Genomic DNA, 131,438 nt, shown 5'->3' with positions numbered 1-131,438 from the left:
TGGCCCCGACATGCCGAGCCTGTCGTCGTCAGTGGTGGCGGAGGTGAGGAAGCTGACCGAGAAGTACGCAGGGGAGGAGATAAGCATCACGGTAGTGGGCCACAGCCTGGGCGCGGCGCTGGCGGTGCTGATCGCGGACGAGCTGGCGGCGCGCGCGCCTCCGCACGTGCCGACGGCGGTGTTCTCCTTCGGCAGCCCGCGCGTGGGGAACCAGGCGTTCGCGGCCCGGGTGGAACGGCGGGGGGTGAAGGTGCTGCGGGTGGTGAACGCACGCGACCTGGTGACGCACGTGCCGATGGTGCTGCCGTCGCGCACCGGCGGGTACGCGCACGTGGGGCGGGAGCTCCTGGTGGACTGCCGCATGTCCCCCTACCTGCGGCCGGACGCCGACCCCGCCTGCTGCCACGACCTGGAGGCCTATCTCCACCTGGTGGACGGCTTCATGGCCACCAACAGCCCTTTCCGCTCGGACGCCAAGCGCGGCCTCGCCCGCCTGCTCACCCAACAGAGCTCCAACTTGAAGAAGCTGTACGTGAGCAAGGCCCGAGCCATTCAGGTGCAGCCCACCCCGGGCTTTCCCCGGCGCCACTGCGGTCACACGTTACCTTCAACTCTGTCTATAGAAAACCTGGAAGTACAATGATCGACAACTATATATATCCGAACCATTAATTGTACCATACAAACAGTTCCAATTCTTTTGACTAGCGACGGTGATTTCTGCATTCACCTGATAATAACATTGTCCGATGGGATTACCTGTTCATGTACAAGCTTGCTTAACAATGCAATTTCAAATTCCCAACTAGATATTTGAAGGGGATTATTATCATTACATAGACCGATAACTATTGAACATCTGGAGACGGTTGTTCCTCCAGGGCATAGCGTCGAACACTTGGAGGGCAGAGCGGACGTCCGCAACTGCGGAGGCGGGCCTGCAGAAGATATGGTGGGCCGTCTCAATGAAAGCTAGTATTTTACTGACACGCAACGGTTTATTTTACTCGACCCTGGTACCAAACCGGTCCAAAACGAGAGAAGATTAGGCTTGTTAATTGTCGGCCCGGTTCGACCCAAGTACATGTAGCTTCTCTGACCATTAAATCTTGACTCAATCGATCGGTTTCGACCTAAAAATTGAGAACCGGATTCTTGACCGGTTTAATTAACCGATTCGACGGGATCCCAAAGATGACGTCACTCAACTTTATGTAACACACGACGGGGAACAATTTAATATGGGCCTATAAACCTGTCTTAGTTGGGCCTATTGGCCCACGAAAAGGTACTCAAAACCCTCTCCTCGCACGCGCTCGCTGTCTTCGTCCGTTGGGAATGGCGCACGCCCGTTGCTGCCGATCCGCCGCCTTCCGCCGCCTCCTCGGTTCGCAGCCACCGTCTTCGCGCGATGGCGTCACCAACCCGCTCTTGTTCGCAGCACAGGGCCTTCGCTACCGCAAGCTTGAGGTCATCCTCACCACGGTACGGCCCCAGGTCTTTATTCGATGAAGCCTAAATCTCTTCCTTCTCTTCTCTCACTCTGTGTGCGCGTTCGTGCGTGTTTCTTGGGGTCATCAGACGATCGACAAGTTGGGGAAACGGGGGGAGACGGTGAAGGTGGCGCCGGGGCATTTCCGCAACCACCTGATGCCCAAGTTGCTCGCGGTCCCCAACATCGAGAAGTACGCCTTCCTCATGCGGGAGCAACGCGAGGTTGGGACCCTTCTTACCCTGCAGTTCTGGCAGGATGTTAATTACTTTTGATTGCTAGATCAGTGCAATTATATGCTCAGCAATTTCCTGATGTGGGAGTGGAAAGAGGTCGGGGAGGAACTTCTTAGTTTACTTGTAGTATCCGGGTTGGGCGTGTCGTAAGCGTAAGATCACAAATGTTGTTTGAGTTTATCGCCATGGTTTCTTCCTTTTGCGGTCTTAGCCGATGTCAGGCTTTTTGAATCTGACACATTAAGTTTGCCTGTTTGTATCTTTGTAAGTCCTTCCATTAAGATCATGTGATTTTGTGTTTTCCTGTAAATTACAGTGTATTCTGGTTTTGAATTGTTGCCTTGTCTCCATCTTCACGCAAACCTGTCACCAAGAAAATAAGAATGCAACTGACCCTGTTAGATTTCTCTTGTATGCTACATTGTTTATAATAGCTTTACCAACGAGGAGTGGAAGCTGCAAAAGAAGCTCCTATGATCAAGGAAGATAAAGGGCAAGACGAGACATCTGGGAGGTCTCTTGATGATTCTGGAGGGGTGAGTTGTGAGATGTTCTCTTACTTTTCCCTTCTGTACATTAAAATTTTAAAATGTCAATGTTTAGCACTATGTTATATTGTATTACGTTACTTGATTCTATCATCTCTTTTATTAATTATTTGCCTTCACAACTTTCATGAGTCACATTTTGTTTTATTTAATTGGTGAATTAGGTTTGATGAAATTATTATGAAGAATTTTGCTAATGCTTCTGGTATTACATATCATTATGAATTCCTTTTTTTTTGTATGGTTATACTAGTTTTATCAAATGCTTTTTATGTTTTTCTTCATAGTGATCTAATATGCATCAGAGATAGCTTAGGTAGGATAAGATTGATGCCACTGAATTCTATAACTGGCAATGTCTGCCAAAAAAGTTAACGTAAGACAAGGCATCTTTTTAACAATGATATTGTGAAGGCATGCTTCCTGGAATTTGGAAGTGATTTCTTTTCTGTACATGCCTATATGACTTAAATAATTGTACATATAGAGTTAAAGTGTTTGAAGATTTAGATATCCAAGCGGATCATCAAAGTTCTTCATTTATTATATGTGTAGCTACAGTATCTTCCTGGTTTTGAGCTTTTCATTTTTAAGGTGTCTAGTGATCAAAATATATGGTATATTCAGTTACCAAGGTAACATACAAATGAATGTATTCTACTATATTTGTCCACATATTTTCATGTGCAGTTGGCCTATTATTTGCAAATGGTCAAACTTGGATACTAATTTTTAAAGTAGCCATTAAGTGAAATGGGTGCTTATTTGTCACCATGTAGTTAGGATGGTCAAGTTATGAATGTTGCTTATTTCTGATTCGGTTACCTTCTCTTGGTATATGGGTTACATAAGCTTCTGACTACTAACTTTACCCATCTTTGCATATCTTCATGTATTTATTTGCTAGAAGCTTTCTAGTTCTAGATTTTTTTTTACCTTTGAAGTGCCTAATATATTCTTTGTTAACAGGCCATGGTGGATAAAATGAAGGAATATCATGCAGCAGCGAAGCGTCTTGATAATGCTCGCCTTGTGAGTATAATTTGGGAGTAATTTTACTCCATTCTGTGAATTATAAGATGAAGTATGCCATGTTTGTTGTTTAATGTGAGATTCACATGTCATTATCAACTTTTATGGAATATATGCTACTGATTATGATTGCTGTACTTGGCAAGATTTATCCCCATGATATAAATCTTTAAGCATATCGTTATCCATCCTACAGAATTTATGATTCAGCGGTCACTTGAATTGGACTAAATTCTGCATCAAGAACTCTCGGAAAAAAAAAGTCGAAGGAACTTAAGAAGTGTATAAAAATATACTTTATTAGGTAACTTGAGTTAATATCAAGGGTGAGCTGACATTGCAGGCTATCATATAGTGCAAGTCAAAGAAGGATGCAAAGAAACTTTAGACATAACAACTGATCCCATCACTGAAGCAGAGATATCTACTTTACACAACAACAATGAGTCGTAAGCGCCAAACATTTGGGGTCAGATAGAGATGTCTAGTCAAGAGGGAACCTACATGTATCACAATTTATATCAAATATCTCCTGCTTGTAATTCTTACAAGTTGTTCATCTTATACTTGTTTGAGATTTCTCAACCGTGCTTCACTACTTCCTGCCTTGAGATTAAGTTTATTTAAGATTCATGATTCACTGTTTTGTGTTGGTGAATACTTTTGCACACTGTACCCATCTTTGAGTTTATTATAATTTTCTGTAAACATATAAACTCTTGTGTATAATAATCTTGTGATTGGTACTTAATATGGAGAATCCAATATGAGAAATTATTTTTTGCCATAAGATTATTAAATTGCATGGAATTAGGATGAGAAAATAGAAAAATAGGGAGATTTACCATTTTCTTTAAAATTTGATGTGGTAGAAGTTTTTTTGACTATTATTGTGTTGTGTTGTTACTAAATAAGTCAGAAATTTAACAATCTTTCATATGATTCAGCTTAGTCCTTTCAATAGGATTAAATAGGGCTATAACTTGGAAGAATGTGAAGCTTAATCTAATATGCTTTTAAGACACAAAATTTAGAAGTTGGCAATAATACTTGCCCCACTAGGTTAGTAAGATACTGTGGGAAAAAAATATATGTTCAGAGGATTAGTGTATTTGAGATGAGAAAGTGCCATTACCAAAATTAATAATAAAGAAAAGCCATCTATTTTGAAGGTTTAATAAGAGGTGCCAGGACTGAAGATGTCTTGAATCGAAGAAGCTGGTGAACAATATAACCCTCATAATTGGGCCACAGCCTTAGAGTTGAGTTGTGGAGGATGGTTGCATCTGAACCCAAGTTGTTGGGGTCTTTAAAGTTTAAACCCCTTAATTGTCTGAAAACATGAGAAGCTTAGAAATAGGAAATAGGGATAACTTACTTCCATGATTAACAAGCTGGCTTATGTTGCATCATGATAGCAGGTTAAGGTCATATGGAGGGATCCTGCTTACAATATAGTACATCTTTCTGTAGTGCTAGTTTTTTGGAAAATCATGTTGGAATTTCATGGTATCAACTTCTGTCATTACTTATCTTCAGAAAAACATCTGTCACTACGGAAGTCAAACAGATCCTCATAGTAAGTTTTAGTAGGTTCTATTTAGGTGTTTGCTTTTGTGGCAAATGTTAGAATTATTTACCCTGTAGAACCTTGAGTTACCAGAGAGGGGACAGGCCCAGTCATTGTAGTAATATTCTACTGTAGTATCTGTGCTAGATGCTTCCTCAGAATGGCTAATGGCATCGCAAGGAAGCTAGAATCTCATTTCATGTCTATTTGTCTCTGCAGAGTAATTAGTCTGGAAGTAGATTCAAGATTATCTATAACAGAATACAGAATGGTATTATATTTCATATTTGAGCAGCCTATATAAAGATAGTTATAGCCCGTTTCGTAGTCTTTGAACATACAGTTCTTAGTTCCTTTACACAAGTTGTCCTGGAGATGTCACTTTTCTCATGGTTCTTACACGAATTCTTGGATATGCTATGATTGGAAGGACTGTTTTTGTTCAAACCAATAGAAATGAAGTTTCTGCTGAAAATTTACTTGAAAAATTAATGAAGAATATAATATGTATCTTCCTTGCTGGAGTAATTCATGCAAATCTTTGATTTGTATATCTGTATCAAGTTCATCATGTACTTTCGTTTTTCATTCAAAATCCAAATGCAAATCTGTTGCTGGAGATTATTCTTGCCAATGCTATGCAGATTTAGTAAAATGTTTCTGATTATTTATTTGCTTTTTTATGTCTAAATTGTTACACGTGCTATATGATTTTGATCGTAGGTCTTGAGGAGGTATATCAAAATTGACAATGAACTCCGTACACCCGTGACGAAGGATGAAATTGTTGCTGAGGTACAAGTATAATTCACTCTAATGTCCCTATGTTTCTTGTTCATTCACACTTACGTATGTATATGCGTCTGTAGGTATTATTGATATATATAGCTTATATATGCTACTATATCTATTTGCGTAAGAGGATGTATAGGACAAAGTTGACTACTACATCTATTTGGGGTCAATTCAGCCACTAAAGTTGTGTGTCTAATGTGTCTGGAAGCACACTATATTACATGAAAAAAATAAGAAAAACGAAAGAAAGAGGCCATCACCAAAAATTCTCCAATGTATTTCAGAGAAATATGCTCTTTAACTTTTAGTCTGCTTCTGAAAGTTGGTGAAGAACATTATATTTGTGGTTCCCAATCCATTTAGCATATTCCATTTTATAAGACAAAAGCAAGGTCTCGACATTGAAACTCATGTCTTCGATGTTAACATTCTCATGTTTATGTTTCCAAAGAATGACATGCTTTAAGCTTTATAGCTTGTGTCATTTTTTACTGCAAGTTGAAGTATCAGATTTCAGAAAACACGAGATTCTGAATCTAGATGACTCCGATACTTTTATGGAACTCTTTGGAGACAGCTATTTCAGGAACTTGTCAATTTCATATATCCTGTCAAGCATAGAATAGATGGCTTACTGTTTTACTTTTTTTTTTTTTAGTATCGAGAAAAAAATCCAGTAAATTAGCAGAGAAGTTTACGCTCTAACTCATCAGTCTGATGCATTCTCAAATCGTCTCACGTTCAGGTTGCGAGGCAGCTTTGTGTCAACATACATCCTGATAACCTGCGCCTTCCATCCCCACTTGGATCTGCAGGAGAGTATGAAATCCCCCTCCTCCTACCAAGGGAGATACCTCGCCCGGAAGGAAGGGTTCAGTGGACCTTAAATGTCAAGATCCGGAGAAAATGAAAGCTGGCTTTTTAGTTCTGTTAATTTAAAATAATAAATATCTTCAAGAATTTTTTTTAAAAAAATTTACCAAGTCAATTTCATCCAATGTTTTTGTGTTAACATCAACCCATGTAGCTAGAAATTTCTGAGGACCAGCAGGTTTTGCAGTCTTGCGATTATTTTGATGTAACACTAGTCAAGTTAGATGCAGCCCGATGACTTGAGTTAACTCTTTTTTGAGTTGTTGATTAAGATATCTGGAGATGTAATCGATCTTTCTGCATATGCTTTATTGTCTTATTATGATCCATCTATTTCTGTTAACACATGTAGCAGTTAACTGGGTTTTGTTTAGGAGTTTAATGCAGGCTGAAGATTTGTTGGGGTGCCAGAAGAACCGTTCAATTCATATTATGTAGAGAGCCAATGGGATTTACTTGGGAGATATCGAAATGATGAATGGAAAGGGCATAAAAAGGGGAATCAAACGGCCCCAAACTATCGTTTCTACAGTGCATAAAAAAAAAAGGGGACGGTGGGACTTCAAATCTCATTCTTCCTGAACAGGTGAGAGTGCATCTGCTTACTTGGTTGTAGCTAATGTGTAGCGAATAGCATAACATTAGGAATTTTCTCAATAAAAGTATTTTTATTTCATCAAATATTATGTCTGATGATGCTCATATATGAATTGGTGAATATGAGATCTATCACTTATGAGATAATATATTAATTAATTTAAACATCTCAATAAAAATATTAATATATTAACTAATTCGAATTTCTCAGCTTATATAACTTAAAATGGAAGCTGCTTTGTCATCAGCGAGGGGTCAACCTTACCTAATACAAAGTCCCAGAATGGAATTATTCGTATACAACGATGCATCAGAAGGCGAGAGTCGACTGATTTCTCGTTGTTTTTATTTTTTTAGCCTACTTTGTCACACCAGCGGTCAAAATAAGATCGCGGAAGCTTCGACATGGGGTTGGCGTGGGTTCTGCTCCCTCGGTGAGACTAAGAAAGCTGTGTTACGCGGGATTTAAGCTATTTCCTGCTGTTCTAATTTTTTTTCGGCCACTTCATTGGGTTGCTGCCCTGAGGTAAGCCTACCTTTGGTCTTCGTAACTGTTTTCAAACCAGCAGGTTCTAAACACCGTCAGTCAAAATACGAATTCGAAGGTTCGCTCTTCGGCGCTGTTTTAACATATTGTGGGCCGGCTTGTCGTTGGCAAGACGCACGGTAAGCACGAGTAAGCGGATAGACGTGTGTTCTGCTCACCACAAGTGAGAACAAGCACACGGAGTTTGGTGGATTTGCCGACGATTTAATTATTTTTGGGATACCTTACCGTCCAAACCGGAGTGCGGTAATTTCACGAAGGTCGTCGAACTGCTTTTGTCGTGTCGATATGTCTGTAAGACGCTGCGATATGTGCTCTCATAATCGATTGATTGGGGTGCCATTTGTTCGCATGAGCGTGCAGCCAATTAGAAGCTGCAATCTTGCTTTATTGGAATGGTATTGGATCCGATCATCGTGTGTGATCACTGTCACTTGTATTTTGGATCCATGATGCTATCGAGACTATCATCTCCACCATTTCTCATCACAACCAACCAAAATCAATCTCTACATGAAGAAGAAGAAACTGTTGTTTATTCCCATTCCATACATAACGTGTTTACTCAACATTTGGATGCCTCAACAAAGAATAGGCACAAAGACAACCACCACGGCCTCAAATTGTCATCACAAATCCATATTACGACAAGCGTCAGATACCGGACTCGCTGCAGCTGACACGGTTCTCCGTCTCTTGGAGCCACTCTTCAAATTTAGCCTCTCGTTCAGATTTGAACTTATCATAGTCGTCCAACACGGTCGACGTGTCAGGAACGTACAAGCTCTCGTCATCCAAAAGTTGGCTTGACAAAGGTAATTCGTCACCATCCGTATCTGTGGTGGCGGGAGTAACCGAGCCGACTGCTTGTGGCGGTGTTACAGATGACAACGGGTTGCCACTCTTGGGGTCTTCCATCATCAAATTTGTCTGGGACCATCTGAGCCCACCCGCTTTCCACTTTGTGGACTTGAAAACAGCTGACAGATAACTGCTGCGACTGCTTCCTTCGCGCGGGGCAGTCATGATGCTGCGACCAGATGTATCCTCCTGACCACCCCAACTTGGGTTGCGGATTACACTATATTAACATGTAGAAACTCTCAGAGTGGAGTACCAGATAAATATTCCTCCATCTAAATCATATCTTATCACCATCTCTATCCAACAGAAAGAAGTGCTACAAGACTTTGGAAAACAAAAAAAGAACTTCCATGTTGCGTTCCATATGTCAAGGCATTCTCCAGGGTAATAATATTGTAAAATTCATACCATCAAAATGAAGCCTGAGGATTCCATGCATGATCAACTTAGCATCCATCAAAATGCTTCACTGCTTAAAGGCTTCAAGGTCACGAGGTGAAGGATTATATGATGGTCCAAAGGATCACTTATATCACCGATTCCAATGGCCTCAAGTTAACCATGGCAGGCAATAAAGATATATTTATACTGAACAATGAAAGAGCTACAAAAAAGCATCTTCCCTGGAATGGTCATTGTTGAATTATGAGGAACATGTCTCTCTCCACAAAAACAGACCACATGTTTTACAGAGTGCAAAGATAAGCAGAGGAGTATGGAAAGGAGGAAGAGAAGAGAGAGGCAAAGGAATGAAGAAGGAGATGGGGTTAAGATATTTGTAATCATTAAAAGAAGGATATATTCATCATTGGATTTCAGTGAAACATTCAAATGTTCAAAAGGAGTACACTAAGAGGGGTACTTTCATCAATCAATTTTCAACCAATATAATAAGAGGGATACTTTCACGAGTTTATCACAACGGGAAAGATGCTATAACTTTGGAAAACATAGGTACAGCATGTAATTTCCATGAAGCAAGGGTTTAAATTGTAATTTTGAAAAACATAGGGTGCAAATGATTTTTGTCCAGACCAGATATTATTGTGCTTCATCCCTACCTCCCCAGTATCTTTATCTATTTTTTTCAAATGAGTTTTACATGTTTGGTCATTCAGTGTAGCTTTCACTCTAAAAATCTACATATCATATGATTGTTATAAAAAAAATATTTTCCTTTTTAAGTATAAATTTCCCTTGAACAAGATTAGTTTACTGTCTCTATTAGGTTGTTTTTTGGTCTTTCCTGTGTGGTTCTTGCCTTAAATCTTTATATATCCATTGCAAATATATTCCTTTATAGTTGAGTCACTTATACGCCAACTAACCCATCGTCATACCAACTACAAAGACACATCAAAATATAAAGAAAAATGAGGAGTTAATATCAAGTTGCAAGTATAAGAAGGTCATGAGTTTCTCTTTTTTTTCTGCTATAACCTAGCTTCTTTAGAGCTCCACCCTTCCTCATTATTCACATAAAAATTAGTTCCATAAAAATAAAAGCTTCTATTTTAGACCTGATTGGAGCAGGGTAAAAGCACCGTAAAGTCTGATACCAGATATTATTACTCCCCCATAAAAAGTTCCACAGAGGAGTTTGGTGCGGGTTCCATTGTCTTCTATGCTGCAGTATTAAGGCAATACTACACATTGACATTATATTTGCAGGTGTAAAGCTACGTGTATTGATCCTCTCCAAGCCCTACATAGGTGGAAAGTTTTATGCAATTGGCTTCCATGTTAAGCTAATACCATAGAAGAATAAAAAAGATCTCTCCTTCTCGGCACGGTGATAATCTACTCTAAGCGGCAATGAAGATCTCAATCTCTGGGTCAATGGAAAAACTAAATCAGCTACTGGGTTGAACCAACTGGTGCCACTAGTGCAGTATTTTGGATAAATAAGATGGAATTAAGACTATTAATCTAATGAACTACTTTAAAGGATAAACCAATACAAGGTGAATTTCAACTGCAGAAAAGATCTGTGAGCAGAGTGTGACAACTACAATTAAATGGTTGGTATTTTATGGCAGCTGGTACTGACTCCATTTTTTTCTATATGTTTAGTCTAGAGTGTCAGCCATTAGGTACTGAAGAAAAATAATTAGTCAACGTAAGGTCATTCAAGAAGATTGTTTAGCATATAATTTAACAGAACTTTCTATTCCTTACTCTGAAAAGATAGTGAAGGAGTCATACCCTCTCTTAGGTTGGGATGCTGACACGATGTGTAGTGATCTATTAATGTCCTTAATCATCTCATCAGCAATAGGAATACCATATTCTGCCATTGACCTGACTGAACAGATAGAATCCTCTATGTCCTCGGTGTGCAGGGTCACTTCATGAATCTTTTCCCCCACCTTGTCCTAAAATAAGAAAGTGATATTTAGTGATTTTTTTTTCCCAAAATGGTTAAAATTCTGAATATCCAAAGAGAACAGAGTTAGTGCAGACAGCAAATTCACATTATTGGAAAACAGAATAAGTTCTACAAGTAACACCTGACGAAAAAGTAAGATGACAATCACATGTTCGTTTGATTTGCTACAAGTAACAACAGGAAAGAAATCACAAGCAGAATAAGTGGTAAGACCAGTCGTCCAAATCAAAAGCAGTAACAAACTATACTATACAATTCGATGATGAAAGAACCAAATGAACGATGAAAACCGAAAGCCCCAATTATCAGTTCCTGCATATATAAGCACTCTTTTTTTATCTCTGATCATCAGCGGACACAATAAGAGTTAGGGATCATAAAACAAGAAATCTCAATGGACAATTCATTGAGATTTCCAGATCTACGAAATACGCCAAAAACTTCCAAACTAGGGTTAGAGGAAATAGAGGAGAAGACGCATACCTTGAGGTTGAGGAGGTAGGGCATGGAGGTCTGGGCGTGCTGCTGGACGAAGAAGAGCCCCACGGAGGGCTCATTGGCTAAGAATTTGATCATGTCGTCCACCCCTTCCTTCACTGCTTGGCCCCCAAAGAAAAGAAACAAAGATCAATCAATCGAAAGAGGAACGTCAAGGAAAAAATCGGAATCGGCGGTGTGTGCGAGAGAGAGAGGAGGATGGCATGATGAATACCGTCCAAGAAGAAGCCATCGAACGTGGAGGATCCATGATGCATCTTGCCGTCGCCGGGGGAGAACGAGCGCTCATCACTGAGTTCGACGGGAGATAACGCGATCTGTATATAGATCTCTCTCCACAGGAAACGAGAGAGAGCGAGAGAGAGAGAGAGAGCGGTGACGGGATTTGGTCGGTGGGATGGGAGGACCGACCGATAGGCGAAAGAGGGGATGAGGGAGAGAGATGGGGGCGAGAGAGCGAAGTTTGTCCTCGCGTGCAGCGATAGCGATCATCCGCGGAAGAAAAGAAAAAGGAAAACGAAGGTAGCGACAAGACAACAGCGCACGGTTGTTTGCAAGCCCCACTGGTCGGGCCCACGCGCTGCCAACTGACTTGGCTCGTTGTCGTTCTTGTAACAGCCTCTCCTCAGAATCATAATTTGTTACGAGGGAAGGAAAAAATAAACAAAGAAGAAATAATGAATTTCTTACGAGAGGCGGATTTTTAAAAAAATATTTTTATTTCAAGTATGTTGTGAGTCATCATGAACAGACTAACATTTTTGAACTGAATATAATATTATCATACTTATTAAACTTATTAATTTATTTTTACAATTTATGATCATATATAAAATATTTTTTTAAAATTTTTTAATCAAATTAAATAAAATTATCTTTAAATAAATTGTAGTTTATTTATTTTAATTTTAAATATTTTTTATATCTTATTAATTAATGGACCAAGTGAAAAAAAATAATGATCATTTAAAATTAGATAAAATATATAATATAATTAATTGAATTCTAAATATTGATATTGACAAAGTGAGCGTAATTATACTAATTATATCTATAGGGTTCAAGATTTGGCACACAATTTCATTTCCTACATAAAATTCCTGCCTCCGTTGCATCATGTTGATGGTTCGGTTCAAATTATTTTGATTCGGTCTAGAATCGATCAACAATTCGAAACCAAAAAATTAAGATAAAAAAAAAAGATCAACGATTCAAAAAAGTTAAAACATAGATAGAATTCATGATGAGGAAGTAGTTAGGACTTAGAACTCAGACTAATGACTATGGATTCAAGTCTTAGTACAACCGTTTAGTTTTTATCAACGAAAATCGATAATTCCAACTATCGGAAAAAACCACCTGAAACTAGTTTGGTTTCAATTCCATTTTCATCGAAACCAGAATCGCCGGTTCGAAACCATCCGTGTTTGGTTTCAATTCCATTTTCATTGAAACCAGAATCGCCGGTTCGAAACCATCCGTGATCAGGTACACCTGTTGATAATGGTACTACTAGTTTTGCACTTTTCGGTATAATTAGAGAGCCGAGTCGATGAGATCAAATACTACCAAGAAAAAGTATTGTGGCATCACCCTCGACCAAATATTCTTGCAAATATAAACAATAGCCTTTAAACATACATACTAATGAGAAACGCGTTTAAGTAACGCTTTGATTTAGACATGAACCCAACACAGTTTTATAGATTACATGAATACAAGTTCAAAACATGTGCCCAACCTACTTACTAATAGACTGTAACTAAAGACTGAAAAAGATTTGAGTGACGACACGAGTACTCATACCTGATATGTATTAATAAAGTCCGATGCAACAAAGCAAGAAGAAATTACAGAATTAACGCCTAAATTATCCTCAAACCAAACACCAAATAAACCAAAGTGCAAGATGGAAACTAGGGGAGCATTTAGAAACATTTCCTGTGGACGATAGCAGGACCAGACTCCTCGTATTCTGCCTTAGAGATCCACATCTGCGATGATGGCCGAACATCTTATTAAATTTTACCAATTATAATAGAAATACCATGAAAAAAAATTATAGATTAGTTTGGTATCTTATTACCTGCTGGAATGTGCTCAACGAGGCCAAAATAGACCCACCTATCCAAACACTATATTTCCTCTCGGGTGGAGCCACAACCTTTATCTTCATACTGCTAGGAGCTAATGCAGTGATTTCCTTGCTCATACGGTCAGCAATACCAGGGAACATGGTTGACCCACCACTCAGCACTATGTTCCCGTACAAATCTCTCCTGATATCAACATCACACTTCATGATGGAATTGTAGGTGGTCTCATGGATACCTGCCGTTTCCATACCAATGAGAGAAGGTTGGAAGAGCACTTCCGGGCATCTGAAGCGCTCTGCCCCGATGGTGATGACCTGGCCATCAGGTAGTTCATAACTCTTTTCAACCGCTGAGCTAGTCCTAGCCGCCTCGAGTTCTTGCTCATAGTCAAGTGCCACGTAAGCAAGTTTCTCCTTGATGTCACGAACAATTTCACGCTCAGCACTGGTTGTGAAGGAGTATCCTCTTTCTGTCAGAATCTTCATAAGGGAATCTGTCAGGTCTCTTCCAGCAAGGTCAAGACGCAGGATCGCATGAGGAAGTGCATATCCCTCATAGATTGGGACAGTGTGACTAACCCCATCACCGGAATCCAACACAATACCTGAGCAGATGAGAACAAGTGGATTAGTTTTCAAGTGCATCTCCTTGCATAATCACATTCTATAACAGGGACACAGTTGCAAATTATGTACTTTGCATGCTTGGTGCTAATATCCAAATAATTGAACTGTTACTCTGATGATTGCTAACATTTATCCTTCTTAAAGGTGGACTAAACAATAAATACTTCGAGAAGATTAAAACTGAATGCAGCTATGGGTCAAAGTATAATAGAAGAACCACGGGATTCTGACAATTATAGAGGAAAAGGAAGAATTTAGATAACAGCAATTTATCAGAGAATTTTGGACGCCACGTAAACAATCAAATATTATGTTCCAATAACAGAGAAGACAACCAAAATAAAACAACAAGACAGATAAGGATATTCAAAAATAGTAATTGCTTAGACATCAAGGTAAATATGATTAGCCTTTCTAGGGGAGGACACAAAAGGTAAAGGTAGTAACTAAAATCCATATCACTACTAGCAAGAATTCGTATAGATGTTTGATAACTGTAGACATCCTCATACATATTTTAGATGATCATCTTGCTATATACTTTATAGGGCTTGTTGTCATTGTTGTTCTTGTTTTTGTATACCCCCATATGCTTTCCATGCTGATGCTTTACCTATACTTGCCTACATAATGGAAGGAAACAAAACCTGATGATGTATGCATGTTAAACACAAGTTTCTAGAATATGTAACTTAGAATAAAGCCATGAGATCAAAAGATAATAGTCAGCATCCAAGACAAGTGCAAAAATACCTGTGGTACGTCCACTAGCATAAAGGGAGAGGACAGCCTGGATAGCAACATACATGGCAGGAACATCAAAAGTCTCAAACATGATCTGTGTCATCTTTTCCCTGTTCGCTTTGGGATTAAGTGGCGCTTCTGTGAGAAGAATTGGATGTTCTTCTGGTGCCACACGAAGCTCATTGTAGAAGGTATGATGCCAGATCTTCTCCATGTCATCCCAATTGCTAACAATTCCATGTTCAATAGGGTACTTCAGAGTCAGGATACCTCGCTTGGACTGAGCCTCATCACCTACATATGCATCTTTCTGTCCCATTCCAACCATCACACCAGTATGTCGAGGTCGACCAACAATGCTTGGGAAAACAGCCCTGGGAGCATCATCTCCAGCAAAACCAGCCTATTGCAAGTAATAGAAGATACCATAGTGAAACATTAATGAATCATTACATATGACTTTCCACAAGCAACAACCAAGTATCACAACGAAAATATATGTTACCTTCACCATTCCTGTCCCATTATCGCAGACAAGAGGCTGGATGTCCTCAGCATCAGCCATTGCTTATGCTAACCTGTCAAAGGCATTTAGTGAGAAACTACAAGATTATCACTCGAATAATTAAGATCGAGCTATATGATCCAAAGCGAGTTGGCAGTGAAGGTCAGAACTAATGACAATCTATTTAAATGCAGCAGTAAATGAAAGAATATAAGACAATTCTCTGAAAATTTTGGATGAGGAAAAACATTTATATGTAGTTGAATTGAATATAACAAAGGGAAGACTCATGAATTTGTATAACCTTATGATGAAAGTTATTATATACTTAAAACAGTACCAATTTTCTCATGTAGAAAAGAGCTCTGATGCTCTGTCACTGGCATGACCAAAATAAATTGTCATAGGAAACCAGATCAGCTTCATTGTTCAAGAATAGCTAAAGGAAAAAAAGTTGCAATACAAGGAAAGGGAAAAAATGTAAAGATTCCAGAGATGAAAGATAGAAATATCATGTATGTTGAGTTTGAGAGTTATCCATCATCTTCGAGATCACAAAATTATAACTTCCATAACCAATGAACGCATGGATAGTAATGAATTGCATACATGATAGTTTCTTATTCCTTCCTAAAGTTCATATAATAAGTTGTAGTTCCTTCTCGTTTAGGATAGACTTCGTGAAACATGTGTTTCCATTCAATTCCACCGAAGGAGACATCACTATTTAATTTAAGAGACAATATATCCATTTTTTGAAATGATTGTGTCAGCTCATAATAAAAGAATTTTTTTCATCGATTAAGGTTCAAATAAATCCAAAAAAAGGAAATCCCTCAGCACTAACATAAGTTATAAATTCAGCATGTCCATCTCCGTGGTTACTGTGGAACAAAAGAAGAAAAATGAAGAACAAAAAAGAATCCCTAAATGATCCCACTACGAAATGAACAACACCGATCGGCGTAAGTAACATGAAATCTTTGCTTCCTAACCAATTCCTGATCTAACCCCCAAACAAAAACAACTCAAATAGTGACCCCAGTTATTGTAGACTCTTTCGGAATACACTCCTTTATTTGAAACAGTGCATTTGTTCGAGTTCTAACAAACAGGATCATCATTTCCTACAACATCACTCCCAGTTCCACCGATCCGGCGATCCATCAGACTCCATATACCGCAATTTTTTTTTCTGGTTCTTTTGCAATCTCTAGAGCCCTTCTTCTACCAACAAATCAACTACGCGACTCAGAAGAAGACTTCGAACAGTCTCCACCAAGTTTCATGATGCTTCCATTTCTCGTTTATCACACCCACAGGCGATCTTTGCTCGATCGCCCAACACCGTCCAACTTAGAAGAGAAAAACGAGAAAGGGTCCGGCAACAACCAAGGCGAAATCATCCCGCGATCGGAGAAGAATAGGGAGGGGTTTTTTTACCTTTCGCGACGAAGAAGCAAGAAGATCGAGGAACCCTTCCTCCTCTGGCCTCGCTCTCGAACCACCACCAAGAGCAGAAACCCGAGGAATCAGCGAGGGCGCAGTGATGGTGGGGTTGGTTATAAGGACAATGAAAACTAGCACGAGTGTAGGTGGCGATCGGTGGTCCGGGATCACCTGTTTCTTTTTAGCCACCAGAGACGAAGGTAAAAGCATGAGTCTGTGTGGGACCCATTTGAATCCTCAATGGCACAGCATGCTTAGGAGTTTGGTGGCTCGATCGAGACGGAAGAGCCCGACGCCAGCGACAAATCAGAACTCATGAGACCGGTGGGTGGGGATCCTCTCCAAATCGACTTGTACTTGGCACCCATCTCCAGTTGGATCCACGTGACGTACCGGCAGCAAAACCACGAGTCGCATGTGGGACCCATTAATAGACCCAATGGCAGAGACCTCTTACGAGTCCGGTGGCTCCATCGAGACGGAAGATCCCGAATCCCGCAAGAGAACAGAACACCGGTGACCGCGGTCTTACCGTGGGTGGGTAGGGATCCTCTCCAACTAGGCTTGTACTTTGCACCGGACGGTGGGCCCATATCCGCCGTCCACTTCTGTCCTCGCGGTCAGTGATGGGCGGTCGGATCCCCGTTGGATCCACGCAGCACTGGCGAGGCCTTTTTGAATTGTCTTGCGAGGAACACCAGAAAACAACAAGAAGGTGCATCGCTTTTTCGTTTGGTGTCGTCAGTTATCATGGTTTTCTTCGTGCGGAAGGAAGTCGGGGGGGGGGGTTTGGGCGGTGCGGATGACCGAAAGGAGGAGACGGCCGCCCAGTTTTGATTCCATCCGTTTCTCTCTCCTCCTCGTGTTTTTTGGGGGAAGGGAAGGGAAAGGAGAAAGGGGGGATCCCCTGCAATCCTACCTCTAAGGAAGAGACGCGACTGACGACATCTTGACCGTTCGCTGACGGTGGGCGGCGAACCGACGAGAAGGATCGGTTGATGGTTTGAACGAGTCACGGCGGCTCGTGTCGCTCTAATGGGACCCACAAAAAGATTAAAAAGAAATCGGGGATTTAATTATGGCAAAAATTCCGTCATTTTTGCTTTGTATGTATTTTATCGCTATAATAAGTGATGTATGTTTTTTTCCCCTCTCATTCGATCTAAAAACTTAAACGCATAGATGATACATAAAATAATACTGTACATCTCATGTACAGTAAGTATTAATTGGATTCTCAGTTAATTAAAAATAATGATTATATAATTTATCCACTTATGCTTCGAGTAAGGATTTGAACATATCATAGCATAATGTTACTTGATAAATAGCATCGGATGCTTCAAATTTTCTTCTTCTTTTTTTTTTTATCATGATCGAACTCATATAAAGGTTCCATTGATCTGAGTTGAATTAATTTGGATCGGACTCGATCGATTGACTCGGTTTCGTTATCGATTTTGATTAAAAAAAAATACACTCATCAAAATAAGTATTTATCATGGGGATAAAGCTTGCAAGTAAAACAATCATTATTTAACATATATTTTATAGGCTAAATTGAATTCGATCAATGTTAAGCAAAGACCAAAAATATGTTGGTACGAAAATTTACAAAAAATAACAAACATATGAATTTATGTAAATGCTACATTCTTCATGTTATGATTCACAAAATGGGGTAAAGTTACTACCAAATTATACATTCTTCATCTTATATTATCTTTCAACTTTCATGACTTATTAAAAATAAATACTTAAAGCAATTTCAATGGTCAAAATATTTTAGAAGTGGATAGCTTATAACAAATAAATGTATGAAGTGATAGGTGAAATTAATAATAAGAAGCTTGTTTATATATTTCTATTGTAAAAAGAAAAATGTTCGGATGATCATGCAAATGTTCAGATAAGATAAAGTATGGTGTGACCTAAGCAGCTCCGATAAGATCGGAACAAACAATATTAAGCGATCATGACTAAGATACGTGCTTGAGCCCAAGCTCTAGGCGAAGGTCCCAACGACCATCGGCTCGAGCACACGCTTGAGCTTAGGCATTGGGCTACTCATGCATACGCCTAACTTGAATTAAATTCGATCAGAGGTTTAACCAAGCATACAGGTATATGATGAACAACTCAATATTATAATATGACATGATGGGATAACTGACTTATTAATTTTATCAAGCCTTGCTGGTTGAAAATATCTAAGCTGAAATCAATAATAATGTACTCATTAAATTCTTGTAAGTCAATCTTAGTTTTAACTCATTTACTAATCGAAATTTTATAATTCCTCAACTAAATAGCTTAGCATCATTGTCTCGTATCAAATCTTAGCATAATGTTAACTTCGATTTAAGCATTTTGAGTTATTATCATAGCTGATTTAGTATTAAGTTATGATAAATAACTCGAATAAGAAAGGATAATCCGTTGATGAGCTAAAGGATGTGCAACAATGTAGAGTCACGATTGAGCTAAGTTTCAAGTACACTGTATTAGGATCTAATTCTGGACTATGTTAAACTTTGATGATGATGTTAAGCGTGTTATGAGAATATCTTTCAACTTAAGAATTGAATTGAATTGAATTGAATATAGTTGATAAGCTAATTATCTTAACATATAATAAAATAAAAATAAAGATATTATCAAAATAGGCTTTCTTTAGATAAATATCACACTAAACACAAAAATATATTTATAGGAACATTTTACAAAAATAAAAAATACGAATTCATGTGATTGCCATAGAAAAAAAACATTAAAAGTAAAATTAGTTACCAAATTATACTCACAAGGTGAGCACTGTCAAGACGATTTGCTGTTTTCTATGATTCCTTCCATTTATGTTCTGTTAACAAGAAATATTTTAAGCAAAATCAAAGGTCAAAAAAAAAAAATCTAAAACTTGAGAGATTGTAGCAAATAAATACATCACGCAATCAAGTGATGGGTAAAATTCGGAATAAAAAGGTTACGTGTATTCCATGGTTAAAATTATAACATTATTTTTACTATTTATAATTTTACTTTAATTTTTTTTAATATTTTAAATTATTTTTTAACATAAATAAACATAAATATCCTCTTCTCCTCCGTCCATTCCCTTCGGAGGACGATGTCAATAGGATAACAAGCGCAGAGGTGGCGAGTAGTGTCGCCTCCGACTTAAGTTGAGCTGACTTAAGTTGGATTGGGCTCGAGCCAATTCGACTCGAGCCACTCGAGTCAATTGGACTCGAGCCAATTCGACTCAAGCCAATTGGACTTGATGGCTCAAAACACCCCTGCAAACTATTTAATGATCATTTTGATTTCACATGCTTTCTGATCAATCTATTAATTGCAACTCATTCTATCGAACAGGCAATTGTGCAGATGTCCGGTAAAAGGTTGTGACGGTGACTTACATTGCGGCCATCGCTCGTTTCAGATCGAAATGAGACTTCCGTGGCTCCAATAAAGTCGGATTACAGAGATCCATTCCCTGCAGCCCTAAATCGGCGATCCCCTTTCCTCTCCCTCCGCGTGCGAAGGCCGCCGGCGGTGCGCCTCTCCCCCCCTACCGGCCTTTCGGTGGTACGTGTCTCTCTCTCCTCCTCCGTCTACTCCTTCCCTCCTTTGTCGCGCTCCCCTCTTTCTCCTCCTCCTCTTTGCTTCTCTCCTCTCCTCCGCCGTGGCCCCCAACCGAGCCTCCCTCCCGCTTCTGCTTCCACATTTGTTCCTTCTATCCCCTCTCCTCCCCTGCCGCTGTTGCTCTCCCTCTCCCTGTTTCTCGTCGTCGTCCTCCTCCTCCTTCGCCGCCTCTTACCGAACCTCCCGGACGGCCCCCCTCCCCGTGTTCGCTCTCTGCTTCTTCCACCGACGACCTCGCTTCCTCTCCGGACAGAACCCCCTTCTCAGCTTCTTTCTCTTCCCAACAGCCCCCATCCGACCTCTTTTGAATTTAATGGTAATGTATATCATTGTTAATAATGGTTAAATTGTTAATACTATGACTGAATATGTCATTGCTGGTATTTTCAATTGTCACTTCTTTGTAGATGATTAAATGAATGTAATTCGATGTTTTGATGGTAATATTTCGAATATCAAATAGTATGAAACTTACGTATTGTTTAATTTTTATCTCTATAGTATTTTCTTCTTAATTATATGTGTATATTTATAATTTTTATATTGACGAGTGCCTGAGTTTGACATTGCCCGTTTTGGTCTCATATTTTCTTTTAAAGAGAAAAAAAATACTCAATTGATTATATATAAGGAGTCATAGAGTTTTTTTTATAGATATACTGGTTTTGGCCTCATATATATTTTTCAACAAAAAAAAAAGTCATAGAGGGATAATGGTATTCTGATAAACAGTTTGAAGGAGCTTCCTATCCCTCCCTTTCCAAATTCTATAATCCATTTCTAATAGGCAACCAGTATCCGTTTAACTAATGGTTTCTAGCGGTTGGTGTAGATACAATCAACATAGTTGTATAATGCTTTTTTATCGGGTTGCTATCCTTATTTTGCTGTTTGTGAGCTAACTGATGTAGGCATATTGTTCATTCAGGAACTCCAGTTCCGTGGAAATAATCACTCCAAGGAATTGATGAATAATGCCAACACTTATAGCGGTAGTATTCGAGCAGCCTTCTCTTACTGTGTGCAACAAGTACGTAGTTATGATTACCACCATTACCTTTGCCTGCTTCATCTTCCCCCAGCCATGCGCAAGACTGCCTTTGCTCTCCGTGCCTTTAATGTTGAAACTGCAAGGGCTATGGATGTTGCATCTGATCCCAAAATTGGCCTCATGCGCCTCCTTTGGTGGCAAGACGCAATTGACAAAATATTTGCGAAAAAGAATGTTGAACACCCAACGGCTCAAGCTCTCTCGTCAGTTATATCAGAGCATAAGATCAGCAAGCACTGGTTGAAACGCTCAGTAGATGCCAGAATAAATGATGCAAGCAAAGAAGGGGGTGTCCTTCCTGAAACTATAGCAGATTTGGAGCAGTATGCAGAGGACACTACGTCAACCATGCTATACATGACCCTACAAGCTGGTGGAATTTGCTCAACTTCGGCTGACCATGCAGCCTCACATATTGGCAAAGCGAGTGGACTGCTTTTGCTGCTCAAATCCCTGCCTTACCATGCGAGTCGCCAAGGTAGGATATCATATATTCCAGCTGATGTGGCTTCTAGGCATGGTTTGCTAATAACAGCCCACGGAAGGTCCGAGATTAAGATGGAGTCTGGTGAGGCACTTTCAGATGCTGTTTTTGAGGTGGCATCCGTTGCCAGTCTTCATTTGCAAAAAGCTCGGGAGTTGGCTCCAGCGGTTCCCACCGAGGCTCTTCCCGTGCTGCTCCCGGCGGTGCCTGCTCAGGTTCTTTTGGACACTTTAAGGCAGAGGAACTTCAATGTGTTCGATTCAAGGATTTTAGGTGGTGTCCAAGGCGTATCACCACTATGGTATCAGTTGAAGCTAAAGTGGCATGCCTGGAGGAACAAGTATTGAGTTCAGCTCCTGGTAGTCAGAGATTGTAGTTTGAAGCCAAGATTTTTGAGTCTCTTTTGTGTCTCTCTTGGTTGCTGATTTATTCGTCTCTCAATTTTACACCTGGACTAAATAAAATTCATGAATGCCTGATTGATGATGGTTTTTCATCAATCAAACTCACCAGCATTGCTGAACGAGGGTGCAGGATCCAATCTGTCCACTCCTCAGGTATAAAATCTCTACGCTTGTGTTCTTGATTCTGCCTTTGGATTTCTTTTTATATGGGTACCAGTTTCTTGCAAATAGGTCAGCAAGAATGTTTGGATCTTTAGCAAATGGAAGAATCAATATGACACTGGTCATGTGTTTCACAAGCTCAACAGCATGCCTTAAGGATTCTGTATTAGTCTTGGAGCATTTCCTTGTCTTCTTCTGTTGTAGTAAGCTTTCTGGGACTTACTCTCCCAATAAACAGAACGTTCCAATTCATTTCAAATCCCTTGTGACCCTCCTACTCGTTCAAGGGTGAAAAAATCACTGAATGCTTCCTTTCATCCATGTTTTCCCTCTTTTCTTTATGCTATATACATTGGTTGGAGGTAAAAGCATCTCCATGAGCATAAATCAAATTTATGGTGTATGCTGAGGATGAAGGTCCATTGCTGCTTATCTGTCTGCACCAACATTGGTACCACCTAAACACCAATATTGATCTTGCTTCATGCACTGGGGGACAGTGTTAGAACAGCTAAGATTAAAGAGAAGCCACCAAGGAGACAAGTATCTCTCACTCCAATGATTAATGTTTACTCTCCAAGCAAAAGCAAAGCTCATGATGTTTTTGATGTCCTTTGTATCCAAATCTTCTTTGCTTGACTCATTTCTCTATAAGCTCAATGATTGCCTTCTGATGAAAAAGGAGATACTTGTATATCCAAATCTTCTTAGCTTTGCTTTTCATGCTTCTGTTGACACAACAGGTTATCCGACGTAATAAGGGATTCGAAATTAATCTCGAGTCTAAGGTTGAGATGTTCAAAATTCGAATGATCTAAATTGAGATTCAACATGAATTATATTGGGGCATATAACCAACCTATGGACTCATCTTTTTCGTGGTACCATATGATTGACCTGACCTCGTGGAGTGAGTGATCGGTGCCACACTGTTTGATCTAATTAGTCGTAGTCCCACATGATATAACAATAATATGGAGATAATGTATCAACCACCATACACGTATCATATCCCCCACATAACCTTCAAATTGAATCGACCAACCTTTGAGTCAGTTTCTAGAAATCTATTGGATCTTCTTCCCGCGGTTGGGTCCTGATGTTTAGCCATGCAAATTGCGGATCTGGAGTTCGGTGGCATTCGGATCCGATTCGATCAGGTAGCATCCGCACCCGCACTTGGGATTTTTTCCGTTCGCAGATGTGGTGGTGAGTGACGTCCACAAAGTGTTGTTTATTACACACGTGATGTCCACGATGTGTTGTTTATTACACACTGCAGTCGAGTGGGGGGAGAGAGAGACAGAGTGCCGATGTCGACTACTCAACTCTCTTAGCAACCTATGGCTTCTCTTACGTGAGGGGAGAGATCTCTTCTCCTCTTTGGTGTTTCTTTCCTTAAACCTTGAAAGCAAGTGACAGAGATCTACTGATCCAATTCCTAGAGGTGGAGGAGGGAAAGCAAAGAAGTAAGAGAAGGAAGGAAATCCCGAATCAATCCGTCGTTTTCTGGTAATTAGTTCTTGGTACCCTAGATCCGATGTCACAAGGAGAGTTGAACGACGGAGGGCTTCTCGACATCCAGCCGTCGGAGCTCCGATTCGCTTGTAAGCGACCGTCACTTCCCTCATTCTTGCCCCTTTTTTTCCTCTTTGATCGATAGGTGTTTGCTTATCTGGAATGAGGAATTGCAACATGTATTGGTGGTTATATTGGACTCCATATTTCTTTTTTGCTGATTGTGCGTGTGATCTGTCCACTGGTTATGCCTCGAGAAGTCGAGTTGAAGAAGCAGAGCTTATGTTCTTTCCAGCTGACCAATAAGACAGATCAATGTGTTGCCTTCAAGGTATCTCTTTACTCTTGTTTGTCAGGTTGTTGCCTCTATATGTCTCTTTTCTTTCTTTGTCGCTGCATTTCTTCATGTAAAGTGGCAATTGGAATAATTTATCTGTAGTGATGTGTATATTTCTGGCTGTATTCCAGGTTAAAACAACCAACCCAAAGAAATACTGTGTCCGACCCAATGCAGGGATCATTTCACCGAAGTCCTCGTGCGATGTCACTGGTAAACCCTGTTTTAGGTGGATTTGGTTATCAAACTTCAAACACTCGGTCTTACCACATTTGTTACCCTGTCTTTGGTGCATTAGTTACAATGCAAGCACAAAAGGAAGCCCCACACGACATGCAATGCAAAGACAAGTTTTTACTTCAGAGTGTAATCACAGAGCATGGTGTGGCGACCACAGACATAACTGCTGAAATGGTTGCTACCTATTTGCAATTCATTAGGATTTAATCTTGATGTATCTTCTGTTGAATCTGTTTTGTACCACTGTGACTTAAAAGTGATAATAGCACTAAATTGTCAGTTCAATAGAGAACCTGGTAAGCTTGTTGAAGAATTCAAGCTGCGGGTCACTTACGTTATGGCTAGTCCTCCTTCACCTGTTTCTGAGGAACAACAAGAAGGATCCTCGCCTAGGTCATCGACATTTGAAGATGGGGCCCAAAGTTTGCAGACACAAGATTCTGTAAGTGGTTGTTGACTGTTGAGGGCTGAGGGCCTTAATATGCTATGTTCATCTTTTGTCTCATATGAGGACGTGGAGTTATCTTGCATCATATGCTTAGTTCACATGACTAATAAAATTTCAGGCATCACTATTGAAGGAACCTTCAAAGGAGAACTCCTCAGAGGTTACTTCTTCCATGCTTAATCTTTCTGGTTTTGGTCTTATAGTTTCTTGAAATTCCTATTGATGGCAAACTTCTGTGATTCATTTGCAATATGGATTTGGCATCCAAAGCTTTATAGACTTAATTTGTACACAATCATGCATGAAGCAAATGTTGAATGCTTTAACAAACAACTGATGACTTGTTGATAACCTAGATCTTTTATTTAGCTTTGTCCTGTGCCTATGATAAACAATTGCCAGAGAAAGCAAGGGGGTTTGACTTTAGTATCCTTGTTCAAAATACCTTCTATGTTATGATGCCATTAGGTTGAACTTGACAGTTGTGTATGCATGTTGATTAGTTGCTTTTGTCATAGAAGTCTCCTTGGTTTCAGATTTTGTTCTCCTTCGGTGGAGATCATCCTCTTGATTTTTGCTTACATATGGAGATTGTTAGCGGTAGGAGAACTAATATTTACATGACAATCATCCATTTGATACTCGTTTACTAAATGCCACTATCCGCTGCCCGTATAATCTATGGTGTCTTATATTATGGATGAATTGTTTCACTATCCTGCTTCACTAAAACCTTATTGATTAGCTACTGCAATTGAGATCGTACCACCATGACGGCTATTTCACCACAGCACCATCATTATGAAACCTTAGAATGAGCTTTGATTTGATTGTAGGCACCACTAGCTATTTACCACTTAGTGAATTTTTGTTACCTTTTACAATATGCAGGCATTTGCTATGATTTTAAAGTTGACTGAAGAGAAAAACAATGCCATTGCGCAAAACCAGAAGCTTCAGCAGGAAGTGGTATGCAATTTAAATGACATACGATATGTGATACCTAAAGGCTAGCATTTTTGTGCTTGTAGCTTTTACAAACTGGTAAATGGATTGCAATGAAATATATGTTGTCGTGCTAATGATTTCATCTTTGAGTCTTGAATACGAATGGACTTCCCTTTTTCTTCTTTGCTTTTTGATTTATTACATTCTCAAATCTCAATAACTTTTGTAATAAGGATAATCAATACATCTATCAAAGTATGAAAATAGTCAGTTCCTTGCATGTATCCATTTAGGCGTATATATAATTCTAAGATACAGAATATGATATTTTTATTAAATTGGATATGAAAGATGAGTTGCTGAAGTTTGAAGTGGATAATTCATGCATAATTAGTAACTGTCTTTTGATGGATTTAATATATTCCTTTGGCTGCTTTTGTTTCAACAACCGGGGAATATATTGTAGAGAACATTTCAAAAGACGAACAATAATTCCAACACAGGAACCATGGAGGCCAAGCAAATATGGAGCTTATTTATGTTGCCTCCAGCATCATCAAAATCATGATTCCTTCAGTTTTATTTAGCCTTTGCTAAGATCATTGAGAGCAACACTTCTTGTCCAGCTTCTAAAAATATAATTAATAATGCACAAGCACCACCTAAGCATTTTGATCTAACACTAATATACTTTGTCCTGTGAGTTCCAAGTTTGCTTTCTTCCCTAGTGTATGATTCATTATAGGCCATAGATATTCAGAGAGTGTAAACAGAAATCTAAAGGGTTTTCATGATACATAACAAAATTGTATATGTTAGAAAATTAAAAGATGATTGTGTATATATCATTTATATGAGATTTAGATTTGTGCTCCTTACTTAGTTACACGATTTTGTATTGAAATAACGAAAAACCATGTCAGTGATCAATAAGCAACTTCAGATGTAAGAGGGCTATGCAACAGGTATTGTAGGCTTTGATCAAGGCAAACCAATTGGTTATCTCTATTGGAACTGTTTGTTCAAAAGCCTTGCTGATCCTTTTTTGCATTTTTCTTTGGTAAATCAAGGTCTCAGTTATCTTGATTTTACCATCCATAGTTTTTTATCATACAAATATTTGTCATGGGATTTGTCTTGGTGGTATTTATCATTTTTGGGCTGAAACATGCATACTTTTCATTATTCCATTTAGAAGTGGCTAAAGGGACCAAACAGATCAAACTGTAACTTCATTGTTGGCTAAAACACTTATTTCTATTTATTACTTCACTAGAAGAGTCCAAAGGAGCTAGCAGAGATCAAGCAGTGCCATTTCACTTTGAAATCTTTTAGCTTCCTCCCTCATTTGTTCTGAACAGATGCTTTAGATGGGATCATTTCTCATTATAAGGAGGGTGGTCAAAAAATGAATGTACATACTTGGAGTATTATCTAATTTTGCCATATGGTAAAACTACAGAAAAATATTCATAACAAGAACATTGTCTACATATCTGTTTTCTTACCTTAGCAAACTGAGATGAAGGTGTCGATGAGAATTTGTTAAATATGTGCTAGTTGAATTCTGGAAAGTTGATTTTAGGGAAGCTGGATGAAACAATTATCAGTATTATTATTATTATTATTATTATTATTATTATTATTTGATAGATAGCATGATATGAAGTTAGATCAGAAGAACTACTTACTACAAATGGTTTGGGTTGTGTGTGCGTAGCTCCATATGATAGTTTTACAAAGAAGGTTCAACTAAACCATTTGAAATGGGATCTGACACATGAAATGAACAACGCAAGCCATTTGGAGATTTGTCAGTGTTGATGTTTAATTTATCTCAGATCACAATTATTGCTGAGAGAGTCGAGATGTTTAGTTTTCACTAGCAGCTCCTGTTCGATTGATGCAAACAAGTTGCATAAGACTCCTAGATTTTATCATGAGACTCGGACTCCTCACTCTATCTTTATCGCAGGATCTGCTAAATAGTGAAGTCAACAGGCACCACATGTTTTTTGTGGTGGTTGGAGCTGTTCTTGCTGCTCTAATTGGGTATATCATCAAGAAGTCATATTACTGAGAGCACAAAATCATGGGGCTACTGCATGTGCAAGGTACCTCGTTGTGGTCTACCACCACCATTCAACAAAAATGGACAATGTGTTCTTCCTAACAATTGGTATTGTTTGTCTTCCATAATTGTGGTGACATATTATGTAGACTATGTTGATTCATTGTGTTTTGGTTTGAAATTTCAGTAAGGTGTGAATCTTGTAAGATAATTTGAATGTGATCTCAAACTTCTTTAAATAGGTTGTTTTTCCCTTCTGTTGTATGTGAGTTTTTTTTTTTAGAAATTTAAATGGAACATGCAAAATACCATTTTCCTTTAGAAGAGAGATACAGTGGATGGATACATTGGTATGCTAAGGTTTGCAAATGAAATAAAATACAAGTGCTATCTCAAGGTCTGACTATGTTTATTCTTAAAATCATTTTATCAACATGTAGTCAGTCAGTGTGATAGATCACATGGTTCAAAATTGTTTAGTTTCATTATTAATTATAAATCCATTGTTTAATTTCTTCACCTACCAAATGCAAGATCATTGAGATGACCCACCCCTATTTGAAGATGATCACTTGCTATGCTGATGATTACATCACATTGAGAACAAGAATTAAATAGCTGCATAGGTCAATCATCAGTCTCAAGGACATGAGCAGACAGCTAGAGCAATCAAATTATCACACCATGTAGAGCAGATGTGCTGCCATTGGCTACTTCGATGACCATTTGCGACCATGTCCAGGTCAGTCAACAGTAACTATATATTGAGAAACATTTAGTAAGCTTTTTTTATGTTTAAGACAGTAATTTAGACAAATTGTGGTCGAAACTGTAATCGACTTAATTGCCATGTATGTGGCTATTATAACCTATCCGTATATTGGTTGAATCAGTGAGGTAATTACATCCATAACTTGTATTCTGTTGTGCTAATGTCATAGAGCAAGTTTCACTAGCAAAAGAATTCCTTCCTAATAAATGATAAAAGAGTTTTTGCTTGACAGTGTTCATAACATTGAGAAATATGACCATGATCATTGGGGGATGAAACTTTGTTCCAGGAGAGGATGCTTTTAATAATCACAACTTAGTAATTAGTTAGTACAGTACATCATGACCAACATGCTTTTATCCAATGATGTGTTCCTTTTAGAAATATATGTAGAAGTTGCTGAATGAAATGCAGTAATGCTGCCCTGTCAACTTTTATGCAGTTAAATAACTACAACTATACAACACACAGGAACATGATCTTAAAGAAGGTAATCTAAGCCTTCATTAACTCCTTCCTCAAAGATCTATCTTATGCCATGACAGGGATACATGTCCTGATGTGTTCTTTCTCTTCTCCCAGCAGCACAGGGTGGAAGGACGCAGGCAAAAGGCAAGCATGAGGAACTGGCATTTCTCTTAGGATATTGCTTGAAGCGAAGGAAGTCCTTGGAGGAGAGGAAAGAACATGTCTCCATCCTCCTTTTCCCAGCCACCAAGACTTGGACCATACAAAAAAAAAACACAGGAACATCAACCTCCTTCAGATAGAGTTTTCATCACAAACACAAGGAGGTATGTGTCACTTTCCAATTCAAAAAAGAAAAAGGTTAGGAGGTGAGAGAGGCTTGTTAGACATCACATGGGGTTTGATCTAAACTAAGCTAATCTTTACATGTTGTCCAGGTGTCCACATCATGCTTCCATTAAAATAATACCCACTGGCCCTGTGCTTGTCCCCAGTTCCTTCTCATACAAACTCTCCCTGTCCTTTTTCTTAAGCATGGACAGGGTAACGCCCCATATGTACCATGTTATCTCTGTCCCTTTATTACTTCTGGGCCACCACCCTTGTCCCCCCCCCCTCCTCCTTGACCTTTCCTGGTGAGGTGATTGCAGGGCAGATAGCTGAAGATGGCCACATCAATTGAGAAAAAGGAGAGAGGCTGCAGCTACCATTCATGAGAAAGAGATACAGAAGGTATGAATGAAGAAACTTGGAAGAAAGTTAGTGAGATGTAAAGCTGCAAGCTAAAATGCTTGAAGCTGAGGCTACTCCCATTTGCTGCCCAACCAAAAATTTGGAAGATGATGTCTTGCAAACATCTGATTAGATGTAAAGCATTGCGTCACATGAAGCTGGCAAAGCTTTCTTTTTCCCTCTTTTGGGAAGCAGAAGCGAGCAAAAGCTTTTGATCACAGCAGGACACAGAACTCATCAGCTATTTACTTGCAGGAAGGAGACCCACTCCGCATGAGATGAAGGAACATGATACCCAGTATCACATGGATAATGCTCAACGTCTAGTATTGTATCAGCCACCACAGTCTCTGTTATCTGACATCCATATATATGATATATAGTGCTGCATTAAAGCTGAGCAAACACAGGCAGTGAACCAGAGATGAGACCCATCAGATTCATGGCCACAGGCTGGGACAAGAGACAATCCAAAGATTGTGACAATACTCATCCCATCAATCGAGTCTTGATACCTTTCTCCGGAGGTAACGTTGCATCTCACTTCATTACTTGCAGGTTAGACTTTGGCTCCAATATATATGTTTCATCAGCATTTTGTGGCGCGGAATATAACCTTAGCTTTACCATCTTCAAATACAACTATGTCCATCAAACAACGTTAAGAGCACCACTCTTCAAAGACTGTTATGTGCAAGTCCATATCACACTACTTTCGATATCCAATTGAACAGCATCTGATGTACTTAATATAATGAGAGAGAAGAAGAAAGAATAGCATCTAATGTAGTTCTCGTATCTGGAAGAAAGATTTTGTTCTTCGCCGAAAGGCAGATCAATTATTAATAATCCCAACACAGGTATTGTTACTCTCATGCAAAGCAATGAAGGCCTTCTTCGTTGGCTTCCTTCCTCATGCAAAAAAGCTCTCATTTATCCTTGAAATAGTTTTTGTTTATTGACATATTATAACTACCCGTTTAGGTGGCTGATTTATTGCAGGGGTAGAATGGTCACATCGGCGGTCAGATAGAGCCGTCCCCAGCCGACTCCCATCGCCACCGACGGGGGCCACCGAGCAAGTGTCACACTGGCGGTGTTCGCCTGTCCCTATCCCGCGTCCGGAGCCGTCCATCTCTCGGTGCCATCACCATCTGACGGCTCCGATGACGGGACGTCCAGGGACCGCGGGCCCCGCGGGAGGAACGGCCTCGATTGGCGAGCCCGCGGTCCCGACACATGATGATCACAGATCGCGACCGTCCGATCCCTGGAACTTTATCGCGGGGGGCCGTCTCTCAATTTAAATGGCGAGAGTACCCTCGTTGTAGTCGTTGATATATCGGCCGAGTTGTCGGATTCTTTTGTCGCGAACGCCGGTTCGTCCGAAACGATACGAACCAATGCCTCGGAATGATAAAGGGAGGGTGGTTTGGCCAGAAAGGGAAGGTAATAATGGTGATCTTTTGGGCATAGGTGAAACCTTTTCCTTAAGCTTTCTTTCTTTAATCCGTTAATCATGGGATTTATAATCTATTTCTCATTGTTATTTGTCAATAATAAGTTTTATTCTGTTATCTCTCATTTGCCTCTGTGTCATGATGGGAACATAAACAATTAGGTGACTGCTTTCTGCAGATAGAGGAGAGAGAGAGAGAGAGAGGAGAAGCGACTTGACTCCTTTTTCCTTACGGTTGCATGCGTTCGCAGCAAGAGATGGGGGTATAGACAAAGAGGAGGAGGGTACAACAGGGCTTTTCTTCTACGGTTGATCATCTTTTCTTCCAACCACAACCTATCCCATTTGGAGAGAGATTGAGGGATAGAGAGCAACCAGGCGTGGATAAAATTGATATTGGAGGAGGAAAAAAGATGATCTTGGAGACAGACAAGGGGCCTTTTCTCCTCTTCTTTTTGAGATTGGAAATGCTGCATTAGCGTCTGCAACCATCAGCAGAAGAGAAAGGAGCACTATCAACCAATCTCCTAAAGCAACAAACCGCAGATCTCTTTCTCTCTCTCTAGACATCCCAAGATCCAGTAGGATTGCAGGTGGTAGTGTTGCGGATTATTAGATGAGAGGAGGGATGCCCTTTGCTGTCCAAGAGAAGGGAGCTCCTCTGCAGGTCTTAGAAGGAGAAGAAGGCCTCTTTTGGTGTGCTTCTGCTACCGCTGCCGCTAATAACAGTCTTAGGAAGAGGAGGGAGGGGGAGGAGGGGAAGGAAGGATCGCCGCTGGAGCCGCGGTCAGTACTGGAAAACCTGCGAAGCCCCAGCCCGCCAAGCTCCTCCGCTTCCACCGTGTCTTCCTCCCGCGTCGTTAGCGGTGGAGGGCCGGCCTCCTCCGATGGCTCCGCCACCGCCACCGCCACCCACACCCCCACCACATCGGCGGCGGCGGAAGCTGCCCGGAGGGATGAAGGGGCTGCAGACCTCCCGCCCGTCCCCACCGTCCTCGCCGCTGGAGAGGACTGCTCGCTAGGCGGCGTCGATGACTGGGAGGCCTTACTCTCGGAACCGGCCGCCTCCATCGGCCAAGACCAGACCTTTCTCCGGTGGATCATTGATGAAGCCGACAACAATTCTGCTGCTAGAAGCAACGGCACCGGATTGCTCTTCGATCCGGCTTTCGTGTTAGAAGGTGCTTCGGCGTCGGCGGAAACCGCTAGTCCTCCTCCGATGGCTTCCTCTGTCCTCTCTGCCGGTGTACTTGGATCCAAAGGTGCCACCTTTGGGTGCACTCCCAGCCTCGCTCCTCGGCCGGCGAATAGCCTTCCCCTGTCTCTACCTCCGCTGCCGCCGGGAGTCATCTCCCAAGAATCCACGGAGGAAAAGCCCCTCTTCGGTTCGAGCCTGTTCTTTGCGCACCAACAGCAGGCCCAACCCCCGCAACGCTCTTCCTTCTTCCTCCCTTTGAATCATTTCGCCGGCTACCATGAGGGCCAGCCACTGGAGCATCTTGCCCCACCTCCGCGAAAACGCCCTGCCATCGACCCGCTCCCTAGTTCCCACGTCCCTGACCTCTTTCTCCGCCGTAACCAGCCGCAGCAGCTGGGACTCCCTCAGCAGTTCAATACCGCTGCATTCCAGCTTCAACCGGCGCCAGGAAAGCCCAAATTGGCAAACGGAGATGAGGCGTCCGTGGCTGCAAGGCAGCAGCGGGAATTGGTTGACCAGCTCTTCAAGGCGGCCGAGGTTCTCGAGGCCGGGAACACCGTCAGCGCCCGTGGGATATTGGCGCGGCTCAATCACCAGTTCCCCTCTCCCGTAGGGAAGCCATTCCTGCGGTCCGCCTTCTACTTCAAGGAGGCCCTCCACCTCCTCGCCAGCCACTCCCCCCACCCGCACCCGCCTCCGTCGCTCCCAATCTCGACGCCACTGGACGTCATGCTCAAGCTTGGAGCTTACAAGACCTTCTCCGACGTCTCCCCCATCGTCCAATTCGCCAGCTTCACCTGCATCCAACCCCTCTTGGAGGCGCTTGACGGCGCGAGTCGGATCCACATCATCGACTTCGACATTGGGGTCGGAATGCAGTGGTCAGCCTTCATGCAGGAGCTTGCGCAGCGATGGTCCTCATCAATGGCTACCGCCCCATTCCTCAAAATCACGGCTTTTGCCTCCGCCTACTCTCACCACTCCCTAGAGCTCAACCTCATCCACCAGAACCTGTCTCATTTCGCCAGCAGCCTCAACATCCCCTTTGAATTCAATGTCCTTAGCCTCGACCCCTTCGACCCAACAGTGCTCTTCAGAATGTGTTCTGCCATGGATGAGGCTGTCGCAGTAAACCTCCCCATTGGCTCTGCAATTCGTCCACCCATCCCGACTCTCCTACGATTTGTGAAGCAGCTCTCCCCCAAGATTGTAGTCTCAGTCGATTATGGATGTGATCGCATTGACCTGCCCTTTGCCCATCACATTCTCCATGCATTCCAGTCATGCACAGTGCTCCTCGACTCAATTGATGCAGCCGGTGCCAATCAGGATGCAGCTAATAAGATCGAAAGATTCCTAGTGCGGCCAAGGATAGAAAGTGCAGTTCTGGGCCGGCACCATTTGTCAGACAAGACACTACCTTGGAGAACTCTATTTGCTTCTGCTGGATTTATGCACGTCCAATTCAGCAACTTCACTGAGACGCAAGCAGAGTGTCTTCTGAAGAGGGTGCTGGTTAGGGGCTTCCATGTGGAGAAGCGCCAATCTTCCCTTTCCCTCTGTTGGCAGCGTGGGGAGCTCGTTTCGGTGTCAGCATGGAAGTGCTGAATGAGCTTCTTTTCTTACAGGCATGTCATTACAGTTCTTTCTTACCCACCAAGGTCCAACTCTATTTACTTTTGGTTCATGGTAATTCTGTGTAAGCAAAGTCGTCCATTTGCCATGGTATTTTGTTGGATAGTTTCTGTGTCCAAAGGCATTTAACTAACTTAGTGTCTGGTACAGTTTAATGTTTCTAGTTACCTTATGATTATGGACATAAATGGTAATGCTATGGTGTCTCTTTGCATCTCCTTTGGGTTATTGTCATTTTCGATGAAGTAAAATTGTTCGTGAAAAACTTCAGCACTCCAAAAACTTGATCATCTTGCAAACTATGGATTCTATCTCATAATTTTGACAGGTGTTCCTCAGAATGATCATACATCAAAATATGTCAACAGAGTGAAATGTTAGATCATTTGTATTAGTCACAAAATTTAGTGACACCTCAGCTGTTGAACATGACAAGTTACATGTATACAGTTTCTGCAGCTATAAGAGATATGCACTTTATTTCTTGGCACAAGAATCAACTCGGATTTGCCGAAGTCGGTGCTGGTAGGTTTTGCAAGTAGTTTCAAGCCTATCAGTAGGAAATTAAGTTTTGTATATAGCTTTCTTATGTTTCTTTTCATCTATTGCAGAAGGAACACATACTAAGCCCCTATGTACCACTGATGGTGGATTATGTTGTGATACTTCTGGGTGCATCCACAATTGGAAGAACCAGACTTGGGAATGCACACTGTCATCACCTATGTCTAAATGAATGTAGCGTATAAATAACTTGAGTCTCCGGATGACTATTACTGTTAAAGTACTGTCAACTTTTAATCCTTATTGAGCATATCCAAACATGTTTTAACATTGTGGTATTGCCCTATGATCTCATCTATCTGCTTACCTAGCTAATAAGTCTCCGAAATATATGGATCCACTGTATAATAGGTTTGCACTATCACATTCGGAGTCAAATTCGTCTTTTCATGTAGCCATCATGTCAAGTGTCATGAATTATTTTTGAAGGTTGATGTCATGTTTAACAGGTTTTGATTATGATAACTTATAGATTGGGTATTTGAGCAATTAGATCTGTTCTTATGCGAGAAAATTTCAGTTTCCTATAGTTCGGGTCAGTATTGCTTTGACATTTGTGATGTCCATCTATGACTTTTATATAATTGCTTATTTTCCTCATCCGACTAGAGTGAGAACATATTGACTATATACCAGTTTTTGCTCCTGTCTTATGTTTGCTTCCACCCAGTACACTTTCTTGGTTAAGTTGTCAACAACAGTGGACATGCTCGATGTGGCTGTACTGAGAAAACAAGTCCTTCAATTCTAGTTTATTGCCTAAGGTTGAATCTGATCCATCTTTCTGTGACCTGTGTGGATCACTGTTACCCGTTAAACATTTCATCTCAACACTCAATAGCTTCGCAAGTGAAACAAAAATTATATTACTGTGGGCAAACAACCTTCGTTAAAAACCATCCTCAACATTCGTTACCACACTTTCTTGTGATTTAGTTATGCTTTCTGTCATTATCAATTGTAGGACTCTGCATTATCATTTAGCCTTTGTTTTTTCTGCTTTTATAGTTCATGCAGCTTTATTTCTTCAAATAGAATTAGGACATTAGCCGCAAGAATGTATAGTTATCGAACAGTGTGACCTGATATTAATAAAAAGGTTGCTTGTCAATCATTGCTTCTCAGTTGACTGCCTCTTTCAGTAAAGCTGTTTAACTCGGGTGTCCCTACTGTTTGTATTGACTAATCATGGACATGAAAACTTTTCCGAAAACAATGACTGTTGATGGGTCAGCCCTGTCGATATATACTAAATTTCTTTTCCACAAGGGAACACAAAAACATCACTTTCTGAAAAATTTGATATAGAGTTTGTGTGCTGTTTCTGTTTAGTATTCTGGTATTGCTTCACGATGCACCGGTTTTACAGATAACATTGTTCTTCTGTGTAAAACGTGTCCATGTTAAACATATGCTTGGGTAGATTAGTCATGGAGATAAAGATCGAATTATTCCTGTGGGGATACAGCCTGTCTTTTTCTATGTAGGTGCCTGTCTTTTTCTATCTTTATGTGTCCCACTCTTCAAAATTTCTTTTGGTGTACATAAGCTTTTCTTTCAACACTATCATGTTGATTTTATGACATTGCACTATCATATTTCTGTATGTTTTCCCTTTTTATGTCTCCATAAGTTTGTAAACCTACATCGAAATAGTTGCCTGTTGGCAATGGACCATCAATTGATTTCACTACACATCAGTACAAAGATTGGTATCTAGCATCCATACTCTTTACGAAAGATTTGTGTGGAACAGCATTACTTTGTGAATTGGGCACCGAATATGTTGTCCCCATCATGTTTTTAGTTACATCTTCTTTTCTCAATGGAGAAACCTGTGGACAATCTGAACTTTATGGAAAAATTCCAGTGCTTGTAGCCTTTTGCTTTAGAGAAATCGAATTTTTCTGCTTCTTATTGTGGCTGTGCCAAAGTGTAGAGGATTATTCTCCTAGTAGATGTGCTTGTGTGGTCCTGAATCTGTGAAAGTTGCAAGTAGGTTTCTGTATTAATTGATGAATCTGTTGTGTCTTGAGAATATTTTCTCATCATCATCATCATCTCTTCTCCATTTCTCTAAAATCACCAGTTTTACTTTACTTCACACACCATTTCGTCTGTATTGACTATCAGAGTTGGATGATTTGTTCCTCTGGTTTGGCCCCCCAAAGCAAGAAGGTGGTTGAGTTCTTCCCCTGTGCATCTCCTGTGGACAACAGGATGTAGATATGATGATTTCTGAATGCTGGTAATCATGCCTGTGATAAAAAATCTCTCTTCCAACCACTAACAATAGGTTTGATACTCATTTCTTAATGTTTATTCCTTTGTTCTCAATCTTATTCTTTTATGATATAAGAGATCAGGATTCGAGTTACGAAAATAAATTTCGTTTGCGATCAAAATATATTAGATTTTATATCCGACGAGAGAGATATCTTTTTAAACTATTTTCATTAGCAACAACACATCGATCTTATTTTAATTTACATTATCAGAATATTAAATTATTTATCAAAATATAAATTTAAATTATTTGTCGCAAGATATCATTTTCTTGAAGAAGAATTATATGTTCCCGTGGAATTAATTTGGAAAATTGTTAGAGATATTCGAGAACAAATCGATTTTATGATGAATTCCCAACGAGATATACAGAATTACGATCAATTAAATATTATAAAATCCTGATATTTTTTAGCATCGATCGGAATTGGATGTCTGTCTATACCAACACACACAGTAACATCAGATTGGGAGGAAGATGGGAATTACCTCCTGTGTTTGTTTTCCTTCTGAACGCCCATCTTGACTCGATCTCACCTACCGGCAGTAAAAACCTCACTGGTTGAAGTCCCTGCGATCTTCCAACACACCGAAAGAAGAATTGTATGGATGCATGAATCGGTCGAGTACGTTACTTTTCTTCTGCACGTTTAGATCGGGACATGAGATTTTTGTCGTTTGTTTTGGGGTCAATGCTGTTTGTGACCAAATCCAGAGTTGCACACCACCGCGTCATGGATTGCACAGTGTCGGTGGGGCCGCCGCCTTCTTGGCTTCCTGTAGTGGGTGCCAGTGTTCTTCTCTGAGCTTGTCGTTGGCGGCTGCTAGGCAGGCAAGACGAGACAAGAAGGACGTGATTTGGAAGACGATTGTTGCGAGGTCGTCACCTCCTCCGCACCGTTGTTATCGGTAACAGTCGTCTTCGTGGAGGCTGAGAAGAAGAAGAAGTGCCGATAGGGTGTACTGATCTCAAGCCATTCGCCCATTGTGATATCCGAATGCTTGTTCATATAAGCCGATTAATGTAATGATTTAAATGGATCGATTTCAAGTGGTTTTATTGACGTATAATTTTAAACATAAAAATTATGATTATATTATTAATGTATAAAAAAAATTATTATTAAAAATTAAAATTAAATAATAATAAATCAAATTTACGATACGTAACTTTCGATGTTATTCATGCCTTTGTATCTTTATCTAATGTGTACGGATTTGAAAGCTAAAACGATGTCAATACATAAGAAGTACTAATTTTTATTTTTATTTTTATCTTTCACACACAACTATTATAAATGATAGATCTATGGGATGTCAGGGCGCATGCCACCATGTCGCCCACTACTCTATTGCTCATCATTACGAATGACACTCGTTTCAATCCCGACGAGTATCACTATACCTTATAAGCCACCTCCCTCGTGAAGCACGACATCACGAAGATGGAGAGCAGGCAAAAGAAGCAATTGAACTAGTCCATACCTCCCGCACCCACTCGCTCTCCCCGATCAGCTTATTAAGGAAGAGGAAGCGGTGGAGGTCATAGCAACGGACGAAAGTGGAGAGGTAAAGGTAGTGTAACACTCCCAATTAGTACCACATTGGTTAATGGTTTGGTTAGTGGTTAAACCAAATGAGAGTTATTGGTTAGTTAACGCATTAGACTCGGGTCGTAACATTTGGTATCAAAGCCGATCTAATATTTGGGCATAACGAGGAAGCTCGAGTACTATAAAAAATGACTGCATATGTACAACGCCCTACTAGGCAACTTGGTGCTTTCGTAGTCACTTCTATGACGACACCTTCTCCCGTCATTAATGGAGATTTTATTTTTTTAATTAAATTATATGTATCATTATATTAATGGTTTACTATGAGTTAGTATATCACGTAAGCAGACCCTAATGTTTGTTAACTCAGACTTAATGAGAGAGACTTATATATTACTTTTTTAAAAATATAAGGGTTATTTCAAACACTAGTAAACCATAAAAGTAATGACTAAAACTACAAGGGTTAAAATAGACCTTAACACTAAATTATACGTATCATTATATTAATAATTTATTATGAGTCAGCATATAAGCAGACTCTAATGTTTGTTAACTCAAACTTGATGAGAGAGGCTTATATATTATATTTTTAAAAATATAGGGGTTATTTTAGATACGTTTAAGAGTTCTATAACTAAAACCACAAGGTTAAAATCAACCTTAACCCCTTCTAGAATTATAAAAACATAATATTAGATGAATCATCTCCTAAGCGATAAGTACTAACTATTATCGCTTTAAGATGAATTCCTATAATAATGAATATTTCATACTTTTTTAGCTTTAGTATTTAAGCAAATCTCTATTATTGATAACATAAGTTGAAGTGTTAGTATTAACCTACTAAGTATTAGATAAGGACTTCTGTTACATTTGATTTGAATCATATGAATGTCAAGCTTGTATATTTCCCTTTAAAACCAAAACCTTATGATCCTTTTTTTCACATGATCTTTTTTGTCATAAAAGTAATGCTTTATTATGAAATTTTTTTATGAGTTTATATAGCATTTAAAAACATAAATAATTTATGATTCAATTTTTATTCACTCCTTAGTACCTAAAATATTAGTCTTTCGTTACTTTAATCTTGATTCTTTCTAAACATATATATTAGTCAGCTTATTTTAGTTTCATTTATTCAAGAAGCCAAAATACAATCATGATCAAGTCCGATCAAAATATTTGATTAAAAAATTAAATTAGCTAATTTTATAATTGAATTAGTTAGAAAATTTTAATTTTTGAATAGTAAGACTATAATTTTTCTTAGGATATATAATAAAATTATATAATTTGGGTAGAACCATTAAACAAAATATAAATTTGAATTAAAAGGATTTATAAGGGCAAAAGTATAATTTCAAAAGGAAAAGCCCTAATTCTTTCTTTTTTTACGGTCATTGCACAAGGCATGTGGCTGCTACAGTATGCAGTCACTGCTTGTGCATGGCTTAAGGCGATGGCTATCCTTATATTGCCAACCGATGATCGACAGTTGCCCTTATACTAATGACTGGCGACCTCTTCGGTCACGGTGTGGAGGTCATCGTGTGGTGCTGTGTCACCGTGCCCATGTGTGGTTGTGTGCACACATCGCTCAAAGGCCACAACAAGGGTTGTCGAGAGCACGGCTACGCCCATACTTTCTCCTAGTGTTTCCGTTAGCTTTTGACGTCCAATTGATGTGAGTCACGACTAGCAAATATCGTTACAGCCGTTGCAAGCAACAGGGCTGCTATATTTGCCATAGTCACTACACGTAGTAGTGTTGTTGTAGTCGTCGCAGTCATTGTAGGTAGCGGCTTTACTGTAGTCGTCACACGTAGCAGCACTGCTGTAGCCACTTACGACCAAGGTGGGCTGATTGTTGCAAGGCTATTTCACATAAGCAACCATGCATGTGGTTGCCATCGGTTGTCGCACCCCATGACGCTTCCGTTACATATGCAACCGTTGCCCGCAATTGGGTTGGCAACCTCCAGAGGTTACTGCCCGCAATAATGCTATCGCTATTAGTAAGTTATCGATAGTGGTCAATCGATCAAATACGAGGAACCTTGCATCACTCTCAAGTAGATGATATGACGGACTAGATAGGAAAGCAGATCGACAACACACACAGATTGTTTAAGTATCGTAAATCAAAATTGAATAACACTTTTTCGCAAGCAAAGGATACTAATAAACCGATCTAAATATAAAATATATTTAAAATACTTTTATGATTTAAAATATTTAATTTCAAGACATATCTCTGGTACAGATTGTAAGCATAAAAATCGTGATTATATGACTCTTATGTAAAAACTTTAATGTCATAAATGAAAATCAAATAGCGATAGATCAAATTTATGATGCATATTTTTGGATGTCATTAGAAAGCCTGATATGCAAGTGTACATATATGAAAGTTATAGTGAAGCGATCTATAAAGAGAACTAAACTCTTATTTTTCTCTCTTCTTATCATTATTTTGTCCCTAAGATATCCTGTAATTAAAAGAGTTTTTCCCATCAAGATCATCTCCCAAGTAACCCTATCATAATTGGACTTCCTTTCTATTGGTCGATAATCATAATCAATATCCAATCATATCTATAACATATACCTAATTAGATAAAATCATATAATCTAATACAATTAACTTAATTTTTTTGTGGATAATAATAAAAAATGAATGATCATTGTTTCGATGCTGTGTGTCAGAGGAAGACGAAGGAACAAAAAAAAAAGACTGAGCGAAGAAGAGGAAGAAGAAAAATGAAAAAAGTTGTCAAAGAGAATAGACGAACGATGTTGAACAACAATGACAGCAACATCCAAAGAATAAGGCAAAACAGGTTCCAAGCCCTAACTAGGATGATATCGCAATCTAATTTCAAGCGGTTTGCATACCAGTCTTTGTATACCAATCTAATTTCAAGCCCTAACATACAAAGAATAAGGGCAAAACAGGTTCCTATTGTATTGCACGCTAGTGCTCGAGATGGTGAGGAATCGAGTGTATAAATAATTGCTTCTAGTGGCAATCATGCTGTGTTTGCATCACGTTTTTTTGACTACATTTCATCAACATCATGAATTTTTCTGCTGGAAGAAAACTATATACATTGTTTCAGATCTCAACTTCGATAACTGAGGTGATACAGAGATCATGAACAAGCACTACAATTTGATCCTAAACAATGTATTATGTGAGATCAAAACGCCCTGTTTGTAGCTGAGCCATTTTCCCTTTGACCTAAACAATGCATATATTTCAAGAACAGGGCTTAAAATTTCTTTCCCTTTTGCCGGTCTCACGTCTTTGATTTCCTGGAGAGTGTCACCTCTCTTCCTTCTCCATCCTTTTCCGCAGGTGTCGATTAGTCATGTTCAGGCAATACTAATCCAGGCAGATCTAAAACTTGGAACATTCAGCCGCAACCGAGTTTTGATGATTTAAACACCAAGGAGTGGTAACACAATCTTGACAAAGGAGTAACAAAGTGCACCGGTGAACACATAGCTGTCGCACCTATCAAGAATACCTCCTGCACATATAAGAAACTTTAAATAGTTTCCAAGTATTCTGTATAAATTGCGAGCTTAGTTGCATGATGTACACACTAAGCATAACAAGAGAAAAAAAGTGTCAATCATATTGAAGGATTACTTCTTTCCTTTTAGTTGTTCAAGATCTTTATAATAATGGGTTCAAATGACAGCAACTGAGACTCTCTAAGCGACAGAAAACATGGAATGGCAATTAGAAAATTGAAGAAAGGCAAGGAACTAGCAGCAGGTGTATCCAGCAAATCATTTCAATCTTAATGTTTTTGATATCTGAACACCAGGATCTATAGAAATTACACCTCATTGCACAGTTTTGTAATTACACCAATCAACAACAAACTTTTTTGGAAACATCGGCCTCAAATGTTATTCAGCAAGGAGTACAATTTTGTAAAAGATGGAAGTGACCAACACATAGTCCAAGGTTTTACTATTCCTGATATGGGTTGTGTTAGTTATCAAGTGACTGATGCACCATCAGTATATCTAATCTGATTACTAAAACCGATGTGATCATCAACAATATGCTCATGCATCCATCAAAATTTTAGGAAAGAAGCATACCATGTCCAGGAATGAGTGATCCAGAATCTTTGACACCAGCATCACGTTTGATCATGGACTCGATCAGATCACCGAACAAAGACCCTGTGAAGTTTAGAACTCCAAAAGCTGAAGCACTGATAACAACAGAAAGTGTTAGCACACTACAACATATTTCCACAAAAGAAACTGTAAAAGTAAGACGATGAATCCAAGGGGTGCAAAAAAATAACAAGATCACAGTACAGAAGTGCCTTTGCCAAGTAACAACATTTTGATCTAGCTAATATTTACTGATTCTAATCATAAATCCTATGGTTGATCCCAAAGCCATCCACAATTCTGTGAACCTTGCTTGACACTAATTTGTCTTGATGAACTGGATATGTTCTTTTAGAAAAAGCCACGATGACAATGACACTAATCTGCGAACATTCTCTTAGAAAAAGACAATATTAGTGATATGTTCCAACTTCTAAAACCACAAAATTTACACAATTAAGCGACTAAGTACGATCAAAATTATTATTTTACAAATTACAGCCAAGTGAGATGACCAAATGTAACTTTACAACAGAAGAAAAAGTTTAGGTTAAAGTTATATATGGAAATATTCTGGAAAATTGTGAACCAACAACTAGTAGCAGGAATGTTTGAGGGAATTCTATACTTTGTTCCAGATACCAATGTCATTTACACATCACTGTTGATAAGTCATTATTTGCCCTCATAAGTACCAACATGCTGTCATGGACTTAGCTAGTTTTGCCTAAGTCGTGTAGCACCCTAACATGTCCATCCATAAAGGGTCACTCCCCGAAACCTCTTATGGTCCCTTAAGGACCTGCAAAAGAGAAGACGGTTAAAGAAGGCATTTAACTCGGATCTTACAAGTAGACATTTCAGCAAACATTTGATAAACTATACAAATTACACCCTATACCACTCTGCGAAGCTAGAAAACCCCTAAAATGACTGTTTGGATGGCCTATTTTTTTAGTAGTTTTGCCTTTGTGCAACGACTGCACACAACTTGCATTTACAGGACTGAAACGACCAAAAAAGCCAACTAAAATGGGGCTGTCAAGCCTACTGTAAGCCCTCTACATTCTGTATAAAGCATGAACAAAACCAAAAGACATAGACATACACAAGCATTACATCGAACACCTTGTTTACAGATTTGTCCATGACATTTTCCCCCATTATTCCTTTGACGTCCTCATCGAAGCCTTTGTGGATGTTGCATCTACCTCGAAGCTTCATTCGACTTTGGCACCATGCAAGATAAGTCCGCTCCATTAGAACGAAGGGCTCATGGAACGACATGATTTCCCTCTTGCCTCTGCAAGAGTTCATGTCATTAACCTTTGTCCAAGGAAAACTTCGTGCCTCTGTTCTATGTTCCGTCTTCTACATTGACTCTGTTCATACAGCTTAGGCACATCACCAAGTTCCACCTAAGTTGCTGTACTCCTCGGTTAGCATTGAGTTGAAGATGACCCTTGTGCCCACCATTCCATGAGTTAGCCCTCTGTTGACTCCGATCTTTACATTGGCTCTAAGTATGCCTTCGTTTGGTGTTGTCTAGGGTTGCTCCCCCACTTGATTGTGCAATGCGTCCACCAATGCATTACCTCATGTAAGATCATGCGACGACTCATCGCTGCTCACTCGATCCATTAAGCTTTATGGATGCTTGGTCATTTGAGTGACTCTTTTTCCTACATCTGTACGCATGTTTCCCCAAACGGTCACACATGCTGGTTGCCCTCAACGCAACCCCGCTAGGTCCCCCACAATTGCATGCCAAGTGTTCCTAGGTGTGTTTGTCCCACTCCGATACCATCTATCACGAACTTAGTTGGCCTAAGTCATGCGACACCCTTGCATGTCCGTCCGCAAACCTCCCCAAAATCTCTTGTACTATCTGTCACAGACTTAAGTGGTTTTGCCTAGGTCGTGCGACACTCTTACGTGTATGTCCACAAAGGGTCAGCCTCCCCGAAACCTCTTATGGTCCCTTAAGGACCTGCAAAAGAGAAGACAGGTTAAAGGAAACGTTTAACTTGTGATCCCACAAGTAGACATTTCAGGAAACACTTGATAGGCTATGTAAATTACAGTGATTTAAAAAGCGCTAGGTGCCAAGGACAAAAAACGGTCGAGGCGCTAGGCGCTCGCCCGAGCGAAGCGAGGCACTAAAATATAAAAATATATAATATAATTAATAAATATAATTATTTAAAATTTTAAATAAAAATATGCTATTAAATTAAGAAAATCTAAGATATAAAATCAAAATAATATATTATTAATCTAATAAATACAAATACTATTATTAGTATACTGTTAACGGTATACTGTATACTGTTAACGATATACAGAAGAAGAAGAAGGAAGAGGAGTGCAAGGGGGTGCTAACTGAGAAAAGAGGAAGCGACAGCGACAGCGGGAGCGGGAGAGGGAGTGTAAGGAGGCAGCGAGAGTGGGAGCGGGAGCGGCGAGCAGCGGGAGCGGGATCAGGAGCGGCGATAGCGGCAGCAGTAGCGAGCAGCGACAGCGGCGAGCAGCGGGAGCGGGAGCGACAGCGGCAACGAGCAAGGTTAGGGTTGGGCAGCGACAGTTGATATCGGTGCTTTAGTTGGTTCGATTAAACCAACTAAAGCACCGGAGACCGAACTAGACCTAAAACGCTGGTTCGGTCGCCTGGTTTAACCCAGGCGCTCGCCCGAAGCGCCCAACGCCTGGGCTTAGGCGAGCGCCCAAGCGACGCCTCTTTAAAGCGCGCCGCCTGAAAGTGAAGCGAGGCGCTCGGGCCTCGCCTCGCCTCTCCCGAACGCCTAGGCGAGCGCTCGAGCACCTTTTTAAATCACTGGTAAATTATAAATATAGACTTTACAAATTTTGAATAGTCACGCGACAAAGGGTTCAAGATGGTCTGCCATGACCAAAAGTCTTCATAAGTGCCCATGATACTATTGCGAAACAAGGCAGAGAACTAGCTTTAAACACTACCCCAAAAGCCCATCCAGCCATGCGCCACGTGGGTAGTTCTCGAGTGATGCATTGGCTGACACTCCGCACCACTTTGCGGAGCTAAAAAATCCCAAAACGACTATTTAGATGATCTATTTTTTGTGTAGTTTAGTAGTTTAGCCTCTGCACGACGACTGCACACAACCTGCGTTTACAGGACTAAAACGATCATAAAAACCAACCAAAATGAGGCTGTCAAGCTTACAACAAGCTATCTGCATGCTATGCAAAGCATGAACAAAAAAGAAAGACACAAACATACACAAGCATTACATCGAACACCTTGTTTACAGATTTGAGGGACTTCTATACTTTGTTTCGGATACTAATGTCATTTATACACCACTGTTGATAAGTCATCATTTGCCCTCGTCAGTACCAATACATGGGTCCATGAAGAATTGTCTGCTTTAGAGTGTGCTTTGTATGATTTTGCAATTTTAGGGTGTACCCGAAAAGGTGCCACTAAGGGTAGAGGTCTTGCCTCATGATAGTTGGTTCCCTGCTCCTCACTGATATTGTATTGAACGTTCTTATAAGTACCCTGAGCAAGGGAGTCGAGACCTCTTGGGACAAATGGACCCACGAGGAATTATATATTTTGGGTGGACCACTCATGATTTTGCCCTACTCTTGGACTAAACGTGCTTATCGACTTAATAGTACCCCTTATTCAGCAATATGAATTCCATCTAACAGTGCACATAACAAAGGAAAGGACATCCACAATCTCAGTAATTATCAGCTCATTGCAATAACGTATATGAGAGTTGAACAAAAATATGCATGTACCTCTAGAATTGAACAAGTCAACAACAATAATCAAAGCAACAAGGCAGTCGACTGCAATAAAGGAAGCCAGATCTCCATTTTCGAATGCACATAAAGCCATAAATGGCATTGTTAAACTAGAATTGGAGCATGCTCGAGACGAGCCAGCTTGCAGATGTACAAAAAAGGTATCAAGTATATAATAAGAAAATCAATAAACTAGTGTATCATCAATTTATGTGCTTTCTCAGTAGGTACCTTAATAATGTTCTTGGCCAGCATAGAATCTTCGACAGCAGCACGGCAGTCACTATACAGCCAGTTAGACCAGCAAAAACTCCCTCCAAAGTCTTCTTAGGACTAATATGAGTAAGGGGTGTCCGACCAAATGCCTAGAAATTGCAACAAAATACATCTATCATCCTTGTAGCCTCTTAAAATAATAAGCAAGAATGTTATACCAAACATAATAGCTCTTGTTTTCTGCCTTCCAGTGATTTGACATATCAAAGGAAGTGAACATACTAAAATTAACATAGGATATACCATAAATAATCTTTCCCATCCTCAAATATGGCAAGAAAATGAGATGATTCCATACAGAAGTGTTCATTAAGAAACATCTATAAAAGAAAAGGATGACATCGCCTTTGAGTTTGTACTTCATATAACACTTCATGAATTGTAACAAGTCCATCCACTTTATGGAATTCTTGCTGCACAATTTCTTACTTTTATTTCATACAGTACAGCATCGAGATTTATTTATTACTTTCATTTCATAACACTAAGAGTTTTTTTTATTTTTTATTTCGATTGATGCAAGAAACAAATTCAAAAAAGACAATGAAACATTTGTCTCATCAAGAAGGTAAGACAGCAAAATAAGATTAAAAAAGAGAAAAATAATGTTGATTGGCTCCAATAAGATATTAACCAAAAATATAGCTAGCATAAGAAATTAGAGAAATAGTTAACTAAATGTAAGTCTAATATAGACAGAAAACTGTTCACTACTAAATTTCAGCTTAGTCAATGTACAAATGAAGTGCTGACTAGAATACAGTTTTAATATGACCAGCAAGATGTAATCATACAGTATGCAACTACCAACCAATGCAAAAATATGCATTAACATAATCAATCTAGTTATGTTTCACAAGTTCAAAAAATTACCCTTCCACCTAAAAATGAAAATGTGTCTGCTGCAATTATGCTGCTGATAGATATCAAGGTTGCAACAAGTCCAACTGTCCAATGAGCTTGCCCACCAAGAAAAACTGGCCATACATGTCCTAATTCTGCCAAAACAGATAAAAAAAAAGTAAACAAATTGCAAAATATTTAACAAATAATCAGAAGAGTTTAGATATAACAAAAATACAATTAGGCTCCCACCAGCAACCCTATCCCCAACCCCCAACAAAAAAAAAAAGCATTCGGAAAATTAAAAATCCCTCCCTGGCCACCGAGATATGATGGGACCTAAAATCATGTGTCCCAAATAATTGTAGCCCATGTTATTAGTAGAAGACTCATCCAGTGTTATATACAAATTCAACCTATCATCAACTTCCAATATAGGACTAATGAGATGTTTATCTAATAAGGACTTAACATCCTTGTCAAGACCTAATTTACATACCAAAATCATTTCCTAGTAGGTGGTATGTAAGGCTCATGGCTCAATAGTAGCTCCACATTGTGATATTTCTCTCATATCATCTATGAGTAGCATTTTCGTACTTTGGCTCACTTACACATGCATAGTAATAGGTCTGTTTACACCGAACCTTATAGATAAGTCTAGAACTCACACCTTCCAAAATACTTAAACCCAAGTTTTATGCAGTAGGACTATCTAGTCTCAAGCATTAATCTAGCCACCATTAATCCTCAGTATGGAACTACTGGGGCATTAGAAGAAATGCAACAGAACAATACATAATCGTCTAATTTGTATTCAAATCCTTGTTGCTTTAAATGGGAGTAAACTTGTCAAATAGCTAAGAGAACTACTCCATGTAGCCTCACAAAGTTACACCACAAATTCCAACTCTGTTTACAGAATAACTAGGTTTATCTTCTGCATGACCAATTATAGTTGAACCCCATCAATTAGTTCCCCTAGTTCTGCTTGTGCATGCTTATTATTGAAACTTTTCAATACCAGTCTCAAGACTATAAAAAGGAGAATTGTGTTAACCAGCTGACAACTTGCATAAAACTCTGTCCGATCTCATGAGCTTACACCAACATAGCTAGAAAAGATCAATGGAGCAGGCCCCGAATGATTGTGACCTTGGTTTCTTTTTGTTGCTGTAGTCCTTCAGTAGCTGGTTATGTTACATGTGCTCTCCCTCTTGATAATGAATTTCACTAGTTCATGCATAACGTGGTGGATGTAAGATTGGTCATCTCTATTCAATAGATTTTTGTAATCTCAGTTAACTCATATGATAAACCTCCTGCCCTTTACTGACATACTACCTTACATAGTAATATGTTTTGCTAACCTCAAATATAGATCAATAGTATACCAATTTCATGATGGACAAGTAGTCTATGGTGGGGTTGACATAACAGTGAGGTAGCCGATAGAGTCCAAGATATCAAAATCACAGATAAGATCAACATCATAATCAAAATACATGGAAATGAAAATAACCATATAATAATTACCTCTGAAATACATAAACTGTCAAAAATTTATTATCAACAAGTAGAGCACAGAAACACAACCATCGTGAAATCACATCCAAGTTTAGCTATGAAAGATTTTAGTTCATGGTAGATTGATGTTATCACAAATAAATGTTATGAAAGTTTAGCCATGAAAGATTGATGTTACTGTGGTTATATAAGTGTAATATATTATCTTTTGGTGTGTATGTTATCACAAATAAATGTTTCAGCATAAGTTCAAAAATTGTTTCTTCTAATATTTAAGGTTGCAATTCTTGTCAGGCGAGAGTGAGTTAACATGTGGTACTGAACATACCAAACCCTATGAGTCAATCTTGATATCTTACCCTGGTCTGTATAGATTGTCTAGAAAACCCAAGTATAATAATCCACCAAGAGGGTGGAAGAATAGAAAAAAAATTCTCTTGTAAATCTAGCTAATATAAATGACTATTGGGTTAGCAACAATACGAAACATGGTTAAGCTGCCTTGAAATCTTACCAGGTTTAGATCAATTATGGATTAGGGAGCCAGCATAAGCAAAGGGAACAACTTGCAATATGTATTGTCACAGTCAAATATTGAAACAGCCTCGAGGTACATATCATGTCGTTTTGTGTATTGAATATACAAGTGAATGACAATGTGAATCAGTGAATATTATACCAAGGAAATGAATTATATACACCGAGACACATAGCATGCATAAATTTTGTTACACAAGGATCCTGTCATGTGGTCTCACACTTGCTAGCATGGAGACAGGATGGTAGGATTGCAATATCTTGGCCCATAACTAGGACTGGTGCATGCACTATAATTTAGTCAAACAAACAATAATCCTCATCTTCTACTAATAGGAACCATGACCAAAGAGGCCCAATGAGGCACCTGTTGTATAAACCAGATTGTTGGATATTCACATTTGAAGTTAACAAGAAGCAATTTTTGCTTGCTCTTTCATATTACTGGTGGTTCTAATATGCAGACCATTAAAGTGCAAATATGGAATATGGTTGCTGCTGATACTTGTTAAGCACAACACAGGATCACAATTCTCAAGCAAAGTAATAAATAAGGAATTTAAAAAAGAAAAAGAAGAAAGGGTAATGACATACTCGTGTTCAATGCAGGAACTGATAGCCCACAACGAAGCTTAATCCAGAAACAAGGAAGATAACCACAGTAAAAAAGCCCAAAAACAGCACTGCTTAACTGTGCAAATCGTGGATTTCCTCTCTGAAGTATTAGTGCCATTGCAACAATAAAAGCAGATGATGTCACCGAAACATCTATGTGACCAAAATACCTACCATCATAAACCAGATAGATAATTAAAAAGCAGTGATATGTTATGCAAAATGCCGCATATGCTTAATTTTCAACAATCATTTGGACAGAAGAGTACTGGAAACAATTAATAAAATGATTAAGGTGAAAAGAACTTATAGCATAAAACTCAGTCAACGTTACTTAGTAACAGAAACAATGTTGATTGTTTATTGGGTTTGAAAGCTGTTTATGACAAACTGAGAAATAAGTTTTAATTTAATTATCACTCAAAGAAAGGATTGAATCAATAAATACCAAAACAGTAATAATCTAGAAGGCAATCAACATAAAAAACTAATTAGATGTACCTGCGGATACATTATGGATGTTCCTAGGAGGTTTTTGTTTTAAATAAAATTGATCCTAGTCCTACTAACAACTGATTTTAGAACGGTTGTTTGATGCTGATTATTGTAAACAAAACTATAATGATAATTTTTCCATGCGCCTTTCACATTTTACATAAGTTGATGCAGTCTTCTGAGCATCTTAGGGGCATTAAGTTATTAATGTATCTTCAGTCTTGACGAAAATGTCAGCTCGTTAAATTTTTGTCATTTATCATTTATATCTCATACGAAAATTAGTCATATGGGCCATTATATTTTCAACATATCACCCATATCTTAACATCTCTTACCTTTTTGAAAAAGTGATGCATCGAGGTGTTCATATTGTGTTGAATCAATATCCACGCATCATAGAGAAAACAATAAGATGCACAAATTTTAAATGAAACATATGCAATGCCCTTGACAACTATTCAGTTTTTAAGTCCCACATGAAGCAATATAAATCTTATAGTATTTCAGTCCTTTTTACTAGCTAGATTGATTTTGACATAGAATGTTTTTAGTTCTCAAGTTATATGTTTGTTATGTCGCATACTCCACCAGTTTTTATTCCAAGATGCCTTTCGCAGGTATAGGATGACACGGAAAAACTGCTACTTCAAATCTAAAGACTGAAAATTTGGAAATATCTCCTTTAAACTTATAGGCAAAAGATAAAAAATTAATGCTAAATAGAGCAGGAAATGTAATTAACACGGAATAAGGAAACAATAGAATAAGTCCAGCATAATAAGGTTTTGAAGTGGTCAAATACAGATAATGCATTCAAGTAAAAACTAAAATGAAGCATATATATAAAAGATTCAGTATAGGGCAAAATCATTTTACCTGAAACAGATTAACCAAACCAAAATTTTGGATATATCAAGTGAGACACCACACTATAGAAGTTTAGTTATTAGCAGCTTAGGAAATCAGCCAAAGAATCATTTTTTTATATTCCAAACACTATAGGAAAGAAGTAATTACAAGACGCTAAAGATTTGGAACTTACAGTGTCAGAATCGGCATGAGAGCACAGATGACTGAGCAAACCCTCGACACATATCTTGGCGGCGGTGTCATCCCTGCAGCAATTCCCCGACTCCGGACCAGCTCGAAGTACTCCCTCGCCCCGGCGAACACTGCGGCCGCCAGCGCCACGGTGAACACCCATCCTCCTGCCACCACGACACCTCCCGCACCCAATCCAATGCCGAGGCCAAAGATCACACGCTTCCTCAGCTGCATCCCCTGGTTCCCCTTCGGCTCTACAACCACGGCCTCTACTCCCTGCATCGTGGAACCAATAAATCCAAAGACACCCCACAAGAATTGTGATCAAATCCGAAACCTTTGTTGGAGGCAAGGGCACAAGAATCACCTCAAGAGAGTCCTCGCGGTGGGAGCCGGACTTCGAGGCCGCTTTGCTGGAGGGGACCAAGGTAGCGGAGAGACGGCAGGGATGGAAGAGGCGCAGTCCGGGAAGCTGGCGGCGAGGGAGGAGGAACGATCTGGGGCTGAGGGAGAGGGGCAAGGAGAAGAGGCCGCAGCGGTCGACTTCAAGGAAGGCCGCCGCAGTGGCAGCCATCGAAACAGAGTCAAGGAGCGAATCAGAATAAGGGCGGTTGCGATAGCCGAGAAGGCATTTGAGGCGGGGCGGCGGGATCCCGAGGTGTGGAGGAGGTTATCCTCCTCCCCCGTCTTCCGCTCTGGGTTACGTTACGGGGGCCGGGCGCAGATCTGTTTGTGTTTTCTTCTTGTTTTTGTTTCTAGAAACCTAAACCTTTTGTTTTTGTTTATGTTTCCGTCTGCGCAATGTGTATCGGTACCCGTTTCCGTCCCCATACGAACCATTGCGTCGAGTCGATCACGACTTGTAAGCAGCGTTTAACTAACTTCCCATATCAGGAGACTTAACTAAAATCCATCAAATTGATCTTAAATTAGTAAGTAAAATTACACTTGAAATTGGAGTGCCACAGACAAATTCTGTGTGTAAATCTCGATCAATAACAACAAAAAATCCAAATTCTATGCTGCAAAAAGACATTATGTGTAAATTCACAGATGTACTAATAACTTGTAATATTTTAGATATCAATAAGTTCCTGGTCAAAGTCCAACGTGGAATCAGAATCCAATCCAACAATTTAGCACCCTGACTTAATTCAATGAAAGCCAACATGTCCAAGAGCTCCTCGTTAGCTTCCATAGGTTGTCCGTATCAAATCAATTCAGAGAACTTGTACAATTCATGCGTCCACCTACACAACTGGCTGCAGAATCTATAGCTCTCCTCGCCCGACCACGGGTTCGCTTTGCCGGCCCTTTCTACTCTTCCACACAGTCGGTTTGTGCAGGGCCTCCGGGGGCGCAGGTGCAGTCTCGTCCAAGTTAGGTCCCTCATGGCCGAGGCTGCCTCCCTTCGGCACGTCGCGATGAGAACGTCTCCGGATATCGAACTCTCGTGGGCGGAAGGAGCACCGGGAAGATCCATGGCGGCCAGTTTGTTCAAGGTTTTGATGCCGAGTGGCTGCGTCTCGGGGTCTTGCAACAAGATGATGCCCAGGGTGTACGCTGCGACTCGATGGCCACCCTTCATTGCCTTGTGAAGATGGTGCAGTCCCAAGCTTTTACTTCTCCGGTTGTAAATTTCATCCTAGAAACCAACACGATAAGAGGAATCACTGTGATACAGCTACACAGATTCTTGAAACAGATTGATGCTAAGAGGAGGTGAGCGGGGCGTCTGAGCTCACCAGTCCAAGGAAGAGGCTAGCTTCAAGATTGCCGCACTCAGCGCAGCTCCGGAGGAAGGCGAAGTAACCCTTCGCGTCCAGCCAATGAAACACACGCTCTCTCCTCACGGGCATGCACTGGCCAACCTTCCTCGCCTTGGACGCCTCGTGAAATCTCCTGCATCTGCCGGTACATCCATTCACCACCAAGATGGGCAATTCTCGTCGTCAAAACAAAACACTGCCGGAAAGATGACATGCGAAGAGGACTTACGTGGCTCGCAGGCGCATGATGTCTTTGCGGGGCGTGGGGGAGGAGGAGACGACGGAAACGCAGAACTCCACCAAGAGGTCTTGAGGAAGGGAGTCGATGTCAGTAGCCATTGCTGTCGTTATGGTGGTCTTTCCCAATGGGATCAGAGCTTACTTATAGTTAGTGTCGCCGAATCCTATTTATATTAGGGATAAGCCGATCGGTATCACAGGAACGCTTTATTCGTGTCTGATCTACGTATGTCATGTGGTTCACACCGAATTGGACGCGGGGAGTGCTCTCGAGGTGAAATATAACAAAAGTGCTCCCACCGCATGGATGTTTTCTAGTGGCGATTGAATTCAACTGATACTTGTGTTTATAATGCAGGTTGGAGGAGTAGGTTAGTATAAGAGTTCCGGAGTATGGACTGCACGGCTAAGCTTCGCTAAATTGAAACAAAAATACGCCGGCTTCTGCTTCGAGAGACTTCAGCAAAGCAACTGTCGGTCTTCCCGAGTCTCTGGCGAACGCAACACCGACGTAGGTGGGTAGATCTCGTCTCCTCTCCGCTCTCAAGAGATCGAGAGAGAAGAGAGAGCGGGATCTCTCGATCCTTCCTCCATGGAAGCGGCGCCTCAGTTCCTCCAGTGCGGCTTCGAGCCCTTCCGCCGCTCGCCCTTGGCGACAGCCGCCCCGCAGTAGAGGACGCTCCGACGCCGATCAATTCGTCTGAGATCTAGGTCTCCACGATCGGGAGTCTTCAATGTGGCGACGGAGCCTACGACCGGTGGTGCCGTTTCTTCTTCTTCTTCTTCTAATTCTGCCTCTTCTCCTCGGTCCGCCTCGTTTGGTTCCGTCAATGGTGCCGTCTCCAACGTAAGTTGTCGGTTAGGGATTTTGGATTCGGGGAGCTTGGTTTTTTTTTTGAATTTGTTGATTGAGGGTAGGTTGTGCTGGTTTCCTGGAAAATTGGAAGAGGTTTGGCAACGTGTCGTAGGAGATAAAGATGGTGAGAAAGCAGATGGAGGAGGACGAGCAGCTGGCCACGCTGATGAGAGGACTTCGAAGTCAAAACCTCACCGACGTTCAGTTTGCAGATGAGAACATCCGGCTTCGTCTTGTCGAGGTACGTGTTTTTTTGCAATTGACGCGTGGAGCAATGCCATAATTCGCGCGATCTTTTGAATACTTTAATAGATTGGTAACACCTGATTGATGCCCAAGCGAACTAATGCAAGATCCATCAAAACCTTGAAGCATGACCAATCTGATATTTTAGGTGATATCAGTGATCGGACATTTGGTGCATCAAGAATTCTTTATATGACTGAATTTTCATTATAAATCGTGAGTCTTCAGATCGGATTAGTTGCTGCATTTTAACAATATTTTAAGTATCCTCCAGAGTTGTTTACACGAAAAGGTAAAATTCACATCGCGGACATGACTTTTGAGTTGTCCATTGTCTTTGTTCAGGTCAAATCGTGTGGATACAATCTTTTGACTAGGTAGTGGAGTTGAAGTCACTTGGTAGGAAGATCAAGATCTTTTGTTTGAAAATGCAGTTTTACTTCTTGATGGTTTCTGATACTTGTTTAGGTACCAGCTGTGAACAGCAATGAAGCATTGCCACTTGTGTATGATCCTGACATAATTGCATCCTACTGGGGAAAGCGCCCTAGAGATGTTTCCACACGGATTATACAGCTGCTGTCTGTAGCAGGTGGCTTTCTGTCTCATTTAGCTTGGGACTTGATTAACAAGAAGATCGCAGAGGTAAAAATATAGCCACATATAATCATCTCTCCACTGTTCTCGCTGCATCTTGTCATTATTTACCAAACAGGAGGCATCATCTTCTAGCTCTGCTTATTGTTTTTCTGTCATATTTGACATTTCTAATGTAGTTCTTTTCTTAAATTTTGCACTATATAGCTTTTGCAGCACTTAGGATTTTTGTTTATGTCGAATCCACTGGACATTGTCCACTATGTTCTTAACAATACATAATTGCATATATCTTATGATCCCCCCATTTAATCCTATATCAGAAGTGGGGTGAGGGTTACGAACCATATAGGGTTAGATGGGTCGAAAGTTGCTCACTTGAGTTTAAGTATTTTGTGGGCAGCTCAGCCCTCATCAAGTTGATGAGTCAATTAACAAATGATATCTGGGCTGACCTATTATTATGCATGATGAGAGGTACGTGTATGAAAGGGTCATCCATGGATGCTGTTTGATATAAATTCAGATTATATTAACATAAAGGTGATTTGTGATGGGACACAAATATGAAAGGGCCACTCATGGACGGAGTGTTTGCTACGAATTCATATCCTATTAACTTACAGGTGATTTACAGGTGATAACTTGAAACTCCTTGTTTGTGTGTCTATCACAGCCTATTTATTGTGAAGTGTTACTCTTGCAATACAGCTATAGCTGTTGCGGCTTTGTCATGAAGATGTTAAGTATCGTGTGTCGAACATAAAACATATGATCAAAACATCAAGCACATACCTAACACAATTAAGCATCGATTTGTCCTTGGTACTTCTTCAAAACCAATTTTCTGCTTCATTCCTTAGCATGATAAGCTCAATACAATTAACCCTCATTGATCATGCATCTGATTCTCGAATATTCTAATTTGACTCTCTCTCTCTCTCTCTCTCTCTCTCTCTCTCTTTATATATATATAATTTTGTGATTTTCTTATGAAAAATTAACTATAGTATTTTTAGTTCAATGAATTACATTATACCAGGTTTTCTTTCAGTATCCTAATATATGACATGCTGTTTTCTCCATTGCTTTCCTATTGTTTTTCTGGAAGTCATTACCATTATTTTGTGGGCATTCCTTAATCTTTCTGGTCAATAAAGATGACTTATCTATTATATGCTTTTACCTTTGCTAAATTTGAAGTTTCGTGTTTGGTACTTGAAGGTTCCTTCATTTCCAGATGATGTTGCGATGGCCCTTATTGAAGAAGAACTTGGGCAGCCTTGGTGTAAAATCTACTCTGAACTGACACCATCCCCAATTGCTGCTGGTAATCTCATCTACACATTACGGCAATGAGCTTAGAATATGTTTTTGCTGTACTACATCGTGTGTTTTGTTGAAAATGTAACTTGGAGCAATACTACCATATGACTTTTTGTCGCCCCCTTTGTTTTCAGCATTATTTTTGATATTCATAAGGTCCTAAGCTATTGAGAGGAAACTTTATATATGCAGCATCTCTGGGACAAGTTTACAAGGGTTGCCTAAAAGAAACTGGCGAGTTGGTGGCCGTCAAAGTACAGCGGCCTTTTGTTCTGGAGACTGTCACCATAGATCTCTTCATTATTCGTAAACTGGGACTGTTTTTGCGAAGATTTCCTCAGGTAATTGATCAGCTACTTGGTTTGCTGCTTCTGAAAGGCTGAAACTATTGCGTAATTTGTATCTTGTTCTGACCTATCTGATCTCCATTGATATTGTTGGTTTGGAGGATGAATGGGCTGCCCGCATTTTTGAAGAACTTGATTATGTAAATGAAGGAGAAAATGGAACTCGCTTTGCTGAAATGATGAGAGAAGACCTTCCTCAGGTACATTTCTATAAAAACTAAGCAATTATTACTCTGTTCAGTAAAGGATCTTTTTCCTTGTTAAACAAAGCAAGTTTTTGTCGAACAAAAAACTGTAGTTGTGTATACATTGGTTCCCCAGGATAAAAGGAAATTTGTTAATTTGGCTCCAAATATAGGAATCTTGACATTTTATTTCCAACTAGTGGTTCTAAATCATTATAATATAATCAGTAACAGAATAATCACTAATCTACCTACATTTCAATGGTAAATTTCATTTCTCCAGCCATTGGATTGTGTTTTTCAGTAGTAGGACTTGCATGCCAGATTCATCCACAGAAACATTATGATCCAGAAATTCTATAACCTATGCCACTGCTGCCGCAAGAATCACTTTTTCTAGCATTTTATTTCATATTCTTTTGTTAGTGAAAACATTCTCATGTGAAATAAGGATGATCTAGATATTTCTTGTTTCTGACAAGTGAAACCTTTCTCAAAGAAATTTTTTTGATAGTTGATCCAAAGAAACTATGGTAATTGTCTGACATACCAAAATATTTATATCTCAATTTTCTTCTTAAAGATGTGGTGAAAATGTAGTGGTTTCCCATTCCTTGCTAAACTGATATGTAAGACGATGTTCTTGTTTGAACAGTTGCCATTATTTACATGATTAATATGTGATGTGTGATTACCTGATCTAGAAACATATAATTTTTCAGGTTGTCATACCGAAGGCTTATCATAAATATACGTCAAGAAAAGTTCTTACCACCCAGTGGATAGATGGAGAGAAACTATCACAAAGTACTGAAAGTGATGTAGGGGAACTGGTCAACGTTGGAGTGATATGCTACCTAAAGCAGGTTACTTTGTTGAATGATTTAATTCATGCAATTACCAAATCTTATGCTAATGATTATCAATTTTTTTCCATGTAGTATAGGCAAGGTATTGTGTATGAACATCATGTTTGATTTCATGGTGCTTTCTCATTATTGATATTTCTACCATTAATATATTTTTCTTCCTTTGACTTTTGTTTCCTTGTCAATATATGCATTTGCGTACAGAATATATTATGCACTGTATGTTGGCAATGAAAATACTATGCTTGTATTGCATCCATGCAGATATGAAAAATCTGATAAGCAAACATGAATAAGTGTCCAATTCCACAAAGAGACAAAATAGAGATATGGGACATGTAGGAGAAGAGTAATACAAGAAGGCACATATGGTCAAAATATTTTGTAAGGAACTTTACAACGGTAAGCATTTTTATTATTGTTATTTCAATTGACCTTGGAACAGTAAAATAAAAGAGCTGGTAGCTGTCTACATGACCCATATGAATTGTGGGTTTGAATGTGAATCCATGTGACACTACAACTGTGCCCGATTTTCAGAGTATTGATTCTTGTTGATTGTAGGTCATTCCAACAGTGGCTCAAACACTAACCTTTTGGGATGATCTGGTTCTATATAAAGTTAAAATTTTAATTTTTTCACCCATATTGAAAACCATAAATAATGTGGGTTACAAGGGACAACTTGGCCAAGAATTATAAAAAGAGAAATAGATAGGGTCAACGGGTCTTTTTTTCCACCTAATTTTTTCATATATATGATCTAATCTCTTGTTATTGTGCTGTTGAACAATGAATATGTTAAAATTATCATTATATATAATGTTTATGTTTAAAATCTAGATCTTCTCTAAACTATAATCCTAGATACCCAAGGCTACAAACACTAGTACTAGCCTTCCCTTGACCATCTCCCTCCCTGATCTTATGTCAACCTCTATGGTTCCATTTATGTGTATCTATTTGGGTAACTGATAGAAACTAGAAAGAAATATTTCTTACACATAAAAGTAGATAAAGGGTTAATTTGACCAACTAGACTTAAAAAGAGTTAAGGCTACTTTTATATTTGAGAGAATGGCAGGTGAATACAGGAAATACAATGGTGGTATTTATGTATCAGAAGAAAGTGGATGAATGGACTTGTATGAACCAATGTTTGAAATCTTGTTACGCTGGCTGATTTAATCATTGGTCAGACCGGCATAGAACATACCAATCGGGGCATGGACAAGAAAATATGTGAGGAGATAGTTAGTTTTATTTCTTGTTTCTAAATTACTGACTGTTGGTTGTTTTTGTACATTGGTAAAATTATGCAAGTCACTGAAATTTTATAAAATGATGTATAATTTTTATATCAAGTTTCTAATCTTTCCATTCATCTTGTTATATATGTATTGTGCAGTTGAAGAAGGTCCGAGTAACTAAAAAATGCTTTCTTTATCAAGTAAAAAACTTGGTCTATGACTCTCTGCTATAGGTAGAATATAAAAATCATATCAGCTGAATTCTTAAGCAATGTTAAAAATAACATGATTTGATCCTTGAAATAACTTGGTGTCTTTGATACATCTATATTCGGCATGATTGTTGAAGCAAGAAAGGTCTTGAAACTCGAGTGTCGTTGCAGTTTCCTCCTTCCACCGTAAAATATGAATTGTTATGTTCTTTTTTTTTTTTTTGAATTATGCATTTTTCATCTGATGGCTTTCTACTTTTTGCAACTACTTGATCTTTCATGCTGATCCTCATCCTGGAAATATGATTCGTACACACACCATTTGTCATTTATCATTTATATCTCATACAAAAATTAGTCATATGGGCCATTATATTTTAAACATTTCACCCATATCGTAACATCTCTTACCTTTTTGAAAAAGTGATGCATCGAGGTGTTCGTATTGTGTTGAATCAATATCCACGCATCATAGAGAAAACAATAAGATGGCACAAATTTTAAATGAAACATATGCAATGCCCTTGACAACTATTCAGTTTTTAAGTCCCACATGAAGCTATATAATAAATCTTAATAGTATTTCAGTCCTTTTTTACTAGCTAGATTGATTTCGACATAGAATGTTTTTAGTTCTCAAGTTATATGTTTGTTATGTTGCATACTCCACCAGTTTTTATTCCAAGATGCCTTTTGCAGGTATAGGATGATGACAACGGAAAAATTGCTACTTCAAATCTAAAGACTGAAAATTAGGAAAAATATCCTTTAAACTTAATAGGCAAAAGATAAAAAAGTTAATGCTCAATAGAGCAGGAAATGTAATTAAGACGGAATAAGGAAACAATTGACTTAAGTCGAGCATAATAAGGGGTTTTGAAGTGGTCAGATACAGATAATGCTTTCAAGTAAAAACTAAAATGAAGCACATATATATAAGATTCAGTATATGGCAAAATCATTATACCTGAAACATATCAACCAAGCCAAATTTTGGATATATCAAGTGAGACACCACAACTATAGAAGTTTAGTTATTAGCAGCTTAGGAAATCACCCAAAGAATCATTTTTTCTATTCCAAACATTGTAGGAAAGAAGTAATTACAGGACGCTAAAGATTTGGAACTTAGTGTCAGAATCGGCATGAGAGCACAGATGGCTGAGCAAACCCTCGACACATATCTTGGCGGCGGTGTCATCCCTGTAGCAATTCCCCGACTCCGGACCAGCTCGAAGTACTCCCTCGCCCCGGCGAACACTGCGGCCGCCAAGCGCCACGGTGAACACCCATCCTCCTGCCACCACGACACCTCCCGCACCCAATCCAATGCCGAGACCAAAGATCACACGCTTCCTCAGCTGCATCCCCTGGCTCCCCTTCGGCTCTACAACTACGGCCTCTACTCCCTGCATCGTGGAACCAATAAATCCAAAGATACCCCACAAGAATTGAGATCAAATCCGAAACCTTTGATGGAGGCAAGGGCACAAGAATCACCTCAAGAGAGTCCTCGCGGTGGGAGTCGGACTTCGAGGCCGCTTTTCTGGAGGAGACCAAGGCGGCGGAGAGACGGCAGGGATAGAAGCGGCGAGAGGGAAGGAAGAGACGCAGTCCGGGAAGCTGGCGGCGAGGGAGGAGGAACGATCTGGGGCTGAGGGAGAGGGGCAAGGAGAAGAGGCCGCAGCGGTCGACTTCAAGGAAGGCCGCCGCAGTGGCAGCCATCGAAACAGAGTCAAGGAGCGAATCAAAATAAGGGCGGTTGCGGTGGCCGAGAAGGCATTTGAGGCGGGGCGGCGGGATCCCGAGGTGTGGAGGAGGTTATCCTCCTCCCCCGTCTTCCGCTCTGGGTTACGTTAGGGGGGCCGGGAGCAGATCTGTTTGTGTTTTCTTCTTGTTTTTGTTTCTAGAAACCTAAATCTTTTGTTTTTGTTTATTTTTCCGTCTGCGCAATGTGTATCGGTACCCGTTTCCGTCCCCATGCGAACCATTGCGTCGAGTCGATCACGACTTGTAAGCAGCGTTTAACCAACTCCCCATATCAGGAGAATTAACTAAAATCCATCAAATTGATCTTAAATTAGTAAGTAATATTACACTTGAAATTGGAGTGCCACAGACAAATTTTGTGTGTAAATCTCGATCAATAACAACAAAAAATCCAAATTCTATGCTGCAAAAAGACATTACGTGTAAATTCACTGATGTACTAATAACATGTAATATTTTAGATATCAATAAGTTCCTGGTCAAAGGCCAACGTGGAATCAGAATCCAATCCAACAATTTAGCACGCTGACTTAATTCAATGAAAGCCATCATGTCCAAGAGCTCCTCGGTAGCTTACATAGGGTGTCCGTATCAAATCAATTCAGAGAACTTGTACAATTCATGTGTCCACCTACACAACTGGCTGCAGAATCTATAGCTCTCCTCGCCCGACCACGGGTTCGCTTTGCCGGCCTTTTCTACTCTTCCACACAGTCGGTTTGTGCAGGGCCTCCGGGGGCGCAGGTGCAGTCTCGTCCAAGTTAGGTCCCTCATGGCCGAGGCTGCCTCCCTTCGGCACGTCGCGATGAGAACGTCTCCGGATATCAAACTCTCGTGGGCGGAAGGAGCACCGGGAAGATCCATGGCGGCCAGTTTGTTCAAGGTTTTGATGCCGAGTGGCTGCGTCTCGGGGTCTTGCAACAAGATGATGCCCAGGGTGTACGCTGCGACTCGATGGCCACCCTTCATTGCCTTGTGAAGATGGTGCAGTCCCAAGCTTTTCCTTCGCCGGTTGTAAATTTCATCCTAGAAACCAACACGATAAGAGGAATCAATGTGATACAGCTATACAGATTCTTGAAACAGATTGATGCTAAGAGGAGGTGAGCGGGGCGTCTGAGCTCACCAGTCCAAGGAAGAGGCTGGCCTCAAGATTGCCGCACTCAGCGCAGCTCCGGAGGAAGGCGAAGTAACCCTTCGCGTCCAGCCAATGAAACACACGCTCTCTCCTCACGGGCATGCACTGGCCAACCTTCCTCGCCCCGGACGCCTCGTGAAATCTCCTGCATCTGCCGGTACATCCATTCACCACCAAGATTAGCAATTCTCGTCGTCAAAACAAAACACTGCCGGAAAGATGACATGCGAAAAGAACTTACGAGGCTCGCAGGCGCATGATGTCTTTGCGGGGCGTGGGGGAGGAGGAGACGATGGAAACGCAGAGGTCGACCAAGAGGTCTTGAGGAAGGGAGTCGATGTCCGTAGCCATTGCCGTCGTCATGGCGGTCTTTCCCAGTGGGATCAGAGCTTACTTATAGTTAGTGTCGCCGAATCCTATTTAGGATTTGCAGTGGGATCAGATTAGGGATAAGCCGATCGGTATCGTATCACAGGAACGCTTTAGGATTCGCATTCGTGTCTGATCTACGGTTACCGTTGGTTTCAAATCATGCAAACCAACGTGAGGTCTAGATTCAGACGGATATATATATATATATATATATATATATATATATATATATAAAATTTCCTAATACCGATTATTAGTTACAATGTCTACTAATCGTATATAGGTTTGAGATAATTTGAATTGGAGTCATTAGGATTGAGTTCATGTGACACAAACCAACAAAAGGGCTCGAGAGACCCTTGAGTCATCTTGTCAAATGGGGTTCAAACACGTCATTTGGATATATATATATATATATATATAGATACTATTTCATAATCCGGTTAGTAGTTGTGGTGTCTTCTGATCATATTTAGGCTTAGGATAACTCAAGTTGAAGTCAGATTAGATTATGATTAGGTTCAAGTGATTGAAACCAATATGAGGACTCGAGAGACCCCTGAGTCAACATGCCCAATGGGGTCCAAACACATCATTTGGATATATATATATATATATATATATATATATATATATATATATATATATATATATATACTGTTTTCTAATCCAGGTAGTAGTCTCTTGATCAAAAGAGAGCTTACGTATTTACAGTGAGGCCGAAGGACATGTAGTGTACTATTATGCACAACTGGTGGCAGATATATATAGAGACACTTCACTAATCCGATTGGGAGGTATCATCTCCGAATCCTATTTAGATTTGGAATAATTAGAGTTGAGTTTGATTATGGTTGGGTTTAAATCATGCAAACCAACCTAAGGGTTTTGAGAGACTTCTAAGTTATACTACCCAATGAAATTAATTGATAAGTGTTTATGATTTGATGTGTTTTTAGTAATGTAGGATGCTTTGATCAGGATGAGATAATTAAAGTAGGAAGAATCATGTTGGGCCGGAGGAAAACATGTCAGAAGATTGGACGTCGAGCCAGATGATTGGTTGACGTATCGACAAAAGGCTTTGGGTCATGGATTCGGACATCGGGCCAAGAAGAGTGGATATTGTGCCAAGGATATCGAAGTTCCGTAGGTCAACTGGCCGATTGGACAATAGGTCGCAAGAGAGAATGATGCGTCGAAAAATTAGACGAAGCGTCGATGGACCAATGACATGCCGAACAACATGATTTATGCTTAGTATTAATTATCTAGATCGAAGTATGTTTTTACATGTGCAGGATTAACTATGATAACAAGGCATAAAGCAAAATGAAGTCCCGGAGTCAAGGACGTGATTTTGTTGGGAGTTCGAGAGTTCATCGGAAGTTCTACGGGAACCAACCGAGAAGTCCAAGAGCTTACCAAAGAAGCTCGTCGGAACTCATTAAGAAGATCTTCGTAAAGTCCAGGAACTTGCCCGAGAGTTCGCTGGAAGATCGCCAGAAGAAACCAAGACTTACAGACTTGTTTAGCTTAAGTATGCTTTAGATTTCGTAGTTAGCACAATTAGGGGTCAGTTGGGCCCATGTAAGGACTATGTTGGGCCCAATGATATGCCCAAACAATATCTCAAGAAGCGACACCATTGTGGCTCAATCTCCGAGACTATATCAAGCGATGGTACCGCCAGTCTGGGCGATGGTATCGCCCCTGGTAGGGTGTCAGGCGGTGGTACCGCCCAGTATAGTGTTAGTGTCAGATTGACAGTGGCGATGGTATCGCCCGTACCTAGGAAACCCGGGATGAGATGTTTTTAGGCTCCAAGTTTGAATTAACTTGAGGCCTATAAATACCCCTCTCATCCATGGCTCACATAAGCATAGAGAATTTAAAAAGGAAAAAACGTTGTAAAAATCTCTTGTGAGAATCCTCATCTAGTCCTAAGTGTTAGAATAGTCAGCGAGAGAAGTGAATGCTTGTAAAGGTTGTATCCTAAACTTGTAACAAGGAGAAGAGAGGTGTAAGACGGAGGTTGATCTTCGCCTATTAAAGGAAGATCGATAGTGAATACCGGTGGCCTCGACGAAAGAGGAATCGATGAAATGGATATAGGTCACGACGACCGAACCACTCTAAAATCTGGTTTGTATTTCTATTTGTGCAATTTATCTTTATTGCAAACATCTTTAATTGCTTATTACCTTCGATATATTTATGAACTGTTTCAAGTTAAGAACTTTACAAAATGATTTTTGTCGGAATCAGTTTTAATAGAAACGTAAACTTTTGAAATTACTAAAGTTTTTGAATTTAGACGAATATGTATATAGGCTTGAGATAATTTGAATTGAAGTCATTTTAGGATTGGGTTAAGTGACGCAAACTAACATGAGGGCTCGAGAGACCCTTGAGTCAACCTGTCAAATGGGGTCCAAACGTATCATTTGGATATATATATATATATATATATATATATATATATATATATATATATATATATATATATATATATATATATATATATACTATTTCATAATTCAGTTAGTAGCTGTGGTGTCTTCCGATCATATTTAGGTTTAGGATAACTTAAATTGAAATCATATTAAGATTAGATTCAAGTAAAGTAAACCAATATGAGGACTCCAGAGACCCCAAAGTCAAAATGCCCAAAGAGGCCCAAACACATCATTTAGATATATATAGAGATATTATTTTCTAATCCAGTTAGTAGTCTCCTACATATTTAGGAGATAACTCGAGTTAGAGTCGAATTAGAATTGGATTCAACTAACGTAAACTAACACGAGGGCTCGAGAGACATTGTTTCCTAATCCAATTAATATCTATAGTATCTCCGTATTTAGGTTTGGATAACTCGAATCGAAATCAAATTTAGATTAGATTCAAAGTGACAAATCAACACGAAGCGTCATTTGAAGAGATCCCTGACTCAATCTACCCAAACGAGCCAGAAGCGTCATTTGAGCTCTTGGCCACGGTTTGCTTGATGAGAGATTACGTGGTATAAATAACGTGTCATATCGGTGCGCGGATAAATCGTAATGGGAATTTATACGCTGCCACAAAAAAACAATACAGGTATTTCTCACCACCGGTGCGTCATGACCACCGCTCCGTGGCTACAGTGTTCACGTGGCCAACTTTGGTTCCCACACTCGTCCGGATGGCGGAGGCAGACGCCACGTTTCATCTCTGCGTCCTCTCCACAACAGGTTGGTCGGCGACCGTCGTCCACACACACCCAAATAATACTAAAATAATGTAACCCGCACAAAAAAGCGGTGGCTTCGACCGGCCGATCGGTATCGTATCACAGGAACGCTTTAAGATTCGCATTCGTGTCTGATCTACGGTTGCCATGTGGTTCACACCGAATTGGACGCGGGGAGTGCTCTCGAGGTGAAATATAACAAAAGTGCTCCCACCGCATGGATGTTTTCTAGTGGTGAGTGAATTCATCTTGATACTTGTGTTTATAATGCTGGTTGGGGGAGTAGGTTAGCGGACTGCACTGCTAAGCTTCCCTAAAGTGAAACAAAAAGACGCCGGCTCCTGCTTTGAGAGACTTAAGCAAAGCAACTGTCGGTCTTCCCGAGTCTCCGGCGAACGCAACACCGACGTAGGTGGGTAGATCTCGTCTCCTCTCCGCTCTCAGGAGACCGAGAGAGAAGAGAGAGCGGGATCTCTCGATCCTTCCTCCATGGAAGCGGCGCCTCAGTTCCTCCAGTGCGGCTTCGAGCCCTTCCGCCGCTCGCCCTTGGCGACAGCCGCCCCGCAGTGGAGGACGCTCCGACGCCGATCAATTCGTCTGAGATCTAGGTCTCCACGATCGGGAGTCTTCGCTGTGGCGACGGAGCCTACGACCGGTGGTGCCGCTTCGTCTTCTTCTTCTAATTCTGCCTCTTCTCCTCGGTCCGCCTCGTTTGGTTCCGTCAATGGTGCCGCCTCCAGCGTAAGATTTCTGTTAGGGATTTTGGATTCGGGGAGTTTGGTTTTCTTTTTGAATTTGTTGATTGAGGGTTGGTTGTGCTGGTTTCTTGGAAAATTGGAAGAGGTTTGGCAACGTGTCGGAGGAGATAAAGAAGGTGAGAAAGCAGATGGAGGAGGACGAACAGCTGGCCACGCTGATGAGAGGACTTCGAGGTCAAAACCTCACTGACGTTCAGTTTGCAGATGAGAACATCCGGCTTCGTCTTGTCGAGGTACCTTTTTTTTTTTTTGCAATTGACGCGTGGAGTTTTTCCATAATTCGCGCGATCTTTTGAATACTTTAATAGATTGGTAACACCTGATTGATGCCCAAGCGAACTAATGCAAGATCCATCAAAACCTTGAAGCATGACCAATCTGATATTTTAGGTGATATCAGTGATCGGACATTTGGTGCATCAAGAATTCTTTATATGACTGAATTTTCATTATAAATCGTGAGTCTTCAGATCGGATTAGTTGCTGCATTTTAACAATATTTTAAGTATCCTCCAGAGTTGTTTACACGAAAAGGCAAAATTCACATCGCGGACATGACTTTTAAGTTGTCCATTGTCTCTGTTCAGGTCAAATCGTGTGGATACAATCTTTTGACTAGGTAGTGGAGTTGAAGTCACTTGGTAGGAAGATCAAGATCTTTTGTTTGAAAATGCAGTTTTACTTCTTGATGGTTTCTGATACTTGTTTAGGTACCAGCTGTGAACAGCAATGAAGCATTGCCACTTGTGTATGATCCTGACATAATTGCATCCTACTGGGGAAAGCGCCCTAGAGCTGTTTCCACACGGATTATACAGCTGCTGTCTGTAGCAGGTGGCTTTCTGTCTCATTTAGCTTGGGACTTGATTAACAAGAAGATCGCAGAGGTAAAAATATAGCCACATATAATCATCTCTCCACTGTTCTCGCTGCATCTTGTCATTATTTACCAAACAGGAGGCATCATCTTCTAGCTCTGCTTATTGTTCTTCTGTCATATTTGACATTTCTAATGTAGTTCTTTTCTTAAATTTTGCACTATATAGCTTTTGCAGCACTTTAGATTTTTGTTTATGTCGAATCCACTGGACATTGTCCACTATGTTCTTAACAATACATAATTGCATATATCTTGTGATCACCCCATTTAATCCTATATCAGAAGTGGGATGAGGGTTACGAACCATATAGGGTTAGATGGGTCTAAAGTTGCTCACTTGAGCTTAAGTATTTTGTGGGTAGCTCAGCCCTCATCAAGTTGATGAGTCAATTAACAAATGATATCTGGGCTGACCTATTATTATGAATGATGAGAGGTACAAGTATGAAAGGGTCATCCATGGATGGTGTTTGATATAAATTCAGATTATATTTACATAAAGGTGATTTGTGATGGGGCACAAATATGAAAGGGCTACTCATGGACGGAGTGTTTGCTATGAATTCATATCCTATTAACTTACAGGTGATAACTTGAAACTCCTTGTTTGTGTGTCTATCACAGCCTATTTATTGTGAAGTGTTACTCTTGCAATACAGCTATGGCTGTTGAGGCTTTGTCTTGAAGATGTTAAGAAGAGTGTGTTGAACATCAAACATTCAATCAAAACATCAAGCACATACCTAACACAATTAAGCATCGATTTGTCCTGGTACTTCTTCAAAACCAATTTTCTGCTTCATTCCTTAGCATGATAAGCTCAATGCAATTAACCCTCGCTGATCATGCATCTTATTCCCGAATGTTCTAATTTGACTCTCTCTCTCTCTCTATATATATATATGTGTGTGTGTGTGTGTGTGTACTTCATGGTTTCTAAGCTACTTTTAGTACTCTCTTGGTTTAATTGAGGTGCATTTCCCTATATATGTGATGTATGTTGATTTTATATCTGCAATTCCTCACATTTGGTTTCGTGTGTTCTTCTCTAGAATGAGGTCGCACGGGCTATTGAATTAAGGGAAATAGTAACGTCACTGGGTCCAGCTTACATAAAACTTGGCCAAGCTTTGAGTATTCGACCAGACATATTATCACCTGCTGCAATGACTGAACTGCAGAAGCTATGTGATAAGGTAATATGGTATGTTCGAAGTGTTTTTCATGGTTAATGTGGACTAAATAACATATGTTTTTCTGGGTGAGATATCTGATTCTTCTTTAGTTGAAAAAAGTTGAGATTCTACACCATGAGACAAGTAGGAGAGTCACAATTTTGTGATTTTCTTATGAAAATTTAACTATAGTATTTTTAGTTCAATGAATTTCATTATACCAGGTTTTCTTTCAGTATCCTAATATATGACATGCTGTTTTCTCCATTGCTTTCCTATTGTTTTTCTGGAAGTCATTACCATTATTTTGTGGGCATTCCTTAATCTCTCTGGTCAATAAAGATGACTTATCTATTATATGCTTTTACCTTTGCTAAATTTGAAGTTTCGTGTTTGGTACTTGAAGGTTCCTTCATTTCCAGATGATGTTGCGATGGCCCTTATTGAAGAAGAACTTGGGCAGCCTTGGTGTAACATCTACTCTGAACTGACACCATCCCCAATTGCTGCTGGTAATCTCATCTACACATTACGGCAATGAGCTTAGAATATGTTTTTGCTGTACTACTTCATGTGTTTTGTTGAAAATGTAACTTTGAGCAATACTACTATATGACTTTTTGTCGCCCCCTTTGTTTTCAGCATTATTTTTTATATTCATAAGGTCATAAGCTATTGAGAGGAAACTTTATATATGCAGCATCTCTGGGACAAGTTTACAAGGGTCGCCTAAAAGAAACTGGCGAGTTGGTGGCCGTCAAAGTACAGCGGCCTTTTGTTCTGGAGACTGTCACCATAGATCTCTTCATTATTCGTAAACTGGGACTGTTTTTGCGAAGATTTCCTCAGGTAATTGGTCAGCTACTTGGTTTGCTGCTTCTGAAAGGCTGAAACTATTGCGTAATTTGTATCTTGTTATGACCTATCAGATCTCGATTGATATTGTTGGTTTGGTGGATGAATGGGCTGCCCGCTTTTTTGAAGAACTTGATTATATAAATGAAGGAGAAAATGGAACTCGCTTTGCTGAAATGATGAGAAAAGACCTTCCTCAGGTACATTTCTATAAGTACTAATTATTACTCTGTTCAGTAAAGGATCTTTTTCCTTGTTATACAAAATAAGTTTTTGATGAACAAAAAACTGTAGTTTTGTATACATTGGTTCCTCAGGATAAAAGGAAAATTGTTAATTTGGCTCCAAATATAGGAATCTTGACATTTTATTTCCAACTAGTGGTTCTAAATCATTAATATATAATCAGTAACAGAATAATCACTAATCTACCTACATTTCAATGGTAAATTTCATTTCTCCAGCCATTGGATTGTGCTTTTCAGTAGTAGGACTTGCATGCCAGATTCATCCACAGAAACATTATGATCCAGAAATTCTATGACCTATGCCACTGCTGCCGCAAGAATCACTTTTTCTAGCATTTTATTTCATATTCTTTTGTTAGTGAAAACATTCTCATGCGAAATAAGGATGATCTAGATATTTCTTGTTTCTCACAAGTGAAACCTTTCTCAAAGAAATTTTTTTGATTGTTGATCCAAAGAAACTATGGTAATTGTCTGACATACCAAAATACTTATATCTCAATTTTCTTCTTAAAGATGTGGTGAAAATGTAGTGGTTTCCCATTCCTTGCTAAACTGATATGTAAGACGATGTTCTTGTTTGAACAGTTGCCATTATTTACATGATTAACATGTGATGTGTGATTACCTGATCTAGAAACATATAATTTTTCAGGTTGTCATACCGAAGACTTATCATAAATATACGTCAAGAAAAGTTCTTACCACCCAGTGGATAGATGGAGAGAAACTATCACAAAGTACTGAAAGTGATGTAGGGGAACTGGTCAACGTTGGAGTGATATGCTACCTAAAGCAGGTTACTTTGTTGAATGATTTAATTCATGCAATTAGCAAATCTGATGCTAATGATTATCAATTTTTTTCCATGTAGTATAGGCAAGGTATTGTGTATGAACATCATGTTTGATTTCATGGTGCTTTCTCATTATTGATATTTCTACCATTAATATATTTTTCTTCCTTTGACTTTTGTTTCCTTGTCAATATATGCATTTGCATACAGAATATATTATGCACTGTATGTTGGCAATGAAAATACTATGCTTGTATTGCATCCTTGCAGATATGAAAAATCTGATAAGCAAACATGAACAAGTGTCCAATTCCACAAAGAGACAAAATAGAGATATGGGACATGTAGGAGAAGAGTAATAAAAGAACGTACATATGGTCAAAATATTTTGTAAGGAACTTTACAACTGTAAGCATTTTTATTATTGTTATTTTAATTTATCTTGGAATCAAGGTAGACAATTTCGAATAATACCGCCCGGTACATACTGGTCCGTCAGCTAACCGGTATATGGACCACCCGTTACCGGACAGAACGAAAAAAAAAAAAAAAAAAATATTTATATATAAATATTTTATAAAAGGCAACGTCGCCTTATATATATATATATATATATATATATATATATATATATATATATATATATATATATATATATATATATATATATATATATATATATATATACCGAGCAGTATACCGCTTGGTAAGGTTCGCTGTACCGTACCGTACCGGCGTTTCGACCCGGGCTCAGTACGGTATGGTACCGGTGTACCGGGTGGTACATCAGGACGTACCGAGCGGTACACCTTTGTGTACCGAACAATTTTATACTTTTTTCATACTATAGCAGCGCTACAGTATAATACTGTAGCACTGTAGCGGTACCGGACAGTCCGCGTACCGGTAACCTCTTAGACTGGTACGTATCGCCCGTATCAGGCGGTACGCTTCGGTATGGCAGACGTTGCCGCTTGGTATACAGTTTTGTACCGTACCGAGCAAACCTCGAAATTCCAGTACGGTACGAAATTGCATACCTTGCTTGGAACAGTAAAATAAAAGTGCTGGTAGCTGTCTACATGACCCATATGAATTGTGGGTTTGAATGTGAATCCATGTGACACTATAATTATGCCCGCTTTTCAGAGTATTGATTCTTGTTGATTGTTGGTCATTCCAACTGTGGTTCAAACCAAGGTTCGTAATACCGTACTGTACCGGTATTTCGACCTGGGCTCGGTACCGGTACGGTATGGTATACCGAGCTACAGTGCACTGCTACAGTGCACTCGGACCGGTAACAGTCGGTCCGCGTACCGACAACCTGTCGGACCGGTACGGCTTGGTACGACAGACCCTGGTTCAAACACTATCGTTTTGGGATGATCTGGTTCTAGATAAAGTTAAAATTTTAATTTTTTTCACCCATATTGAAGACCATAAATAATGTGGGTTACAAGGGACAACTAGGCCAAGAATTATAAAAAGAGAAATAGATAGGGTCAACAGGTCTATTTTTCCACCTAATTTTTTCATATATATGATCTATCTCTTGTTATTGTGCTGTTGAACAATGAATATTTTAAAATTATCATTATATATAATGTTTATGTTTAAAATCTAGATCTTCTCTAAACTAAAATCCTAGATACCTAAGGCTACAAACACTAGTACTAGCCTTCCCTTGACCATCTCCCTACCTGATCTTATGTCAACCTCTATGGTTCCATTTATGTGTCTCTATTTGGGTAACTGATAGAAACTAGAAATATTTCTTACACATAAAAGTAGATAAAGGGTTAATTTGACCAACTAGACTTAAGAGTTAAGGCTACTTATATATTTGAGAGAATGCCAGGTGAATACAGGAAATACAGTGGTATTTATGTATCAGAAGAAAGTGGATGAATGGACTTGTATGAACCAATGTTCGAAATCTCGTTACTCTGGCTGATTTAATCATTGGTCAGACTGGCATAGATCTGGTGTATACTAGCATATTGACACATGATACACCAACATACCAATCGGCATGGACAAGAAAATATGTGAGGAGATACTCAGTTATTTTTATTTCTTGTTTTTAAATTACTGGCTGTTGGTTGTTTTTGTACATTGGTAAAATTCATGCAAGTCACTGAAATTTTATAAAATGATGTATAATTTTTCTATCAAGTTTCTAATCTTTTCATTCATCTTGTTATATGTAATGTGCAGTTGAAGAATGTCCGAGTAACTAAAAATGCTTTCTTTATCAAGAAAAAAACTTGGTCTATGACTCTGTGCTATAGGAAGAATATAAAAATCATATCAGCTGAATTCTTATGCAATGTTAAAAATAACATGATTTGATACTTGAAATAACTTGGTGTCTTTGATACATCTTCTACATTCGGCATGATTGTTGAAGCAAGAAAGGCCTTGAAACTTGAGTGTCGTTGCAGTTTCCTTCCACTGTAAAATATGAATTCTTATATTCTTTTTTGTTGAATTATGCATTTTTCATCTCATGGTTTTCAATTTTTGCAGCTACTTGATACTGGCTTCTTTCATGCTGATCCTCATCCTGGAAATATGATTCGTACACCAGATGGGAAGTTGGCTATACTTGACTTTGGTAATATTCCCTTTCTGAATGGATGATTCTACATAATTAATGGCATTGTACTCAGCTGCTATCATTTGAACCTCAGTCAGAAACATCTTCAACTTTCATTGAGTTCCACAATTTGTCTGTATGATGCATAAAGTAGCAGAGTTTGAGGGATATATGAATAATCTCTTATGTGTTGCTTACGTACTTAGTGTCGTTAGTGTATATTACTGATTCAGCGAAATATATTCACAAGCAGATGTTATAAGCAAAAATATACTAAAAATACATAATAGGAAAATGTGTTGTGTGACTCTGAGTATTCTGGTTGTAGTTGTTATCATAGTGATCATCTCTCTTCATATATTAAGAGGACAAAGAGAGAAAAGTCAAAGTGATTTGTTGGGTTTGTAGTTATGAGAGGCCAATCTTGGAAAAACTAGTTGAGATATTATCCTTTTAGAATGTCAGGAACTAAAACAATGATTATCTATTTAATAATTTGAGGTATTCGGTATACCACACTTCAACTGTATTTGCTGAATTGAACCATCTGATTAATATATTAGCTAAGATAATTTCAAGGAGATGTAAAATAAAGAATCATGAGAATAGAGAATAATAAAATAAAGAATTTCCATGACAAAAATCATCTAAGCCAAAGAGCACTACAAAGTCAATATGCAACATGATTTGTTCTGAAAGTGGTAAGGTAATATGCATAAGTGATACTTCAACATTGTAGCATGGCTTCTTATGAGGGTAGTTGTAATAATTGTAGTAGAAGCGTTAGACAATATGCTCATGTGATCGATAAATATAAATGTTGAAGCAACACATCTTAATGTAGTTGTTTAACATGTATTGCTTGTAATTTGACAATTGAAGCAAGGATAAGTTGAGGGCTTCTGAAGAAGCAAAATTGGAGGGAGTGATTTTCAATAAGTGGAGGATACGGGATTAAGACCAGGGAACTCCCCTTTCTTGCCGATTGGGTGTTTTGTTGCCTGTTAGACCAGTACGTATCAAACGGTATTGGTGTATGTGTCGGACCAATACGTATCAGACGGTATTGGTGTATTGATGAGATCAGTAGACTATTTTTCTCCTAATTTCTTGATATGTGAATTATATTTAAATACAAATAAACGTATCTAAGCCATAAATGAATAGAAATTCTAGTTATAAGGATGAAAAATTGAATTTATCTTTTTGAATCCATAAAGGAATAACTTTGTTGAACATGCTTTTGTCGAAGTAAGATAAATACTTTCAATTGGAGAGAAATTTCACCGGATCCCAAGTTCGGATCTCAAGAGGTTGATTTCCACTGATTGCGGATTAGGAAAATTAAACAAGTGAGAGTGAGTGAAAGAGGGGGAGGGAGGAGAGTTTAAAAGGGCCTTAACAGGGCCCAATGGGCAATTTGATTGTTTCAATCTAGCTTGATGGGAAAGGAGAATTGGACGATTGAAATCCGATCGCTACCTATCTGTATTGATTAGTAATGGTTGACTTCCAACCTTATGGGCCGAGGCGTATCGATTGGTACGTCTACCCTTAATTGCATACCATCAAAACAGGTTGGTCCGCATACCGATCAGCTTGTTAGCTGGTATGTACAACCCATTTCATACTATATCTGGCGATATGCAAGTCCATTTTTAAGACCATGTAGAAACATACATAATTGGCATGAATTGGAAGATAAAGGTCAATATCATTTGGGATTGTCCTTATGATTAGAAAGGATTAGGCAACACAATATCTTGAGTCAGAAAATTGCCAATCTCGACTTATCTTGAGTCGTGATTTGGCATACCATGAGTTTGCATGTGTTCTAGAAGTATGGTTTTCCAATTGCAGGACTTGTCATAATCAAGAGATCAGAGAAGAAGCACATTACTTTAAAAAAAACACAAAAAGATCTTTTCATGCTGAATTTGAGGTGTGTCATTGCTAAATTTCTGTTAGCTCAATATTTGTGCATGGATTCGCATGGGGGGCACACTTTGAAAGACGTTCTGCAGTAATCTCTTAAGTATTAGGATAGTTTTCAATCAGCCAACCACTGCAACAGTTATAAAACTAATCTTATATGCTTCCTGGAATGCTAAGGCCCAAAGTTCCTTCACCTCCAAGTTTGATTATGACTGACCAAGAGGGAGGCTCATGTGCTGAAGGATACAACTGAAGAACCAGTTAATCCTGTAAGAGTTTACTTAGTCGCATGTTTGGACCATTGAGCATATGTTACATAGAACATGCTGACCATGTGTATTATGTTTCATGTATCCTAAGACCTGTGGGATGAAGGATGCATGAATATACGAAGGTACCAAGAAACATAATCACTAACTTTATAGATATAAAGTTATGGGGCTTAGATTTAAAGAATTAATGAAATAATCAACCAATATTTGCATTAATATTTGTAGTTTGCATTTATAATTTATTTATGCCTCTCCTTCGATCGGTAATGTGCAGAATGTCTAGATTATGTTCTTTAGTTGTCTTGGTATTTTTTGTTCTAACATTCTTTTTGCAGTTTTCCTTTTGCAAAAACCTCTGTTGGACTTCTATTTTTTCTTTTTTAAAAAATTTGAATAAAATTGTTGCATTAAGTGGCTTTCGTGTGTCAGGCCTCGTGACAAGATTGACTGATGATCAGAAGTATGGTATAATTGAAGCAATTGCCCACCTGATTCATCGTGACTACAATGAAATTGTCAAGGACTTTGTCAAGCTTGATTTCATTCCTGATGGTGTCAATTTGGAACCAATCTTGCCAGTGCTGGCCAAAGTTTTTGATCAGGCACTAGAAGGAGGTGGTGCAAAAAATATTAACTTTCAGGAATTAGCATCTGATTTGGCTCAAATTACCTTTGATTATCCATTCAGAATACCACCATATTTTGCTTTAATAATCAGAGCAATTGGGGTATTAGAAGGAATAGCACTAGTTGGAAATCCTGACTTTGCGATTGTAGACGAAGCATACCCATATCTCGCTCAGGTATACGATATCAAGCAGCCATTTTTTACCACTTCTTACATGATGATATTGACTATTACTTGTGATCGTTTATATTTTACTAAAAAGAGAATAATTCTTTCACCTTTATGATATAGCTATGGCCACTTATCGTTTGCAATAGAATAAACAGATTCCCTAGCATGGCTTCAGACTGTGTAGATTCAGATTAAAAAACTTACATTTTTTGTCAATACTTGTTTGGCTTTAACATCAAGTTCTGGGTCACATAATGCCAGTGTATTTCTGGGACTTGTATGTTGACATGTATCTGTCTTCTAACTTCTTCAGTGTTAGTCACACTTGGCAATATTACTTCGTATGACATTATTACTCAAAACAATGACAGTAAAGATTGTGCTTTTCTGTTTGTCCAATTATTTGCGGTCAGTTACATGAACCTTTTCCTTTTATTTAGCTTTGTTAAGGATTGTTCTTTCCACTGTACATATGGACATGTATTTTCTAACTGCTGTGGTCCTAGTTCCTTTTCTGTCCTCTCCCCCTTTTCATCCCTCCTCACTGTGTACTTCCCACTGTATCACCTACTTTATGCATGGGAGAACCACCTTTTGATGGTGTCATTTTCAAGAGATAACATGTTGTGATAGTCATATATAACACTAACACATACAAACAAGACGTTCTTGGTGGTTCATATATCATGCTACCACATTTTTTGTGTTTCTTCTTCTCATTCAATTTCTAATTCATGGGTGCAGCTTTAGCTAATTTGTTTTTTCTTTTTGAAAAACAGAGACTTTTAACAGATGAATCCCCCAGGTTGAAGGAGGCATTGCGGTATATGATATATGGTAAACGCGGAGTGTTTGATGCAGAAAGATTCATTGATGTCATGCAAGCTTTCGAGAATTTCATCACTGCTGCAAAAAGTGGAGGTGGTGAAAATCTGAATGGAAATATGGCTGATCTTGGTTCTTTGCAGAGTCAACCAGGTCTTCTGGTCCCAGTATTTCCAGCATTAGTACCTCAGCCAGCACAGCCTGTCAAGACTAGGGCAGCCCTCACGTTTTTGCTTTCTGAAAAAGGAAACTTCTTCAGAGAATTTATTCTAGATGAGGTAAACTTATCTCGCATTGAAACTAATTGATAAGACATGCTACAAGAAGAATGTTTTAGACTCAGGTATATCCTGTTGTAAAGTTCTGGTCACTATACCAATGTAAGATTTGGGACAGCAACATTCTTTACTGGTAATTCCTAGGGCCATCTAAGGAAGTTAGGTTTTGTGGAGCATATTAAATTGCTCCCCTATGTCAAAAAGGCTTCACTTTATATATATATATATATATATATATATAATTACACAAATGCGCAATTTAGATAACCAAGTCATTCAGATATTTCTAGAGGTACATGTTGACATTTGATGACAGTATATTAAGATCCTTAATATTTTGATACAATATACTGGGTTCTTTTTGCATTTTGGTAGTTCACTACTATTGGTTTTTGTGTTTGAGCAATTACTTTTAACCTGTGAATGCTTGTAGTGAATATTTATGACCCTTGATACTTTGATAGTAAGAAATTCAACAAACTGATTGAAGCTTTGTGCTGAAGCGTGGGTTATTGATCAATGCAGGTCGTTAAAGCGATTGATGCAGTTTCGCGAGAGCAGTTGGTCCAAATTGCTGCAGTTATGGGAATTGGGACTGCAGCTCCAGTTTTTAGTATGGCTCCCCTGAGGCCTGCGGTTTTGCTGCCCACCATCACAGAGGAGGACAGAGTCATACTAAACAATGTTGAAAAAGTTGCAAAGTTTCTAACTTCTGAAACTTCTAAAGCATCATCACATCAGGTATCAACATATATAAAAAATTTGAAACCACCTGCTTTTATCCTAAATTTAAGCAATTTATTAGTATATCTCAATGTTTGATTACATGAGTGATACAAAAAAACATGCTCTTACATTGTTTTGCTGCATTCACTACTATTTTCTGTTGAACAAATACCTGATATCCTACTATGCCTGGCCAAATTGGGAAATTACCTTTTGCACGACTACATTCATCATGTTGTCATGTGGTGATATTGTTGACAATTCTCAGACATTGTCTGTATGCAATTTTATTGTATGCTGCTTCAGTAGTGAGATTATCATAATTTGTTCCATAATTTTCTTCCACTAAATACTATCTTCATTTTGTTTTTGCAGGGTGTTGAGATTTCTAATGTCATCCAAGAACTTCTTCCTGTGTTACCAAGCATCTCAGCAAGAGTCCTACCTGAAGTGCTGAGCCGGTTGACTTCACGTGTATTAGCTCGGCTAATCCGAGAAACATTTTTGTAGTTATTAATGCATATGAACCTCACAATAGAAATTTTCTAAAGCTTCTCTGTATATAAAAAGGAATGTCAAGATCCACTCACTGTCTCACGTTGACTCTTACAACACATCGTCAGTCAGTTCAGAGTGTATCCATCTTTCTTTTTTGTTTTTCTTTTCCTTTTAACATGTAAATTTTCTAATACATAGTGTGGTTATTATTTTTATGATGAAAAGATCTACTATTCCACTCTGTTCGTAAACAGAATATCTCTGAACTGGCTTCCAAGTCATCTGCTAAAGCATGAAAAACCTCGATTAAACAAGGATGTATGTTTAGGCAATCATTATTTGATGCAAAGTGAGTCTGGGCACTTTTTATTTGATGCAAAGTTGTCATGTATGGCTTTCCATTTCTCCCCATTTTCGTGAATGGTGTTATACTGGCTTTCCGCATGACAATGTGGCTACCACGGAAAAGGTACTGTGTTGATGGAATAGTGTGTTAAAAATTGGAGCTTTCATATTTTAACATGTATAACATCTTTGAAGCTGTACAGCTTGAGGCTTAGCTTTTGACTTGTATTAGCTTTTTGCCTTGCAGGAGATTCAAACAATGATTCCGGGCTTTGTGCGGTTGTTCATGTCCAAAAACTAATGCCTGGTGAGCTATTCCACTCGAACCCAAAGTTTAATATCTTTGTTCATACAAGTTTCATTTTGGCAAAGAGTGTCAACCAGAAATGGTGATTCATCCTGAGCAAGGACTTATGATTCCCAATCTGTGAGCAGGTATGATTGTAGTCCTTGAAACCCATATATTGTGGATCTGGGGGCATCATAACAAGTAGCCTGTAGGTAACATGCTCTTCAATATCTTGCCGACTCTTTAACTATATTTCATCATGGTATGCTTAACTGGGGGGCGTCACAGTGTACGTGTGTCCGTCTGGTGATGATGCTTCCATCATCCGGCAATTCAAGGTTTGGTCTCGAAGCTAACATCTGGAGCAGCATTACATGCTTGGCTGTGCCTGTCTCTGTGCTCGATGGAACGGCACCTTAGCGAGCGCTCCGGAGGGACCATCTGTAATTGTTACCCTTTGCCTGCTCGCAAGTCGGGGGCATTCCGTGGCAGATGTCACCAACCTCTTCGGTGTCTAAGTCATTGGTCTTGATTGCTTCTTAGAAATGGCAGTCAGCCAAGTTGGCCTAGACCCTGTTTAAAAGCTTGCAGAATGCCAAGCTACCCTGCGCGCTGGAGCACCATTACGCTGCATTATATTCCTCACATGCCAATGCACCAAACATAATCAAAACTATAAATGACTACCATCCCGTGGGAATCCCCATCTTTCTTTATCCTCATCTGTAAATGCCAGTATTCCCCTGAATAAATACTATTTGAATTTAGCTAGTATTTTTAATCACGAGCAAGCAACCAACGAACTAATCTTGACTCTGGTTCCAATCGAAATCGAAATCGTAATCCAACTAACTAACTACTTTCAACTCAACTTTGTTGAAATGTTCAGTTTGTTGTCTGATTCATCGAATCATCACGTTGAACAATTTAAGAGAGAGAGTACATATCTTCCCTTCCACAATATATTAACATACCGTCAAATAATAGACACACATTACAACTTGGTGACAATATTACACTCGTAAGGAGGCATCATAGTACCAACAATGACAATAGTACCGACAATGACAACCCTACCTGGAAATAAGACAAGGACGACAAAAAAATGCCTTGACTTGGTTAGTGACAAGATAATCCAGACACTGCCTCCTCCACCAACTCCTCCAACACCTTCTCACTAATCTCCTTACTCAATTCATACCCTTCCAACCACCTAGATTCCGTCCACTGCCTTCCCCCGACCTCTTCCTTCACCAACCTATCCACCTCGATGCCACCATTGCCGGATTTGGTGTCACCTGACAACGTGTTCCTCACAAGTGACCAGACCTCAGCCACTGAAGTGCCGGCCGTATCGTCTCTCCGAGGCCCATGACATGCTGTTTTCCATGGACACGCAGTTAATAATATAGATTGGCTGATGTCTAACAATGCTGCATTTACAAAGTCGAAAAGAAGCCTCCAGTGCGATTGCCTCTCCCTGCACTTATCTTCCTCGTCTTCTATCTGCAAAGACTCGTACAGTAGAGATGGATTAAGAGGACTGTCGAGCGAATGCCATCCGCCAAAAATCGTGCTCTTGTTGTCGTCCATGCCAACAGATGATATCAGCTTGTTAACGAAAACAAATTGCTCATGTTCTTCGTCCGCCTTGGAGAATTTCACAGATGGCTTTAAGGTTGTTGCAGATGTTATGTCCAAGTAGGAGCTACTCCATGACAACGAACGAGCAACCGACCCGATCGGCGGAGACCGTGACAGTGCTTCTGAAGGGCAAGGCAAAAAAACATGATAGTTTTGTTAGGGAACTCAAATGTATCAGTAGAATTTGGTACATGATACTTACGCGGACATTCAGCAATGATACTTCCAGAGGACTGCGACAAACCATTATTAACATGATCCACTAATGGTGTTTCTGAAAATGAAATTTGGCAGGACTGGTCCTGGCTCTGAACAAAGTTCCCAAATGTTCCAGGCATCCCAAGAGAAAGAACACCCTGCAGATTTTTTACACCATGATTTTAAGAGTAGCAGAGAAGGATCTGACAATGCAGCTACATGTCCAAGGAGAAGCATAATATAAATGTGTTGATGCATTCCCAGCTTGTAACCATTATAATTAAATCTAGAGTCAGAAAGAGAGATAACAGAATGCATAACATATGCACCATAATTTAATTATTAATCTTCTGTAAGTTAACAGGAACATGTATAGGTTTACTAAGCAAACTTGAGAAGAATAAACAAAAGAATAGGAAAGAAATGCAGGAGCGGAATGTATCACCTTACGAAATGGTGTCTCTTCAGTTGATCCATGGCTCATTCTATCAGTGGTAACTAGCTTAATCCGTGCTGAAAGAGTATCATTAACAGATGGTAATAAATAATCATTACTTGCATCACTACCATTGGAACAACTGCATTGTCCTCGGTCATCACCAACTGAGGGAGATTTAAGCGGCTTCTGTCCGTTTGATTTCTTGCTTTTAGAGAAGAGAAGTTTTGAGACCTTATTCTTGAAAGAAAACTTCTTTTTATTTGACTTGGGAACCTCTGGCTGAACAATGAGTTTGCCGATCAAGGAACTAGAGATTTTCCCATTGAACTCTGCAATTTCACAAGCTGAAGGTGAAGTTGGGACAGACATTGATCTAGTTAAGTTCCTATGGGAAGTCTCCCTAGCATCTTCATATGTTGTCTCAAATGTGGATGAGAATGTTACTTCTTTCAGGTCATCTTCTCCACTGGACAGCTTGCTGCTAGAATGAGCAAGGTCCTCTTGGCTTCCTTCTCCGTTTATCTCAGGAATGGCAAGCACCTCGCTTAAGGTGCTTGAGGTTCTTCTTAATTGTGTCTGTTCTTGACTATTCACACTTGATGCCACCAAAGCCCACCTCTCTGAAAGCCGTTTCTTAGCTTCTGTAAAAACAGATGATTCAGATGAGTGAGATGCTCGAGAGAAGGATAAGGCTGAGAAAGGACTACCAATTTTATTGATGTAATCACAAGAATACACTGTGGCTGGACTTGCAATCTTGGAGTCTCTTAGACTGCCAACCTCATCTTCTATGTCCTCACCGTCTGACCTGTTGAATGAGTTCTCATCCCCGATATATCCATTCGATGGTGTTGAGGAGAACAAGGGTTCATCCCTTATGTTGCTATTCAGGCTTTCTCCCATCCGACAAGTTATCCCCTTGGATATTTCTCTTGAACTTACCAATTCATCAGTTGCTAGAGCTCCAGTAGAATTTTGCCCACCCGACATTGTTGGTGAATTGTTTGAAAGCTTGGTCTTTGTGTTATAGGGCTTTCCAGGGCTAGGCTTCAGAACAACTATCCTTGTTTGTTGGGAAAAGTTCTGACCTCTTGGCCCAGAAAAACTAGAGCTCCAAAAATGCTTATTCACTTTTCTAACACTTCCATCGGAATCTCTTAGCAGTTGTCTTGCCATGCTTTTGTTACCTTTCCTCTCCGTGGTGTTGGAAGGTTTCAGTACAGTTACACTAGTAGTCAGAGAAGGTAAAGGGAAGCTCTGGTGCTCGAAGAGATGCTTTTTAAATAGTGAGTTTGGTTTTTCCAGAAATTTGAGAAATAAGTCTCTGTTAGAATTCAGAACCTCAACTGCATCCTGGAACTCCTTAGAGTCAAGAAGCTTTCCATCAGTGGCCAACTGTTTTGCTTGCATAAACTTCTTCTGAACAAGGGTCATTCTCCTTTGATACGAATTCTCATCATATTTTACCTTCTGTGGAGATTGCTCTTTAACCAAAATATTCTTGGATGGTTGTTGCCACACTTCATATACATCTCTACAGTCCTTTTCATGGGAGAAAGACCTAATCTCACATTCCTGCTGCTGATGATGTTGAAATTCTCCTGTCAAACCATTGCATAAATAGTCATTGTTTCTTATTTTTCCATCGACTGTGACTGATTGCTGGAATGGTGTGGAATCGAGGCCCATCAGTCTGGCGACAACACTTGGTGGGTTGTGTCTAGACTCTGTATCATCATAGATCTCCTGTGCCATAAGCATCTTGATTGTTGTTCCACCTGATTTCTTGTTTGGGGAACTGATCCTTTGTTCACTTATTATCTGTGGATAGATGCAAATTAGACTAGAGTAAAAGAATTGTTTTGAGTCGATATAAATGGATGGCTTCACAGTTAATAATCAAGAGTGATTTTCTTACTTGTTTTCCTTCTATCTCCATTTCAACAGGATATATTGGCTTGGTTACCACATGAGAACAATTTCTGATCACTGCAGAACACAATAAATGAACTTACTCCATATCAATAGCAGCTGAAATATTGAACAACTATACTAGACCTGGATCAACATTGCCAATGGTGCAAGACACAAAAACATTGTAAACGGATGACGACAAAGCATTATGCGATATGAACTGTCTTCCTCGATGAAGATGCAAGAACTCATAGCTCATTTTGATCAGGTAAAAGAAATACCATCTCTTTGTGGTCTCTCGGCAAGTAGTTTGGATCGATCCATGCCGGCACTCAAGTCAAATGTGTTAATCATTCTTCCCATTCATAGTAGAAAACCGCTCATTGAGGTGCCTGAGATAGAGACAAGGATGAACACATATAAAATTAGCCAAGATACAGGACCACTATCCAGGCTAAGAGAAGGAAACAAGAATCAGGAGCCAAATAAATGGAAAGACCAGATAAAAGCAGCAGGCATTTTAAGCAATGCAGGAGAAGAAAGCATTGATTCTGCATTTACAACCAAAGATATCATCATCGATAACAACAACAACAAAAATCAAATTTTGCTTGAAAGAATAAGCACCACAACTTTGTGTCCAGATCCCTCCAATAATGTTCTCCGAAAATGGCCTCCAATAAAAGCCCTAAAGCACAAAACTTTGCCAGAAAAGAAAGACAACTGACAAAATAAGGAAGAAGAATGGTAGGAGAAAAGGCATAACTGTGAACCAAAAGGCAGGATATAAGGTTGAAAGATACGAAAAGGAAGCAGGAGAGCACTTATAGCAAGGTTTTAAGCACAGAGAAAGAACGCAAAACCAAAGAACACCACACGGCTGCTGGAATTTGACAGTAAGAAGGGCATTTTTGTGAGCAAATTGGACAATTAGAAGAAAAAAATAGCGAATAGATCACCAGGAGAGTGACTAGAAGAAGCCGAGTCCAAATCGAGTCGAATGCTAACAGAGCTCCAATATCTTCACCGAACCAAAAGAAACCAAGGTTATTAAGCGGAGAACCACGAAAAATCACATCTTTTCCCAAAAAGTGAGCAAAAGAATCATCATACATAAAACTCGTTCTACGAGGCACATCAATCAACCAACCGAACTATTGAGGAACAGTGGCAACACAAAAAGACACGAGAAGATCGCACAAAAGGCTCAACTTTTTAGCCCAGGAAACAAAATCCAACGCCAAAATCCGCCGCGGAAAGCTGCATTCCCCCACGGACCGCGATCCACCCAGCTTCAGAATCGAGATCGGGGTCCGAAATGTAGGGGAAAGCAAAACAAAAGCGAGGACGGAGCAGTACAAAGGAATCCAGGTCGAACGACGAGGGTAAAGATCGGGTACAAAGCTGGGGCACTGCGAATGGTCTCAGAGTCCCAGGACCAACCACACTCCACTCCGCGACCGCCGGAGGCCTCCGTCCACCGCTTGAGCCGGCGTGATCGCCCCCCCTCGCCGCGGCTAAGCTTCTGCGTCCGCAGGTGTTTGCTCGTACGCGGTCTCACAGGCTTCACTCCCAACCGCGGTGTGCAGCGAGAGAAGGGGACGCTAAAGGCATACAAATTAGTTTTGGTTGCTATCATGCGCTGGATATATATATATATATATATATATTCTTTAAATTTGGACACTTGTATGATGCATTTATTTATTTTTTTTAATTTTGTTTCTTGTTTTTAAGAAATAATATCTACATGTGATTCACATTTGGTCAACTATTAAAGCCATGAATGATTCATAATTCTTGTGATAAATTACATATATTCTAAATTATAAGGAGGATAGAAAAAATATTTTTATTTATGAACAATGGGAAAACAATTAACCTTTGATAGATAATAGAATGAGAAATATATAAAAATAATTTTTTAAACATATAATAGCGAAAAATAACCCACTTAGTCGATCATAAATTGTTGGGACATTATGATATCATTATTAGACACAATTTATTCTCGTAATAAAGAATGTTGGATAGTTACGATATTTGTGATCGACTTATCGTTTCCTTAATTGCACCTTCAGATATATTATATCCTTACCGAAGCGTCAATGATGATAAGTCTTAGTTTAACCCACGGTGCACAGACTAACACCGTTAAGAGAGGTATGGAAACTCCTCGGTCACCTTACCGCATGCTGTTGGTCGATGAAGTGCTCCAGGGAAAAATGTAAAAGCGTCACCACCAAAATGTGAACTACACGTAATCTTGCATTCACCGGCAGTACGAGGACTCGCCCTCATGTTATGGTCACGGACGGTGGACTTACCCGCTTGATGCTAGTTCAACAAAGTGACTCCAAAAGATTAAAAGGCTGCAGCAACAGCCGACCCTTGTAATCTTATTCTCACAGGAGGTGACCGGAAGTGCATTCTCGTTCGCTTCTTCCTTCTTTTCTTCCTCCTGACACAGATGAACCGTAAGCCCATCGCCAGATCAGGTATGCTGCTACGTATGTCGTTCTCCGTTTCCTCTTGATTCGATATCTGTCTCTGCGATTGATTATGCCTGCTCGACATCAGGTTGTAGTACCTAACGAGATTTACTATCCATTTATTGCCCATGATTTTATTACCTCGTTCTTAATGTTTCGTATTGATGATGGTCCGGTGCGCAGCGGCTCGATCTTTGTGGCAATCGTCGATCGGTACTGCCAACAGCAAAACTTGTCGCCCTTACGATGCCAAGAGATGTACTACCACACACATTGTAACGAGTAATACGCGACATTAAGCCTGCTCCTTCTTTGCTTTGAATGCAGATTAAAGGTATAATCTTTAAGCTTTGGACTTCCTTGGATTAGATGTAGAATCTGAGACAAATCATGGTTAAATGAAAGTGATCTGTGGTGTTGGATGGAGAGTGGGGAGGATGGATTAATTGCAGGAGTCGGCTAAGGCTGGGTTTCATGTTTGCCCCCATTTATTCATCTTAACCACTGATATAAATCTGTAGGATGCTGAATAAAGATGCGAAAGATGGGAAAATTTATTGACTGGCTCCTGATCTTTTCACTGGAGGAAAGAAGGTCTTACTGAGGCTTGATCATCTAGTGATGTTGATGTTTACTGGGGAATAAAAAATCTTTTTTTTTTCCAAAGAAAAATTAAAAAACTTTATTAGTGAAATCGATATGAAACAATCTTATTCACCTCAGAGCGAATTAAAAGATTCAAATCTGAAGGATAAAACCTCCTCCAAAGACTACAGAGTTTATTTCCTCTCTAGCATGGGTGGCCAATCAATTAGCTATGCGATTTTCTTCGCGGAATACATGTGAAATTGGTGTAGAATATTAACTTCAATAAGCAGAGCTTGATTATGGTGGGCTGTGGGTGGTTCTGATGAAAGCCAGGTTAATGTAAACAAATTAAGGATGTAAGGTGTTTTACCTATAAAATTCATAAGTCTGCCTTTATAGCTAAGAAGCCATCTAAAATCTTTTAGATTTGGTAACCTGGATGTATTCATTTCTTGGTGCCATGGTGGTTTTTGAGGTGCTTATATTGTTTTTGAATAGAATGGACAAAGCAATAATGAACTTTATTTTTATGGTGTGGAATCTCAAGGAAGAAAAATTAGTGTTTGATGAACTGGTTAGTGGACAGAAGAGAGACTGTTCCATTGTAATCATGGGAAGGAATTTAGTGTAGATGAGACATTCTGCAATGGAGTGAGTTCTAAATTAGGAGATAGAAAATGGATTTGATTTGGGAATCACAGCTTGCATGACTCAAACTTTTAAGCATAATGGATGGATCTATTGCCTTGGAAAATTTTTCGTAAGAGATGATTAAATTTCACAGGATTTGGAGTTTGCGAATTATGCTTAAACTCATAGAGTTAGAGTCTTTTGTAAACTGTTAGGATTTAATTCAGATGCTGGTTACAGAGTTCTGTGGACTGATGAAACATGCATTAGTTCATCATCTCTAGTTCTGTATACTGACATCAGACAGAAGGCATGTATAGAACCAAAGGACTTTGTCTGCGGCTTGTTCACATAATTTGTCAAGATATGATGAATGCAGAGATCAACTGTTCTTTCAATGTGATATATTCAAGATCCGAATTAATCTTCTTCTATAGTCTGTTTGGTGTTCGCAAGTTATTCAGATGCTAGATCGCATTAGTGGAGAGAGGCTGGATAAGGAGATGGTAAGTTGTTGGGAAGAGTTATGGTCGGTGCCGGTGCCAGTGCCAGTGCCGGTTCCCATAGAGGGAAAGGAGTGGTTAGATCTTTGGAAACTCTTTACACAATTGCTCTGAGCTCCTCAAGTGTTATAGTTTGGATGGGAATATAGTCTATTTCTTTGATTTCTTTTATGTATTTTTTTTGGGTTCAATCTTCTATTTCTTTCTTAGTTTTGGTTTTCCTTTTTCTTACACAGGTTTTTTACTTCTTCTAAAACCCTTCCATTGTTGTTCTCTTTGTACATTTCAGGTCTCAAAGTAAATGTCAGCACAGAATCTTAGAAACTCATTACTGAACATCACTCATTGACTGATTCAGTTGAGAAGCACAGATTCATGCAACCTTCATTTTAGAAGGCTGATTATTTTTCCTCTAATTAGTCTTATGTGATGCAAGAACAACTTTATTTTTCATCATGGCCTTGTGAGATCTCACCAGCATGTAAACAATCCAAGAAAGAGAAAACCTGTACATGTAGAAAGCATGAAGTTTATCAAATGAACTTTTAACTGCGAAACACAGTTCAGCTCTTCACAACTAGAAATGATACAAAGCCTTTACACAAAATTACACTTTGTAACAATTATAGGAGAAATTAAAATGAACAAAAAAAGAAAGAAAATGAAGCTTGCTGGGGGATTCTGTTCTTAACATGAGGATGGATATCTGCTAATCTCAAAGTGAGGCAATTAAGTCGTTGGAAATTAGATGATTTCAAGCGCTGTTTTAACTATTTTGAACGCGCAGTTGGTAAGCATACCGTCGAGTCTTGGTATCATCACCGTGTCCAGAGTCTGCCCACCGCTAGTGAGCATAAGATGATGAACACCAGTTGATTTTGGAAGGATTTAATTTTTTTTGGAGCCTCTTTGTCCCACCAAAGCACGCGATAACTTCACCGAGCGGATCATGTACTTCCCCGTCGCCGGCCAGAGTCTGGTCACCTCAACTGAGCATTAGATGATTTCAAGCGCTGTTTTAACTATTTTCAACGTGCAGTTGGTAAACCTACCGTAGAGTCCTGGTATCATCATTGTCCAGAGTCTGCTCACCGTTATCAGCATAAGATGATGAACACCAGTTGATTTTGGAAGGATTTAATTTTTTTTGCGGCTCTTCGTCCCACCAAATCACGCGGTAGCTTCACCGAGTGGATCATGTACTTCCCCGTTGCCGGCTAGAGTCTTGTCACCGCACAGCAAAATGGTACGAAGTCCTCGTAGCATAGTCTTCACCGCGATTGAGCGTAAGTAGACTGACGTCGAATGGTTTTGCATGGATTTAACTATTTTTGCGGGGTCTTCCTCGGATGAAAGGATGTGGTAACTTCACCGAAAGTTCGGGTCCTTTCCCTTCCCTGCTGAAGTCTGGTCACCGCATTTCGCATGGTTTTGATTTTTTTTTAACCTTCTATATTTTAATTGCATGAGGTAAGTTTATATATATATATATATATATATATATATATATATATATATATATATATATATATATATATATATATATATATATAATAAGAGACTGAGTAAATGAATAATGGGTCGAGAGAATCAAGTGATATGACAGTTCGATTGAGGTATGCTTGCAGTATACATATAGCGAAATGAATTTGCATCAAGCCATTCATACGACACGAATAGAAAATTACAATTGACTGCGAACCATTAGAAACTCGGACATTGTGACGGTGCAGAAACATAAAGATTAAAAAAAACAAGAAAAACAAAAAAAAAAGTGTGCGCGGAAAAACACTCGGAGAAGCGCAAAAACAATTGCAAAGGATAAACATCTTTCACCAGTGAGAAAAAAAACATGAAAATGTAGTTTCTTTTCTTTCTAAACTTTATAGCATCGTCAACGGAATTTACAAAAGATAAGTAATTACAAAATGCAATGAGAACTTTTGCAGCTTGGCACATTGTCATAAAGGAGGCAGGCTTTAACCAAAATACAGTGGCTCAAACCTTATTTAACCGAAATATTGTGGCTCAAACCTTATGCTAAAGGTCGGTACATATATCAAGTTAAATGGCCTACAAAATGCTGTGTAACATCTTTTCTTATTGCCCAAAATATTACAAACAAATACATGTAAAATCCGAACCTTGGCTATTTATTTGTCACCTGATCCAAATTGTCACCAGTCCTACAATTATGGATAGCAAAAACCTTCATTAGTTACTTATATATGTATATAGGATAGAGAAAAGATGTGTCGGAAATCAAAGTACCTGAGAACCAATGCAAGGCCGATGGCTACTCCCCTTTGGATCAATGCAAATGTGGAGGAAATTATGTAAAACTACTCGACTGTGGCTGCACAAAACTAGCCACGAATTAATTGACTTACAAATACTTCGTCAAGTTCTTGTACCATTTCTTAAAAGCAACAAAGAAGAAAAGCAGTCTAAGAGAGAGAGAGAGAGAGAGCTATGCCCCCAAAAGAAAAGCATGTATATCTGTCCAGCTAGACGCTGTGTAGACAACACCAGACAACCCTCCCTTCCAGACATTAGCATCCTCTATAACTTCCCGTTGTTTCTTTATCGAACCAGAGTAGAGCGGAACGAAAGACACACCAAATTGCTCCCCAACTCTCCTCAAGCTTAAGCTTGATCCTATGACGATACCAACATCTGCTTCCAGCAAGCAAAGCAAATCACCAACTGAATCCCCAATGTAGACAGACAAATGCTTTTCTTCACTGGCAAGGTTGGCTATGATGCTTTTGAATGTCTTAACCTTGTCCAAGGGAGACTCCATCATTCTGAGAATTTCACCCGTTGAAACAGATCCATCGTAGTTGAACTCATTCGAGTGTATGCCCAACTCATTTAGACAACCAACTGAACAAATTGAGCACAGATTCAGATGGCTTTGCTAGAGCATCATGGAGAAAAATAACCATAATAATGTTGTGTTGCCTAATAACCTTGTACAGAATAATAAGTTCAATACTATCAACAAAAACCACAATTAATGACAAGTCAAACTGTGAGACATGCTAAAATAATCCATTTCTGAGAGAACGGTGACCTGCCTCAATCTTTTAATGATATATCAGAAAGGCAGATGACATCTTGGAACTCAAACTCTAATACACAAATCATTCCAATCTTTTGTCTCTTTGTTGACCAATTTAGAAAAAAAAGTCGAAAAACTTTCTAGCTTAAGATAAATATGTGATTGTGCATTATAGGAATATAATAAATACCTTTCCCATTAAATCAGGTGACTAAGTGGTGTTGTAATAAATTCCAAGCAAGCAACTATTGGCACAAAAATATTATTTTAAACTTTGCAGAAATATAAATGATGAGTGGAAAACACAAATAAACTTTAAAGGAAACAAAGAAAGCATCTCATTTGGACACTGTTACATAACATGATCCTCCTCATAGTAAATTAGGGATAAAAGATACCTAGGATACACATATAGAAGCCTGCTGAAGTAAGGGAATAAGAGAAGAGATTTTGGTAACTTCATATAAAAGTCAAAGTACCTGAGGATGGGATGAAGGTGAACAGAATAATGCCAATAAAACTAGTAATTATTATTTTGAAAATTTTCACAACAAATGAGGTAAACTATCGGATATGAAACTCTTAACTTTGTGACATCTTTATTAAAACATGGAAGTGCTTGTGAAAATAAGAGTTCAGCAGAGGATCTATGGACAACATTTTTTGAAGTTCCAATTGGGAAAATATAAAAACTTTTCTCTTTCCTACTCAATAATATAGAAATGATTAACAATTTTTATAACACAAGAATAACAAATAAATGATCGTCCCATGAATGAAGATAAGCATTTTGATACAAATATTTAAGAAACAGGGCAAGACAGTAAAAAATAGATAGACATTTGTAAGTTATGTAAAAAATTAAAAGGGAAAGATCTAACAAAAGCTAATGTGTGAAGTAAATATATTTTCAGTTGGCTTCGGTTATGCAATAGATAAGCTAATAAGAGTTGTCCACTAAATAAGTGTATGTAATGAGATGAATAGGAACTTTGTACATATATCCTCACATGTATGGGAAATTAAGGAGTTTCTTTCTCTAACCGGTATGTGGCCGTGACTCGATTAGCTACATCTTCCGTATGCATGTGTACCACCACAATTTGCCTCTACAAGTGGAAAACAAAACAAATCACAAGAGAAAATCAAGGAAAGGAAGTACCTGAAGAAAAAGCTGATCTTATAAGGTCTGCGCACCAACAATATGACAGTATGTGGAACTCGGCATTAAGTTTTTGTTTTATCTTTACAACATTCTGAAAAAATTCTTTACAGCCATCTTGGAGGGTCAAACACTCCCCAGTTCTCTTGATATCTTCTAAATTCATTCCCTTCAGCAATCCTGACTCTATGACCCTAGAATTTGCTTGTTTTTCAAAATTGGAGAACTGCTCAAGGCTTTTGTAAAGGCTTTCATAATCAAATATCTTTGCTGCACATGAACAAGTAATTAAAGGCGTGTAAGAATTAACAAATACAGTGTGCTTAAATATTATCTCCAACAAAAAAATAAAAAACATGCTGTTATCTGATCATCTTAACCACTGAACTTGTTAGAAGTAAAACTTGTGATCAAGTTACCTTGCTCTGGTGGAAGTAAGCTTTCGATACATTGCTCATACTCCTCAGTATACTGCTTAGAAAGAACATCCCAGGAGTTCCTCACATCTGAAGGTGACCTCTGAACACTCAAAGTATCAGTCCCACTCTGACCAGGCTTGGATGCGGTTAAGATTGCAATCTCAGCTAGTAAGGCAGAGGAGTCGAGCACAGTGCAAGTCAAGTCAAAATCAGAAAAAATAACCAGATGATTTGTCGGATCATGCAGTTTTGTTAATGGAACAACCACCGGTTGGACAATTGGCTGAGCATTGAAGAATTCAATTTCAAGTTTCATAGCATGGCACCAAAGCTTTTCTATTATTTCAAGCTCCTCGCCAGTCAATGAAACACTCAGTTTGTCAAGCAAGTCTTCTATTTGAACGGCAGATGCCTGCATGGCATAAAAGAGAAAAAATGGCAACTAACTATAAACAAAGTTGAATTTGTCTGTACTTAGTTCAATAAATTGAATTACAGATGAACAGGACAAACAGCGGTCGATTGCTTTTAGACATCAAGATACCTCAAAACCTGCAGAGGAGTAAGTGTCAATCCACTTCTTGTATGGATGACCATTTCCCTCATATTGCAAATGCAACTGAAGCTCTTTGCCCAAGAATGCATAAAGCCTCATGCAAGGGGTCATAGCACCAACTGTGTAGGCAGCAATTTTTGTCTTCTCAAAGGGAGTAACTATTTTCCCATGTCCTTTCCCACCTTCAATTTTCCCACCAGCAGTCGCAAGCAAGAACTCAGTGTACTTTAGTGTTGCTGGGTTGGGAATTATCTCTTTGGTGGGGTCGATTCCCCATTCCTGCATAACTGGTTCTCTTAGATAACTTTGTATGCACAGGTCTACACATACCCCTGTACGATTCCAGTAAAAATGCAGTTTTTCACAGCTATAAGAGAAAGAGTGAGAATATAAACTAATCATAATAGCACAACCATTTAAGTTCTATTTAGCTACAAGAAAAATAGGATCATAATTTGTGATCAGCTATATAGATCTTATACCATCTTTGGGTGACAGACAGTAAATAAAAAAAGGTATCAAGACGAGTAAATCTTAGTGACCTCAAAGCATGGTACAGGTGTAAAATATGAAAACGTGATTGCATTGTCAATTACCCAATCTGCTTTATAATATCCAACTATGTTTTCAAAAATACAATCCTTATAAGAGAAAATACCAAATAGAAGGGAGCATAAAGCACTGAAAAGCATCCAATGAATAATTGAAAGAAGGCACAAAACCTCCAACATCAGCTTTAGATATTGAACACAAACACGCACATACACACACATATGGATGGTTTTCCTGAAAATGTCGCCCTTTTTCATTTTTTACCCAAAGGTTCCCCCTCTAACCCTTACCAACCCCAACAGTATTTTTCCCGCTTGTTATAGTGTTTTAGCCTGACATGTTACAATGTTTTGACAACCATAACAAAAACAATATAGAGTCCAATTGAAAACACTATAAATGATACAAATAGAGTCATAACCTCATCCAGATTCCAAACCAACTTCAAATTTAAAATTTTGATACCGTAATGGTCTATGAGCAATGACAACCAAAGAGACATGATATAATGTTACTTATAGTGTTTTTCAATAACTTTAGTGCTTTGCAGTGTTTTCAATACTTCAATAAAAACACTATAACATTATTAAAAACCACAATAAATGAACCAAATGGAATCAAAACATACTAGAAATTATTTGATATATCATACTAGGATTCAAATAGATATTTGCTATAGGAACAACATCACCCAAATAAGGATACAAAATTAATCTATTATAGTGTTTTGACCACCACAACAAAAACAATGTAGAGGCCATATGAAAACACTATAAATGATCCAAATGAACTCCTAACTTCAACCAAACCAACTGCAAGCCTAAAAATATGGTATTGTAATGATCTACAAGCAATGACAACCAACGAGACATAATATGACGTCACTTACAGTATTTTTCAATAGCTTACAGTGTTTTCAATATCTCAATAAAATTACTATAACACTATTGAAAAAACACTATAAATGAGCCAGATGAAAACACTGTAACGGTTCAAAATTGGTGGAAAAAACTAGCGTAAAATGTATCATTAGGGTTGGTGAGAGGCATTTTGGGCATTATTCAAATTATGGGGTATCATTTGGGAAAAATCAAAATAGGTCACGTCTTTTGGGAAAAATGAAAAGGGAGCCTTAGGGAATATATATGTGTGTGTGCATGTGTGTGCGCACGTGTGCACGCACACACGTATGCTAATAGCATGCTTTTCATGGTAGAACTAAGACCCTGACAATGGCATGTAGAGAAGTGACAAGTGGAAGATCACACTAGTGCGATCATCAGATGCAAATTCCTCAAATTGAAGTATATGATAATAATAAAACGGACAATATAAAATTCAAAGTAAATTGATATTAATAAAATTTAAGACATCAATCATACAGCCAAAAGGAACCATGATATCTCTTTTAGTATAAATTGCTGAATCTAACATAACAGTCAAGCTATATATCAACAATTTAACACAGAAGAAACCCTAGAAATAAAAATCTAAAACTATTTAAAAGTATCATGTACTTTAAGCAGAAAATCCTTTTCATATTCAAAAGAAATACTAGGAAAAACAAGAAGAGCCAAATAAACATCAGAATAGTATACATAAAAGCAAAACACATTAAAGTGCAACATCAAACTATTTATTGCAGTTTAAGCACAAAATTCTTTATAAATCAAAACAATTTCATAGGAAAAACCAGAATCAACATGGACACATTTTAATTATTTCTTATTTGAATAAAATTTATTAGTTCAATAGTATTCTGCAAATGCCATAAGTTGTCACTTGACAACATTTTTCATATTTCCATTTCACTTTCTAAATTAGAAAAATAAAGCAAATGCAGAAAAAATGAAAAATAACAAAGTTTTAATTTTAATTGAAGATTTCATCCTTGCAAGAAAGTTCTCTATTCTACAAGAGAGAATATCAATTAAGAATATTATCAAAATGGAAGATTATTTTCCAAATCAAGTATGGAATGTTGTCTTCTTCGAAATGGAAAAAAAAATAGATGACTTGTTTGATGATGTATAATAATCACTCTTTATTTTTTGTATTTTCTTTTTTTTTCTTGTATTTGGGGTGTATAAAAAGGGACATGAATAATAATGGAAAATCAAAGCGAAATGGGATATACTAAAGTATGCTTTCCCATATAATTTGTGAGTGATATGAGAAATTTATTTTTCGTACGAAATTATCAAACAAGCAAAAATGCAAGGCTTTTATCATGGGAAATTCTCCTTGAGCCACAACAAGTTTGACAGTTATCCCTTCCTTATCCTATTATCTTTTTTTATTATCTTCCTCTTCCTCTCTCTCTTTCCATCCCCATATTATAGAAAAGGTCCACTACATGTATAGTATCAAAACTCATCCAGCATCAGTTTTAGTATCAAAGCCTTTAATTTAGCCAAGAAAAGAGGGAGAACTCATATTTTGATATTCAAGATTACTCATCCAGCATCAGTTTTAGTATCAAAGCCTTTAATTTAGCCAAGAAAAGAGAGAGTCTGTTTTCTCATGATATATGTAAATAATGTGAGGCCACATTGATTTTTCTGATGACATAAATCCTTAATCTCTAGGAGTTTCTCCTATTGAGCTAGAGCAACTCTATTAGTTATCTCTTTTTTACACTATTATCTTTATTTTCCTCTTTCTCTCTCTCTTTCAATACCCCTATAATAAAAATATCCCACTACTTGTTTTACATATTTGGTGTCTGAGTAGCTTGTCCTACATCAAGAATAGCCAATAAAATATGTAAAAGATCCACAAGTAAAACCATTGTAAAGCCCAATGGAACAAATTACAATACATTGTTCTAATATAAAATCCTAATTTGATAAATATATATGTTAGAAGTTGCCAAGATCCAGTGAACGAACTGCATATGCAATCAAAGATAAATCCTACATAATAAAAGAGAAAGAATGGGCTGAGAATTTGATGTGATCAGAGAGAATGATCGAAACCTTACTTGGACGACTGAATCATGCATTTTAAGCTCATCAAGAACAGCTTTCCTCAGCTCAGTGATTGCAGCCTTGGTTTCATCATCATCAGCAAATTCTTCTGCCATCTCATAGCTAAAATTTATCAAAAAAACAAAGAATGTTTTATCACCATTCAGGAATGAAAAGGATGGACAGCTCAAAATATCCCACCACAGGAACAACAAGAAAGCTAGGATCCAACTATCTGCAACTAGCAAAATCGTATCGACCCTAGCAGAATTCAATACAAGAACAAGTAAAATGGAATGCTTAAAAAGAATCATAAACCCCAACCCACTGGACCACCAAGAACCACCAAGCGTTAAGGTTTCTGGCCGAGCAGGACTGATCACGCTTGAGCAAACACCTTGAGGACGTGGAATTATTCAAAGACCAAACCGTAAATAGCTCAAGATCCAAGAAGTCGCAAAAATAGTTTATAAATCCTAAACCCTAATTCACAAGCCCAATCAGTAACCACCGACATCGAAGCTCAGGGAGCCAAGAGCTGTACTACTCACGCTTGAGCGAACGCCCTGAGGAAGTACACGTCCTGGGCAATGTAGTTGCGGAAGGTGTCCATGTTCAGCTTCCCCGCGGCGAGGCACACCACGAAGGGGGTATACGACGCAAACAGGGCCTCCTTCCAGGAGCCGATCCAGAACCGCCTGGCCACGGAGCCTTCTCCAGAGGCCGCCGCCGCCTTCGCCACCATCTCCATGCCTGCACCAACCGTGGGGGACGAAGGATCCGCGGCGCAGCGAGCAAGGGAGGTCGATCTCGAAGGCGAACCCCTCCGATCAGCGGCGGCGACCGAAGGAAGCTTCTCAGAGAAGCCGAGATCCGATAAATATCGCTTCGAGGGACGAAATCGGGAGCGGATCGAAGGCGAGGGCAAGGAAGAGAAGGGGACGCGGTTATGGATTCGGAGGAGGAGGAGGAAGGGGGAGAGGGATCGCATCAACGGCGGACGAAGAAGAAATGGTGGGATGGGGAGGTTTGGGAAGGATTTGGATTACTTATATGCGTGGAAGTGGAAGAGGGTGGTGGGGGGAGTGCCGGCGGCCGGCCGTCGGTCCGTCTCGTGAGTCGCTTGCAGTGCAGATCCGCTGCGTCAACCTCCGAACATATATGTCTTGTCTCACGTCATCACCACCATCATCGTGAGATGGACACGTTACGTATTGGGCCGGATCAGTAGTCGCAGCTTTTGGGCCGTAGGCCCATGGAAAACGCCGTTCCGATCAATTGCACGAATCACCAGACATTCCTTATGGGCGTTCCAGATCTTGACACGTTTGGGGCTGTGGTGGGGCCCAGACATCCTGGAGAGCGGACAGACCGGCGAAGAAGTGAGACGCACATCTGTTATTCGAGGAAATAAGATTGGAATTGCAACCGGCAAACGAGTACAGGAAGCGAGAATACACTGTTCAAAGATGAATATACAAGGCATCGCAACGCAACACTTGTAGGAATCAATGGTAAACAACAGAAGAAGAGTTTGACATGTCTTTTTTTTTTTTTGGCATCGGGTTAAGAGAGAAATAAACAGGCGATGTTACAACAAGAAAGATGACACCAAGAGGTTCACATCAGAGCTGTCTCCAAACCAATGACCAACCTTTCTGTAATTCATCAACAGGCAGCCAGGAAGTAGTACCTGATTTTATAGGGAGAAAAGAAAGAATTTATTGTCAAGATTTGCATTGCAGATCAAAGAAAACATTAATGGCTGAAAGTAACTGACAGTAATTGCTACACATTCACGAAGAAAATGTAATTAGCAACAATGGACAGGATCTTAAGAGAGCATGGAGGAAAAGCTACTTGTAAAGAAGTCGGCATACTTAGAAAATCCCTAATATTTAGGGATTAGGACATTTGAGTGCCAGATGATGCAAAACTAGTTTAAATATTTTTTTCTCATTCTCTCCCTACCTTTTTGGAGCTCACATCCTATGAATAGGATCAAGCTCTCAATTCTACTAATCCAGAATCAATTATGGTTTCTAGGCATTCTAAGAATTGTATATCATATTTAATGGACTCGGTATTCAACTCACAGCCTTACGTAGAACTCAAGTGGGCGAATCTATCTGTCACAAGCTACTCTTGCACGTGCAGCACGTGACCTTACATTCATAAGCACGCAGATGTGGGTACGCCTACGTATAATCTTAGTATTTGATTCTAGGGATACCTGTCATTAACTTTTATGTTCTCGTAAACGATACATGATTGAGACCAAGAAAGCATAATTCTGTCACCTATGCAGATAGAAGTTTCCCTAACTACAATTTAAGAATGAACTATCAAGTCCCATGCTATGAATCAGCATATACAAAAACTGTTGTGAGCTCATACCAAAAGTGCAATTTTTTTTACGATAATTTTCTACTAGCTAATAAAATTATAGCCCAACATTAAGTTATAGCTGTAAATCCAGTTAGAAATCAGTTTATTATCAGTCACAAGTAAATCTAGAGTCCAAAATCAAGTTAGCATCGCATAAAGATCAAGCTATATAATTAGAAAAAATTGAGTTTCTATATCAATAAAGCACATTCAGTAGCATCTTTGACAAGTCACATATGCTTACCAAATTCCACAACACTTGTGAGAACTTCTGGTACAAGTTCCAAAATTAGTCAAAGAAGAATCACAAGAACTTCAGCATTCTATCCCCTTATAGATACTTCTGCACAATAGTTTATAAGCCTGCATATGCAACCAACAGATTCTTAACAAGCAAGCATAGACATGTACAAAGTTTCAGAAGTATCAGAGGGGTGATCAGATCTACAAAAATGAGTTTAAAAAAACCTGTTTTTTATTCTAAAACAGACCCAACCTATTTAGACTCATCCCCCTCTTTCTGTTTTGAAGTTTTGGGTATTTCAGTAGTTTAAATGATTTCATCCATTTTGCTTTCAATTTTAGTATTATAAAGATATTATCAGAAACTAAAGTTTGGACAAATTGGCAGATCACACTAGCATATTTTGTTGAATTGACTGAAACCACTAGTTGGTTTTATCCCCACTGATCAAGTTCGTTGAGATAGACTAAAAGCATTAAGGATTAATTCCATCCAACACTGAACATCGGAGATTAGGTTGGGACAGGCAGTTCAAGGTCCATTATGTTGACATGGATCTGGATTGGGCTGAAAACAAGACCTTGGAAAAGAACTATCCAACCAAGCCTATAATTTATATACCAGTTGACTGACTGATATTCACCATTTTGCTCAAGCACACACAGAAAACCATACAGCTTGGTACACCATTTGACAATAATTTTCCATTTTTTAATATTTTCCAGCAATAGGGTGCATTACATGTTGGTAAATCATTATGTATCTTGGTACTGGATTGGTCCAACATTTCAAAATCAATCAGTATTTAGAACCTTGACCAAGCCAATGACTAAAAACGCGATAGCCAATTAGGGATATGACATTATCTAAAACAACAAAAACTTGCTCGGTAGATGACGGCGTCTCAGAAAATAAAATGGTTACCCACAAATTGTTCTCGGAAGATGCTTGCAGATTACACTGACTAGATCAGGCTGTGAAAGGACCTAAGATCCAAAGTGATCCTACATGCAATCAAGTTGACAAGAATATGGACGATCCACATTCAAGTGCACAACTGGTTTATACACAGGCCAGAGTCAATCTGCCTAGGCTATGGCCCAGTCTAATTCTATGTCAAACATTAATTTTTATTACCTATTAATTCAGGCAAATCAACCAGTTATAAGTTGAAAGACAGACCACAGCAAAACCCTAGCTGCCAACACCAAAGGTGTTTATGACAGTATTTGCATTTTCAAGGGAAATAGAACTTGTTTCTGCATTTCAAGAACTAATTATGATATTTCTGACATTGCCAACGATACAAATGATGTTTTCCATTGTTCCAGAACTAAAAGCTTACTGCCTTGAGCTTTTAAAAACTCCAAAATTTTCCTGGAAGATAAGGATAGATGAGAGAATTGATCTTAAAGACAGGAAGAAATAGTAATCACAGACTACTCAGCATAATATCATGCTTACTCATACTAAACTGATAATAAAATATACTGAATTTACATCAAACATTTGTTAGACATGGTTGTTTGGAACAGGAAATTAAGACAATAAGTGCAGGGGGTTAAATGGCCAAAAATACGCTGGAAGATAATAATAATTTACTATAAGTTTAGCTAAATTATGTTTAAACTCACACAACTTATTTGTATAGCAAAGATGTTTCTCAATGCAATTACTGAATATAACAGCTTTTCTATGAGCTCAGGCATGTCTACTGCTGTATAGAAAAGCTAAACGGGTGGTCCGTGTACCGGTCTGCTGACGGACTGGTGCGTACAGTCCGTACCGAACGGTATTATTTGAAATTGAAGACCTTGGTTTTGATAATAACTAAATACAGATCATTGGCATAGGACTCGAGATATATCCTTTTGTGATGCTTAAAGTAGGTTGTCTTTTTTGGAAAGCACAAATGATAAAATAATGTATGTTGCTTTAAGCATATCCCAAAACAAGTTTATTGGGAAGCTAAGCAGGCATGATCATTAGTGGGCACCACTTAAAGAAATACCCAAAATAACTAGATTTGATGCAGTGGCATAAAAAGTTCAATGAAAACATTTTGCAACAACATTTACCTAGATAGGATGGTGAAGCACAATGAAACTATCACCGTATATTCCTCATTAAGTGATGGGATGAATGACAATCAAAATTTTAACTTATATTTATATATACACACACACACCAATCCAACACAAATCAAACTACGTAAAGGAAGTGAGAGAATGAACTATAAAACTTCAACAAATAATTTTTGGAAATAATACATGTGAACAAAGTATATGTACCAAGGATACACACTGTTATAATAGTATACTTAAGTTAAAATTATGGACAATCAGCAAAGTAGGCTGAAAGCAATACCTGGCAAAATGAGAACCCAACTCTTGTTAATAGCAATTGCTATTTTTCAGCACTCTAAAGCATACTCCTGGATCTACAAGACAAGTAAAGTGAAAATAAAAGATTAAAACATTTACATTAAACCATTTTCAGCTTGCTAAATCATTTATAAGAAAAATATAACCAATAAGACCACCAAATTTGGTGAGATATACATGTAAAAAAGAGTAGGATTAATAACCAAAGATAAGCACAAAGAACAGACATATTGAATATACACAGAGAATAACAAGCAAAACACTTGATATCAGATCTAAATGAGGGACCTAAGAGAGCAAGTGAGTCCAGCTACTGCTTTTACTGAATTAATATCATAACTAAGATTAGCTAAAGAGAAGCATTTTACACCATGATTTGAAATCTCAAAACCAGACACCTACTGGTCCTAGGCAGACAACTACAAGTCAGGTACATATTGGCGCAATGACATACGAAATGCTGGTACGGCAGTTGGCATGGGTTTGGCTGGTCCAAACAGTCTATTTTTCGCTTTGGAGCCATATATTTGATACATCTAGAAGACAATGGTTTATTATCATAACCATATATTTGATACATCTACAAGTCATGCTCATAGCCATTAAGATGCTGCATTTGATGTACCTGTAGCCAATGACCAAATTTTATAAGGAACATAGAGACTACGTCAACATCAATTTAATACTTGATTCCACAAATATATGCTATAAGAGTGTAAACTGGAGAAACAATCTCATTGGAAGTTGATAATGAAACACAAACTGATAATCTATGTAGAACAACATGATCGACATCAAGAACTGTTACAGCTGAATCTCATGTTTTACAGTATTATTCTTCAAAATGGACAACTTCAAGGAAAAAATCGTTTCAACCAAGTTTGTAGATAAAAGCACTTAATTCAATTTTCAGATGTCTAACTTAAGATGAATGATTCTGACTTTCAAATGGTATCCCTCATAGACTTCACCAAAATCTTCTACCATGTCTTCCATTTATGCCTGCTTGATGTATAAAAAAGAGACTATCCAAAAACATGATTTACTTTTCGCAAAATTTCATAAATATACCTTAAAAAATGCATTGAATTTACTTATAATGCAGAATTTAGTTCACATGGTAGTTTCAGATAAGAAAGTTATCTCTTCAACCACATGCAAACTCAATTGAGAACAGTTACCCTCGAAGTGCCAAAAGGCTACACTGAGGGAGCAAAGAACAGAATGAAGATGATGTCCTTTCAGATACTGTATTCAATTTCATGATTATTGAGGATGGAGAAAAAAACAATGAAACTAGCAAAATGGAACAATAACAAGAGACAAGGACATGAAAATGACACAGGCTCTTGCCTCCGATGAAGAGGGTGGTGGAGAGTTCCGCTAATGGGTTGGACCTAACAGGGGACGAAGAAGAGAATGTAGAGATGGAAAACAGCCACCTGGAGCCCGCCCTCGTTCGTTTGCCCCAAACATGAGAGCGGATGAGAAGAGAGAACGGGAGAGAGAAGAATAACCAGAGGGAAGAGTTGCTCGATCGACGGTGGTGGTCGTGGAAAATGAAGAGGCTAGAGCTTGTTTTGTAATCTTGTTATGTGTAGGAAATGATCTCCCCTCTTTTTTTCACTTTTTTGCCCTTTTAATAAACCCTCTTGAGTTGACTAGATAAACTCGTTGTCAAAGGCACTAGGCACTAAAATGCGCCAAAGTTATAAAATGCCCGATGCTCCAAGCGCTCGTCTAGATGTTCATCTAGACACTCGAGCAAAGCAAGATACTCGTCAATATAAAAATTATAAAAAAAATATAGTTGAGGAGAAAGACAATAAACGAAATAAAAATAGATAATAGATGTGTTTCTTATAATTTCATATTCAAAATATCACCACTTAAACATCAAATTACTTTCAATTTAAAGTTTTATCATGCTTTTATTTTCTATATTAGGGAGTCACTATAATCATATTTTGAGATTTTCAAGTCCTATTTAAAGTATAGATTATCTTGAAATAATGCTTATCCCACTTTACTAGTTGAACTATTTGCCGCAACCTATTGAGTCTACAGTGTGTTCAAAACAATTTAAAATTGGATTCCTAACATCTGATTTTGGTTGAGCTTTCATTTAATCTTAGTTGTCACATTGGGAAGCCTTTAGAGTTATGTTCAAGTACACTCTTATAGTCAGGTCTTATTCTAGGTGTAGAAGACTGGAAGTTCCTTGAGTTCCAAAGGTTAGACGTCTTTGTAGAATGGATTTTAGAGTCACAAGATCTAAAACTTGAGTTTTAGTATGAAGAAATACAAGTCTTGTAAGCCTATATAAAAACTAATCTTTTGATATAACAAAATGAATTTAAGACATTTTAAGCAATGAAATTCTTTTCTTGGCTGATAGCTATCTCTTACTGAGTGTATTGTCATGCTTCTAGCCTCTCATCCCTCCACATTCTTTCTACCTTCTCTCTGCTGGCCCCATGGCATTACACAACTATGACAATCCAAAACAAAGTAGAAAATCAATATATTATGATGAAAATCCACCACTGAGTTATGGGTTCTAATCTCCATGAGGTACAAGATCCTAGCAACGTCATTTGTTTTATATGCATAGACACATCATATATCTACCAGGCATAAAACTAAACTTGTCCAACTTAAAGTTGTAAAAGTAGAATGAAGACAACAAAATAATGAAGTGGTAGCTTTTATAAATGCATAAAAATGAAGGTAGAAACTTAAAAGATCAACACCTCATTAATATTTTCCTCAAGAAAAAAATTGTGATTCCTGCAATTTGAGAAATGTGGGCCATCATATTGAAGAATCCTAAGCTTGCCCTCCTGCACTTCGCCATGAAAACGTGTATGCAGTCCCAAGTGGAAAGAATTTCTGAAGAACTACTAAAAAAAATTTTCACCTTCGTTCCATAAACTAGACCTCCTCCAACCAAAGGATGAAAGCATGCAACATTAACCTCATCCTCTGCACTGGGCAGAACTCTCACAAGCTCCATATCTGAAACTCTATAGACCTGAAAATCAAATATTTAAAAATGGAATCAGATGAAAAATAATAGGAGTCACTATTTATTATGGTACTCATGGATATTATGGTGTTAAGTACATCGAGAGGAAGAAAGTATATTTAGATTTCACAACACATATGAATAAAGAAATCAAATATGTATCAGAATCATTAAAGAACTGACTTGAAATCAACACTAATAATAATCATTAAAGAACTGTGATGGTGAGCTTTTGAGTCATTATATGATTGCCCACATAACTAAAACTACCCTACATTGGCAGGAGCCTTATGCAATGGGCAATATCTAGACCTTGATTTATTCACATTCTAATAATCGTCATGGTTGGCCATCATTTTTATTGTAAAATAACCTCAATCCTGAACTAGCATAGTTTCTAAATTTCTGTTAGAAAAATATCTAGTGAGAATGGATAAGTTAGTGGACAATGAGTCTCATAGTTATCTTGTCAAATCAACGTATGCTAATAACAATCATCTGAACCGAATCATTTGTCACATTTTAATCAGAAGAGACAGAATCTACAGCTAAGTTGTCAACAAAAGATCAAGAAAGATGGCCAAAAATAAACTGATAACTACCTCCAAAATTGTGTAGATAGGTAAAGCATTATCTCCATCAATGACAATGCTCCTAAGAAGTGAATTATGGCGCCGACCGTATGCTAGCAGTATGTGTTCTGATGTGGGTGAGAACTGAAAAAATGAAAAATGAGTGATCAGGAAAATATCAAAATAGAAGTATGGTTGCCAGCAAATTGACACAACAATGCTAAAGAGACTGAATAAATATATTTGCAGTGTATGCCACATATGCAAACTATCATATCAAGCCCATGTATACACAAATTATCAGACAAATCTATACAACAATAACAGTAGAATATTGACATGGCCAAAAACCTATGCGATACTTGATCATCTTTCTCATAAAATGAGACCTTAGATTGCTCCTAGAGTTTGACCACTGCTTACGAGGATAAGGCTGCAAAAATTCAGCCAAAAATTGGCAGGCACCTCATTCATTGACAGCCCTCCTAGACATTGGGGAACCCTAGGGATCATCATAATAAAGATTATAGGACAGGACCATAGACATTAGAAGGCAATTGTTAAGAAGACATATGTGCAAATCAACAAGTCATCAAACACAGTCAGATCTTAACATCAAAACTATGGTAAACTAATCACCAACCATGTCATCTACTCTACCCACCTAAGCTTAAAAGAATGACACAGCTGGAATGGTATGACAACTATGCATAAGATTACTTTTGGCATCAGATTGCAGATATTGGCACATTTATTAAAAAAGGCAGATATAATGTGCAAATCAATTGCTGTCAACAATAGGACAAATGAAAGCTTTTTAGTTCACTTGCAGAATCAGCCAAATTAAGAAAGTTTAATTTACTTACTGTTTTCAATTAAAGTCAATCTATAGAGGATTAGTTAAATTGGAATTCTCATACCCTTTTGTTCATCTTATAGCACAATAAAGTGATAAACTACTCTAAGCTTCCAGACATTTAACCTATAATATTCACTTAACTCTCATACTCTTTTTGTTTATCTTGATATTTATTTTTTGCTTCCATGTACACTTTTTAGCTTCATGCTTCGAGGCCCTCAACATGATTTGTCTTTTCTGATCAGAACTCAAGGTGCTTTTAAGCTTCTTTGACCTGGGTTGATGGCAATAGACACATCAAAGGAAAAATAATATTTTTTTAGGTGGGGTTGGCAGTGGAGGAGTTCAGTTCAATGCTAACAACTTAAATTGCTTAAGTTTATTGAAAGAAACAAAACAACATAATTCCTGCACTGACCTGAATGGAAGTCAAGCAATGAGCAGCTCTGATTGCCCTTGAAGATAGGACCATACCAAAACTACAAACAAAAGGGAAAAAGAAACATGAAACAATGTCAAAAGCAAAATAAGAAAAGGTTGACAAAACGGAAGTAGTAAACAAACAAACAAAGTCCAGGTCTTACGTTGCTTCTTCAAGAGAATATATACGAAGCTCATACATAACTTGGTGAGCAGGAATTGGGTGTCGTGTTGGTGATGTTGCGGCACCTGTAGAATCATGTTGCATCTGCGGCTGGAACCCTGGGTCGCCTTCCATGTGAGGCAGCAAACATGCAACACAAGCTACCAAAAATCGTCCACAAGGAGAAAAGTGGGTGCCCATTTCACTGTCAATGTTATTAACATGTAAGAACTTCAATTATATGGCACTAACCAAAAGCATCAACAAGAGTAATCCACAATTTAATCGCCCATGTTAACTGAGAATGAATCACCATCCCAAGGAATGACACTGTGAAATGGACTCCAGCTGAAGTATCATTAACCAGCATACAAGTAAATCAAACTAGACCCTACCAATAAAAGAACATTTAAACCCTTGTACATTATGACCATACAGTGGGCTACTAAATTTATGCAAAGATACTCTAATGCTAAACTATGAAAAGAAAGAATATGCTAACCCCATAATTGCAAACGCCAAGTAGACAAAAGTTACAAAATGGTAGCATAAATAACTTCACCTGCAAAGGACAGCATTTGGTATGGTTAAACGGCATTTTTCTGGATCTAAGCTGGCACATGGATCTTGCATATCATGTGGCCATATTCTTAGCTTCACAGTGCAAGGTAATTCAGCAGCTGCAGCTGCAGCCAATGATGTAGGAATCCCAGATTCGATACTGTTAGGACGAGAGTGAGGTGCAGATTCATCATTCTGGGAGTTAGTTAATGAACCTTCTCCATTACTCGTAGAAGCCATCAGACGGGAGCGTGATCGTTGACGAGGACCAGATCTTCCAGCGACTCTAGACTGGCCAACAGAGGTTGCCATAGGTGAAGAAGCAACCAAAGCTTCCACATTATGAGCATGGAGTAATTCAGATGACAGGAAGCCAGATCCTGTTCCCCGAATAACCATCGAGTTCCCTTGAAAGGCACTGTTGACTGGCACTGTTGTATGCAAGCCAGCATGAGTTTGTCCAATTAACCAACCTTGAATAAAAGGCAGCTCCCACCATGCAGGATCGCTGAAAGGAATCAACTGATGAAGGTGTCCACTATCTGTGTTTCTTAAAATCATCTGTATGTCAGCCCCACGAAAGGAGCTTGAGGGTATAGCAGGTGCATCATCTAAACCTGACCTGGACTGCCTAATAGGGTTGAGGACAGCCACATTAGACTGAGAAGTAGCCGGCATATTAGTGGAAACATCCATTCTCTCAGGAATACTGGAGACTCTTGTTTGGACCCCTAACATAGGCTGCACCTCAGTGGTTTCTGTTCCTTCCATGATAGGGTCAAATGTTGTTTCAATTCCAGACTGCAAAGGATCAGCAACTTCATCTTCTTTTATAGCATTTGAAGCAGAAGTTATATCCATAGGAGTTGTTTTGTTGTCATTCTGATTCCCGATTTCTGGACTCTGTTGACTGGTTAGCAATGAGAAAGATTCTACTCTTTGCAGCATACTTCCCAAGCCACCAGCCCTGACATTCTGCAGCAAGACATTCTTCTTTAATGAAGTTGACCAGAACAAGTAAAAAGAAGATTAAAAAAAGAATGTTCTATCTCCAAATGTGGACAGACATTATTATTACTGTTCACAAAAAGGACAGCTGGAGGGGGGTAGTGCAAATAACCAGATGATGTTGCAAGTGTCAAGGGTGAATCAGGAGAATCAAGATCATTAACCTGGAAAACCAGAAGATTAAGCACAGCAGCAAAAATAATAAATGTGCAGAAGTTTGTTTAAAACCAATTCAACCTCAGCTGTTAACAAGAATGGTGCTGCCTGTGGATGAAAATGGACAGCCCTCAACGAACGTCGGGTCTTTAGCACAATTGTTGGTGAAGAAGACTCTCCTCTCTTGTTGTAGTTCCACATGTACAGCTACAAAATGATATTTATTAATAGTTAGAACATGACAATCTTGATCCCATGAGCACACACCCAGAAGAAGGATAAAAATCAAAGTTAGACAAATTACAACAACAGGAAAATCTCACCTTGTGACCTGAAGCCACAGCAAGAATCTCTCCCTGGGCATGAAAAGCAATAGAAGCAATTGGGCGATCTGCATACAGAAAAAGGGACACATGTCTACCAATACCTCTAGAGAAGACTCGGAGTAATACACCATGAATAGAAGGTAATCAAACTAAAAGATCATGACTGTTCAAAATAACAAGGCTACATATAAATTGCCACAAAATATTACAGAAATCACGCGACCCAATGCAGTTTGAAGTTTGGGCATCCCACAGACGAACTTCATGGTCCAAGCTGCCACTCGCAAGTATATCTGAATATAATGGATGGAACCTAACCTGCATGGCAAATTTAAAGAATAGCTCTCAAAAGAAATTTCTATAACTCTAAAGTTAAGAATAAATATGATAAAGGTAACAGAGAAAATTTAAGTGAACTATTTAACAAAATTATCTAATCTCTTAAAAACCATATCCTTATTTGTATTACTTTCAACATCAAAAATATGGACCCTATTGTTAAAATACATAAGAAAAAATAATACATCTTAAGAGTGACAAACATTCGAGAATATGAATGATGACAAATTTTATTGAAAACTGAAATCCTTTATAAGCAAGTGCTGTGTGCACCTTAAAGAAGCAGTGGTCGAAAATGTCTCAATCAACACTTTTGAGGAAAAAAGCAATACAAGAAGTAATGTATTTTCCAAAGGAAATAGCAGGAGGCATATAGTCCAAAACATTACAATACTTCAGTTTATTATAAATTTACACACAGCATGCACCTGAACTCTATATGTACACATACCACCCAAGGTGTTCGACGATGTCCGCTCAGCACCTTTATACATTTTCCAGTTTGGCAGTCAACAATCTTGACAGTGTGGTCACCGCTGCAGAGATTTGGTTAGTCAAGTGACTAACTGAAGCATAAAGCTAAGGCACAGGAGATAAACTTACTGGGTGGAAGCAAGTATTTTTCCATCTGAACTAAATGCTGCTGCAATTGTGGACCTTGGAGGGGGCACAAGAGGACAATATCTTGCTGACAAATAACATAATGACTCTGCTTCAACCCTGAGGAGGATATTATTCACAGAATAAGCACTTAGGAGTGCATGTTTCACAGCTATAGTTGACCTTGTCTTAGAAGAAATAATTACAGACTAATGAATGCTTATTTCAGCTATCTAATAAGTAGCAAATATTTTATAGCAAGACAGTTCAAAAGAACTTTACCAGGACATCAAAGCATGTCTGACATCTGTGTCACATCTTAGACCAACACAATCACCAGTGCACCCTAAACCTTCTCCCCACAGCCGCTTCCTACAGTGCTTTGCTCGAGGGGATATCTCCCTCCATGCTAACAACCGGGAAACATTTCTATGACTGGGAAGAAACAAGATTGTACAACTAAATGATCAAGTAGACCCCCGAAAAGAAAATGTAATGGCATAGCTAAAACTTAATAAAGAACGCTAAACAGCTAGCAGGATAAACTTAAATCACATCACAAGCAGGGCATCTTGATTCCTTCTCTAAAATAAAGATACAAGAAAATACATGACAATAATATAGCAATACACAACAACTTGACAATTAGCATGCAGATCTAGAAAGGTAGACCCAGCATTTTTTTTCTTCAATATGTTTCCTTCATCACAAAGAATTTTCCTGTGTGTACTCCTAAAAGGCTTGCAGCAAGCTCCCTAATAATTATAATAGAGGAAGTTGAACTTATTGCCTAGATAAAGAATCAAAATTCACGCTTCAGTTGCCTATAAATATAACAACATCTATGTTGAGTTTATGCATTTTTAGTAGCTAATATCAGTGTTTTTAAAAGCACTAGATGTCAAAAGACACCAAGGTCCCAAAACGCCTGAGACACTAAGCGCCTGCTTGAGAGAAACAAGGAGCTTTAAAATATTAAAATATAAAAAATATAATATAATTTTAAAATATATATCAAAAATAAAAAATGTATAGTATAAAAATATATAATATAAAATATAGTAACAGTAGTTTTACTTATCAGTTTGAAGGATTAACAATTCACTGTTAACAATAGTTATAATATTGTTGGGGGGAGAGAGGGGGCGAAGAAGTCACTGACGGTGGAAGGTGGGGAAGTAGAGGGCGGCGATGACAGCAACGACGATGGAGGAAGCTACAAACGACGACAACAACAATGGAGAAAGCTGCAAACCTATCCCTTGACAGTGGAGGGAGCTACACACGAAAGATTAGGTAGTAGAGGGAGCTGTGTATGAAAAAAGCAACAGCGAAGGGAGCGCAAGCATCAGAGCGAAGGCAGGGAAAGCAAGCGTCGACGAAGGGAGCACAGGCATCGGCATCATCGCATCGATGCCTTCAACGGGACCAAAGGTGAGTTAGGGTGGTGAAGTAGGGTTTGGGGGTCTCGTGCGCGAGGGGTGGGTGGGTGGAGGGTGGGGTGGGGTGGTTTTACTATAATGTTTAGTTGGTCCAATCAAATCAAAGTTAACCATCTAGTACAATTGCTCACCTTCAACCGGGCACATGTCCAGGCGGCCGATGCCTAGGTTCAAGCGAGCACCCAGGCAGTGCTTCACTAAAGCGCGTCACCCGGCTTCTGTGCGAGGCACTCGAGCCTCACCTCGCTCAAATGCTGGCACACCTTTTTAAATCACTAGCTAATACACAAATTCACCCATTGTAAACATCACACCTTAGTCATCCCACATTAAATTTACTTGACAAGGTTCATCAATAGTTAGTCATCAATGGTGATGCTCTTCCACAAATGATATACTCTATCATTCCCCAGTATATATATCATGAAATTCCATCATACAATGTCACCTACAATTAATTGTCAATGGAGACTAACCCAAGACAAGTGCAGCTCTAAAGAAATCAAGATGAGCTACTGTGCAATGTACCGTTGTAGAGATGCCAGACCCAAACTCGACCTGGACTCACTTTTACGTTATGGTTTCTCCCAAGATGAACCATCTCTCTATGGATAATCCAAACCCAAACCAATTTAACCCAAATTCTGACCAACATTTAACATATAAAGATAATCAACATCTTCAACCAGCCTTCAACTTTTCAATCAACTGTGATAAGATTTGGTTCGACCTGAAATTTTCACCAAATACACTGATGAGATTTCATCCAAAACTAAATTTTGGATAAAAGGACATCTGCCTGGAACAGATATTTTCAGGTGACCCAGGATCTAACTCCTCATGATAGATTATGTTGAAAGATGGCAACAGAGTGAAGGGATAGGACGATATCACAAGTGGGAAAGAAGAAACAAAGTCGGGGGATAAAGTGGCTTTAGTCTCTCTCAGGTTTAGATGAATGATTTCCTTTATTTCTCAATGCCATGCCTTAGCTTACCCCTGAATTCTTAAATGATAATATCTATTTGACAACCAATAAGGAAACTCCATAGCACGATTGATGGATAGAGATAGGTAGTTCACACCCACACCAAGCAAATTAGGCATATCCAACAGTCAGGTCATCTCCTCCTACACCAGTCCCAAGTTATTCTCCAATTTGTACTCTACATATGAATGATTATTATTTGATCAAACATTAAAGATGCTCTATGAGATAACCTCATTATTTGATAGAATAATTATTAAAGATTTGGTTGAACTTCCTTTTTCATATTCTTAATTCAAGATCACCTTCTCTGAGAAGGTAGCTCAAGTTTCCTTCTAAAAGTGTTTACCATAGATGAAGATCTCATCTTCAACATCAAATTTCTTTCTAATTCTTTGATCTAGTCATTCACCAACATTGCAGCAAAATGTGCATCTGCAATATAAATTCAGTCTACAATTCTTTAATTAGATTAACCATTCAACAAAGAAATAAGCAACTTCTTAGGAACCCTCATGCACTAGGCTGCCCTTTTTAACTTATATATAAGCCCAAAGTTACAAGATTTTGTTGTCTTTTGATCAAGAAAAGCTAGTATGGCGTCTAGAACAATATAGAATGAAACTGGGGGCATCATGTGGTAAACTAATGCAAATCAAGCTGTTTCTCAATTTCATACTATAGTCTTCCCTACTTAGTATAATCATATTTAATTCTCTACTTATAAATTCAAAGCCCTAACTAAAGTAAGTTAACAGCAACAAATATTTAGTATATTACTTACCCAGAAATGTGATGCATGCTCATTTTCTCTCCGCAAGAATTTAATACTTGAAAGTGAAGAGAGTCCTAATTAACCAACATCATAAAACAAGGGTAAAAAAATTCCAATAAATCTTGCTGGTTTAAATTTTTATATCCATTTCTGAAAATTGTTATAGTGCACTGCAAATGCAACCATCACGTACATTAGGAAAAGGAAAGAAGAAACAGAGATGGCCTAGCATTACTACTTATAATAAAAGACACAAGAGAAGTAATAATGAAATATTCCTTCACCTGCATTTCAAGCTGGAATCAAATGTAGACCGTGAAAAAACAGTGTGTGAATTAGTTTGTGACGTGGAAGATGAGAACTTTGAATCATCTACCCAAGGATGAGTCATTTCATCTTTTTAACATTCTGTTCCTGAAACTATGATTACTGAAATAAGTTAATAATATCAGACCAAATAACAAAATCAAATAACTCATAATAACTATTGAAACCATTCGTACTTAGGAATGTTAAAAGATCTAAGAGAGAGACTAGGCAGTCATAAGTTAAGTTTCAGCCTCCAACATGAGATATAAAAGAAAAACAATAGGCAGAGGTAAACCAATATAGGCCATTTTTAACTTTCACGAGTTCAAATACAGCCCTGTCATTTCAGTGCTATCCATCCAGCTCCTTTTTTTAACTGTTTTAAGGATATTGAACACAATTCAAGCAGACTCGTCAATCAAAGAAATAAACAGCAGCAAATAAATAATTAATTAACTGAACAACTTGGCTAAAGTTACACTTGAAGCTTCTAGAAAAAAAGGAGGAACTTAATTTACAAAGCAATAATAATGGTAGTCAAGATCACTATCTTTTTCACTTAAAACATAGATTCCAAAAATCTCCACCAGCATAAAAAGGATTGATGATCTCTATCCCCTTAAAATAGAACCAATGATCTTTATCAACATTTAAATTGAGTAACTTGTTGCATATGATATCCCAAGTTAAATAGTTATTAAGATATTTCAAAAGCGCAAAATGCACCAAGATGTTTTGGAAAGTTATCTAAAATCGTCAATCAGCACAAAACAAGCATCATGATTTGTAAAGTTTGAAATGTATTACAAACATTTTGTAGAGCAAAGCAAAACATAGTTTGAACACAATATACTGCATGTTTCTGCAACATAAAATTCAACTCCTGCACAAAATGTCAAATATAAAATAAAATATGGACAGAAGAAGTATGAGCCATTCAGTACTATGTTTCCGGTGATGAGAGTCATAAGCATCGTTGCCATGAGATCCAAAATCATCATGATCAGGGAAGCATTATACACCATGATATTTGGAATAGTAAAAGATAACGAAAACATAAGTGTTAGATTGTGATTAAAAGTATGTTCATCATCACAAAGTCCAATTTTCTTAAAAATGACAAATTGCTGATGAATCCACTTTGTCAAAGTAGTTGCATCATGGATTTGAGCTCCACTTCTTGCCACCAAATATGGCAACACACTTTGTTTAGAGAAAGACAACTAAAGCCATAGGTACTGATTAAGCATTGGCACTACTATTTCCACTCCATATTTACTAAACATACTTTAGCATATCAGTCATGAGCATTTGCTTTCTTGTTTTTGGTAATTAGTTTTGTGCCACATCAAAGTTATCACAAAAGCGTTAGGACTTATGGCTTTGTTGCTGTTGTTATATTAAAGTTATCACAAAAGTGTCATCCCATCAAAGAAAGGGCAGTATAATGCATGAGCTTCCAGCCAATGAGAGATCTAGAGAGGGTCAATACAGACAGCCTTACCCCTGCAAGCTGAGATATCGCTTGATATGACTTGAACCTAGTCACCCAGATCACTTAATAGCAACTTCATTGTGGCGTCAAAGCTCATCCTTTAAACGAATGTGGTAGATAAGTTTCAACGGTAAAAAGAAAATTATCTATTTCTCAGTGTTCTTTACAACAGCCTCTTTTGCAAACTTTGCTCAACAACTTCCTTTACACTCATGAAATCTTATACTCAGTCAAGTTAATGCTTGGATTCTTCTCTAACCAAATCTAACACACGGTTGCAGCAAAACACATCAGTTTATGACTCCTACAACTTGAAACGCAGAGCTAAATATGGCACAGACCAGTTTTCAACCTAGAATGCAACACGTCATATTATATCTACTTACCCCATATTAGTAATATTTTACTTCCATCATTTATAAGGGATTCATTGGCAAAAGCTGAGATTATATATGATTATTAGAGAGAAACAAAGTTTCTTTTCTGGTCACAGACATTATCCTTTGTACAAACATCATTAAAGAAAACTAGTTCAAATCAAATAAGGATAGAAATCTATTTCCACCCACATGCCCCATCTGTACACTATGTTCCTTCTTCCTCTCGACTCTGCTAATCCTCATTTCAATCTTCAGTTCTCAATTCAATTCGATTGTCTACAATGACTAATAGGGCAGCGGAAATTCCCCCAATTTAGGTTAAACTAATACCAACTTGATCAGCCACCCAGCCAGGGGACACCAGTGCATTGATATGTAATTTCTCGATCAGAACTTTTGATCCATAATTACATCATCGAGATGTATGATGTTATCTGACGCCACCGTTCTTGCAAAACCATCAATAAGATCTCAATGTTATCCCCCAAATAAATTGCAAGAAAAATAAAATAAATAGAAAGATGGAATCTTTGCGGCAGCTCTTCTGACAATACAACAACTAAAATAGAATTTCGCTCCGACGCGAAAACCTCCAAAGAAAGCAGCAATTTTTCACGAATCGATAACTACAACCACAAAAGGATTTCGCCTCATTACGTGAAATGCTCCCGTGAAAACCTTATTGCATTCGATTTCACCCTCGAATCTAGAAATCCAATCAACAAAATAGTGGAATTAGGAGCGAATAGAAGGATCTCGTTACCAATTGACCAGCGAGGTGAGGGGAAAAAGGATCGCCCCTGTCCGGCTTGCCAAGGATCGAAGAAAGATCGATGATCAGGGGAGTTCCTCTAATCAATGCGGGACGATCTCATCTAGGGTTCCCGGTCGATGCTGACGGACGAAGAGAGGCACTAGGGTTGTCATACGACCAGAATCCTTGCGCACAGCGTCCGGAGATAATTAATTAAGGAGAATCACAATTTCAACGTAGCGAGCACCGATATGAACCTTCCGATCGAGATCCAACGGCCGAGAGGCGATGTCCCCATCGGGAGCGGCCCCGATTGGGAGAACTTGTGGTGAGGGAGATCAGCCACGTGCGCATCGGTGGCTCGGCGAAAGGCCTCCATAGAACCGTTCATCCCACCGTAACTTTTCATCTCGACCGTTCGCGTTGGCGAACCCAAAATGGATGGACGGTTCCGATGAGGCCATCAAAGGTACCTGCGCGGTAGCTTGGGGCGTCCGCTCACCGCCCACGTGGTGCGGCGACGAAAGTTCTTCTGACCTCCCAAACTTTGATCGGGTTGCGTAGTCAACGATGAAGACTAGAATTCCGCGCCGTTTAGCCGGACTTTCACGGGTGAGTCACCCCTTCAACCCTCGTTTTCATGGGATGCAGTTTGCGTTCAAGTCTGTGCAACGGTGCAAATATGGGAAATCCCAGTTGGCTTGCCCTTTTGGCTTCACAGGGTTGAATGGCCTGACACTGTCTTCTCCATCTCTCTTGGATTCTTCTTCTATTCCAAGGTTGACGAGAGTATTCTGATACAGCCACGAATGATTCGAGTATGAGTGCCATGAGTGTTCCTGTCATTCTCATCCTGTGGAACTGAGAAGGTATGGAAGCATAATACCCACAGACACAAGGAATGCATGAGTGGTCAAAAACGAGAGTAGAAAGTACATATTATTCTAGAAGATGTTTGATTCCAATAAGACAACAAACAAGGATGAATTGACCATCACAAATAATGAATCATCTTCACAAAATACAATGAATGAGAAAAGAAAAGGAAAAACAAAAAAAGGGGCCAAAAAGCAGCACAGGTTGACTGGGAAGCACTAAGAATGGAAGGGAGAAAGGATCTTGAGGGAGCTGCAGCATTCTTCATCCTTGGTCTGGCATTATGCTCACCTGATCAAGTTTTGCTATTAGTGCATCAATAATTACTTATAATTTACCTAAGAAGTTTACACATCCTCTCTTAAGTAGTTATGAGAGATCATGAGGTGAATACAATCATTAATTTAGTAATGGCATTTAACATTTCTGTTTGCTATTAGTATCTTATCATCATTCATTTTAAGTATAAAACATCTATTTTTTTCAATTGAGTTTTGCTATTAGTGCATCAACAATTACATATAATTTATCTAACAAGTTTATACAGCCAATCATAAGCATTTATGAGAGATCTTTTTTTTTGGTAGGGTACTTTTTTTGGTAGGGTACATTTATGAGAGATCATGAGTCAGATACAATCATGAAGTCAGTAATGGCATTAAATATTGGCATTAGTACCTATCATCATTCATCTTAAAGCATACAAATAGATAACTTTTCTTTAGTTGAGATCACAAATAACAGTACAACTTACATAAACAAGACATGCACTGGTGTAAATAGAGAATTGTAAGAGCCATTTCCATCTGGGGATCGACTAATTCATGAAAAAAAATGAATTGAATGGACTGAAATAAAGAACAATGAACTATTAATTCCACGAAGCTAGTGAAAACATAACATTATTAACAACAGGAGCACATCTTGTAGGCCAGACTGCCTTCAGGTTTGCGTGTCCCAAAATTAGATCAAGATGGTTCTATAGCAATTTGTTCTTCTCTTAGAGTTAAGGGCTAAACTTCATGGTGGGCCGGTAAAATAGCCTACACCAACTTACATGATCGAAGATGTAAGGAGGATACAAAAGAGTTACGTGGATAGAGGCAGCAAGATTCATAAACAGAAGAACATTCGGATTATGGGTTGATTTCCATACCAAAATCGATTAAGAAACAATAAATTGAAAAGAAAACGGAGGCTTGTCATAATCTTGAGATGTAAACAGCTGTGCTTCCTTCTTTTCTTTTCAAGCAAAGCTTATCCTTATGCATGGTAATAATATATTTGCTCATTTCGATTGGATTAGTTAAAAAAACCATCACGGGAAAGCAAAAAAATGAAAAAAAAAAAGAGGCTTTATGATAATTTTCATTAAGAGAAAACGTCACTGACGACTTGAATAGCACGATGTGGTCCGAACATGTATACGTATGATTTTCCGAAGTATCTCTAAAGTGAAAGCATCATGCTCTCGAGATGCTATTTGTATGAAGATCGAGGTCAAGAAATGTTTCTCAACCTGATCCCTCCGACATTCAAATTAGTTATCCGATTTATATGAGTATAGACATGAGTAGTTAAAAGAAGTTTTTTTTTCTTTTTCAATGTTAAAGGCAAGCTTTTATATTTGATCATGAAGGAAACTTACAATTATTTCTCTTATTAACAAGTTATCTTTCTCATCATTAATGATGAGAATAAAGTTTATGATTGTTTTTTCATCATAAATGACAAGAAGAAAGCTTCATTTTATCCTCCCTCATTCGACACTATATGGTGGTCACATCAGATGATTCGCCGTTAGTATATCCCTTGTCTTAGCCTACAAGCAAAGATAATGGGCACTGTTAGAGTCGCAAAGGTAGATGACAATCGGTTATGCGACCACGAGCGATTGACTCAAGTGATCGTGTTGTTGTTGGTCTCTGTGTGCACCACTCAAGTTAACTGCCTATCTCTGTAACTCCAACAACATCCATTACCTCTACTTATAGGCTAAAACAGAGGATATACTGATGACTAATCATTCGACATGTCACTGTCACATGGCGCCTAATAAGGGAGGATAAGACGAAGCTTCATTCTTGTCATTTATGACGAGAAAACAATCACAAGCTTCATTCTCATTTTTAATGACAAAAAAGACAATCAAATCTTTTTTTATTATTTATAAAGAGAAAGATAATCATAAATTTTTTTCGTGACCAATATAAAAGCTCATATTTAACACACACAAAGAAAAAAAAAATAACTTCTCTTGGCTACTCGTATCCATGCTTATATACCTTAAATTACTAACTTGAGCATTAAAAAGATTGAACCAAGAAGCCTATCTCGATTTCAGTCTTCGTGCAGGTGGTACCTCAAGAACATGACACTTCCATCTCGAAACCACTTCGGACAATCCTACATATATAAGTTAGGACTATGTCAGGCTGATCAAGATATTAATAATATTTTCCCTATTTTCCCCTAACAATCTCGTACGAAGCTTTTCTTATTGGCCAAAGCTAATCTGTTATCCCTGCCCTAATGCATGACGGCAATATTTCATTCGTTTTGGTTGGCTACTCGATGGATTTCTAACCCTTCGATCATCGAATCTGGTTACCGACAATGCTCGTTTTCTTGCCAAAGATCAAACTCCGATTCTGCATAAACTGTGGCGAAATCTCGTGTACGGTACGCATCAAAGTCGTAAGTATCCAAAACGTATAAAAGGCAGCAACTGATGTAACAGAGCAAGAAACAGAATCGCCTTACCAGAGGATAATCGAGAGGATTTGAGGGCGTGAAGAGATCGGAGTTCTTTCTCCTTATTCTTCGTTGATGCTCGCTCCGCAGACCGAGAGGAGGGAAGCGGCGAACAAGCGTTGCAGGAAAAAGGAAATATGAATCATAACGACGTGGCTTTAACGGGTCGAAGCCGCAGAATAGGGTGTGTCGGTCCGAGACCTTGGCCGAACCCGAACCGAACGAAACCGTAATGGTGTGTCCAAATTAGTGCGCCGCTTTCTTTCGTGGACCCGACATTGGCTGCATCAGATTTAGCGAGTGGATGATGTTGCTACCGTTGCGGACGGATGGACCAGCCTTCAGATATATTAAGAGGAAATCACCAGAGGAATCAAATGCTGCAGCAGAATCGCTTATATCCGCTTTTTTGATGTGGATATATGATGGATATATCTTCAGCTCGACGCCTGCTAAGTCATGGAAGATTGGATTACCCTTATCGACGCTAACAAGTATAAGAACAATTAAGCACAAAAAATTAAACTGGAATAGCTAATCCAATTCATAAGATCACATCCGCTATAACAACAACATGCTGAAAATGAGAAATGAATTCTCCTAATCCAAATCACAAAATCTCTCTGCAAAAGTCCTACACAAACACAATCTCTGACAGCGGCATTTTAAGTTCATCCAACAATACATGAACTAAATGCAACAGTTTCTGGAGAATGTGCTCGAGTACTCTCTTTTACTTGAAGAGACTAGGGCGGGAGGCCTTGAAAGTGGTCTTCAACTTTCTGGTAGGGGGCCTGACTTTCTTGAAGACGACGGGGAATTTGATTTTAGAATCATGGAATTGCTTGCATAGTTTGGAAGGAATGGTGGCAGTCCTGATAATCTGGATGCAAAGGCACCTGACTCGGTGGCGGGATGCCATCTCGTTGTACATCTGCTCCACGGCACCGTTCAGTGTAGTATCCCTGTACTCTTTGTACATGTTGTGGTAACCTGTTCGGCTTTGGTACCGCAGCCAGATGCCATAATTCTTGATCTTTGTTGGTTTCCTCTCAAATATCTGCCAAAATTTAGCTCCAGATTTAGCTTGTACATCAAAGAAAAGATATTGTGTCCTATGAAGAACTGCTTTGGCTCTGTAGACTGCCTAGGTAAACTGTGTTTCAGACTGAATGGCTGCTAAAGGGCATGGATGAGACTGACTGCCTACAATTTATGGGGTCAATTCATGACGTTGATAAAATGTTGAAATCAGTAAAGTCATGGGGTCAATTGACTTTGTAAACCCTATAAATTTTAGAGATCAAATTGTTTGATGGAAATCTATGTTGTAAGTAAAAGACAATACATATCCTGAATATTCCATAATTCCATATCTTAAGCACTAGCATGACCATATATGTTTGACATCAGAATTTCTTTCAATTACTTTACATGAACATATACAAAAGTTTATTGTTGTTAGTTGATATCCCATGTAATCAATATACACTTTATAAGCATTTCGATTTATTCCTCAATGTGTCCCCTCTACTTATACAGGCATCCGACTTGGGCTCTTGAGCTAGTCACCACCTAGGACCACCCAGGTGGTTTGACAGCCTATGAACAAAAAAATAGGCTAAGGAGGATAAGACCTTTTAGAATCCTACAATAAATAACACAACAATTAGGGCTTGACAGAGAAGAAAAGATTCCAGACAGCTACCTGCAAACCCTAGTTTTGATGTATGATTAAACTAACATTTATTGGGACAATATGAAAAACTTGATACAACTCGCACTATAAGCACAAGTCACAGAGTTTGCCATAGATTCTTCAGGGAAAAAAGGTCAGATTTATAAAAGTACTCACCATAAGAATATGGATAGCATGTCAAGTCTTTGATTAGTATGTGATTTACAATCCATTCCTATCTTATAAGTGCTTGTTTTTGTAGGCATAAGCCATGCATGTTTCATTCACTAGTCCTGACAAAGATGATACCCTAGTAACAACTGTTCGTGATGTGTCCCGTGTAGACCATATTAGCAACCTACTATGCATCCCAGTGTATCTTTGGTCTAACACAGGCATGCATCGAGTATAGAGGTAACAATGTAATGAGTGACAGGGCCCTTGGATCCCACCATCACTCATGGGGATCCTAGTAATCCATCCATGTGCATGATGAGCCAGCCCTGACAAGGACAAATTGGGGTTTAATTATAAAATGCCCTGATCAGACAAATATAGGTTAAGGTGATGTTTAACTTATCAAGTTGTTGTGATGTTTCAACTTTTAAATTCATATTCATATATATAGCTTGTTGTTTGTACTAGTCAAGCAAGAAATGCCAATAATTTTTAACGTGATAGAAGATTCGCCAATAGAACTAAACATCATGGCGTTTGAAAATTAACTATACAAAATTTACCTATATAAATTTCTGCATCCATGCAAACTCAAATGTGGTCACAAAAATGGAAATATCGTATATCCACACTTGCATATTTATAATGCCAACCACTACTTTGGAAATCCAGACATGGATATGAATATGGATTGGATACCATGCATATCAATGTAAGCAGAAAGCCTTACGTCTAATAAAATCCAAAACTAATTCAACCAGAAAGAGTACATCCAAGGAAGACCAATGTATACATAGGTAACTGGGTTTAAATGGATTAGATCAGGTTGGATGGGAGCCAATATTTAGATATTTAGGAAGAACAAGTCAATCAGCTACAGCCAATTGATACTTGATCAGGGGGTCCAATCGAAAAGTCCATTTAATTTCAACCAAAACAACGAATAGAAAAAGTATAACACCCAAATATAGTTACAGATTGGAAGTGAACAAATACTTGGACAAATACTATCACTATCATTAACTTGTGGGTCTGTGGTTTGGCTCAACAAGTTAATGGTCAATTAGGGTCATGAAAATGGTGTCAAAGCATGGTTTAAGACCTGTAGGCATTACGACCATTCTTGATGTATTGTAGGCAAAATGGAGCTTCTCAGAGGTGTGAAGGGAAATGATGCTCTTGTATGTAAGATTGGTTGTAGACACAACCCAACTGCCTCATGCACCTTGAGTGTTCCTCGGGCTAACCAGTAAATTGAACCTCCCCCGATCGACCACTATGAGACCAAGAAAACCTAGTCCTCTTCAGCCCCAGAGGAAGATTATGTTTCAGCTAAGCCAATCACATCGCACCCGTCAAGCGACACTAAAGCCATGAATGCTTCTCAACTCATCCACGGAGTTCTTAATGTTGTGAGGGATCATATTCAACCGTTGCCAGCACCACAGTACACTGCAATACATGTCGGAGTTACTCATGGAGGTAACTCAAGATTGGAGTTACCCATGGTGGTAACTCAAGGCTCCGATGGCAGACCAGATCCACTGCTTGCTGAACTTTAGATTCGCCGAGTGGATAAAACCTTTGAAGTCATCAAGATGGAAAAAAGAAGATATCTTTCCTCCAATAATCAGGAAAGCATATTTCTACATATCTTTTTGGTTCGAAACCCCATCAACTAGGGTTGTTCTCTTTCTTGTTCCCCTTCTTCAATGTTTTTCCTTTTTTTTTTATCTTTCAATTTTCAAAATTAAAGACAACAATGGAATTGTCTGAGTGCTATTTTCTTGTTACTTAGACAATGTGGCCTCATTCTTATTTATTTGTTGTTCCATTTTGATGTTGATAATACAAAATTAAGATACTAATCATATGTCAACCTAATCTCAACCACACGACTATCAATTTTTAATTCCATAGACACTCATTTTGACAACAAATTAAAAAGTAAATAACTTCATCAAACTAGGCATAGACATGGACCATGTAATTGGCTTTTATATGCAGAAACACAATATTACTTCTTTACATGCTGTACTACTATAAACTAAGATGTCATTGATAAGATTTAGTTCCTTATTTGCTTAATGCATTTCATTCATCATATACCATCATTGGTGAGCTATATCTCAACAATTTGTTAGCATACTAATGATTCCAATAATCTCTGACAAACATATGCGTTTCCATTTATCTTTAGTAAGGCTATCAAGCATCAACCTAAATATCCATTTAGTATCAATAATTAATAATTATATCTATATCTAATAGGTGAGATTAGCTATCAAAGTTTAACAAGAAAACTTAGTTTCTGGTCGATGACATACAGGACATACAAAGGAGAAACCAAACCCATGACATTCCTTGAGAAAAAGGGACCAAATAAGACGGAAAAAAACCACATTAATTGCAAGAACTTGGCCATTACTTTTCTTCACTTTCTTCAGCTTCCTTAAAAAGTACCTGAAATCCTCAAGGCACATCGGAAGATAAAACAATTAATAACAACGAGCAAACGTGTTGAAAAAGAAGCCAACATATATGCTATAGAACACAGATCCAAAAGATAGGATCCAACATAAAATTACCAGAACTTGGATTTAGCTCTGGCTTCATTCGTAGCCCACAGCTTCATACGGTAAATCTTGGGGTGCTCCACCGCCGCCGTTGGAAGAGCTCTACCCACCACCTGATACTGATGAAACTGCCACCATCCGCCGTCATCAACGAGGATCAGATGCAACAATCTAAAGCGAAGTACGCGAAGAGCTAACAAGTCGAATAGGACTCTTGTAGGCGAAAAGGGAGTCGATCAACAAATACACAGTTTCGAAGATTCAGATCGAGATTACCCTAAAGATGGTCATTGATTCTGAGACCTCCAACGCCGCCCCCGCCGGACCACCTCCGATAACTCTCTTCCAGAGGACCAATCGGAAACCCTAACAGCGAGAGAGTCTACATCTTTCCCTTGTCCAATATATCCCGAGCAGGTAGCCCAATTACGGATGGGTTCCACCATGTTGGTGTATAGATGGGTCGGATGTAAATGCAACCACCAAATACGGATCCAATTTTTTAGGATCGGCCGCTTGGCATCCACACGAACAATTATCGGGGCGAGATCGGCTTAATTATAGATCGTTTTTATGGGGCTTTAAGTCGACTTTAGCTTCCAATCTCCAGTCTTTAGTCTGATGTGAAAGTGGTAAAGAAGAGCTCACCAATGAATTCAGTCTCTTGCACTTAAATCTCGTCTACTTCAGTAACGGGTCGGATTTAAACATAACCACCAAACATGGATCCAACTTTTTAGGATCGGCTGCCTAATATCAACACCAACACTAAACAAGGCGAGCTCGAGCTTATTATAGAACGTCTTATGTGGCTATAAGTCGACTTTAGTATCTAATCTCCAGTCTATAGTCTGATGTGAAAGTGGAAAAGAAGAGGTCATCAATGAAATGAATTCATTCTCTTGCAACTAAGTTCAATGAAATCTAGAGAATGAATTCATTCTCTTGCACTTGAATCAATGACTTTGGTAACAGCTGATCGATGCGTACTTGCGTCATAACAAGTGATGAGAAATGGGGCAAAAATTAGTGGAGCATTTGACATAGATGATCTCAGCAGATAAACTACGTTATTATGATCTAACACAAGTTCAGGGAAACAAGCAGAGGCTTGCTAAGCCTTTCGATTCCATAGAGCTTAAAAGCAAATTTAAACTAGAACATGAACAAGCCAGCAGAAACAACACATGCGAGATTAACATGATTCGTACACATCAAAAGAGAGAAAATCGTCGAAAGATGCATACAAGGAAACGAGGGGTCTCACTTCATGGTTGCAAAGCAAGCACGCAGCGGAGGCAACCACCTTCATGCATGAGATCAAAGGCCTTGTTGATGTCTTCGAGTGTCATGGTGTGGGTGATGTACTCGTCAACCTTGATTTCCTGTAGCATTTGTGGAGTTGAAATGCCAATTGATGTCATGTTTAATTACTCCTTTTACATCACAGTTGAAGGCAGATACCTTGTTCATGTACTTGTCGACGAGCCAAGGAACTTGGGAGCGACTCTTGAAGCCACCGAATGCAGTCCCCTTCCAAACGCGTCCGGTCACAAGCTGGAAAGGCCGCGTGCTTATCTCCTGACCAGAAGCTGCCACGCCTACGATAACTGATGTGCCCCAACCCTGTAATGATAAGGTAGAGATGTGAGAATGAAGATGTTTAGATTGCAATAGAGGACTCATGATACATGCAGAATTTTTGGGAAAACATGAGGAAATTTTTTTATTCTAGACTATCTAATAAATTTTGATTCTAGACCTGTAATTTTTTCATTCATGAAAAAGATATAAGTAGTCGTGGCAGTATTCTTAAGAAAATATACCAATGGGAAGAACTCATTGCATCAGTGACTGCAACTGGACCACAAACAAAAAAGAATGCAGTCTATTTCTATTTGGACCAAAATTACAGGTCTTATACTCATTTTCCGGTTTTGGAAAAATAAAATATCCAGTTAAATCCAAGGCTCAAAGATAAAGTTCTTGAAAGAAATATTACTTTTTGAAGCATTGTATGAAAAAGACCGAAAATATTACCTTGTGACAACATTCAAGAGCAGCTCTCATGACAGAGACATTTCCAATGCACTCGAAACTATAATCAACACCACCATCCGTAAGGTCAACAATGACCTGCTGTATTGGTTTATCATGGTCTTTTGGGTTCACAAATTCATTAACGCCAAATTTCTTTGCTGCAAACATTTAAATAGAAGAGTTGAACTATGAAAAGGAACAAACCAGGAACATTTTAGTCTTACTGAAAGTTTTTAACACAAAATGCAAATATAACATGACCTTAAAGATGAAACTGGCATTCTAGTGGTTCTCTATCAATTTATTTTCAGAATAAATGAATCTTAGAATGATTTGAATGATCATTTGTTGTTTCAATCTACGAGATAAAGGATACTTTGGTTATTCCAAGAGAGGTAACACCAAAAAGGAACACATTTCACTTAAAAACCTTAAGAACTTTGACAATTACTCTGAAATAAAATAATAGTGAACCAAGCTCACTGCCCTCCCATTGGACCTTCAGGTTTGGCAGAAGTCTCTTCCACTAAGCTACTCTGGCTATCAATGGTGAACCAAATTTAGAAGGTTGACTTAGGTCAACTTAAGGTCAACTGTTAGAGCCGCCACAAAATCTTCACAAATATGGATGATAACAAATAGCTGACCCCTTCAACATAGAATATGTTTCATACCCTCAAACTTCATAATGCATAATAGTAGCTTTTCAATAGAAACAATATCTATGTAACTCCCCGCTGAAACTCCTCCCAGCAGGCATTCAACACAATCTACAAGAACGCCAAGCACCTAACAAGAAGATCAATGGGAAAAATTATAAATGTGGCAATGTTCGATGTGAATGTCTTTCATCTGAACAAGCGTAGTGATCGATGTTTATAAACCCAAACAAATATCAGTATCGAAACATATAACTAAATACCAACAAATATATGCTCAATCACTTTTTTTATTGCTTTATTTAATGATAGCAGACTGTATAGGTCAATACCATCTGGCATATCAGTACCATATTGGTCTGATAGGTTATGGAACTGGTTTCAGAAGGGTAATTAAATCCTTGCTTCTGACTGCTAAGAGACAAAAGTACATCTATTCAGATCCTACACAACTAGATGATGAACAACATATAAAATGATTGGCAGAAAACTGAACCCAAGCATACAACATTATCACAAAACTAAGAATGTGTTTTAAAGGAGATAATGAATACCAATATCAAACTTTTTGCTGTCAATATCAACACCAATGATTCGTGAAGCGCCTGCTGTTTTTGCTCCTTCGGCGACCTATGAGAAAAACTTATAACTTGTTTGGGTTCTATATAAATGAATCCGAGGGTAATTTGAATAACTTACTGCAAGCCCAACAGTGCCAAGGCCAAAAATTGCAACATTGGAACCAGCTTCCACTTTTGCTGTATTCCATACAGCTCCAAGACCTGAAAAAATTGAACAGAATAATCACAAGCTAAAACTAAATTAAGGAAAAATATGTGAAGCTAGAAAAGAAACAAACAAGAGTGACAAGCCCCGCTCCTTGGGCAGGGAACTGGAAGCAACAAAATTGGGAAAGTGATGCCGTTTGCATGATTAATAACTTGCTATAAAATTTGTTTTCCTTAAGCAACATAAACACAAAGATAATAGTCCTCAGGCATGCCGCCGGGTAGCTTATGTGAGAACATTTCAATGGTCAAGATTGCAAGTCCTGGAAGACTAAAGCATGCATGCTAAGAAAACAACAGGTGGAAACAATAAAATTTTCAGTTGAGAAAATTTCAGCTGTCAAACATTCAAGTCAAATTTGCAGAAAACAAATCTAAATAATCAAGTAATTATTCTGAATTTGCAACATATAGTACTGTTACAGTTCACAAAAATTACCAGTAGGGACACCACAGCCAAGCAAGCAGACCTTCTCGAGAGGTGCCTGTGGATGAATTTTAGCAACACTAACATCATGAACAACTGTATACTGACTGAAGGTTGATGTGCCCATGAAATGGTAGATTGGCTTCCCATTCACAGAGAACCGACTCTTGCGATCATTCAACATAACACCAACTCCAGTAGCCAAACGAACTTTTCCACATAGGTTTGTCTTTCCTGATTTGCAAAACTTGCACTCTCTGCATTCTGCTTGGTAACAAGGTATAACATGATCCCCAGGTTGAACTTCAGTTACCCCTTCTCCTACACTCTCAACAATTCTGAAAATGGAATGTACATAATAATTCCATAAAAAGCAGCTCTATCATTCTCTAACGAAAACATGACATCACTAAGCCATACCCCGCAGCCTCATGGCCAAGAATACAAGGAAAAAGACCTTCAGGATCCTGAAAAAGAAGAAGAGAAAAAGATGTCAGACAAGTTTTTAACTAGGTATTACCATGTGTAACAGAGATAAAGCACTTTAGCTAGGATATCATGCCTGGATGCTGAATATCCACAATATAAACACATTCTAGAAAGCTGATTCAGATGCAGTACAAGGATGTAGTTTTGAATTTTGAATTCAAGGAGACACATCTTTGCACTTGATGATGAAGTCGAGTTGGCGAAGAGCCTTGAGGATTTTATAGAAGACCACTTAAGACAACAAACAGAACACAAATGAAACCCAACTTTCACAATGATCAAATCAGCAACCATAACAATGAGAGCACGTTTGACATCTTGGTTAGTAACATCCTAGATTGCTAGGCTCGTCATCAATTCTCTATAAAAAAAAACCAAGCTGTCCAATTAAAGCCCTCACCGTGTCTCATCCTCCTCAAAGCGAGATGGACCTCATGATCAATGATTTTTTTCTAGAAACAGGAAAAATAGTAAAATCCATGGAGGACAAATGTTTTCACTGAAAGAAACTAAATGCAAATAAAGAGAGACATGATAAAAAGGAAATGGAGGTGTTTCCACACTAAGCAATTTGATGTTTGCAAGAAAAGCTTGCACATATATAAACAGAATTCGACTACTACTAGTCCCCTTATTCAATCAAACAAAACAAACCTTATGTTATTCTCTATTAAACTGTCTTTAACAGACACATTTCCTGACAAGTTCCATTACTCATCAGTTTTTTGGTTCCAATCAAAGAGATTCTTAGACATCATAACTATTATGAGTGTATTCCACTGTGGCCACCGAGATCCTGTATTTGACGCAGTCAGATCCAGAAAAGCTTCTCAAAAGAAACACGACTTTAGATCCAGAAACAACAAACGATATAAACACAAGATCCAAAAAAGAACTGGTTCATGAAATTGCAGGTGGTAGAGGAGTTACCAATCAGATTCAGTAAAGCGATCCAAAGGATCATTACCTTGCCGCTCCAGGTATATGCGTCGGTGTGGCAGAGAGCGGTGAAGAGTATCTTGATCCGGACCTCGCCCGCCTGAGGCGGCGCCACCTGCACGTCCTCTATCACCAACGGCTTGTTCGCCTCCCACGCCACCGCGGCTATTCCCGTCTCGCACATCAAATCCGCACATAGGAAATCAGAAGAAACACAAAATCCGACGAACGATCACCAAAAAAAAAAGAAAAGAAGGATAAGATCCCTCTCTCTCTCTCTCTCCACTTTACCTTTGCAAGTGATGACCCGACCCTGCGTCGCCATTACGGAAGGAGAGGAGAGGAGGGGTTCGTGCCCGAGGAGACGAGGGGGTTCTCTCCGAGTGAGAGGATAAGAAGAGGGTGAGATAAGGTCACGTTACGGTGAGCGGTATCCGGGCCACAATGTAACCCTAATGGCAGCGCCATTTCGTTGAATCCCATGAAGTAGCGCAGCAGGATGGCCGTCGCTCCTTAACCCGTCTTGTGGTTACCATACGGTCCGGTGATCCATACAGTTGCGCTCTCCACGTATCCGGGATCGATGGTCATGGATTCACGATCCATGCTCCCAAATCCACCGACAAACGAGAAAAAAGAATACATGCATCATTCCACCATATTTTTTGAGATATATATATATATATATGGTTTTCTACTATTTCAAAGATTTTTTTATTTTTTAAAAAAATAAATAATGAAGATGCGATTTGATTTTGATACTTTGCTACTTATCGGTTAAGCTATCTCATATCTTTAAAACGATGTTTTTTTCAACCATTCATTTAGTTGTTATGTTTTGTTGCGATATATTATGGCTTGGATTTAAAATTGTATTCGATTAAAAAATATTAAATTAATTAATTAAATTTATATATATATCGAATATAATTTTAAATTAATTAATTAAATTATATATATATATATATGTATATATAAGAGCATATAATCCTTCATCTTTTTAGATATTTTATCATTTTTTTATATCCTTTTAGTATTTTATTCTTGAAAAATTCTAATATATACCAAACATTTTAACTATAAAATTGTTATCTGGTCTAGTATAGACTTCCAACTACACATATATAAAGAATATTTTTCTTTATTTAATTTTTTAATTATTTTAAAAATATTTGTTTTGATTGAAATTTTTATTTATATCATTTGCTAAATAAAATTATATACTAAATCTCTTTAAGACTCGATCAATATATTCTTTTTGAAAGTCTTTACAGAGTTCTATTCTCAAATATTTTAATATCAATAACATAAGATACTTCATTCGTATCAACTATCCTAAAATTCATAGCAATATCAAGATTAAATTTTAAAAATTTCACTCCAATTGATTCGCTATTTTCTAGAAATCTTATATTACTAAAGTTAATTTTTCTTGCACCATGATTAGAATAATGAAATATATATCCTTTTGAATTTTTTTGATAAATAATTAAATACCTAGAACTAATTCTTGAATCTATTTTTTTTCATTTGAATTGAAGATCCTTATCTTTGTAGGATAATCTCAAATATATAAATATCTTAGGTTAGATTTTTTATCAATTTATAACTCAAAAAAAAGTTGATGATATTGACTTAGTATGAACCCTATTTAAAACATACATAATCATTCTCAGAGCTTCTCCTCACATTAATTCAAGTATAGAAAAATAACTCATCATACTCCTAATTATATTTATAAGAGTATGATTTCATCTTTCAGTAATCTAATTTTACTATAATATATATGATAAAACATAGTGAGCACAAATCTTTGTTTTTTTAGGAATATAAGAAAAGAACTAGAATTATGATCATGTTCATCGTAACTACCATAAAATTTACTACCCTTGTCAGATTAG

General features: G+C 38.7%; 17 protein-coding genes and 1 long non-coding RNA gene across 32 annotated transcripts in view; 8 read left to right on the top strand and 10 right to left on the bottom strand.

Moving 5' to 3' along the window:
- The window catches only part of LOC135610706 (phospholipase A1-Ibeta2, chloroplastic-like), a 2,592-nt gene extending 1,285 nt beyond the window's left edge, over positions 1 to 1,307 (top strand). The window contains exon 1 of the mRNA XM_065105535.1: positions 1 to 1,307. This exon is cut by the window's left edge and continues 1,285 nt beyond it. Within this exon, the coding sequence (XP_064961607.1) occupies positions 1 to 643 (643 nt within the window). The 3' untranslated portion in view covers positions 644 to 1,307.
- Positions 1,308 to 1,313: 6 nt separating this feature from the next.
- On the top strand, positions 1,314 to 6,865 carry LOC103997739 (uncharacterized). The gene is made up of 6 exons (XM_009419089.3): positions 1,314 to 1,485; positions 1,582 to 1,716; positions 2,163 to 2,264; positions 3,246 to 3,308; positions 5,602 to 5,673; positions 6,419 to 6,865. The coding sequence occupies exons 1-6, from the start codon at positions 1,339 to 1,341 to the stop codon at positions 6,581 to 6,583; spliced, it is 684 nt and encodes a 227-aa protein (XP_009417364.2). The 5' UTR covers positions 1,314 to 1,338; the 3' UTR covers positions 6,584 to 6,865.
- Positions 6,866 to 8,204: 1,339 nt separating this feature from the next.
- On the bottom strand, positions 8,205 to 11,926 carry LOC135610705 (uncharacterized). The gene is made up of 4 exons (XM_065105534.1): positions 11,656 to 11,926; positions 11,427 to 11,539; positions 10,760 to 10,929; positions 8,205 to 8,771 (listed from the first exon to the last, which is right to left on the bottom strand). Exons 1-4 carry the CDS (start codon positions 11,696 to 11,698, stop codon positions 8,345 to 8,347), a joined length of 753 nt encoding a protein of 250 aa, XP_064961606.1. The 5' UTR covers positions 11,699 to 11,926; the 3' UTR covers positions 8,205 to 8,344.
- Positions 11,927 to 13,086: 1,160 nt separating this feature from the next.
- Positions 13,087 to 16,993, bottom strand: LOC103997927 (actin-2). Its single transcript, XM_009419306.3, has 5 exons — positions 16,856 to 16,993; positions 15,413 to 15,485; positions 14,917 to 15,310; positions 13,528 to 14,141; positions 13,087 to 13,435 (listed from the first exon to the last, which is right to left on the bottom strand). Exons 2-5 carry the CDS (start codon positions 15,470 to 15,472, stop codon positions 13,370 to 13,372), a joined length of 1,134 nt encoding a protein of 377 aa, XP_009417581.1. The 5' UTR covers positions 15,473 to 15,485; positions 16,856 to 16,993; the 3' UTR covers positions 13,087 to 13,369.
- A 3,241-nt stretch (positions 16,994 to 20,234) lies between these two features.
- On the top strand, positions 20,235 to 23,029 carry LOC135610704 (uncharacterized). Of its 3 annotated transcripts, none has more exons than XR_010486287.1 (3): positions 20,235 to 20,449; positions 21,435 to 22,598; positions 22,677 to 23,029. XR_010486287.1 is itself a non-coding variant. In XM_065105533.1 (2 exons), the coding sequence occupies exon 2, from the start codon at positions 21,474 to 21,476 to the stop codon at positions 22,386 to 22,388; it is 915 nt and encodes a 304-aa protein (XP_064961605.1). In that variant the 5' UTR covers positions 20,235 to 20,449; positions 21,435 to 21,473; the 3' UTR covers positions 22,389 to 22,630. The 3 variants fall into 3 exon arrangements, 1 of the variants encoding a protein (XP_064961605.1); XR_010486288.1 differs by having other exon boundaries at positions 22,663 to 23,029; XM_065105533.1 differs by lacking the exon at positions 22,677 to 23,029 and having other exon boundaries at positions 21,435 to 22,630.
- An 865-nt stretch (positions 23,030 to 23,894) lies between these two features.
- Positions 23,895 to 28,431, top strand: LOC135610703 (vesicle-associated protein 1-3-like). 2 transcript variants are annotated; one of them, XM_065105530.1, is made up of 8 exons: positions 23,895 to 24,214; positions 24,386 to 24,456; positions 24,594 to 24,675; positions 24,761 to 24,876; positions 24,983 to 25,144; positions 25,269 to 25,310; positions 26,042 to 26,119; positions 28,074 to 28,431. In XM_065105530.1, exons 1-8 carry the CDS (start codon positions 24,148 to 24,150, stop codon positions 28,176 to 28,178), a joined length of 723 nt encoding a protein of 240 aa, XP_064961602.1. In that variant the 5' UTR covers positions 23,895 to 24,147; the 3' UTR covers positions 28,179 to 28,431. The 2 variants fall into 2 exon arrangements, with proteins under 2 accessions (XP_064961602.1, XP_064961603.1); XM_065105531.1 differs by lacking the exon at positions 25,269 to 25,310.
- Positions 28,432 to 31,783: 3,352 nt separating this feature from the next.
- On the top strand, positions 31,784 to 35,267 carry LOC135610702 (scarecrow-like protein 6). 3 transcript variants are annotated; one of them, XR_010486286.1, is made up of 3 exons: positions 31,784 to 34,426; positions 34,893 to 34,958; positions 35,045 to 35,267. XR_010486286.1 is itself a non-coding variant. In XM_065105529.1 (2 exons), exon 1 carries the CDS (start codon positions 32,217 to 32,219, stop codon positions 34,404 to 34,406), a length of 2,190 nt encoding a protein of 729 aa, XP_064961601.1. In that variant the 5' UTR covers positions 31,784 to 32,216; the 3' UTR covers positions 34,407 to 34,426; positions 35,045 to 35,267. The 3 variants fall into 3 exon arrangements, 1 of the variants encoding a protein (XP_064961601.1); XR_010486285.1 differs by having other exon boundaries at positions 34,884 to 34,958; XM_065105529.1 differs by lacking the exon at positions 34,893 to 34,958.
- A 6,565-nt stretch (positions 35,268 to 41,832) lies between these two features.
- Positions 41,833 to 52,851, bottom strand: LOC135610700 (phosphatidate cytidylyltransferase 4, chloroplastic-like). Its single transcript, XM_065105528.1, has 7 exons — positions 52,488 to 52,851; positions 52,119 to 52,396; positions 50,558 to 50,748; positions 47,930 to 48,054; positions 47,012 to 47,145; positions 42,965 to 43,080; positions 41,833 to 42,378 (listed from the first exon to the last, which is right to left on the bottom strand). The coding sequence occupies exons 1-7, from the start codon at positions 52,692 to 52,694 to the stop codon at positions 42,287 to 42,289; spliced, it is 1,143 nt and encodes a 380-aa protein (XP_064961600.1). The 5' UTR covers positions 52,695 to 52,851; the 3' UTR covers positions 41,833 to 42,286.
- Positions 52,852 to 53,330: 479 nt separating this feature from the next.
- On the bottom strand, positions 53,331 to 54,228 carry LOC135608790 (F-box protein At5g50450-like). The gene is made up of 3 exons (XM_065101832.1): positions 54,119 to 54,228; positions 53,866 to 54,028; positions 53,331 to 53,765 (listed from the first exon to the last, which is right to left on the bottom strand). Exons 1-3 carry the CDS (start codon positions 54,226 to 54,228, stop codon positions 53,331 to 53,333), a joined length of 708 nt encoding a protein of 235 aa, XP_064957904.1.
- A 344-nt stretch (positions 54,229 to 54,572) lies between these two features.
- On the top strand, positions 54,573 to 61,994 carry LOC135610699 (uncharacterized). Of its 5 annotated transcripts, none has more exons than XM_065105525.1 (8): positions 54,573 to 54,976; positions 55,077 to 55,226; positions 55,700 to 55,876; positions 57,053 to 57,158; positions 57,347 to 57,495; positions 57,603 to 57,701; positions 58,409 to 58,552; positions 61,110 to 61,994. In XM_065105525.1, exons 2-8 carry the CDS (start codon positions 55,107 to 55,109, stop codon positions 61,164 to 61,166), a joined length of 852 nt encoding a protein of 283 aa, XP_064961597.1. In that variant the 5' UTR covers positions 54,573 to 54,976; positions 55,077 to 55,106; the 3' UTR covers positions 61,167 to 61,994. The 5 variants fall into 5 exon arrangements, with proteins under 5 accessions (XP_064961597.1, XP_064961598.1, XP_064961595.1 ...); XM_065105526.1 differs by having other exon boundaries at positions 58,820 to 61,994; XM_065105523.1 differs by lacking the exon at positions 61,110 to 61,994 and having other exon boundaries at positions 58,409 to 58,726.
- A 384-nt stretch (positions 61,995 to 62,378) lies between these two features.
- LOC135608789 (uncharacterized) lies at positions 62,379 to 63,288 on the bottom strand. The gene is made up of 3 exons (XM_065101831.1): positions 63,167 to 63,288; positions 62,914 to 63,076; positions 62,379 to 62,813 (listed from the first exon to the last, which is right to left on the bottom strand). Exons 1-3 carry the CDS (start codon positions 63,286 to 63,288, stop codon positions 62,379 to 62,381), a joined length of 720 nt encoding a protein of 239 aa, XP_064957903.1.
- A 3,490-nt stretch (positions 63,289 to 66,778) lies between these two features.
- LOC103998622 (uncharacterized) lies at positions 66,779 to 79,420 on the top strand. Its single transcript, XM_065105522.1, has 13 exons — positions 66,779 to 67,273; positions 67,374 to 67,527; positions 68,005 to 68,177; positions 69,223 to 69,366; positions 69,752 to 69,857; positions 70,046 to 70,194; positions 70,275 to 70,400; positions 71,104 to 71,247; positions 73,777 to 73,864; positions 76,483 to 76,856; positions 77,632 to 77,955; positions 78,481 to 78,696; positions 79,057 to 79,420. Exons 1-13 carry the CDS (start codon positions 67,022 to 67,024, stop codon positions 79,189 to 79,191), a joined length of 2,385 nt encoding a protein of 794 aa, XP_064961594.1. The 5' UTR covers positions 66,779 to 67,021; the 3' UTR covers positions 79,192 to 79,420.
- A 1,298-nt stretch (positions 79,421 to 80,718) lies between these two features.
- LOC135610698 (uncharacterized) lies at positions 80,719 to 85,648 on the bottom strand. 4 transcript variants are annotated; one of them, XM_065105521.1, is made up of 6 exons: positions 84,153 to 84,281; positions 84,013 to 84,083; positions 82,802 to 83,915; positions 82,101 to 82,735; positions 81,660 to 81,813; positions 80,719 to 81,579 (listed from the first exon to the last, which is right to left on the bottom strand). In XM_065105521.1, the coding sequence occupies exons 1-6, from the start codon at positions 84,265 to 84,267 to the stop codon at positions 80,933 to 80,935; spliced, it is 2,736 nt and encodes a 911-aa protein (XP_064961593.1). In that variant the 5' UTR covers positions 84,268 to 84,281; the 3' UTR covers positions 80,719 to 80,932. The 4 variants fall into 4 exon arrangements, with proteins under 4 accessions (XP_064961593.1, XP_064961589.1, XP_064961590.1 ...); XM_065105518.1 differs by lacking the exon at positions 84,153 to 84,281 and adding exons at positions 84,290 to 84,400; positions 85,368 to 85,648 and having other exon boundaries at positions 80,721 to 81,579; positions 82,101 to 83,915; XM_065105520.1 differs by lacking the exon at positions 84,153 to 84,281 and adding exons at positions 84,290 to 84,400; positions 85,452 to 85,648 and having other exon boundaries at positions 80,721 to 81,579; positions 82,101 to 83,915.
- Positions 85,649 to 86,442: 794 nt separating this feature from the next.
- LOC108952930 (uncharacterized) lies at positions 86,443 to 88,757 on the top strand. The gene is made up of 3 exons (XR_001978166.2): positions 86,443 to 86,588; positions 86,684 to 86,834; positions 88,511 to 88,757. It is a non-coding gene; the product is annotated as an uncharacterized LOC108952930 (long non-coding RNA).
- Positions 88,758 to 90,074: 1,317 nt separating this feature from the next.
- LOC103999130 (bifunctional TH2 protein, mitochondrial) lies at positions 90,075 to 98,104 on the bottom strand. The gene is made up of 7 exons (XM_009420826.3): positions 97,495 to 98,104; positions 96,958 to 97,066; positions 93,411 to 93,701; positions 92,867 to 93,278; positions 92,448 to 92,717; positions 90,493 to 91,107; positions 90,075 to 90,407 (listed from the first exon to the last, which is right to left on the bottom strand). Exons 1-6 carry the CDS (start codon positions 97,932 to 97,934, stop codon positions 90,692 to 90,694), a joined length of 1,938 nt encoding a protein of 645 aa, XP_009419101.1. The 5' UTR covers positions 97,935 to 98,104; the 3' UTR covers positions 90,075 to 90,407; positions 90,493 to 90,691.
- A 237-nt stretch (positions 98,105 to 98,341) lies between these two features.
- On the bottom strand, positions 98,342 to 116,337 carry LOC135582071 (uncharacterized). 2 transcript variants are annotated; one of them, XM_065105515.1, is made up of 18 exons: positions 116,144 to 116,337; positions 113,481 to 113,616; positions 110,274 to 110,426; positions 109,995 to 110,111; positions 109,843 to 109,927; positions 109,262 to 109,370; positions 109,050 to 109,117; positions 108,808 to 108,933; positions 108,630 to 108,734; positions 107,564 to 108,537; positions 107,003 to 107,206; positions 106,837 to 106,897; positions 105,590 to 105,703; positions 104,880 to 104,993; positions 104,713 to 104,802; positions 101,943 to 102,015; positions 99,576 to 99,694; positions 98,342 to 98,636 (listed from the first exon to the last, which is right to left on the bottom strand). In XM_065105515.1, exons 2-16 carry the CDS (start codon positions 113,585 to 113,587, stop codon positions 101,989 to 101,991), a joined length of 2,454 nt encoding a protein of 817 aa, XP_064961587.1. In that variant the 5' UTR covers positions 113,588 to 113,616; positions 116,144 to 116,337; the 3' UTR covers positions 98,342 to 98,636; positions 99,576 to 99,694; positions 101,943 to 101,988. The 2 variants fall into 2 exon arrangements, with proteins under 2 accessions (XP_064961587.1, XP_064961588.1); XM_065105516.1 differs by having other exon boundaries at positions 113,481 to 113,610.
- A 3,933-nt stretch (positions 116,338 to 120,270) lies between these two features.
- On the bottom strand, positions 120,271 to 125,107 carry LOC135610696 (large ribosomal subunit protein eL20-like). Of its 2 annotated transcripts, none has more exons than XM_065105514.1 (4): positions 124,472 to 125,107; positions 124,208 to 124,366; positions 123,947 to 124,082; positions 120,271 to 120,824 (listed from the first exon to the last, which is right to left on the bottom strand). In XM_065105514.1, exons 2-4 carry the CDS (start codon positions 124,252 to 124,254, stop codon positions 120,498 to 120,500), a joined length of 510 nt encoding a protein of 169 aa, XP_064961586.1. In that variant the 5' UTR covers positions 124,255 to 124,366; positions 124,472 to 125,107; the 3' UTR covers positions 120,271 to 120,497. The 2 variants fall into 2 exon arrangements, with proteins under 2 accessions (XP_064961586.1, XP_064961585.1); XM_065105513.1 differs by having other exon boundaries at positions 124,208 to 124,323.
- A 141-nt stretch (positions 125,108 to 125,248) lies between these two features.
- On the bottom strand, positions 125,249 to 129,994 carry LOC103999478 (alcohol dehydrogenase class-3). Its single transcript, XM_009421270.3, has 9 exons — positions 129,829 to 129,994; positions 129,566 to 129,702; positions 128,530 to 128,576; positions 128,122 to 128,447; positions 127,594 to 127,676; positions 127,449 to 127,524; positions 126,236 to 126,393; positions 125,660 to 125,821; positions 125,249 to 125,580 (listed from the first exon to the last, which is right to left on the bottom strand). Exons 1-9 carry the CDS (start codon positions 129,860 to 129,862, stop codon positions 125,464 to 125,466), a joined length of 1,140 nt encoding a protein of 379 aa, XP_009419545.1. The 5' UTR covers positions 129,863 to 129,994; the 3' UTR covers positions 125,249 to 125,463.
- Between the last annotated feature and the right edge of the window lie 1,444 nt (positions 129,995 to 131,438).

This window comes from Musa acuminata, chromosome BXJ2-4, assembly GCF_036884655.1.
Source record: "Musa acuminata AAA Group cultivar baxijiao chromosome BXJ2-4, Cavendish_Baxijiao_AAA, whole genome shotgun sequence".
NCBI lineage: Eukaryota > Viridiplantae > Streptophyta > Magnoliopsida > Zingiberales > Musaceae > Musa > Musa acuminata.
This window is presented reverse-complemented; position numbering and strand designations above follow the sequence as displayed.

Excerpts from the sequence above, each read along its gene's own strand:
- LOC103997739 (XM_009419089.3), top strand. The coding sequence starts at position 1,339 with ATGGCGCACGCCCGTTGCTGCCGATCCGCCGCCTTCCGCCGCCTCCTC. Across the intron at positions 1,717-2,162 it reads TCATGCGGGAGCAACGCGAG|CTTTACCAACGAGGAGTGGA; the intron begins GTTGGGACCCTT and ends TGTTTATAATAG. Across the intron at positions 2,265-3,245 it reads CTCTTGATGATTCTGGAGGG|GCCATGGTGGATAAAATGAA; the intron begins GTGAGTTGTGAG and ends CTTTGTTAACAG.
- LOC135610705 (XM_065105534.1), bottom strand. The coding sequence starts at position 11,698 with ATGCATCATGGATCCTCCACGTTCGATGGCTTCTTCTTGGACG. Across the intron at positions 11,540-11,655 it reads CGATGGCTTCTTCTTGGACG|TGAAGGAAGGGGTGGACGAC; the intron begins GTATTCATCATG and ends GGGGCCAAGCAG. Across the intron at positions 8,772-10,759 it reads GCATCCCAACCTAAGAGAGG|TGTAATCCGCAACCCAAGTT; the intron begins GTATGACTCCTT and ends ATGTTAATATAG.
- LOC103997927 (XM_009419306.3), bottom strand. The coding sequence starts at position 15,472 with ATGGCTGATGCTGAGGACATCCAGCCTCTTGTCTGCGATAATGGGACA. Across the intron at positions 14,142-14,916 it reads TGCTAGTGGACGTACCACAG|GTATTGTGTTGGATTCCGGT; the intron begins GTATTTTTGCAC and ends TCATCTGCTCAG. Across the intron at positions 13,436-13,527 it reads CGTTGAGCACATTCCAGCAG|ATGTGGATCTCTAAGGCAGA; the intron begins GTAATAAGATAC and ends CCATCATCGCAG.
- LOC135610704 (XM_065105533.1), top strand. The coding sequence starts at position 21,474 with ATGAATAATGCCAACACTTATAGCGGTAGTATTCGAGCAGCCTTCTCT.
- LOC135610703 (XM_065105530.1), top strand. The coding sequence starts at position 24,148 with ATGTCACAAGGAGAGTTGAACGACGGAGGGCTTCTCGACATCCAGCCG. Across the intron at positions 24,215-24,385 it reads GTCGGAGCTCCGATTCGCTT|TCGAGTTGAAGAAGCAGAGC; the intron begins GTAAGCGACCGT and ends TGCCTCGAGAAG. Across the intron at positions 24,676-24,760 it reads GTCCTCGTGCGATGTCACTG|TTACAATGCAAGCACAAAAG; the intron begins GTAAACCCTGTT and ends TTGGTGCATTAG.
- LOC135610702 (XM_065105529.1), top strand. The coding sequence starts at position 32,217 with ATGAGAGGAGGGATGCCCTTTGCTGTCCAAGAGAAGGGAGCTCCTCTG.
- LOC135610700 (XM_065105528.1), bottom strand. The coding sequence starts at position 52,694 with ATGGCTGCCACTGCGGCGGCCTTCCTTGAAGTCGACCGCTGCGGCCTC. Across the intron at positions 48,055-50,557 it reads AGTTCCTGCATTGAACACGA|AATTAGGACATGTATGGCCA; the intron begins GTATGTCATTAC and ends CTGTTTTGGCAG. Across the intron at positions 47,146-47,929 it reads TTTCATTTTTAGGTGGAAGG|GCATTTGGTCGGACACCCCT; the intron begins GTAATTTTTTGA and ends TGCAATTTCTAG.
- LOC135608790 (XM_065101832.1), bottom strand. The coding sequence starts at position 54,228 with ATGGCTACTGACATCGACTCCCTTCCTCAAGACCTCTTGGTGGAGTTC. Across the intron at positions 54,029-54,118 it reads ATCATGCGCCTGCGAGCCAC|ATGCAGGAGATTTCACGAGG; the intron begins GTAAGTCCTCTT and ends ATGTACCGGCAG. Across the intron at positions 53,766-53,865 it reads CTAGCCTCTTCCTTGGACTG|GATGAAATTTACAACCGGAG; the intron begins GTGAGCTCAGAC and ends GTTGGTTTCTAG.
- LOC135610699 (XM_065105523.1), top strand. The coding sequence starts at position 55,107 with ATGGTGAGAAAGCAGATGGAGGAGGACGAGCAGCTGGCCACGCTGATG. Across the intron at positions 55,877-57,052 it reads TTAACAAGAAGATCGCAGAG|GTTCCTTCATTTCCAGATGA; the intron begins GTAAAAATATAG and ends TGGTACTTGAAG. Across the intron at positions 57,159-57,346 it reads ACCATCCCCAATTGCTGCTG|CATCTCTGGGACAAGTTTAC; the intron begins GTAATCTCATCT and ends TTATATATGCAG.
- LOC135608789 (XM_065101831.1), bottom strand. The coding sequence starts at position 63,288 with ATGACGACGGCAATGGCTACGGACATCGACTCCCTTCCTCAAGACCTC. Across the intron at positions 63,077-63,166 it reads ATCATGCGCCTGCGAGCCTC|ATGCAGGAGATTTCACGAGG; the intron begins GTAAGTTCTTTT and ends ATGTACCGGCAG. Across the intron at positions 62,814-62,913 it reads CCAGCCTCTTCCTTGGACTG|GATGAAATTTACAACCGGCG; the intron begins GTGAGCTCAGAC and ends GTTGGTTTCTAG.
- LOC103998622 (XM_065105522.1), top strand. The coding sequence starts at position 67,022 with ATGGAAGCGGCGCCTCAGTTCCTCCAGTGCGGCTTCGAGCCCTTCCGC. Across the intron at positions 67,274-67,373 it reads TCAATGGTGCCGCCTCCAGC|AGGTTTGGCAACGTGTCGGA; the intron begins GTAAGATTTCTG and ends GAAAATTGGAAG. Across the intron at positions 69,367-69,751 it reads TGCAGAAGCTATGTGATAAG|GTTCCTTCATTTCCAGATGA; the intron begins GTAATATGGTAT and ends TGGTACTTGAAG.
- LOC135610698 (XM_065105517.1), bottom strand. The coding sequence starts at position 84,267 with ATGAGCTATGAGTTCTTGCATCTTCATCGAGGAAGACAGTTCATATCG. Across the intron at positions 84,084-84,152 it reads CATTGGCAATGTTGATCCAG|TGATCAGAAATTGTTCTCAT; the intron begins GTCTAGTATAGT and ends TGTGTTCTGCAG. Across the intron at positions 83,916-84,012 it reads TGGAGATAGAAGGAAAACAA|ATAATAAGTGAACAAAGGAT; the intron begins GTAAGAAAATCA and ends ATCTATCCACAG.
- LOC103999130 (XM_009420826.3), bottom strand. The coding sequence starts at position 97,934 with ATGCGATCCCTCTCCCCCTTCCTCCTCCTCCTCCGAATCCATAACCGC. Across the intron at positions 92,718-92,866 it reads CTTACTTCCACCAGAGCAAG|CAAAGATATTTGATTATGAA; the intron begins GTAACTTGATCA and ends GTTCATGTGCAG. Across the intron at positions 91,108-92,447 it reads AAGATCAGCTTTTTCTTCAG|TTGGTTGTCTAAATGAGTTG; the intron begins GTACTTCCTTTC and ends CAATTTGTTCAG.
- LOC135582071 (XM_065105515.1), bottom strand. The coding sequence starts at position 113,587 with ATGACTCATCCTTGGGTAGATGATTCAAAGTTCTCATCTTCCACGTCA. Across the intron at positions 109,371-109,842 it reads ATCGTCGAACACCTTGGGTG|GTTAGGTTCCATCCATTATA; the intron begins GTATGTGTACAT and ends TTTGCCATGCAG. Across the intron at positions 108,934-109,049 it reads CTGTGGCTTCAGGTCACAAG|CTGTACATGTGGAACTACAA; the intron begins GTGAGATTTTCC and ends ATCATTTTGTAG.
- LOC135610696 (XM_065105513.1), bottom strand. Across the intron at positions 124,083-124,207 it reads AGAGCTAAATCCAAGTTCTG|GTACTTTTTAAGGAAGCTGA; the intron begins GTAATTTTATGT and ends TGAGGATTTCAG. Across the intron at positions 120,825-123,946 it reads GTTTCTCCTTTGTATGTCCT|ATATTTGAGAGGAAACCAAC; the intron begins GTATGTCATCGA and ends AAATTTTGGCAG.
- LOC103999478 (XM_009421270.3), bottom strand. The coding sequence starts at position 129,862 with ATGGCGACGCAGGGTCGGGTCATCACTTGCAAAG. Across the intron at positions 126,394-127,448 it reads CAGCAAAAAGTTTGATATTG|CAAAGAAATTTGGCGTTAAT; the intron begins GTATTCATTATC and ends AAATGTTTGCAG. Across the intron at positions 125,822-126,235 it reads CTCTTGAATGTTGTCACAAG|GGTTGGGGCACATCAGTTAT; the intron begins GTAATATTTTCG and ends TTATCATTACAG.